Consider the following 140,824-nt stretch of genomic DNA (forward strand, 5'->3'; position numbering starts at 1 on the left):
CATTAAACCCAAACCGCAGTCTGGGGCACGGAAAAAAGGCGAAGAAACTTTCCGAACCGCGCTTCTGGGCCACCGCAGCAGTCCGAAGCGGCCCCCGGACTCTCTCTCGGAGGCGTCTTGGAGGTTTCGTTTAATAGACTCATTAAAAAACTAAAGCCAGTTTCCGGTGAACTTCCGGCCAACGTTCGGGTGGCAAAACTTTTGCCGACCCACAATGACTGCTGCAGCCGACGACTGCGGTTCCGGTGGCGCTCATGGCGTCCCCAAACCACCACCACCATTGGTTGTTATTATAATTTGTAGCTGGACGCAGACAAGCGGGCGCTCGGCAAAGTTTACAACGTTTCGGAAGTCGAAGTGCTGCGCATAGGTTCAACAAACTGGTCCAGATGTTGCTGACGGTCGGGCTTCAACGTCGAGCGGGTTCCAAGTACTCCCGGGTACTTAACCGCAGGAAACAAAAAACGGTTCCAATGTGGGTTGGAAACTGCAAACCGACGACGCTAGCGACGCTAGCCTGGGCGTAGGACTTTTGAATAAAGATTCGGTTTTCAACAAAACAATAGTTCACCCAAGTTCAGTCCCTGCGCCGCGTGTCGGGTCACGGCGACATTTGTCGGAAAAATATTCACACCACATAATGACCACAAGACCGATTACCATGATGATGATGATGATGATGGGAGAAAAGACTAATGAATATAAACTTCCACCGCACAGGAACAAAAAAACGGGTGGCCACGGGGACCACACGGCGAAGCACGGCCGGAGAAGATTTGTTCCGCATTTTCCTTGCGCTTGCGACGGTGGGGCTTTGCTAATTATAATTTATGAATTTGTTTCTCGGTCGCCCGGCCGAACCCTAGATTAACCTTTCTGGCCGTGCGGGGGGCCGCGTGCACGGGCGTCGTGTAAGTTTACATTTATTCCGCCACCAGGTCGTCTTGTGGGATTTGTTTTTCAAGTTGACTTTCCGCTCGTTTGGCACCCTTTTGCTTGGCCCCCCGTTTGTTGGGAGCCAAAACAAAAAAAAGGACCCAACACGAACCCACCGGAAATATCTGCTAGCTGTAGAGTACACCGAGAGCTTACGGGTTCCCGACTGCTGGCCGCGAGAAATGATCCTACCACCGGTTGCGAAACTTTTTCCCATTACACATCAGCAAAACAATCCTATTACACACAACAAGTCCTAACAAGTCGGAACGCACGGCGGTCCACTGCGGAACATCGTTGTCGTTTAAAAGTAGATAAAAACCATGCAATACAGAAACAAAACAGTGGCCAATCTCATCGCCCCTCACTGACCGGGGCATGTTCCTGGGGAGCTCACCGGGGGGCCAACATTAGCTTGATAGTGTGCGCTTACTTCCCCGTCGTATCCCGGTACGGACGACGTTCCGGAAACGGCCAGCCAACTTTAACTATGATCACGATGGCTCCCCAGAGAGACACACGCCAGCGCCAAGTGCGCGGCAAGTTATTCATTTCCCATTCTGTCCTGTCAACACCGGCACTGCACCGTACTTACTTCCGGGCGGAACATGCGGAACGCGTTCCCGGAAGGTTGAAGAGCAGGGTCCGGGGCTTCGCGAGTTTACAACTTTGCGACCCCCCGCGACACTCTCTGGATGGCAATTAGGAGATTAGGAAAGTTTTGGTACGGTCAAAAGAAATGAAACTTTGACGGCCTGCAATGGGCAATTTTGTTATTGTTTTAAACTGTAACCAGGTACGCAAGGACCCAGGCGTAAGGAACCGACCGCGAGGGCAGGTTTCCAGATTAGGTTCACTCCCGCCAAACAACTTGGCGGAAAAACGCCTCAAAATGATTGAAGCATTATTTTTCGATTAATTACTGTTTTCTCCGAAATACAAAGCGACCAACACATCTATCACTCTATCAAATATCCATTCACAATTGGAACTTTTAATCGGAGAAGGTGTCGAACGAACGGATGAATTTGGATGATCTCACAGCAAGCCCACAAAGCTCACAAGCCCAAGCCCAAGAAGGATTTTAAGCTTTTCTAACGATGTTGCTATATTCTCTAACTGTTTCGGAGTCTATTTCGAGCCCATGGAGTGCGGTGAAAATAACTCCTAAAAACAACTTTAAAAAAACAATCTCACAGCGTGTACTTCGAGGCGACCTATTTAATTGCCACCCATAAACGGTTGAATATTTTCCAATGCGTGAGTTTCCCATCGCTAACGTGCCCCATTTTGAGGCATAAATTGCGGACATGTTGGGAAAAAAAGCTACGCTTTTTTACGAATCAGATACATTCCATACTGCAAACCAATGAAAGCGATACGCATTGCCGCAGAAAACACACCCAACACATCGATTGGCCAAAGGGCGACGCACCGGTCGAAAGTTTATCGTTTCGTCTAAAAATTTCAACAGATGTGTCCCGGACCCGAGCAGTATAGTAATCGGTGCAGCAATTAATGGCACACAGCATAAATGTGCCACGCATAACGCCACGCCACTGTGTGTCCCCGGCGCCGCCAATTGTTGCTCCACCACCACCGTCGCCGCCGGGCATTCGCGAAAGGTGATAAATGTTGCACGTGGTTGCGGCTCGGGGCGCGATTTTTCGGCCCGAGCACCATTTCATTGGCCTACCCGGTGCGCAATTGTAACCGATTTTATGGAGTTTGTTCAATGGCACCATAAACATATAGGTTCGAGCATAAAAGAACCACCCGGCACAGGGCAAACACAACGAAAAACCGCTACCAGCAAATTCCGTCAGTCCCAAGATCGGGACTCTGCCCCCTCTGGTGGTATTAAATTCTTGTTGTGTTCCGTTTTAAACATTCTTTTCCCACCGCTTGCAGCTCGCGTTCAGCGAGATCTGGTAGCAATGCGTGCGAATGGAAAGAAATTAAATGAATAATGTTTCTGCTCGCGCCGTGTGCCGGGTGCTTCGGAACTATCAGCGAAGCCCGCCGAGGCCACCGAAAACCCTCTTTTTGCATAAATGCATGCACAATTGGCGAAACTTGTGTTCTGCAGTGAACCGGGAAAAAAGAGGATTGGGACGACCCATACACATCATCGGTACATCGCTAAGCAGGAGGAGAGCAGGGAGAATTTTCATTTCATTAAGTCATCCGGCTCCGGCTGATATGTTGCACTGGGGAAGCCCGGTTTGGTGCCCCGGTTTGGTGCCTTGCCGGGGTTGAGCTTAGCAGACTTTCGTATTATTCATTTTAAAATAATCGAGCATTCCGTATGCCATGCGCCGCCTGTGAGGCGAAATGGCGGCCCTCGGAGCAGCTGGCTCCACGCGGGCTCAACGTCTGTCAAAACATTCCCGGGGGCGACGAAGTTGGACATAATTTATTCACAGCATCGTTTCGTCGCGACCCCCCATTTTTTTAGGCGACCCGTTTTGCCGTTGAAACCCGACGGCACTCGAGGCTGTCCCACGTATGGGGCGAGAATCGAAATGAAAACCACTTCCAGCGATCAAATGAGCCACTCCACGCTTTCAGGGAAGTTTTTTGTACGGTCGAATTAGCTAATAAGCAAGCAGCTTTGAAGAAGCAACAACATAACGAGCCCCAGTTTTCGGTTGGACCATGCAAAGCCGCTTTTTTATTACACATTTTATTTAGTTCACTTACAACGTGGAATTCAGGAGTACAAAAAGTAACGTAACATAGTAATAATAAATGAATTCTCGAGTGCGATCGAACCCGGAGGGGCCATTTGCGCCACACCCTCGGTGTGAGGACGCGCGATTTTGCCCGCATGCTGCAGTGCCGACAAACATTGGACCGGGGCAAAATGCAGAAAAAAACAATATGAAATTCTACTAAATCATGCTCTGACTGCGTGCCATTCCGCCAACTGTTTGATGACGGCAAACGGAATGGCTTATTTGCACTTTCGTTATTTGTGTTTGTTGTCCCGGGAACTCTAGGGGCAACCCAAGTGGCACATGCATTGCCCCCGGGTGTATCGGAATGTCGCCGGTGACGGGCACAATAATTTAATTTAAAGTTCAAGCGCAACGGAAAGCACTCCGCACGTTCGTTCGATGCGATTATTATGCTTTCCTTTTTTTCATCGCAATCGTGCGCCCGACCCCGACGCTCTGACCCTATTTTTTTAGAAAAATTCTAAACTCTCTACTACACCGGCACATTCCGGTGTACACCGGAATCGCAAATTTGAGCGATCAAACGGGAAATCATGATTCGGGCGCCCCCGGGGGGGGGTCTAATCATTAGCTAATAATCTTATCAGTGCCCCGAAGGCTTGGAAAGAGAGCGAGAGAGCGAGAGCACAGGTGCGATGATATCAAGCATTTCAATTTATAAGCAATTGCGTGCACACCAGAGCAAGGCCCAAGGTTGCGTTCCTCGACGTGACTACCGCGTGACGATCTTCACACACAAGCGCTCACTTCTCCGTCTCCCGGTGGCTAGTCCGCTCAGTAGTACGCCCGTCGTGGATTGTTCTGAAACCAGCACGTGGCACGGAAAACGGAACGATTGTTAGGGAAGCGCCCAATCAAGAGCAGTAATTTGCACACACGGGCACGAGCGGGCTTACCAGAGGATTCGGCCGGAATCGATACGCCAACATCATGCGCTTTCGGTACGCATCGTACTCGTTGTCGTTCACCTCCGGGTTGTCCGGTGCAATGATGCCCAATCCCTGATTGTTGTCTCTCTGGGACGCCCTGTGAAGAGAGTACGAAAGTGGTCAGACTGATTCTCCTGCACTGCCGAGGCCCGATGCCATCACGTACTTGTTGATCGGATCGACTATACCACTCCCGTCGGCGCCCAGCCCCTGGCCCTGCTTCCAGCCCAGCTTCTGCAGCATCTGAAAGCCGACGTTGTCCTCGCGCAGCTTGTAGTCCTTGTAGTCGCTCAGGTTCGGCTGCCGGTTGGTCTTTTGCGCCTCGTACTTCTCCATGAACTTGCGCAGCTCTTCCGGGGGCAAAAAGTCCCCGATGTGGTGCTTGCCCTCCGACTGGCGCGTCAGCTCGTTGGCCCACTTTTGCGTAGCCTCCATCTCCTGCATGCGCAGCTTGTGCTCCCACGTGCCACCGGTCGTGTCTTCGTCCGAGTCGTACTCGTACTTGAACCGCCCACTGTTGGCCAACCGATCGATCTCCTGCCGCTTGCGCAGCATGTCCTGGAACAGCAGGTTGATCTTGTAGTGATCCTCGGCCTTCGTCCACTCTTCCTCCGTAAGGTTGGTGCTGCCAAAGTTTTGCCGTGCGTACGCCAGCAGAGCCGGATCGGTGCGACTAACGCCGGACAGCTTCGGGGTGCCCGCCCCTGCCAGCAACGATGGTGGCGGTCCCGGAGGATGTGCGCGACCGGAAGCCCCCGGGTAGGGCGCGAGCCCTATCGCTTGGCTAGGCTGTGGCCCACTTCCGCCTCCGCTTTCGACCACCTGTTCACTCCAACGGCTTTTGCGCCGCTTGGCCGCTTCCCGCTGCCGATCGCTGTCTTCGAACGTTCGCTTCATGCCCGTCGCCGTCGACGAGTGGCCCACATTCTGTGACCCACCGTCACGCCCTCCACCGGTCTCACTCTGCCCACCACCGGCGGCGCTCTGTGGCGGTGGGGGCTGCTGGGATCCACCTTGCTGTCTGGTCGACTGATCACGGTGCGACGCAAAGTCCGAATCGCTCGAACTGTACTCCGGTTTGCGTGAACCACCGCCGGTCTGAGGTCCCTGTGGTTCCGTTTCCACCTTCACGACGTCCCGAATGCCGGCCCGCTGCAGGACAAACTCTTTGTAGTCTTCGAAATTTGGCTGTCGGTCGGACATCTGACGGAACTGCTCCACGAAGCTCTCGTAGTCGCCGCGCATCAGAAACTCGCTCAAATGGGCCGGCCGAACCCGCTCGTACAGGCTCGTAATTGCGGTGGTCCACGCCACAATGGATTCCCGCTTCGTGGTGTCCAGCAGCCGTTCCTGTTCGGAGTCCACCGAACCATTGCTGGCGTCCCAGCGGCTGAGCATGAACTGTTCGTGTAGCTTCACTTTCGCCACCAAATCATCGTACAGAAGGTGCAGCCGGTGGTGCTGTTCCGCTTTGCTCCAGCACTCGGCAGAAAGGTCGTCCACCGTTCCGTAGTGCCGATAGACGTACTGCAGAACGTCGCGCATGCGGCATTCGCTTGGCGGACCCCACGGTGACGGAACTGACGGAACCGTGGACGTTTCCACCGGCGGTGGTGGTAGTGCCGGTGGTGGCGGTGGTGGTGGTGGTGCCACCTCGACGGATGGTGCTCCCGAGGTCTGACCATGGCCACCTCCATCCGGATTTTCACCCGTACCAGTTCCACCGGCACCTCCACCCACCGCTTCGTTGTTTTCCCCAACGCGATACTTTTTGCGGTACTTTAACCGGGAGAAACCACCAGAACCGAGGGCTCCCGCAGCACTTCCGCCCGTGGTGCCCGAACTGCCGCCGTTCTTCTCGTTCGTCGACTCGTTCGCACTGTCACCGGGCCCGGCCAGCATGGCGTGGTAGTCGTCATCGGAATCGGTCGAACTGCCGTCCTCCCTGCGGTTGCCGGCATCGAACGTTTTGCGCTTGAGATTCTTCAGGTTGCGTTCGCGCGCCTCACGCACGTACTCCGTGTCCGAGTCCGTTTCCGTGGTCGACTTGTCGTCGTAAAAGTGGCGCTCGTCACCATAAAAATTGGGCATCATATGAATCGGAATCTCGCCCCCGGCGGACGGTGGTGGTGGAGGCGCCGCTGCGCTAGGTGACACCAGAAACATTCCATCACTGCCACCAGGACCGACCCGGTCAGCAGCAGGGCCGCGGCCAGCTTGCTCCGGATGTTGAAAGGCCGGCCTCTCGGTTTCGGGACCCTCGTCCACAATCGAATCATCCAGCACGTCGGCCGGATCGTATTTGGCATCATCATCATCATCGTCGCCGCCGCCGTCGTTAGCATGGTTACCGTGGTCCGCCATTACAATCTGCATCGCGCCGGAGGAACCTAAACTCCGCTTCAAACGGCGAGCCTGGATCATCCGACGGAAGCTGACGTACGCATCCGAGTGTTTGTCGAACACGAACCTACAAAAAGTGCAAAACAAACAGCGCCACGACCAAGAGGGCCATCGAGGGAAGCAGTGAGCGAGAGAGGGAAAGGGACAGGAACAGAAGGCCGAGGAAAACACATAGAGCGTGAAAAAGAGAGAGAGAAAGAGAGAGGGAAAAAGAAAAGAAAAACAAAACAAAAATCGCACATAAAATTTTGTCAGAAAGTTGTTTGACGACCAATTCCACGGCGGAACCTGTATAGTCCCTGTCTCTTCGTCCTCGCCTGTTTTCCTGTTGGGTACTTTGAACATCCTGAACGGTCGGATGGGCAATTAGCAAACACAAACACACACACACGCACGCACATGGGAGCAATGATTGTGGAAGGAAGCTTAAGATAGAGAGCGCATTGAGGGGGGGGACACAGCAATTCCGCACCAATGTCGGTGGTATTCTAGTTCCGCAATCGGAAATCCTATGCAAAAGACGGCTAAACATTCGGTTGACTTTTTTTAGAATACACTAGGAGCCTGTTACAGTTCCACTACGCTACGGCTACTACGTTCGTTTGTTCTTTTTACTTCTGCTCTCGTGAGCTTTGGTCAAACTAATCGTTGCCAAGTAACCTTCCAGAGCGCATTTGAGGTGACGCTTGCTACGCTTTTGACTTCGAAGATTCAACTGACTGCTTTGCCTTTTGGAAAAATTATTCTCAACTTATTAAACCAAAATAAACAGAATAGACACTGAAAAGAAGCACTCCGAAACCTGCCAACGATAACCTGCTCTCTTCGTTCACAAACCTCACCCTATGCTAGGTGGCCCTGCTTTACGCGCTACAACCTATGCGCCTGCCTAACCCTGCTGTGCAGATGTGCAAATACATATTCATAGGGATAGTTATATAGTATTATTAATGTGTAGTTATAAAGGAAAACAATTACCAAAGCGATGGATGCAAATCATTTTTACGTGAACATAATTTATCTTCATAAACATCACCGATATCGGCAACCAATTGAATTAATTCTTCAATTGTGGTTGGTAATTTATCATGTTCTGAAAATACTATACAAAAATTATAACTAAAAGAGCAAACAAACGTAACCGCAAACCGGGCAAACCCGGGCCGGACACAGGAGGGCGTGGCCGATGGAAAGCACACGCTGCCATGCCGCACTAACATGATGGCACTCGCCTTCGGGGCGCTTTCCATCGTGCCTCGTGCTCGCTGACCGTGTCTGACGGCCCGTGTCGACCGGTTTGATCGAAGAACGGTACCAACCTTGGAAGTTCGAGTCTACCTCGCTACTGGTCCCATCACGCCCAACGGCGGGTCCATCGCGCACCACACCGCCATCGGGTTGCTCGCTGTGGTCGTGGATGATCGGAGGAAGATCGTAGAATGGTTCAAAATGCACATCATCGGCCATTGCCGGCAACTGCGGCGGTGGCGGCGGAGGAGGTGGCGGTGGAAGGGGCGGAATCAACGACGGAGGTGGTACGTCGAACTTGAACATATGATCGCCGCTACCACTGTAACGAAAAGTAACGGCACTGTAAGAGACCGTCTTCAATGTGTGGCACTTCCAAGCCCATACCTGGCAGATACACCTGGCACCGTGGCCGGGTTCGCAGCGGTCACTGGTACGTCAGCGGCGGCAGTGTCCGGTTCGGGTGTGGGCGCTAACTTCACTTGGTCCTCGGTTTGCTTGACAATCTTTTCACTCAGCTGCTTGAAGCGCTCCAGGAAGGAACCATCGTTGCTGAACGGGAGCACCACCTTTCCGCTGGCCTCGGGCGCTTCGGGCACTTCGGTGGCACTGCAGGGGCACGTTCCGTCCGTGAGGCGATAGAAAAACATAAAACGAAAATTACATAAGTCAAACATAGCGGAATCCGGTCGCTGCCTAGCGGCGTGTGCGCTGCCACACGCAGAGAATGCGAGATATTTCACCTCGGCGTATCCTTGCTCGCTTCGGCCGCAATCTGTTTGGCCAGCTCCAGTGTGCGCTGCTTCTCCATGATCTGCTGCCGCTTCTGGGCGATTAGTTGCTCTTGCTTCGACATCTGAGCGAAGCGCTCGGTGCGGCTGAAGTTGATGCGAGGCATACCGACACACACACGGGGCGCGAGCCGCCGCCTCTAACCACCTAATCAGTGGGAGAAGTAGTGTTGGGAGTGTCTTGTTCAACCCGTTCGCTTACCCGCTCCAGAGGGACCTAATCAGGTTAGCGCACGGCTGCCACGGGTGGCACGGGTTTCGGTTCACCACCCACCCTGGGACTACGGGCGAAACCGTCACGGGCAGCACATGCACCACGAAACTCTGCAGCTGCTGGAGTTTTCGTGGAAAATCGATAGCTGTTTTACTGCCTTTCGGTGGTGGACCAAAATGACGGATGTGTTTTTCTTACATTCTAAGCACTCGCTCTCTCTGTCTTCGCTCGCGCTGTGCTGCTCTCACACGACTGACGTACGCGTCATTTCGGGTGCTAGCAAACCGTTCCGTTTCACGCACAATCCCTAACCATGTTTCATGGTTTTTGTCAAACCGTTGCCTAGTAAAAGCGTTTTTTTAAATACACAATAAAAAAACTGAATTGTTTTTGCAAACCTACTTGATGAATTCTACTCCATACGCTTCGAAAATGGGCGCCTGGATACTTTGCATTGGAGGGCTAATTTCAAGCACCTAACTGTCAGACGGTTACCGCTTCAAATTTGCGGCACAACGATCGACTGAAAACAAAAGCGTTCGATTCATCAGTTACATCCTCAAGGATTCGTTGTGATTCTCTCGCGCACGAATGGACGATACACGAGTGCTTGGAAATACAACCGAGCTAAGCGCTTCGCAGCAGGAAGAGCTTCAGCAAGAGTATCGTAAATATTACCAAACATCGCTAATCATCGCACTGCTTAAGCAAGAAGATGCTCCCGTATCGCCCGAACTCCGGGCACTGCTCTACGCGTACAAACACGACGGAGATATTCCATTCGGTAAGGATTTGGGTGTTCGGTAAGTTTTTGTCCCTTCGCGTTTCGTTAACCATGGCTCCTTTGGTCCAGGACTAGAGCACATACGCAACGTTGATCCCGGGTACCACGAGCGCCAAGCGATCGTGAAGTACATCGAGACGAAGGTAATCGAACAAGTGCGGCCGTTCGTGGAAAAAGCAAAACGCTTCACAGAAAGTGGCAACCTGGAAGAGTTGGGGTCCGCGGCGTATCGCAAACAGTACGAAATACTTCGGCTCGACCACGAACGCCAGGAGTTGTCCAAAGAACTGGCGCAACTGAAAACACGCCAGCTGCAGCTGATGCAGGCTTGCGCCGAAATACGCACCGGTCCATTCCAGCGGAACAGTGTGGAGCTGATGCACTCAAAGGCGCGCCTACTGCAGGCGAAGGCTGAGTAAGTTCCGCTTATCTATGCCACCGGCAACTGTTTTTCAATCCGTTCCATTCCGTTTGTATCCCCATTTGTAGGCTTTGCCAAAAGTTGGTGACGAACGATATTCTGCACTGTACGTCCCATGCGACCAAGGCCATCAAAGAGGTAGCTGCGAACGTTAACAAACTGATAGGTAAAACCGATTGAAACTCACTGATTCACTCTTTTTATTACAATAAATGCCATTTCTGCTGCCTACTAATCGAAATCCCCCAAAATCGGTCGTTCAATCGGTCGTTAATGTTACCAGTGCGGTTCCCCGCAGAATCCAGTGGTCGGATGGTTGCTCCGTGTCGAGGAGAACCGCCAGCACAAAGTTTGTAGACTGACCGGTTGTGGAGAGCACACCGGCCCGAACGCTGGTCTTATACAGTGGCGCTTCGTAGCGCGTTCCGACGGTCAAACTGGTGCACGGTTGCAACCAAACGACCGGCAAATGAGCGATCAGCTCTCGATAACGGGCATCACAAAGTCCTCCTTCCGTGCGATCCCAGCGTCCGGCTTCGATGAAAAGCCCGTGAATGTAAACGCCATCCTGTGGTGGGCAGAGCTTCCCAAACCACGGCACCATGTCCTGAAAGCATATCAAGTTGCTTTTTGCAATGCATCTTCTTTGGGCAACAGAAATGGTTTACCTTTTTTGATCGTTCCTCATAAATCCGAGACTGGTGCAGCGTTGGATCCATCACTTCGAAATCGAAACGCAGCGTGTCGATGGGAATGTTGTGCTTCCGAGCGTACGTTTGCAGTGTACCGGTCAGGAAGGACTGGGGAAAGAATAGGCCACATATCCACGAAGAAACGGGCTGCCCGTTTACGCACCAGTCCCGTACGTGCTCGACACGGTGCTGCAAATCGGTCACCCAGCTGGCTAATGACTTCGTGGAGAGGTAGCCTTTCGAGTGCCACAACGCCGGCACCTGATTGTTGCCGAACGCACGGTAGATCGTCTCCAAGCTCTCGGACATCACGACGAAGCCTTGTATCGCCTTCTCGAGATCGTTCAAACTGCTGTGCACCACGGCCAGCAGCCGATCGAACCGTTCCACTTCCTGCAGCAACACCGTCGTCAACGAAGGGATACGCCCTTTGGGATCGCGCTGCAGCAGGCTGGGGTGCAGGTCATCGCAACCCACCGAGAAGGCGGCCGCCTTTCGAATGGAATCAATTTTTTCCAGACACGCCTTGTCCATCGCTACCACCGCTTCCTCGCCCATTGCGTCCCCACCCGACTGGCTTTCGAGCAGCGTATCGAGGAAGAAGCGCGTTTCGTTGCGGTTGAAGATAATGTTGGCATTATCGTGCATCCCGAATATGTCCGGCGGATCGTGGATGGGAAGATTCGACACGTACTCAAGGTAGTCTTCGAGCTTTCGCGCCCCATCCGGACAGTGGTAAAAGCCACCGGCACTGTAGCTGTACGGCGGCGAGCTCATGATCGCTGGCGACGAAAACCGTTTCAGGATCGCTCCGAGGCACCGTTGGTCCCAGGCATCCGTCACACGGCCACCGTAAGTGATCTCTCCGTTCACGTACTCGAGCGCATCCCAGGGGATCGGGGCGCGCAATTCACGATCGCAGTAGATGTCCAGCGTTCGCAGTGCACACTCGCGATCGCTTTCGCTAAACTCGTACATTATGTTCCAGCCCAGGGGCCCAAACTTTCGGCGCTCCAAAATGACACCATGAAACATGCAGAGACCGAACACCATGGCACGCCACTGTGCGCCGAGCACGTGAAACTCGAACCAACTGCGATCGAGTTCCGTCACCGAGCGTACCAAGTTCGATCGCAGCCCCTTCGGTGGTTCGTTCGTTACCTTCACCGAGTTCTGCAGCACGCTGATCGGAAACGTGCGAACCGGCATTGAGGACAGGAAAAGACGGTACGCCGAATCGGTCTGCTGCAGGCCCATCGTTATGCGGCTTACGATTTTCTCCATCGACTCCATCCAGGAGGTGGCCAGGTGACAGTTTTGTAGGAAAACCCAATGGCCGCATTTTGTGCCAGCCTCGATCAGTGCTTCGGCCGCAGGTCCCTGACCCTGGCCGAGCGAGATGGAGTGCAGCTTCTCAACGCAATCACGCTCCTGGGCAAACTTGATCAGTGCCGTCATCGGATCGGAACCCGCCGAAAGGACAAACACCAGCGGGATCGTTGGTGAAATGTCCGCATACAGCGACGCCAAGCCGGTATTCTTCAGTGGTTCGGTGTAGCGTTTCCCGAGCGAATGACGAATGTATTCCGTCACCGCCAACACCAGGAACTCGTCCTTTAGGGCGGCCACCAGCATCAGCCGTTCCGCTACACTTAGTCGTGCATTCCAGTCCACCTCCGGTGGTTCGGGTTCCCGGGCCAGACATAGATCCTCCCTAAAGTCCTCGATCTCGATCACCATTGAGCGCTGCAGCTGCTTCGTGAGATCACCAAATTTGGCGCGATCGTGCGTCTCCAGGAAGCAGCACGCGATCCACTGGTTTTCGCTCAAAAACGGTGGCTTGCCGTCGAGCGAAAACTTGCGCTGCGATGGACCGCGCACGATGAAGCTAAACTCTTCGTCCGAAAACTGCTGCGCTTCCTTGCTGATGGCAAACGCGATCAGAAAGCCGCAGATGAGCTTGTGCTTCTCGAACAACCCCCGGCAGATGTTGGCAAACACCGTAAACGTGATGTCCGACAGCAGGCCGGCCAATCGCTCCGGCAGTTCCTTCTTGCCGTGTGGTTGCTCTATCACCGAACAGTACACCTGCGTAAAGTAGCGCAAGCTGAACTGATACATCGGATCGATCTCGGACAGTGAGGCCACGACAAAGTACAGGATCGCACCGCGGGCCGCCAGGACACGGTACTTTTCGCGCGTTGCCGCAATGTTCACCTCGGTGCGCTCGGTTTCGATCAACCGGTCGGCGATGATGGTGGACATTTCCTTCGACTCGTTGAGCGACTCCACCAAATCCTCGTCATCGAGAATGTTTCCCTGCGAACTGTACAGGGTCTTGAGGATTTTGTCCTCCAACACCAGCAGCTGTTGTTTGTCCGCGTTGATCGTGAGTATCAAATCGCTGCGCTGTCTCTCCATCTCGGGTAGCTCAATTTTAACAATCTCCCTGAAACGAAAGAACCGTTTTTTATACCGGCCAATTGCATCACAACTGAGCGATTGATCCGCAACAACTTACGCTAGTAGCTGATCTTCCAGACCGCTTCGGGACACAAGAAAGTTGACCAAACTCACTTGAATGCAGATTTCGGGCAAAAAGTGTGGATTCGGTAGCTTCGTGGTCATGTACAGGCGGAAGTTGCTATCGTAATCCACATCGACATCGCCCAATTTGATCATGAACCGTCCGTTGCGCAGAAATGCCTGTTTCATCAGCACCGTGCCAAGCACGGGATCCAACGTTTCCTGCACGTCCTCAATCAGCATCGGGAAACCTTGCCGAATGCTTGTCCGAAAAGGGGGGGCAGGTTAGTTGAACCGAACCGACGACCGGACAGCCCCGAAGTCCAAAGCTTACCAAACTTCCAGTACCCTCATCATGTTGCCATCGGTCAGCTTGATGATGCGCAGCTCGTTCCGTGCCTCCATGTTGCGAATCCACCGATTGGCCTGCTCCTGCGGGTCAATCATCAGCGGCCAACGGCCACCCTCCGTAGCGATGATGGCGTTCTCGATCGAGATCTCGTCCCACGGCAGTCCGTGCATGGTCCACTCGCGTATCTGAAACGAGTCGCCCAAGATCTGCACCAAATTGAACGCGGGGCTGCTCGGTATGTTCAGCCGTTTGCACTCCGACACCCAGATCTCCGACAGCGTCCGCCGGTACTCGATCGGGAACGCACCCAGATACGCCACGTACGCCGACGCGACCAGCACATCGCCCGGCACCGCGAAGTGTTCCGCCGTCAGCTGTTTGACCGTCTCGCGCCAACGCACTTCCTCGTCGGCCAGGGCCGACGTGAGCCGCCCGGCCCGGTTCAAACGGGCCGCCGTCAGATCGTTGTGATCCTGCAGTAGCTTCATTTCGCGCTTCTTCTCCTCCAGCGTGGCCATCAGCATCGATATTTTGGCCTCGATTTCGGCCAGCTCGCTTTGCTTCGACTTCAGCAGCTGCATGACCTCGCCGAGTTCCTTTTCCGCCGCCTTCTGGCGCTTGATTTTCGGTTCGACCACCTTGTAAATTTTGGCATACTTCTCAATCGCAATCACCCATAGGCACATGGATTTGGCCACTTTCGACACTTTCTCAATGGTCTGAAAAAAAAGGCAACCGATTAGGGAACGGCACGGTCCTCTGATGGCTCTAATCTGCTTACCGTCGGTTGAAAATCTTTGTGATCCACGTATGTTTTAAGCTTCTTTATGACAGCCTCGGGAATGTGTTCCTTGTCGTAGTCTTCTAGCTTTTTCAGAAAGTTCACATCCGACATAACGACCTTCGCCGTGTTCCAGTCGGCCCTGAAATCGGTTCGCATCACGGTTAAACTCATTCACGCCCCTCGTGCGCCCCCATCGTTTTCCGAACCTACTTGGCACCGAGCAAAATGCAGACGGCCTCCATCACGAACTGGACCAATTTCGGGGGTTTCTGGAACACGCGCAGTTCGTTGATGTCGTTCTTGTTGAGCGACTTGAGCGCATCCTGGGCCGCCTGCAGCGTCGGCAAAACGATCTCCAGATCCTTGGCCGCTTCATCGGCGATCTCCTGCGTTTCGCTGGCCTTCACCTTCGCCTCGGCCTCGTCCTTCGCGACGCTCTTCTTCACGTTCTCGGCCGTCACATTGTCCTTGTCCAGCTTCGCCAGCAGGTCCTTCATGTTGCGCGACTTTTCCTCCAGGATCGGAACGAACTTTTTCAACTCCTCGCCCATCTCCGCCACCACCTGGTTCGTCTCGAGGATTTTGCTCAACCCGTTCGCGATGCGGTCCTTCTTGTGCAGGATGGTCTCGATGCGCTTCTGCACCAGCACCCGGTACTGGTGCAGCAGCTGCAGGTAGCTGCTCGGGGTGGTGTAGTAGTGGCGTCTCATCTCGCGGTAGAACCGCTCCGAGATGCTCTCCACGCTCTCGTGCACCATCACGCAGATCTGCGCCAGATGCTTACACTGCACCTCGTTGTCCGACACGTCCTTCAGCGAACCGACGGCCACACTGCGCAACGCTTCGGCTGGCCACTTCACGAACCAATCGATCGTGCAGCAGTTCACCAGCGACGGAAACATACGGCACCGCCGCCGGAACGTGTCCCCGACCGGGCTCATGCACACGATCACGTGTAGGTTCGTCCGGACGCGTTTGGTGAAAAACTCAAAGATACCGTCGCGCGTCTGGTTCGGGTAGCCACTCTCGATGCACGGTTGGCGCGCGTTCAGAATGATCTTTTCGTACTCGTCCCCCTCGAACAGGTTCGGGACCTCGCCCGAGTTCAGGATGTTGTTGATGTCCTCCATGAACGACTCGTGCACGATCTGCGTGTCGGTGATCAGGAAAACGGTCGCCTTGTTCAGCACACCCGCGATCCAGTAGATGCGCCGCAGGTCCTCGCGGAAGCACCCGTGATCGTAGCCCCGCCGCAGAGCAATCTGGTGACACTGGTACCCATTAATGTGGGCCGCCAGTTTCGCGAGGCTTTGCTTGCCCATACCCGACACTCCCACCAGCAAACCGTTGCCCCGTTCGGAGCGCAGCAGCCGCGCCAAGCGCACAATGTGCTCGATGGCGTCGGTGAAAAACACCAGATTCATTTCCGTTCCCACCGAGCCATTGTAGTCCTCCAGGTAGTCCGACAGAACCGTCTTCAGTTTCTTCATCTCCTTGATCTCCTCGTACACGCGATCGTCGGGCGCCTGGCCGAACACAATAAAATCCCCGAACATGATCGTTTCCTCGGGCTGTACGATCGTTGTTTCGAAGTACTTTTCACAGCAGTCCTGCAGCAGCTGCTTAAAGTACGCCTTGTCCTCGTCGTTGATCAGCCGATCGTAGAATATCCGCAGCGACTCGTGGTAGAACAGACGCATCAGCTGTATCGGATTGATGTAGCTCGACGAGTCTGCCTGCAGCACGCCTTGGATGCACTTGGACAGATCGCGCAGATTGAACACGTAGTGCGATTTCTTCGGCGTCGGCAGCAACTCGGCCAGAATGCGCTCGTACACCGAAACGGCCGTCTCGACCACGGGCTCCGCCAGCGGCCTTATCGCCATGCTGAAATCGTTGAGAAACCCACCCAGCAGGGCCTTAAAGATCGTTTTCAGCGTATCGCTACTCGGCGAAGGCAGTGAAAACAGGGCAAAGTGTCGAATGAAGCGCGGCGTCAGCACGTTCCGGCCGCCACCAGGCGGTGCACAGGCCGCCCCGAGCGTTACGTCCACAATCTCCTTCCAGTACATCTTCTCTCGATCGTACACCCCACGGAAGTCGGCAAACTGGCGCAACAGCTCGATCGGTGGCTGGCTCCCGTACCGGTCCAGCTTCGGCATGTTAACGTCGTCGATGAACACGACGATCTTACGGTTGATCGGTGCCCCCAGCAGCGTCTTTTTGCGCCGTTCCAGTCGCGATTCGATGATCTCCTGTGTGCGCCCACTGTCGCTTTGGGCCGAAAAGTTGACCACGATCGGTATCACGTTGACCTGCATCAACCGGTTCAGTACCTCGCGGGCCAGCACGGACTTCCCCACGCCCGTGTCGCCGGTGAACATTACCGGGCACTGGTGCTGGAGCAACATTTCGCCCACAAACCCATACTTGGTGGTGTCCAGCGTGGGGACCAGCAACTCAAAGTACGGCACGCCGGGATTGTACACAAACTTCGGGTGAATCGCATTCCAGCTTTCCCAGGTGCGTGTCTTCGTGTTGATTCGAAAATCCCAAAGCGTATCTTTCGGTAGGCTGGAAGACATCAATCGCAGTGGCATCAGAATCCGAACCGCACCGGCCACATCAGGTACACTTACAGTCCCAGTTCCTCCTCGTCAAGCAACGATCGGTAGTGCTGCTCGAACCGCACCTTCGAGTCGTCCAGAAGATTGCCACCGAACGACCACAGCAGACTCCAGGTGAACATCTTGAAGACGTAGTGCTTGGCCTCTCCCCGCTCCATGAGATGCAAACCCGCCGTGCCTTGCAGCAGCAAGTACAGCAGCTTCGTCATCAGCATTAGCTTGCTAATGTTGACTTGCGCGATGCTCCATTTACAGTTGCGCTGCACAAAGGTCGTCACCTTCGCGTAGTGCCGCTCGTACAGCGTCAGAAGGTGCTGTTTTAGGTCGCCATCGAGATTCAGATGCTGGACCGTGTTGAGCCACGACCGTACGATCGACGTCCAGCCCAAGTGCAGGGGGTCCAAGTATACCATACCGCAGCGTGACACCGTGGCCGGAGAGGCTTGCGCCAGATCCTGCACCTCAAACACCATGTGGACCCAGGCGGTGAGCTTGATGCGCTCGGAGTTTGCCAGACACAGCATCTTATTGTCATCCAGCACCGTGTTGAGATTTTCGATCCAAACCGCATCGACCGGTCCATCGCACACAACCCACTGGTGAATCTCATCTACAAACAGACGCCGGTTAGAAGCGACTTCCCTGCGTACACTCACCGACTTACCCACTTACCCGTCTCACCCACTGCAGATCGAATGGCCAACCCGAGGAGCCCATCTCGCCACTCCATCGTAGCTAGGTTCACGAACCCGTACAGTTCGTCCATCGAAACGGCCTTCGGATTGAGCGTCTGGGTACGTACCGGGCGAAACAGCCGTCCCGGAACTTGCTCCGCGTACAGCTTCTCGAAGGCACTGGCAAGCATTTGCAACACCGTAGTTTTGCCGCTTCCAGTCGGTCCGACCAACATTACCCCCCAGCGGACCACCATCGTTTCGTACAGCTGCAGCGTCTTGAGCACCAGCTCCGGCACGGGCTGAAGATTGCGCTCGATCATACACTGCTCGATCGCGGTCTGCAGCTCACCGCGCTCCGGCTCGGGCAACTCGACGGTCGGGAACAGATCGCTCAGTATTCCGTTGAACAGAAGTGCGTCGTTTGCGAGAAACTTGGGAAGGTTTGAATCACGCAGTGCCGATATGAGCGTTACCTCTTCCGGCTGATCGGGTGAGGCGCGCTTCAGCGCACCGGCCATTACGAGCACACTCTTGACCGCACGCATCCCAAAATCGTAGTGATCCTGCTGGCTTAGCTGCTCGCTGCACAGCTTGTACATCTGGACCATCTTTTTGGCCAACATTTTCGAACCCTCGAACCCCTCCGAGTAGAGGATCACCTCCGCGATCAGTGCATAGTCCGGCACCATCATCGATATCGGTCGAAATAGGGCCTTCAAATTGTCGGGCAACTCCGTCCGTCCGGCGTACCCGGGATTCATCGTAATGAAAGCGGCGCACGAGGGCTTGAGGCGAATTTCGCGTCCCTCGAACAGAAACCGTTTCATTTTGGCAGCCTTCGCGTGCCGGATGGTGATCAACTGTTGCGCAATGACCGACAGCACTTCGATGTCAATCCGATTGAACTCGTCGAAGCAACACCAGGCACCGGACTGTGCGAGGCCGGTGAAAAAGCGACCCATCATCTTGTAATCCAAGCCATCGGAGCAGTTAAACACCACACACTGGATGGCGAGTGCTTTGGCCAGATCCTTGGTCGTTTCCGTTTTACCCGTCCCGGCCGGTCCGGCCGGGGCACCCCCGAGGTCCATCTGTAGCGCTCCCATCAGGCAGAGGTAACACCGATCGGTGAGCGGCGTAATGACCAGCACCCCCGAGGCCCCCAGGTACTCGTAGAAGTACGGCAGATTGGCGGATGCCATTTTCGTCTCCATCACCTCCGTCTCCGGCAGCCAATAGTAGCGTAACATTTTCTGCCACTCGAAGTCGGTCCTGCAACGGCAAACAGCAACGCAACGTAAGTCTCCGACCGCCGTCGAGAGCATTTAACTTACGATTTCTGCACCCGTCGCTCGATCATCCCCGCGATCATGTCCTTCGCGTGTACATCGATCGTAATCAACGCGCAGAGCACCTTCCGGACCAGTTTGGAAATTTTAGTCCGCGCAATCGTCGCCAGAACGGTCAGATTCTTCGTTAGCTTCGCGTGAAACTCTTCCAACCCCTTATCGACATTACCGGTGCCCTCCAGGATGCAGTGCACCTCGGCCGCCCACTGCTGCTGCGAAACGGTGAGCACGACCTGATTGGGATGTTCCTGCATCCAGTACGATCGATCCTTCAGACCGTACACCCGATAACCGTGGCGCATGTACCGTTTCACCGCCAGAAACATTGCCTCCTCGACCTTCGACAGCCAGTCTTCGACGGCCCCGCGGGCCTTCAGACCCACGCCAAACGTTAACCGTTCGCCTTCGGGCGACACCATGGCGATGATATCGTTCGTCATCGTTGGTTCCTCGTCCGCTTCCGACTTTTTCTTACCAAACTCGATCATGGCGATCGCGTCGAAGCACTTGGGCAGATGCGGTTGTACCGCGTACGGGTTTTTGGTCTGTGCCAGTATCTCCAGCAGCTCGTCGTTGGACAGGAAGTAGAAGCGAGGAAAAGCCATCCGCTTCACCTCGAGGTACGCCTCCAAGCAGCGGGTCACTTTCTCCAGCAGCATATTGTTGATCTGCAGCTGCTCCAGCACTCCCTCCGCGGTCATAGCCCCGAGCGCCAGTGGTGCTTTCTGCGTGCGCCGCATCAGGTCCTTCCACGCCTTGTCCACCTGGAGAAACATTTGTGTTTCGTGGGGCAACTGGCGCTGTATGTCGGGCGCCGAGAATATCGCCTCCAGGTAAATCCACGACTGCTGGCACTGGCTCCATTCATCGAGGGTCCTCGAGAACAGATCCAACTGGGCCACCCAGTCGTCCACCTTCGGCTTGATGGGGCCCACGTGGCGTGAGGCTGCCACCGTGCTCACGTTAATGCTAGACTCGTCGAGCACCGTCTGAATTTCGTCGATCCCAGCCAGAACGAAGACATCGCGATGGTCCCGGTGGCTCACTACCGTCAGCTCCAGCTCCTTCCAGGCGTTCTCCACCTTGTTGAGCAGCGTTTCTAAGCCAGCCTCGGCGCTGGCCATATTCGAAACCTCCATCAGCTCGGCGGCCACATCTTCCTCGAACGCGTTCACATCCTCGAACGTGTGCAGATAGATTTCCGTTTCCTCCGCCAGGTGGCGGTTCAGGATCTGTTCGATTTTGATCCAGTGGCGTGTCTTGAGCGCCGGGTTGCGCAGAAAGCCCAGCACCGGGATTTTATCCTTAAACTCTTCCGCCTCTGCCTTCAGCTTCGGGATGATGTCATTCTTCGGCAGATTTTTGTCGAGCATGGCGCAGTTTTTCAGAATCTTCGTATTCAACGCTTCCACCTCGTCCATACTCAGCTCGTGGAAGTGTATCTCGTTCCAAATTTCCACCGATTCCTTCCACTGCTGCACACTGTCCCACAGTATTTGGCGGAGCTTCACCTCGTTGATGACCAGGTCGAGCTTTTCGAAGCGCGTCACCTCGAGCCGAAACTCTTTCTGGTACTTTTTGTACTCGTGTGCCTTCCGCTGACACATCGTGAGCCGCTCGGAAAGATCGATCAAACAGTCGCGGATCTGGGCGGGATCTGAGCCCAAATCAAGGAGCCACTCTTTGAGCACCTCCTCGAGAATGTCCTCTACTTCGGAGAATATTTTCGTAATGTCCGACTGTAGGCACAGATCGAACTTGTTGATCAGATCCTGCTTCTGGGCACGCTTACTCTCCAGCGTCTCGTTGATTTCGTTCAAAAACTCTTCCATATCTGCAAACGAAAGACAACTTTACTTCCCGTTCGCTTGCCCCGCGGGCGCCGTTTACCTAAATATTTATCCTTATTTTCATTCGAAAAGGCCACCTTGTAGTGCTTCATGATCTTCAGTGCTTCGAACGCATAGTTTAGCTCCTTCTGCAAACTGGCCACATGCTCGTGGCACACCTCCAGATGGTTGAAGTAGTAGATGTAGTGATTGGTTTCCTCCGGCACGATCAGCAGCTTGGTCTGTATTTCTTCGCCCTTCTGCTCCACGTAGTTAATCTTTTCCATCGCCAGCCGCGGAATGGTTTCGTCCAGCACCGCCAACAGCTGCTGGCAGATGGGCGTTATTTCCTCGCGGAAGGCAACCTGCTTCACTTGCAGCAAACCGAGCGGATGTGATTCTTGGATCTTCTCCAGCTCGGCCATCTGATTGCAGAAGCGTTCGCAGTACGCTCTCAGTACCTCTAGGTTCGTTTCGCCACGGATCACCGCATGGTCGACGGCCAAATTGTCCTGGTAATCTAGCCGAATCCGATCGAACTGCAGCACGTACTGGTCAACGTTTGTGTAGGCCTCGGCAATATCATCGAATATTGTTTTGCTGCCAGGAGGGAGAAGATCAGCTAACACTTCCTACCAATTGTGCTTCAATAACAATCTTACATATCGCTGGACAGCTGGGCATCGTTTCTAATGATAAAGTCCAAACTCGGGGCGCTTCCACACAAGCGATCTTCTTTCCTCCCCATTATGGTGGGTCTGTTGTTGGACGGAACAAAATTAAAACCTTTTTAAGGACGAGCCCTTGGGAATCTCTTTCAACTTACTGCGTGTAAATGTCGAAGTACGGATCACTTTGAAAGCGATCGATTTTGTACACCGTGCGCATTACCAAGTTGCTCAAGTCTTCCAGCATACGCTGGGTGACTTCCAGGGATGGATCCAGGTCTATTTGGTTCGCCTGCAAAACTAACTCCACCTTCATGAAGGGCGGTTTTGCAACCTGGTTCACTTCTGTATCCAGTATCGAGTCACCTTCGACATAGTTCGAGAACACATTGGCCAGATTCTTGAACGATTCTCGCAAGATTTGATGGAGCAACGTGATCATCATCTGATCGGCACAACCAAGAAAGCGGGCCAACAATGCACACAGCTTGCGCTTGTTTGCTCGCTCCGTGAAACTCATCAGATCCTTCAGCTTCTTCTTGTTGGTCACATTGATCGCTTCGTCCTGTGGCGAGAAGCCACGATCGATCAACGTGTTGCAGCAGGCTTCGACTGAAAGAAATGAACGCAGAGGTTACTGGGGGCAACGGTAGCTTTCCGAAACCATAACCTCACATAAAACGCTTCGCATTTTGTCGTGTAACTGCAGGAGCAAATCGCGAACCTGCTCGAAGGTCGTCATTTGTGTCTCGATGAAATACGGAAGGTGCCAGTTTTCCGACACGGACACATCGAAAAATCGAAACCCGACCAGCTGCACAAACTCTTCCTGCATCGTTAGCAGGGCACTGGCCAGTCGGGGTAGTGCGATAAAGGCACAGACGCCAATCTTCTGACGGGCGCCCTCGTACTTGTACCACTTGATGTTCCGCTGCCAGATTCGGAATGCCTTTGCGCGGCGGTAGTGCTTGAAGAAACCGATCTCCGTCAGTCGGCGGTACTTCCGGTAGTCCGCCAGCCACGAGTCAAGATCCGAAAAGTGGTTTTCCGTGTCGCTCCAATAAGTAACACCATGGCGGCTGACAGTGAAATATTCGTGCTTATTCGCTTTGCTGAATGGAACCTCCCTGTGATGTGCGACAATATGACGACACGTTGTGTGAATCATGTGGGCCAATCCATTGATTGTTTAGTAACTTACAAGAAACTGTACGGCGTAAACTGTTCGCTGCTCTTGGAGTATGCATATGTGAGAAACACGAAGCTATTATCGCTCAGTTGTTTGATCCTTTGTTCGATCAGCACCTCTAGATCGATTGGCAGCGGGGTGTTTAGTTGGCGCGTACGGGCCGCAATTCGTTTCTTTCGTTCCCTTCAAGAAAAGGTTAGATTTGCCACCGTCGTCTAGTGCACGGATTTTTGCTGTTTTTATTTACTTACTCGCCTAGGGCAAAGGTGAAAGTGGCTTTAGGTTTTGTTAAAGCGGACTTTAACTTTTTCGATGCCATAGCTTTGCTCATTGTGGATAAACTAAGTCTTCGTTGAATTGATTCGCTTTGAACTATGTTTAAATGTTGTACACATTTGCTATAGCAACTGCCGGATTCGGCAGTAACGGTTTCCAGGTTACTACGATTGCAGCCACGGCGAACGACCTGTTGATTGTTTGTGTTTTGCATGAAGCACCCCGAACCAAAAGCATCAATCGCAAAAAGGAAAGCATGTTGAATACGAATGAATCACACGAAATTTATTTTGATCCTGCTTTGATAATTACATTATACTTAGCGCGTGCACTTCACCAAAATATGGGTGCTTACAAACGTAGATACAGTCGATGCACGAATCCTTTTCTCGCGTGTTTAGCATAAAAATTTAAATACATATTCCAGCTCCAGCGTGGTGTCCTCTTCTAGGTCCGTACAATGGACGGCATTCAGTACCTTGTTCTTGCCAAATAGCGCTCGCAGCGTGCTGGGTCTGGTCATTTTAGCCACTTCCTGTGGTAAGAAGTTAAACGTTCAGAAAATAAAAAATATAAAGGTTTTAGGTAGGTTGCTTCGACTAGGTTTTACCGGACAAATTGGTCCACAATAATCACGAAAGCTTTGGTATGTGCTGCTACTATCATCGTATTTGTTTGTAACTTCCATCGCAACGCAGTCACCGCTGATCATCTGCATCACCATGGACTGCGACGGTGAAAGGGATTCAAACTTTAGATTTTAGCATAAACAACTGTACTCCGCAACATGCGGTACCTCATATTCGGGTACGACGCTTTTGTACACTTCCAGAAACTCCTCACAGTTGGGCCGCTCGAAACGGAGCATTTTCATGGCCGTGATTGTAAACTTCTTCTTCAGTATTTCCGTGATTATTTCTCCCGCTTTGCCGTCGCGAACGGCGTGCGGTTTGATGATACAGAGTGTACTGTTGGTATACAGTGCCGACGACCGCAGGACCAGCTTGATGTTGTTGTTCTGAAAAATAAAGCGTGATTCCTACAACGCAATAAATCGTCCATTTAAAATCGTGTTCGCTCTCGGATCGCTTGCGAAGTAGCTTACTGTGGCCGCATCATCCGGCGAACGAGAACAGTACACGTCGTTCCCGTAAAGCCCCCGGAACGTGTTTGGGGCGACTTCTTTCGCCTCAGCAACTGATTCCGGGCCGCACAGTTCCCGGTACTGGTTGTAGGCATTGTTACCGATGATCTCCAGCGCTAGAAACGATTGGCTGGGCATGCAGTCCATCAGATAGCTTAGGCTTGAAGTATCCGAGCGGGCGGATTTGAGCATCGAAGCGTAGTTTTCGTCAATCTTTAGCATCGCCAACCGCCGCACACCCAAACCGGTTTGGTGAAGTTTTGTCAGTATTTCCCCCACGTGCAGTAAAGCATCAGCCTTTATCAAACCGAAGGAACTGGATCAACGGAACCAACGTTAAGAAAATTTGAAATTCTAATTCAATTAATTTCCCTTCCCAGCATACGCACAGTTGCTCGTTGGCCTTTTTGCTTCTGGTTTTGGCGTCACCATAATCAAGGATATTGATCTGCTTACCGAAGATCAGCAACTTGGCACCGATGAAGAAATCATTCTCGCACATTTCCTCGATTTTGGTGCGCCGCAGGAAGGTTTTGCGCGTTTTCAGATCTACCAACTCGACCGATTTGTCGCTGGGGAAAAAGCTTACGACCAACTGTCGGTTCAGATCGGCCTCCTTCTGATACCATTCCCCCAGATATACACTGCAGTTTGTTGTGTTCTGTAATAAAACATTATGGCGAATCAATCGAGAGTGCGATGATTTCATAAACAACAGCAACTACTCACCATATTCGAATGATACGGTGGTACAATTCACGTTCCGCACTCAGGTTCGTTCGAAAGATACTGTCCAACCGTACAAAAATCGGTTGGTTTGTTTACTGCGCATAGAAACCGCCGGCTGCTGCGTCGCCAAGGACCGGTGCACTATGGGGAAAAGGCGTTAAAAACCCTTAAAATAACGAAAAAAGCTTATTTATTATACTTGAATGCTTGTATTACACATAAAAAGTTGGATTTAATCAAAACACATGCAAAGAAAACAAAAACGTTGAAAAAAGTCCATATATTCTTCCTAAAAACAAATATGTCCACCTTTCCAATACAAATTCCCTACTGTGCGGTGGTGTAATCGCAGCTGTCAAAAGCATTACGCCACGCGCCGTCAATTGTGCCACAGTCGGCGCAACCGACGGCATTTTGTGATTTTGTGTGCGACGGTGCTCGGTAAATGGTCGGTGAGAATTGTGCGATCTTTTTCGATGCAATCTAGCGGCCGGGACCGCTCAAGGAACTAGATAATTGGGCACGAAATATTGGTCGGTGTGTTCCGGTGGTTGTTTACCGACAAAGCAGCCTGCTGTTCCTGTATTATTGGCTGATAGTTTGCCGATCGGCTTTCAGCGTTCGCTCTAACGCCGCTTTGTGGCAAATTCTTATCCGCGAACACACGCACACACCGACGCGCGCGCGTACCAAACGCCTGCATACAACGGAACCGCTGTCGCATTCGGCTGAAGTTCAACGATTTGGCGGGAGTGTGTCGAACGGTGTAGATTTATCGGCAAATAGTAAGCATTCGATTGCAAGAAATGGGTGAACGAGGTGACGGAGGTAAGTTGGCCAGTGAAAACTAGATTTCGGTTGCGGCGCAACCGTCGCTGGTGAAATGTTTCTGACACTGTTGTTCGTCCGCTTGCAGCGGAATCGTTCGATGATGCGGTCGAGGAGCGGGTCATTAACGAGGAGTATAAAATTTGGAAGAAAAACACCCCATTCCTGTATGATCTCGTAATGACACACGCGCTCGAGTGGCCCTCGCTAACGGCCCAATGGCTGCCGGATGTGACGAAGCCGGAAGGGAAGGACTACTCGGTGCACCGGCTCATCCTCGGCACGCACACGTCGGACGAGCAGAACCATTTGCTGATTGCGAGCGTCCAGCTGCCGAACGAGGACGCACAGTTCGACACGAGCCACTTCGACAACGAGAAGGGCGAGTTCGGAGGGTTCGGCTCGGTGTCGGGCAAGATCGAGATCGAAATCAAGATCAACCACGAGGGTGAAGTGAACCGGGCCCGTTACATGCCACAAAACCCGTGTGTCATTGCGACCAAAACCCCATCGAGCGACGTGCTTGTGTTCGATTACACGAAACATCCGAGCAAGCCGGAAGCGAGCGGCGAGTGTCACCCGGATCTGCGACTGCGGGGCCACCAGAAGGAGGGCTACGGGTTGTCCTGGAACCCGAATCTGAACGGGTATTTGCTATCGGCAAGCGACGATCACACCATCTGCCTGTGGGACATTAACGCGACCCCGAAGGAGCATCGGATTATTGACGCTAAAAACATCTTCACCGGACACACCGCCGTGGTGGAGGACGTGGCCTGGCACTTGCTACACGAATCGCTCTTCGGGTCGGTGGCCGACGACCAGAAGCTCATGATCTGGGACACGCGATGCAACAACACATCCAAACCGTCCCACACCGTCGACGCGCACACGGCCGAGGTGAACTGTCTGAGCTTCAACCCGTACTCGGAGTTCATCCTGGCCACTGGTTCGGCGGACAAAACCGTCGCCCTGTGGGATCTGCGTAACCTCAAGCTGAAGCTGCACTCGTTCGAGTCGCACAAGGACGAAATTTTCCAGGTGCAGTGGTCGCCGCATAACGAAACCATTCTGGCCTCGTCCGGCACCGATCGGCGCCTGCACGTTTGGGATCTGTCGAAGATCGGTGAGGAGCAGAGCGCCGAGGACGCCGAAGACGGTCCACCGGAGCTGCTCTTCATTCACGGTGGCCACACGGCCAAGATATCTGACTTCTCGTGGAATCCGAACGAACCGTGGGTCATTTGCTCGGTATCGGAGGATAACATTATGCAAGTTTGGCAGATGGCCGAGAACATGTACAATGACGAGGAACCGGACGTTCCGGCCAGTGAGATCGAGGGTGGCGCACCGTAGAGAAAGAGAGTTCACTATTCCATCATTCATTTTTTATATCACTATCGCCGTATTACCCACCATGTCAAATCCGGCCTCCGGGAGTTGTGTTAGTTTCGTTGTCGAAGCGGTCGTTGATTTGTTTTTCGTTCATTCATTCTCTTTTGTTTGTTTTTCATGCCTGATACGAAATGCATCGATCATTGAAAATCTGGAACCTCATGGTTCAGGATTCTACATTATCAGGCGACGCTCGGGGCGCTTAGAAAACAATAGATGTAATAATACACACAACACAACACACACACAAACAGCTGATGCGAATACGTAATGCAAATACTGTTTTCCTTCATCTGAATAAAATACATTTGAAAAGATATTACTTCGGAGCGTATCGGAAAACGTATTTCGGTCAGTGTCACGGAGTTTTACGCAAAAAACCTTATGATATATAGATAAATTTTATTGGCAAATTATAAATTTTGTCATAAATACCTTTACAGTATTGTTACATCGTTTTACTTAAGTTGCAAACCTCACCGGCGGGCCAACGCAAACCCTAGCTATAGTAATGCAGGTTGTGTTCTTTCCCTCGCCCGCTCTGCTCCGGTATTTTGTTCGCTTGTCGCACGATTCAATCGCCGCTCAGCTTGTCTTAAGCTTTGTCCCGCAACATCGTACACATTATACAAATTATTGGACGACTTGCGACGCGCAAAGTGGAGACCGAAGTTCAATGAAATTCTAATTCTACTGCGACGCAGATTCATCGGCCAAACGGGGGCGAGAAGCCCATTCGTACGTTTAAGCCGCCGTTTTAAACCGCTCCAACCTTTGTTTCGCCTTTTCGGCATAATTTACCGATGACGAGCCGTCCGATTTACCGGAACCGTTCGCTGCTGCTGTTGCCCCAAAGCGGGCCTGTCGTTTGGCGAGTTTTTCGTCCTGCTCCAGTTTTGTCATTTTGGACGAAACCGATCCGCCGAAACGTTCGGCACGCTTTTTCAGAGCCTCCATCGAAGCCGTGCTGTCGGTAGAGCTGTTGCCGGATGACGAGAGTCCAAACCGAGCCGCACGTGCCTGCAGTTTAGTGTTTTCGGCGGGTGCACTACCGCTGGCCGCGCTGTTGGAGGCCGTTGCCGTAGATGCGGACCCCGTCGATCCAAACTTTTTCGCACGCATTTCCAAGCGCTCCAGAGCGGTCAGCTGGCCAAGCTTGACAACCTTCTTTTCCGGTTCACCATCGCTGCCACTGCTGGTGGCCGATGCAGAATTACCCCCGCTCAGAGGTTTCCGTTGTGCTTTCGGAGCTTCCGATAGCAGGGCCGACGAAGCGCTGGTCGAATCCATCGTAGGAAGCGTTGGCTTTGTGATGGAGATGTTTCGTTTCAGCGCAACCTTCCGTTGGACTGGTTTGAGGTCCGAATGCAGCGTATCGGCCGGTTCCTTTGCCGATTGTTCCGGGGACGCCGACTTCGATTTCTCACTCGGCGTTGGTGACAGGAGAATCTGCTCTTCTTCGACGACCGGATCCGTAAGATCCTTATCCTCATCGAGCAAATCATCGTTCAGCTCATCGTCCTCTAGCAAGTCCTCCGAGTTCGCCGTGTCTTCCAGAACATCGCCACCGTCTTGAAAGTAACACAAATGTGAGTAGAGCATGCGTTTGCCGTTGTTTGGTGACAAACGAATCGAAAGCCCACCGATACTGACCCAACAGAGCGCACTGTAACCGATCGATGAGCTCGTTTTTGTTTCCCATCACACTCAAGCCGCGCGTTTTCAGTTCCTTTTTGAGATCTGCTACCTGGGGAAAGAAAAATTTGCTCTAATTTCGTCGCGTCCTTCGATGCCGTGTGATTTAACGATGGCGGCGTCCCTCTGGCAGCAGCCTATGTCAACATACCTTCATCTTCGAGATATCATTATCGCTCATCGTGTCACGCTTTCTTGGCAAAGTTGCACTTTCTTTCTGTTTTCTTCTGCGCACGAAATAGAACAAAACGAAAACACGGGGTGATTTTAATTCAACAAATAAGAATTCGGCCACAGGGTAAAAAAGTATCGCTCCCGGTCTGGAAATTTGTTTATCTTCTGACGTTTATCGACAATCACAACCGGCCAAGGTCGATAGTGTTCTGCGGTAAGCTGCTTTGAACGCTCAAAATCAGATGCCAAAACTTGGTATTTAAAAATTTCTCGTTGTTAAACTAAAATAAATTACATTACATTGCTGAAACAGCCACTGATTACGATCATTTATTGAGGCTCTCTATTCTTGACGGTTGCAATTTCATTTTGTTTTTTTCGTCGATGACCGTTTGCGTTTGAACTCACGTTCCTTCACGTTCTCGATCGGTTTCTGCCATGAGGCGCTGCTTTTGGGAACTTCGCATCACTTCGAATTGATTTATACGTATTTGGATAGCTTCTAAGACTGCGTTCCGCTGCTCCTCTGACTGACACACTTCGAGTAACGATTCGCGTATTCGAACTGCCTCCAATCTATCTTTTAGCACATGTTCTGTTAAACACGCTCGGGAATGAGAAGGGCCAATCGAAAATGCTTCTTCTCGCTTTTTCTGATGTCTTTTAGTTTCAGATGCTAGGACTCGAGTAGTGTATGCCCAAGTTGTTTCTATTCTTTCTTTCCATTGTTGTTCTGTTTCCAACAGTCGGGGTGCAACATGTTTTATCCACCTTGCTCTTAATATCTTCTCGCGGTGCTCTGCTGTTAGAGATGCCCGTGCCAGAGCCTCAAGTATCGCTGAAAATTTGTTTATCTTCTTGCGTTTGCGTTTATCGATAACCACAACCGACCAAGGTCGATAGTGTTCTGCGGTAAGCTTCTTTGAATGTTGAAATTCAAATGCCAAAATGCGAAAATGCTTATGATCGTTTGAATCCACAAAAATGAAAATCGATTTCGTTCCGGAGCTCCTGAGCAATCATTTATTGAGACTCTAAACGGTGCATGTCTGAAGGGCTTCTATTCTCTCTTCCTTTCCCTCCTTAATCTATTTGTTTTCCTCTTTTCTTTCACTGATGCTGCAGCTTGAGGTTTGTAAGGCCGGTTTGTTTCTATTCGTTGAACGTTCTACCTTTTTAATGATTTATCAAACCATTCGCGTTTTGCCGTACGGTTTGTTCTGCAACATAACTATCAAATCAGTTATATATTTTCGAAAGCATTGACACCGTTTCAGAATATTGCAACACAACGAATGAAACGAAAAGGCACGCACCATGCGCTTTAAATTGCGTTAAAAACAACTTTACTTTATTTTCTTTGAGTGATGAGTGGAAACTTCTTGAATCCCTCCGAATTCTAAGGATTAATCATATAGAGAGAAACAAACATTGTTTATTCATTTACCCGGTGTTCCCCAGCGGGATCTCTACTGTACCAAGTGACAAATATTTGGCTAAGTCAACCCTCGGATGCATCCTTAATAGGTGGGACCGCAAGTGTACTTTTTGAGTGAAAAAGCGATTCTCACAGATCATACACACGTACGGTTTCTCCTTACGGTGAGTCGCCTTGTGCTTGGTCAGATCGGAGCTGTTTGTGAACGCCTTCTCGCACGTGTCGCATGCGTGAGGTTTGTTGTTAATGTGTGAATTCATATGCGTTTTGAGTGTGCTCGATTGCGTGTACGCTTTGTCGCATATCGGGCAGACGTACGGCTTTTCCAACGTGTGCGTTCGCATGTGGGTCTTCAAATTACCGACTTGAACGAAGGATTTATCGCAGTATTCGCAAGAAAACAGTTTCACATTCATATGAAGACGTTTGTGATCCACTAAGTTGGAGCTTCGTGTGAAAGTATAATTACACTCGTCACACTTGTACCTTGTTCTGGGTCTTGCGTTTGGCTGGCGATCCCCCTTTTCCGTAGTCCGTGGTCGGCTCGTTTCCGTTTTCAATCTCCGTCGGATGATATTGACAGCATTTATCTCATCCGCTGTACTATCGTCATCGGAACCTGCATCACTACCACCGTCATCGTTTGGATGTTCTGTTTGTGCTCCATCGCCAGGGACCTCTGCTTCATCTTGTGCATTAAAAGTGTCTGCATCTTCCGGCTGCTGGCCTTGCTCTAACCGGTAACCGTCGTCCTTGGTGCGCAGATAGTCTTGCAGTATTACGCGGCTGGCGCAAGCGTCTCGGATGAAGCAGTAGGCACTGTCCAACCTTTCTAAGCAGGGGCCACATATTCTAGTGGGTAAGCTTTCGTTCGAAGAAACCTGACGGATAGAATGATTGAAATAAATTGGACGTTCAGATGGCTCACTTGCACTTCGTAATAAACTTACGATGTTGGTCACTTTTGTGAGTGCTTCAACAACTGGAACGCTTTTATCCGATGGCAGGTAACCGTGGGCGAGTTCCTCGTAATCGTTGTCATCGTAGGGCATCAAACAAGTAATACAACAGGTGTTTAAGTTGGAGACTGTAATTTCGATATCTACTTCTTCGTCGTCGTCCATTTCTGCAATCGGCTAGGCATAAAATGCTTACGAACAAACCAAAAAGGAACAACGATTCGTAAACAAACAGTTCTGTCAAGAACCGGTTCGATTCATGTACGTAACCGGTTCGATTCATTCCGGAATGAGCTTGTTTTCTATTTTTCGGAAGCACAATCAATATAGTACGGTATTTTAGTGGAATTCTATATTTGCAGAAACATTTTCCAAACACATCAGTGCGATAGTACATGCTTCCCTTTGAGTATTTGTCGCATCAGTATACGCCGCCCTGCCGGAGTGGACATTCTCTTGAGCCAGCCATGAACTCGCACACGTTTGGTTTCGCGTGCTCGAGGAAAATGATTCCGCATTACGGTACGCGACAATAGCAGTCCCCAAGCACCGCCTGCTGTAGTTTCTGTAACTGTGTTGGCCACATTGGCCCCGATAAATGGCACCGATGGAAGTTTTGGTAGAAGAATCCTGAAGAGGTTACATAAAAGAACCAGTAGTGTAAAGCAATGCACGAGCAATTAGTTCCGACCAGTTCTGATACTCACTGAAAGGACCGAACTAGTGCCATATTGTAGAGTTGCACGTGAAAAAGTTTAGCGAACTACGAAAACCTTAAATTTTTGCGTAAGCTATTTTTTGTCGAACCAAATGGTTTGTTTACGTCCGGCGAATTTGACAGAACGTGTGGCTCGCTGACTTATCTAGATCAGCATGTTCGAAATATTTGAATCTAAAACAATCGTTACTTTGTTTCAGTTTAAATTGAAAGGCGAATCCGTTCCGTTTCGCAGGTTCTCTCTATCAGCACGAAAGCACACTTCGAAGGTTGTAAATCAAAGTAGAAGGAAGTTTCGTGTCAAAGGATTGGAACCTTAATTTGGCTGCATCCCTCAATATCGTTTTTATTCATCCATCTGTATCACCATGAATCGTAATAATACTGCAGCAGTTTAATTTAAAACAGGAAATATTTTCCACGTTTAGTTTTATTATTTCTTCGCTCCCCTAGCAAATTGCACCGGTCGACATTGGAGATTATTCTAATTTTTATAGGGCTTTGTTTTGAATTTATTATCTCTCTTCGCTCCGTTACCAGTGTAAGTAAAATTGTAGCTTTGCTTGCTCGAAAAGATCGTTAGTTTTTTTGTCGGTTTTTTAATTTTTTTTATTAAGAAAAAGAATAAAGCATTGATTAGTTGTGTACGGTGTGTGTGTGTGTTCGAGTGCAAGATATCGGAAAGAATTCTTGCCGCATCCGCTCCGGTCGCGATCGATTCGTTTCGAGCGATTCGCGTTTTAGCTTTGCTACGGTTACGTTTAGGTGTCTTTCAATAGTTTTGTAAACAGTTTAAAATTGTACAATTATTAGTTTTTTTGCTTTCCCCTTTTCTATCACTAAGACGAACCTTAGATTCTACGGTCTGCTGATTTGCAATTATCTACAGTTAGTTGTGGCTGCCAGTTAGCCTGTTTTCTATGGATGTTTTACCGCACACTGTAACCGTTCTCCGAACAGTCCTCCATCGCGTTTCGGCGATATTACCGAATCTGTCCGATATTTAAGTCGGTAACTGAGCGGCTAGAAACGACTTTAGCACGATCGAAGTTTAAAGATTTTATGTCTTGATTTTGGTAGGGAATAAAGCTTAGTTTGAAATGGATGGTCGAAGCACGAATTGGCAAACAAATCGCGATGGAACCGTTTAGAATGGGATAATTCATTCCATCTTCCCATGTTCATGCAAATTGAATCGTCCCAGCGGCCCAAATAGTTCCGTCATTGTAAGTTCTAACTAGGCAATGTCTACGAAGAACGAGGAGTTTTACTCCCGTTCCAGATTGCTATCAACTAATTTTTTTGTCTTTTCTACCGTGGATATCTTTTGTCCATGGCAATACTTTTTTTTCTCCATTTTGAGCGTGTTAGTAAAGTCTAATGAACGGAAAAAAGTTGATCAAGAAATTTGCATTGTTTCCGCCATGGTCAGTCGTAGCGTTGGCTTCTAAGAAGTGGAAAAACCCAAAACTGATCCACGATTGACTTCACGGTATTTCTACGACAGTACTCTCCCCTCGCCTAATGTGCTCCTTGGTCACAATTCTATTTCCTGATCAGAGAGAGAAGAAGAGAGAGATAGAGAGAGACAGAAAGAGAGAGAGAGAAAGATAGAATCAACAAGGGACATTTAAGGACTACAGCTTGTCTCTCTGGAAGGAGCTTGGATTACGGGTTCAGCCGGCTATTTATCGGAATGGAAAGCAAAAAACGCATTCTATTTTCTACAGAGATATGCATCAAAGGGCGTTCTTAATCGTCCAGGTTGTGTCCAGAGCTTTCGGCGGAAGGTAAAGATGTCTGAAAATCGTTCCTCTTTTTTGTTTGATAACCGGCTCGAAGCTATTATGGCGTTTTGCTGCGCTGCTGTGGGTGCAATTGGCTAAACTAATGTTCAATTCTTAGGGCCTATTGTATACCGTGCACATGTTGCTCTTTACTTTCTTGGACCGAACTCGCTACGCTGCTGGTACTGGTGCTATAAAGCACCAAGTTCCGGAGGGCGAAATGAACAGGATGCAACGTGGACGCAACGCATTTTCAGGACGAATTTGGCGGGAGACAGTTGCATAACAAGCTTCGGCAGCAAACAAGGCACTGTGGATTTTCCTCCATTTTGTCTAATATTTTCAACTTGTGTTTGCTTCCTTCTTTGCAATACAGTGAAGCGCGTAGCTCTTGTTGTTATTCTATTTCTTACACTCCGTTTCCTTCCACTCTTCTTGGCAATATTTTTTTTCTTTTTGATACCTCCTCAGGGGTCCCTCAAGGTCAAGTCACTTCATCTGAACTCATAATGAGAGACCGCGTAGCGCCATTTCTTCCACGGTCGGTGCGCGTTTTTTGTTCCCGTCGCAAAACAATCGGTTGCTTGCAATTTTTACTACATTTTTGGTTTACTTTTCTTTTTAGGTTAATTTTTGGCAAAACGCACAAGTGTTTCTTTCCCATTCTTTGTTGTTAAATTTGAATCTCCTATCCTAGGTTCCAACGTGCGCCATTCATTTTCACACACTCATCATCATTAGCAGCAGCATCATTTCTACGATTGCCAACAGCAAAGGGGACATAAACCAGCGAAGGTAAAACAATGAAAATTCGAAAGGCTCCAAGCAGCACGGTGTCCTCCGTGTTGCGCTCCGAAAAGGAGCACTGAAGCCGAACACTCTTCTCGAACGGTTCGAAAAGGGCCTGAATCCGGTAGCTTCTTTTACGGACACGAATATACAAAGTTCCTAGTAGAGATGGCCATCCATTCACTCTCTTGTTACTAAACTGACGGAAGTAGGTTGTTTGTTCGTGTTACGTGTAAGAAACCGGGTAAGGACCGCCTTTGCAGTCCTCGTGTTGTGTGTTTTCTTTCTAAGGTGTAGTTCGTTACCTATTGGTTCGTTCTGCTAGTAATAAGCATGTTTTTTTTTGTTGGGTAATAACAATTGTTTTTCTTAACTTTTCCGATTAATTAATAGTTATGTTTTTTTCTTGTTGATGCCGTTTTAACTGACTTTTTTCTTATCATTTTGGTGTCTTACAGCCTGCTTGTTGCTTACTTGTACCGCTTCCAGTTCCGATAATGTTTCCCTGCTTCTACATTCGAAACCCCCGCTGGTTGATCAGCAATTGGCCGATTGATGGTAGAGTGATCGGGGTGGCCGGAGACCTAATTTGGTTTCAGCCTTTAATGATACACTTTGAGAGTCACGAAGACGCCAGACACAAAGGGTGGCGGTTTGCAAGGCGGAAACCCTAGCAGTGCTGCCGGATCACACTAGCAAAACCCGAATTCACGATCTAAATATGAACTAATAAATTGTGAGATGCTCCGTTTCACAGAACATTCTCTCATAACCCGATCCTAAGGACAGCGCCAGATTTTGCTAATGCGCCTCGGAGCGAGCAAAGATGCGGGATGATGGTTAGTCTGGTTAATCTTATTTGAAACGAAGCAATTAAATGGAAGCGAGTGCTCGCGTAGAGCAGCCGGCCGGCGGGTTTCTTATTTCCCCTTACTTGGCCGGAGTAGTGAGTAAGGTGCTGAAAGTTGTAATTTAACTTTAACGTAATTATTTTCAGTTTTCTCGAAAGTGTTTCACTCACAGCACAGCACAGGGCCCAGGGGTAGGGTTAAGGATGTGTTGGCGCTCTCGATCCTGCCTAACTTCGCCCGCGGTAGCTTGCAGGGTTCGACGGATTTGCCCGACAATCACTTTGGCTACACGGCTTCTCACTGAGTTGTTGGGCGTTCTTTCAGGTCTTAAATCTAGGGCTAGACTGCAGTTTCATCAAATATAGAGCAGTAGTAGGTAACGGGCGCTCAAATCGTATTCGCCATCGGTAATTGCAGGCTTAGCTGCTAACGGACATTAAAACATGGGCGAGGAACTAGACTTTGAAACGAATGCTCCGCTCCGGAGCAATAAACGGTATGATCTAATATAAACGTTTTAATAAACAACAGTGTTCACCAACAACGGGGTCCTTTTGCGAGTGTCCGTCGGGGGATTGGCCTTGCACGAGGTTTTCAAAACTTTTAAATCTATCGTTTAGTTACTTTGCCTAGTACTTTGTGATTTTTAGTTTGTTTTGTTCTTCATACTTGTTTGTTCGTACTTTGTTTACGGAATAGAAGTTTAGGTAATGTTTGCTTTGGTTGTTTTATTTATTTTTTTGGTTTTCTTTTAAACACCTCCACCTCCCCCTTTCTGGCCACCTTACCACCACCGAAGAGCATTAGCGTTTCTGTTCAAATTTCAACATTTGTTCACGTCTTTCTGCGGCTTCAATCTGCGGTTCGTAGCCGCTGTGGCCACGTTAAAGGTACGAGGAAGATGAGTAAACGGGAATCCGAAATGATAGGGAAGCCGTGAGACGATCTACTCCTACAGCTTCTTCAATTGCGCTTTTCTTGGGAACGATGCGCAAGGCGAACTCCTCGTTAATGGTAATGTAAGTGTTAAACGTAACTTTTCAACAAAAACAACCGCCCGGCTTCACTCGGCTTGGGCGGTATGAATGCAAATGGTGTGTGTTGAGCAAAACGGTGTTGATGGAAACTTTTTTCACCAACTTCTTTCGTTTTTTCACCACTAGGCGTCGCTATTATCTTCACCGCAATCACAGCCCTTCCACAGTTTTTACACCGGATGTGACTATTAACACTAGATATACCACACCAGTCATTTTGACTGGTCGGGCAGTTTGAATGGCAAATTTCCACTACATGTAATTTTTTTTTCCCCAAATGATGTTATGACTTTTAATAGCTCTAAGCATAGAATACATTTCACAAATAAACTTTTTTTTATATATGTTGGAAAAAAAAAATTTTTTTTTTTTGGAGATTTATACCATGACCAGTCAAAATGACTGGTCCCTTATTCCATGAACAAATTTAGGCCAAAAAGGGCAATTGTTGCTCAGAATATGATTGGGCAGTAGATTGGGCACTCCAGACCATTGATGTGTGCAATTATTTTGGAATATATACGAATTTGTACAGAGTTAGAAGCCTCTAGAGTTTTGGGGAAAAAGTGGAAAATTACGCAAGCAAAATAGAAGGCATCCTTATGTAGTTCGGCAACGTAGTAGATAACGTTCTTATGTAGAAATTGTGTCCAACAAAGTGATAAAAATTAAATGTTTTCTGTTATATAAAAATGCATACAAATCCATTTATCGTTTACAGTTAACATTACTAAACTTGTTTTAATTTTTTTATAGACTTTTTTTTAACACTTGAAGTCATAAAAAGCAATTTTTCACATGACCAGTCATTTTGACTGGTCTGGTATAAATAGGTATATTGAAAACGGTGGTATATCTAGTGTTAATAAAAGTGAAGAGTTTATTATGGACCCTTCGGACGTTGGCTGTTTTCTCTCAAGTCCTAACTGCGTTAACGTTCTACTGCGAATGCAGCCCTTTTCTGAAAGTTTTCCTGGTCAAAAGCAATTGAGAAAAGTGCATGTTTACCGTTCTGCTAGGATGCAGTTTTAGTACTTCATTTTCTTCTTTTAACCCAGATGAGAAGTACTTTGCAACTCAAATTTGGAAGCGAAGAAAATTGCACAGTTGTGTGGACTAACGTACAATTTAAATAAAGCTTACTTTCAGTTCCATTAAAAAGAACTTTAATTAATTCTCCGTTCGTTCGGTTCAACTGCCCCAAAACAAGCTGCCAGCAGTATAAGCTTTACGGCCTATGTTGGACATGCCTGGATTGAACAATGCTTCAATTTTGAGATCTAAACTCTGGCCGCCAGATGGATTATTGGAAATGAATAACTTATTATGCTTTCGGAAAGTTTCTCCGGCAGGCAAGATGTTGCGAAAAAACAAACTTCTTCTCGGATTACGGAGCGTTTTCCCGGCCCAGCTGTTGACGGTAGGCTACTATGCTGTGCCAACGTCCGTCCGGCCACCGGCCACCGGTGTCTTGCGTTTTATTAATAATCCAGTCGTTATTGGCGCACCGGCGATCCAAACATGGGTCCTAATTTTATTACCCGGCTGTTGCCGGGGGGCGCTGTTCAGCGCGGAACGTCCCATCTTGCCTCATTGTACTGAATGCATCAACCTCAACACGGTTCCTGCTGTACGATGTGCCGTTTCGACCCAGAAGTTTGCCGAACAATCAGCGTTGTTGGCCTGTGCCTAGGCCGTGCGACTCGGCCGGAACAGCCCGGCAATCCGCGTGGCGTGCCGGACGTTGGGTAATAAAATTTTATGCGATATTTTCCGGCGAATTTGATTTTGTCACGAATTTTGCAGTTCCCGCGTTCCTGCGCCCGGTTCGCAGATGGTTCGATATTAAATATGTGTATGGATTTCTCGAAAGGCGGCCACACACCGGCCAAAGTTGTGGTGCCAAAAGGACATGTCCAGGCAGCAGCAGCGCCGGCTTAAACAGTGGGAAAACAACTTGGTGCCAGCCAAATTTGGCCAGCTTCTCTCGTGGGGCAAATTGGTTTTCAATTTTCCACCCTTAAGGGCATTAAGCACCAAGGTGCCATGGGAAAATTCGATTACTTTGCAGAGAAACGGTGGCAGCGAAGCAATTTTATTACGTAGGTGGCCCAGGTCCGCTGGGTTCGTGCGATATCCGGGATCGTTTGCAAGCACCCAGCAGGACACCTTCGGCGTAAACATTCGTTGGGTGCTAAGCAAATAAATAAAAAAAAAGAACGGCCGGCATGAAGCCAGACTCGAAGTAAATGCCAACCCCCCCCGGGGGGTCATTGTGGGCACATTAAAACGATGACAGAAACCTCTCTCGTTCTCTCGCTCTCTCGCGCGCACGAGCGTTCTCTCTCTTTCTTTGGCTCCATAGGTTCTTGCGGTCCTGGGAAGGATCCGGCCGTCTGCCCATCGGCTCGAGAAACCTCACTTCAGTCACGAAGCACGGCGAGTGGCGCACTCACGGATTACCGATACACCATTATCGGTTGGGCGGTTGGCGAAATTTTGATCCTTCTATTTTCCACTCGGGCACGGACGAGTTGTCCTTCCCACCACTCTCATTTTTATTCTCGGTTGACCACGGCGGACAAAAAAAAACCGAAATTCGGTTCCAAGGCATCCTTTTCTCCGTGCAGCGCCCTGCCAGTTAATCGGCTCCGGAATGTTCGTCGGGCATTTTTGCCTCTATTAGGCGTAATGGGGCGTCCGAACCAAACACTCCTCCCGGGGAGGGGATGACCCGGTGACTGACCGACTGCCGGAGTAAAAAGCCGCATAATCATAACGCGCAATGCGTCTGCTGTTGGGTCACCGGTTCACCGCACCACGGGCAACACCGGGCAAACGGTAACATGTCGGGCTGGCATGCCTTTCCCCCTTTCAGAACCGGAGTTAGGCGGTCCGGAATCGATTTAATCCTAAACCTTAATTCAGTGGGCAGCCCAGTCCTGTCGGACTCCATGTTTGTTTCGTTTTAGTTTACGCTTTCCGTTCCAAACGTTCCAGGTCGCCATGGAAACGCACGGGTTTTTCATCGCTCCGCCGTTAATGGGTGGGTCGGTTGGTCAACCGATCACCATAGGAGCCAATTGAAAGGTTTTTTTCCCTGTCTTTCTCTTAGCAGGCTGGTCAGCGGAGTGGTGATCACATGACCGGTCCGGTTCCAGGGTTTCCGGCAAAGAAGAAGAGATCAAAGTGATTCAGTGTCAGTTACTTGGTGAGTCAAAAAGTTTCTAATTTATCGAATAATCCTCGCCTCGATTGGCTTTTGGGTCACTTAGATGTGTATCCATAAAAGTTGTCGGCGATCGATTAATATCCTCGTGGCTTATACCACCGATTCGGAGTCACCATTCCATTAGCTACCGAAAGAGGGAACCGCCGACGTCGCTACGTCGTCCGTAGCTAAGTAATCCAAAACTACGAAAAACAGGACACCGAAATGAAGTGACGTTAAACGGAGCCCATCGGGACGCTACAGGGACGCTGCGTTGCGCCACTCATTAAATTGGTCCCCGGGGGAAGGCGGTGACAAAACGACCAAACTCGGTGCTAGACTGTGTTACTGTGCGTCTGTGGTCAACATCACGCGACCATAAACAGCGATTCCCCTCGAACGGAGTTTTATTAAATCAATGAGAGAATGGCGTGAACGGTAGTGTGCGGTCGGGGGTCGGGCATCATAACAGCGAACACAGTTCCTATCATGCGACTCCCATACAAACACACACACACGCACCGTGGGCGAAACTTGTTTTCTCAACATCGTCCCTGCCAAAAGTGGATGCCGACAGAACAGCGCGCCTGGAACTTCGACACTGTCTCCCTCCGGAGTATTCCGAGTAAACCGCTGTCCGGCTCCTAGCGGGCGCCAACGAACTTTCTCGTCCGCGAGATCGCCATCGATTTTGGCAGGAAGCGTGGCCGAATTTTCCGGCCACCAGAACCCTTTTTCGAAAGATAGCTCCGAAACCCACACAAAACCGAAACCGGACAGGGTCAGGTGAAAGGCATTAGGAAAGGCCCCGTACCACTTCCGGGGGTCACTGGCGATCCGACTGGCGACTGGCCTGTGGTTTCGGGGGGGGGGGCGAATCGATTCCAAAATCAGTCGACCAGTCGACGGGACCGAGCGCTCGCTAGAACGCCTGTCGGAGCCTGGAGTCTGCCTTGAGCTTGATCGATTTTTCGCTCACTTCCTAATGGCCCGAGATTTCACTTGTCTTCGTAGCACGCCCCGCAACCGGAAGCGGTTGCTATCCATTTTCGTTTTCGCTTGCTGCCACGAAGGAACACACAGAGACACGGGGGGCTCCGACGGATTGTTTGATTATTGTTTCTAAAAACCGAACGCGCCAGACGCCAGAGTGTCGCGTGTGCTGCGGAGTCGCATGTCGCAAAGTCGCGAAAATTTTTCGACTTCCTGAAAAATCGGGTTCCTGGCGAGAGTGGCGCTAAACAGGGCCTCTGGAAAGGATTTCCCGGCCCTTGGTCGCCTGAAATGCCAGAATTCTTAGGCCATTAGTTTGGAGAACAGCTTTCCGAACGAGCACAGAGGACGCCGTTTTGCCGTTTCCGAGTCGCCGTCGTTAGCCGGCGTCCCGTGCACCGTCCCGATTGTGCCTTTAACAGGCTCTAGCAGACGGACCGGTGAGAACCGTTCCGCGTTCCGAACGTCGGATAGCTCGAGAATGTATCTTTTGATCACAAATAACGAACCGCCGCCGTGGCGTTTGTTGTTTTACTTTATTTTCCCCCGAACAAATGGTTCCGGTTAAAGCGAACCAAAGTATCCGTCGGTCGGACTTTAAGGACCCCAGAACTAGGGTTCTGGCCGTTCGCTCCGATTGGCGATTTCCAGTAACGAAGCGACAAATTAAAATGATTTTCTGCACGAATGGGCCAAAAGGGCACCCGGCATGGATCGGGTGCAGTTGGGAAAAACGGTCCTACCGGATTTCGGTGGCTCCCGAGTGGCCCTTTTTGCACCGAGTGCGCCAAGAGTGAACGTTTCGCTGCGATGTCCTTGAAAGTGTCGGCCCGTGAATGGATCGCCTAACGAGTCGCGACGTTATTTGGTTGCCCGTCCTTTTCGTCGGAATTGCTTTTTGCCGTTGGCCAAAACGTCGGCGATTCGATGGTGGGCGATTATGGTGCGTTGCTTTTCCGTGCTTCCGTGATGCTCAGGTGATACTTGTCACCGGCGGCGGCGTTGGCGTGGACATTCAAAAAGGATGAAACATGTGTTTCGAGGGCGAAATCTTTCACGCTTCCAGTACGCCCTCGATACGCCCCGGTTTTGGGTGATGACAGCCGGTTCGCGGACTCGCCGCAACTCTGTCCGTCGAGAGACCGACGGGATGGGTCTGTTCGAAGCTGGCGAGGATTTTTGTTGATGTTGAAGCATAGTTCCTTTCCGGTGACACACATGGCACCAGGAACTGAACAAGAACATTTCGAGAAGAACCAAAATCCCTACCCAAACACCTACAAACCGGACACAATCAGTTTCCTGTGCCAGCCAACGTTGTGGCGCAATCGATCTGAACACGGCAAGAGTGTGTGCGTGCTGGCCACTGCTTCAAGTTGCTTTCCGGTGCAAGGATTGTGGCTACCCGACCGGCCCACGGCTGGGCAAGAGTTCCGAATTAAGGACCGGCACCGGCGAACGAATGACTGGCCAACAACCGGCGGGGAGGACAGGCTTTTGGGCCGACTGCCAACGGGTAGGCCACGGGTGTTGGAGTCGGTCGGATAACTACGGACGGAATACTTGATCGACCCGGCCTGGAAGACCTTTACGGGCCAGGTCAGTTGGAAAACGTGGCCTCTAGGTCCTAGATTAAGTAGCTTATCTCTACCTCTCTTTCTCTCTCTGTCTCTCTCTCTCGCTCTCCGAGATGTTGCAGAAAGCAGAACTTTAACAGAAGACCGGAATGGTTCGTTTTCGGCGCGTTCCATGAGCGAAAAACGGGTCAATGGGTGTACCCACCAAACGGAACTTGTACGAGGATCGATAAGTTTGCTCAAGGCTTCAGCTACTGCTTCCTGCAATGGGAACCCCCTGCGGAAAGCCTGCGATTGACGAGCGTGGCATTTAAATTAAATTTTCGCACTTTCGAGGCCGCTGGTCAAGATGAGTTTTTGGCTATGCAATTCAAACTTCCGGATTCGATGTTGATTTTGTCCATCAGCTTCTGGGCGAAACGTTGGCAGCAGTGCCAAGGGGTCAAGCTCGAGGACCAAACCATCGCTTCGATTGACTCGCCTCGATAGTTGGCACAGCAATCGTCAGAAAGTTCCAACGACCAAACCGACGGCTGGCGACGATTGGCGGGGCGTATCTTGGCCACAATGGCGCCGCCAATGTTACGACCCTCGTCCGTACGCCGTGCGATTAACTCGAAAAGCAACATTAATCGGTCTCTATGCTGACGGGGTTTGGTGGAAAATGTGATGCTTATAAAATTTGCTTCCGTTTTTGGGCGGAAAAAGTCTACTGAGCGGTGTGATGCGACAATAGTTCTAGGGGTAGTAGAAACAGGGTTTCATCTTAATTTGACGGCTTCAAAACACTGGCGCAGTTGGTCACTAGCTCACTAGCTACTGCCCTTACTAGTCTGGTCGCTAGTTAGCGTTGGCTAGAGAAAAGTAGATTTAAATCGGTAAGCAAACTGTTAAGGTTCTGAATAGACTGCGTTAATTGTGGCTGGATTCGCTTGCTGGGTAGCTGTAGTTTGTGGTTGGTACCTTTTCTGTGTTATCATTTATTATCGTTGAATGCATTGCTTCATCGGCGTACTTTAAACTCTATTTTGACTACTGACTAAGCCGTCTGCCGCACTGTCTTCTTAATTGTAGTAATCTCGTTGCAACCTTTGGTTTTGCTTGTGTTTTTCTTTCATTTGAATCATTTGTTCAATTAGTTTTCTTAAATATTTAAAGTTTAGCATTTTAGTAATCACGATTTAGGAGAACTGTTTCTTCGTCTCTCTTTCTCTGTCTCTCTAAAAACTGCTTCACACCGTGCAACCGTTACTCGGTCCTCCGGAACCGCGGGGCATTTGAAAAATTGTTACGCGCGTCCGTTGAGCCGCTCCGACCGAGACCTTCGGGTCTCGGGCTTCGGGGCTCCTCTCCGGAACCATTTCTCTACCTTTACCGTTCGCTCATTGAATATTCTATAACGTCGTCACTCTGCGTCACAAGCGACCCGATGCTGCTAGCCTATTCGCCGGCCCAGCGCCGGCGGCTGCTCTAATTCGTAACAAAATTCGTTATGAAGCCGAACCGAGGGCAAAGTACTTTCAGTAAAGCTATGACGGGAGCAGCAGCAGCCTTTGCGTAACGCTATTAGCTAACGCCACCAGTAGCAGCATGCCGGCGGAGGTTCGGCTCACCGGAATCCCAAGAGCCTCGCCGGACAGCCGCAACAGCTGGGGTGCTGCTCCGTTTCCGGCCAGTATCTCCGCGCGCTTCCGGAGCCGAGCCTGTGAAATAGAGAGAGAGAGAATGGCAAACAATTACAGGAAATTCAACGAAAGGACACGCTGTATCGCTGACGAAGGATCAAAGCGAGGTCCGACACGCAAGAAGAACGATTCTGCAGCTGGTGCCACGGAGGACACCGTGGGCTAGACAAGGTGAACGAATTAGCTACCCAAGTGCGAGTTGCGAGTGCAGTATTCGCAGAAGAAACCGCAAAATAGTGAGCCAAATTACTTAAGCGAGCTATTCGGTTCCGGTGCAGTTGATTCCGGAACCTTTAAAACGAAGGCGACAGAATGTGGGTTCATCTACTAAAAGGACTGTTCGGTAATCTCTCCCGTTGTTGCTGTGACCAGCTTGATCAGGTTGACTAGAGGATCCCATTTTAATGAGAACTCAACTGGTGCTGGTTTCTACCATTTCAGTAATTTTTCTGAGAAAAGCTTTCCAAAGACTTGCCTCTGCAATATGCAACAGATCGGACCGCCCAGCGTCTATCGGCTCGGTTCTGAACTTCAGCACTGGCGACCGTAATATAGCATAATGTTCTGCACCACGGAATGTTGTAATCGTTTTAGTGGATCACATGTAACGGCAAAAACCCGAACGACCGGCGAACGAACTACCCAACTCCAGTACCGAAGGATTAAATAAAAAGCCCTCGTAAGTCGTAAGTGGCAACCACGTCAGTATAGTACCTACCTGATACATTTCGTCTTCTCCGGGCGGATCTAGGCATTCAAATTCACAGCATCGCTCACCTACGCGAAATTTTTTACAGAACTGAAAGAGAGAAGAGAGAAACAGAAACTTAATTCAAACCCTCTTAACACTTTTCAATCGATCTCGAACTCGTTAACCCCGAATCGGCCTCTCAACGATGAGCACCATCCGGCGCTAGTGGTGGCCAAAGTAAATGTTGTTCTTCAAAACTTCTTGGCCAAATTAATATTAATAACGGCATTCGCTCTTTACACATTTTTCCACCCCGAAGAACTCGATCTCTGTTTTCCCGAACAGATTTCCAGAACATTGAGCGGCCAATGGGGCCACGGTAAATAATCTGCTCTCCGAATGCGAATCACGCGAAGGCAAAATATGAGTGGCAAGAAATTTGATTAACATTAATTGCCCGCATTCGCTGCTACAGCCGGGCCGATTCGTCAGGTGCACCCGTTAACCGGGTTGGACAAACCGACGGCCGACACTGAACGACTTCCGGTTGTTCGGGAACGATTTCCCGTAAGTCGTGGCACGGTAATTGAGTAACGGGACGAAGAAGCGAGAGTCGGGTCGAGAGTTTGTTTACTCGCTCGGTTTGGCCCGCGTTTGGATCGCGGGCCAGGGATCGATGGACCCGGTGCAGGCCGCCGGTCCTAGGTCGTCGGTCGGGAAAATTGCATTTGCATGCAGTGGGCTCCGTGGATTTATAGTGGCCCCGCTGGATGAGGTTGAGTGGGTTCCGACGGTTCCTCGTCGGATGGTTACGCCCCGAGATATTTAGCCTTGTCCGAAGCGAAGCTGGAATTGTTTTCCTTCGACAAACCCGGACTGGGGTCAGGGCAGTGTAGGATGCTGGGTGAGTGTAGGAAAAATATTCCGCGGTCGTCGTTATTCGATTTGCCACCGTTGCACAGGAGTGCCATCGGGGAGGCACCGAAACCGGTGCCCGCTCCGAACCGGGCCACTAATTTATATGAAACGGTTTCCGATGTAATGTTTGCATATTCCCTTGGGCGAGTATTTTTCTAGTGCCCACGAAAGTGCACGGTGGAGTGGTACATTTACTGATTGAGCGAGCTTCCTGCGCTGCTGCTGCTGCTGCTGCGGAACAGAAGTAATTTTGCGTCCCTGAAGTGTGCTCGTCAAAATATGGTACAGAAAGTTGTTGTTTGAACATTGTTATCCTTAACGATGCTCACTTCTACGATCTCTCTGTTAGGCTGAACATTAATGACCTACTATGTATGCCGAATTTTCCTCGATTTTCCTCCGGGATTCGTTGTGATCGCGCGTACTGCAAAAGAAAAGGATACTACACCGGAGTATCACTTTCTGTTGCGACCCACTGCGTTTGTCGTCAAGCGACCGTGTTCTCAGAAGGCAAACCGAAGTCCTTGAAAACAAAGGTAAGCTGAGAATATTCAGGAATAGCATCCGTTAGGCTTTATATTTTTGGTGGAAAAGATTGCTGATTGCTTTTCGTGCTGTACGGAACGCTGTAGGATGTTGTATCTCCTGATTGAACAAAGATTCATACTTCTTCGAATCTGTGAGTCTGTGTCGTTGATAACAACGGTTTTGTTGTTTTACACAGCACGGGTTACGGGGCTTTAAGGTTTTCCTAAGGTTTCGTATGCTTCTATCCTACCTTGCGATTGTTCTGTTGACTTGCGGTGCACAATTACAAATACCATCTCATGATCCTTCCATCGGTTGGAGAATATCAACTTTGCCTTCCTCGTGCTCATGGAACGGTACGAGCTCGTCGTTCGTCGGTGTTAAGTACATAGGCCCCTATCTAACCTGGCCTGACCCAGTTTGGCACGGAAGATGCCATGCATTCTCCATCGCTGAACGATATTTTTAGCCTCGAGCAATCTTATTAAAGGTAATTGCCAATTCATTCGAACTCGAAATCTATTCAGGAGTCTTCATTATTCGCCGCTGGTGTTAATCTTGATGATGACCCCGGCGTGGCAGATCCCCACACCCGAGGTTCCGAGTGAAGAAAAGATGCTCACAAATAGAAAGAAAGTTCGTGAGCCACCGAAAGCAGTTCCGGAGCGGATGGGAATGGAATTCCTGTCAGTTACTAGCTTTCCGCAATTCGTTAGCATTCGCCTTGTCGGGAGATTAGGTCCAACTGATAGGTACATAATTAAGCAAAACGAGATAACGTTACCCCTGTTACTGCTGAGTGGGAAATAAATACATTCTTTGAAAGGTAGTATTTTTTTATTACAGTCATCTTAGGGTTAGAAAAGGAAGCATCTTTCCCGCTTTTCTGATGTGATGCCAGAGAAAAGAATAAACTGCTGATGACATCTGATGACTGGCAAGAGCGAGACTATGGCTTCAGCAGCTGCTGCTGCTGGAAAAAGTGAAAATAATAATAGCATAAAATGTGCTACGTGCCATCACCGTTACCGGCGTGAATCGGATATGCATGCATCCGCTTAATTATTGTTAAATTGCTTCTGAAAATCGCCCAGCTCGGGCATGACAGAGCGTTCGTTATTTTTCATCAACGCGCGCGTCAGAGCATTGCAACGGCTGCATCCGGCTGCTGGTGCTGCTGCTGCTTACGACGAAGCATCACGATCCGGACACCAGACTACGGTTCCGGTTCGGTGTCCTTCGGCAGGCACCAGGCAGCCTTTGGTCTCATTTATCATCGTGATAATTATCGCCACTGGCCCAGCCACGCTGGAGCCGAACGATGTCGGGAGCGTTAATTACTGTTGAGACCACGTGTTCGCCTGATCGGAACACTTCCGTTCGACCAAACTGAGCACGGTGCGACGGGGGTGCTGCTACTGTAGTCGCTTCGACTACAAGCATCCCACGGAGGGTATAATCCTTTTCATGTACACCAACACGCAATCGCTGGGCTGTTGTAGGACACATTCAATTTTTTAAAACAAAAAAAAATTGGGAATGGAGTGCAGCGTCAATTAATGGCGAACCTACGTTACTTGTTTGATGGATTCAAACGGAATCGAAAAGAGTTGAAACAATTTCTGTTTCAAAAAGGTAAACGAGAAAGCAAAATGGTTCCAATGGTTCAACGCTGTAGAAGAATGCAATGCGGCGCGTTCCTTCATTGAATGTTTTCGCCCTCGCCATCGATGCCATTCCATTTTCTGCTCAGCTGGAAATCGATAAAACACATAACGCGGCGATACTAACACCAACCGATTCGGATGGTGCACAATATCGGCTAGACATTGGCAAGATCGGGAGCAATGAAAGCATCGTGCTGGGGAACAATTGTAAACATTGTTTATAGCTGCGGGAACAGGAATGTTGCTTCCATCGTGTAAAGAATTTGAAGCTTCACGCTCACTTACACCACGTACAGTTGCCATTCCCCGAAGCAGTTCCGTGCTTCGCCATAAGTTTTAAACGAAACAAGACAAATGCCATCGCCGAACGGCGGTGACTGCCATCAATATCTCCGAAACTCTGACACATCTTCCGAAAGCATTCTTCGTCCCGTGCGGGCAGAACGTGCCAGATTCCCTTGAGGCAAACATCTTACCACGCTCCATTCTTGTGCGCCGTTTCCGTCCAAAGAGAGAGGCCGCATGTCGTCGTTGATAGTGAAACATAACTGGGGGGAGGTCAAAAATATGTGTACACTGTGCCGATTTGCTGGAAGCTATTTGACATTTTTGGCATTCAGCGGTACTGAAGTTCAAACGAAGTGAAACCTTAGACTAATAATTGGTCTAGAAATATTTGTTCGAACATTAATCGCACAAGAAATCGTAGGAAAAATGATTAATCTGAAGCGCTCTGGGCGAACGCGTTGATTTGAATTTATAATACTACTATAAAACACGAATGCCTTCTTTTGCGAAGTTAATATCCGGGTTGTGAGTGAAATCTGTCCTATCGGAGCACTAATTCTACACCCTCGCACCGTCACCGTCTCTACCGTCGAGCCCGAACTCCGGCGTAACAGCGATCTGGAAACTTTTTAATTAGATTCCCTCAATTAGCGTGCTCATAAAATTCAAACCTCGAAAGTTCCTTTTACTCAGCCCGGGACATACTTTGTTGAACCACGTGGCCACAAGGTTTTTCGAACTCAAAGTTCGAGATCCGCGGAGGAGCGGCTTAGAGAAGCGCAAAAGCGCAAGACGATGAAGACGCGTCCCTCATCGATTGCTCCCGAATGACAATGGGCGATGGCGGTGACGATATTCTTATCCACTGCTGCCAACATTTTGAATATTGACTTTAAACGGTAGATCACGCAGAGCAGGAGTTGAGTCTACTTTATTAAGCACAAAGGTTACACGGTGGACGACCAACGGAGGACGAGTCGCATCGTGCTAATTGATTAACTTTATTGTGTAGTATAATAGGTGGCAAATGCTATAGAATTCGCCACCGCAACCGAATCCGGGTGTGGGGAGCTGATTGGTGTCGACCTCATAATGACCTTGGTTCAGCTTATTCTTGTTTGTAATATTTTGTAAGTCCTGCCCGCTCATTAGGAAGCTTTTCAACCGCCATCGCACCAAAGCATGGTGAAACTTTTAATGATGCCATTTACATGTTGACAGTCTCGGTGGCAGTTGGGATGAGTCGATTGGGGAAATTCAGAAATATTTTTTCCCATCTTCGAAATTAACCTGAAGCACATATTTGATGACGCATATGCAAATGTCAGCAAGAGTTCAGTACTTTTCATCCATCTAGAGGGTTTCACAGCAATTAAAATATGTGCTCTGTTGCTCGATGTAGTTACCGTGAAGTGGAAGTTGTAACGGGTGCTGTTGCATGATGGGAAGCAGGAAACAAAACTAAATTGCAACATTCTACATAATTCGCCCGGCAAACAACAACTTCAGCCATCCGGGACTCCGCTACGGGACTCGGGCTACTATGTTTATCGTCCGCTCGAGTTCGAAGTTGAGATGAAGACGAAACATTGGCACAAACCATAGCAACCGTTGACTGTTGCACGCAAAGCATACAGGTTTTTTTTTCTATCATAACATGTTGTCGTTTGGTTCGTGAGCTGGGAGTCAGTGATTAAAGTGGTATGATTTTGTGAAAATTGCACCACCTTTAGGACTTTATTAAAGAGGACCAGGCGCCTCCATTAAACACACGCCACGGCTCATTCGGCCGACCGTATTTTTACCTGATGCACCACCGCAAGGTAAGTACCCGGTTCAGCCCCTTGGTTATCGATTATAACGGAAGACTCTGTTTATGATTCGTCAATGGCCTCCACCTGTCCAGGCGACGCTTGTCACTCGGTGCTGTGGAACTGGAACGGTGCTGACAGGGACATAAAAGAGAATTCACGATCAAAGCCGTCCATGTCTGAGCTCCTTCCATGTCACTGGCCGGTATGTACACCCTGTGAAAAGGAAACGGATATAAAAGCCCGTCGTACGAAGATAGTAGTCACAGGAACGAACGCAGTAACCGCAACCCGCAACTCCCGTCGTGCCATCGATTGGACAAACTCAACCGTCTTCACGGCGGCAATCACCGGTTGTGGTTTACATACACTTCAAACCCATTACCATCGCATTTCAATGGCTGCTGCAATCGCAGAAGTTGCTCAAATCCGTCGTAGCCTCCGTGTTCGGGGAACGCTTTGGACACACGTACAACGCTTGAACCGGTAACCGTGCCGCAGCTTAGCTGTCAAACTTGGTCGAACTTTGTCGTTTCTTGTGCATTCTTATCGAACCAGCAGCCGGGTTTCTGTCTATTACGAAGATTTGATTAAAATTCTCTATAATAGATCAAATTTACTAAGCCATCCATCCATTAAATGAAAGCTATTTAAAGGTGAGTGTTAGGAACAGCTAGAACAAACATACCACGAGAACTCGATCAGGAGTATAGACGAAACAAGGACGCTCAACCCTGTAATCAAAATCAGGGACACGTCAGAAAGATAGATCGAATGAACGAGTCTTTTCGATGACGACCACGAAGAGGTAAAGGCGGAAAGAAATACAAGTTTTTGAGCGACTAGTGAGACCCACGAGGACGGGCTCACGGATACAAATTCGTATTTTTTCTTTTGTCGCCAAAACAGTGAGGTTGATCCGAGGATGATCAGTTTGTGATCCAGGCGAGCAATACTTTTAGAGACAAAAATGTTGTGACGCTTTCTACCGCTTATGCCGGATGCAATACTTTCGTTCGATGCGTCCCTTTGGTCCAAACGGTTCCCCGTATCCTTATTCCGGTTTGGCTCATTTGAAACGCTACTTTGAAGTGCCACTGTTTACACCACGATAAATAGTTTTGATTGTTCTCGAAACCCGCCCATGCATGGTGGCGCAGAGCAACAGAATTAATAAAACGGCAACATCCACACTCGAAGTGGATGTTTACCCTCCACGGAGAGTCGCGCACGGAGTGCAATGTGTAAAAAATATGCAAATCGAGATCCTCTTTTCTCTCTCTCTCTGGGTTGCGTTCGAACCGTGCCACGTAGGGGCCATCCATTGTAAATTTATTTTCATCCGACATTGGATTCGATTGCTTCTGTCCGTTGCATTGGGCGGTAAATTATGCACCGCTCCGAACGCAGAACGTTCGGACGTAAAAAACCCACATTCGTTCGATTGCATCCGGAGCCGGAAAATGTTTGTTTTCAATTAGCGTGGTTGTGTGGAAAATGCCGGTTTCATTGAGGGGGTTAGCACGAAAAGTGCCGGCTTCGAATGCATTTTTCAATTGCAGCTTTTATCGGAAAAGAAAAACATTTAATGCAGCTGCTGTAATTAAGCGGTATAAAATCAAATGAGGGCGAAACGGGTGCTTTTTGAAAATTAGACAAATGGCAATGTAATGTCGGTTTAAATATGAAAGCTGCTAATCATCTAGCGTCAAGGGTTTTATTCCTATTTGATTTTAAAACATATTGATTAGTTCATTAACAGTGGAGTTTGGCCCCAAAATATTCGTTTCATGATAAATTTAAAATATGGAGTGACAACTTGAAGAACTTGGTTACAACTGGGGCCCGATACTTACATAAGGTGGATCACAGTAGATTGCTTTGCACCACAGCGGCTCCGAGTGGTAGCACACGCACAGACTGCACACACCCGGCCCAGGTACATAGAGTAGACCGTGCGCGACCGAGTTCCCCTGGAAGTCGAGACAGTCCTCTTCCAAACTAGCTGCAACGAGAACACGAGAGGCACATAAGATACGCGTTGGCAATGAGCAGGTTTGCTTAAATCATTTTAAATCATCGATCGATCGAAATTGGTACGGGAATTTGGTAACAAATTACTGAAGAGGTTATCGAGGGTTGTCGAGCGTTACTAATTGAATCTGACTTTTATCCATTAGACCAGGACGTCAGTTTTTATGCCTATGGTTCCACTTACGATTAACCTAGGCTTGTCATTATCCTAGGCTTGCTTCGGAAACCAAACCAAATTCAAATTCCGGTGAATCAGCTTCTTTAGACATTCGCTTCCTAGTCGTTCGTAGACCGACTGTCCAGCTCTGGTTATAATGTTGATACACCCAGAAAGGAGGTGACCCTTCAAAAGACGCTCCTTACATGGAGCAACCGGAATGTAATGAAAGCCTTCACAAAACGGGGCCAGCAACTGTGAACTTCGGAAGCACCAAATCGGTGATGTTGCACTTCGCACCAACTACAGCAGACGGAAACGGGCACAGCAGTTACTGCGAGCTGCACAACGAGTCTTAACGTTGATGTGGTTGGATGTACAACTTTTGTCGGCTGCCGGTGGGCGAACAACGGGCCGTTGAGCAACTGCAATACGAACCGGTTCTTACTGTACGGCCATTTCTGGTGCTGGAAGCATTGCTTGTGCCTCTTGAAGCCTTGAGTTTGTGTGGGATTTCAAGCCCGGTAATGAGCGATGGTAGCCGCCTGACTGCCGCCTGACATAACGCCCGCCGCAACCTCACTGCGCACCGCACACGAAACAAATGGGTTAAATGTCAAGCCCGTCAACCAACGACGGAACGCGCGTGGTGTATGTTTCAGTGAGTAATGTGGCTTGGAGACGAATCGCGAGATCCGAGATGGTGTAGCGCTGACTTAATGGAGCCCTCACGCGGAGGGCAACATTTGTCAAAGGCTTAATGCATCATAAATTGCGAAAACAAACTAAATTGGTTGCAATTAATCTGCGCCCAAATCCCGCGCGACACCGCGTCAGCAGTGCAGTGCAGCTGTGGCGAAGCGGCCCGGCGGAAGCGGCGCTCGAGGGAGTAACGGAAACAGATTGGTAACATACAGTACAATCATTATCCTTTACGTATGCCATTCGAAGCTCAACATGGCGGCAATTTTCATTACATTTGATTGTAACGTTAAGTGTACTTTGCTGTCGTACGGCCCATCGCTACTAATTACGGCAGTGAGAGCAACTAAAATTGTGACAAATTAAAGTCCATTTGGGCTGGCGTGAGTGAGCGAATGTCTGACACATTTTAGATCGTATTTTAAAGGTTTAGGTAAGTGCTTTACTAAGAACGTTATAAATTTAAACGATCCACAACGACATCCGGATGTGTGTGCGGGAACTCCGGTTCAAAAAACCACTCGTGGGACTGTCTGTGGTTATGTCAGGGAATTTAATTACTCGCTTTGGCCAGCCCGAGTCTGCCCGTTGCGAGTGCGAGTATTTCTGGAAGCGCCCCGGGCGCTGTGCGATCTTGTTTGAGAAAATTGTCTGAACAGCACCGTGGTGAAGCCGAACCGTTGTCTGAACGATCCGGGCATGTTGGGATAAACACAGCATACCGGGTGGGTTTATGAGGTTATGACGGTTTGCTTGAGGCCAACCGTTGTGGACCGTGCGTGTGGGATGCTGATGGTGCCGTTTCAACTGTCAGTCTCTGCCGAAATAATTGTGTGTGATTCGTAAAACCGATTGCTGACGGAACTGGCCGATCGCGGGGTGGTTTTGTGTGCTGACCGTGCCAAAAGTCGTCTGTCGTCGTCAGCATAATTGAACAGAACAACCGATCGGTGGCGATTAGAGGCATTTGTGGGACACTGTTACGGTACTAATAACGGTATAGAAACGTGATTTGTGTTTCGCAATATGTACTCGATGTGAGTGTTTCAAGTGTTGGGCTTTTCGAAGTCAGTATTGCAGCAGCGAACTAGACCTCTTAAAATATGAATGTCATCCATGTTTTAACAAATTAAGCATCGTCGGCCATGAGCAAGAACGCTGCGTTGCCGTTACTTGAACTCAGGATAATTCACAACCCGGCCTTTCCGTCCAATCAATGCCGACCGGCAAACGTGGTATCGTAACGATTTCTGTAATAATTTAATGCGAGGGCACACGTTAGTGCAATATGGACGCAGCTCAACATGGGCTCAACCAGGGTCACGTAGGTAATCAATTATTGATCAGTCCCCGGCACTGTTTCACCCAATCGAATCGTGGTCATGTGGGAAGAAAAAGTGGCAAAAAAGTTATCCGATTGATTGTGACAGAGTTCACCAGATTGCTTTGATTTGATTGAAAGTGTCCGCCATCGATACGAGACGGATAACTTGGATGATGAGATTTGTTACCATGCTACCCCTTTTTTTGCTGATTGTTTCGAAAGTATGCAAAGGATTTCTCAGAAATGTCCGTCGAAACGGTCAAAAGCCGAAGGGCTCGCCTGGGAAAGTTCGTTCGCCGTACCAAACGTCGGGGCCACTTGATCTCGCTCGTGCGGCTCTCGTCCGATGTTTTCCCGGCGCTCACGAGTGCCCGTACCGTAGTGGTGAGTGCTTCAGGAACGGTGCGCTGAGTGGAGCGGTTCGAGGCTCTTCCGGGAGGCCCGGCAAACAGAGCCCCCAGGGGACATAATGACGTCATCACCGGCACCAAACTAGTTTTGCTGCATCATGTAGCAAAATTCGTCCGTAGCGTCTTAAAGGCCACACACCCAACACGTGGGCTGAAAAGTGTCGAGCCTAACCCATAAATAGCGCTGGTCTTATTGCATTCATCGCTTTTTCGTGTAGTACTCATATTAATCGACTATCTTGGGAAGGGAAATACTGTCAACAGTGAATATTTTATATGGCAATATTGGAGCATTTGATGGCCGAAAATGCAAAGAATTCAATCAATTGAACTTCGATTTGCTCCCAGGGTTACGATATTCGCCTGATTTGGCTCCCATCAGTCTACTTTAATGCAAATCGATAAATCCTTCTATAAAAGTGGTGTTTAAATATTAGGGCACCGAAGGAACGATTGAGATTGTCTCTTGAAGGAGATTACGTTGATGAATAAATCCAATTTTGCCCAAAAAACCTTGTTTTCCCCTTTTAGGCCGGGTACTTTTCCTCCCATATGCTAAACGCTCTCCTCGCGTATATTGAGCAACGACCCCGTGTGGCGTGCGGATGCGAACGGAACTTCCCGGCACTCGACCCAACAGTGTAGCAGGGCAATGCAGTCTTTAAACAATTTCCATGTTGCATCCTTCCTTCTATCGGTGCTATGCAGTGGTTCTGCGGGAATGGTTTCGCATCTGCCAACCATCACAGGTCGTCGCAGAAATGGCCGTTCATGGCCGTGGGAGACGGACGTTTGACGTCTGAAAAGTTGAAAACCGTTTGATGTCTCTCCTTCCTGTCACCGTGCACGGCACGGGGGTTCCCGGTAAGAAAGAAAAAAACAGCAGATCCACACGGAACCTTCAAAGGAGTGCCGAAATGTGTCTCTGACTGTGGGTCTATTTTTTGTGACGGAAACTTTCCGTTTCTTTCCACCAAGAATCACGGACTCTGGTCGAAAGCGGTGGTGTCCCGCGAGCGTCCCCCTAGGACGCTGCACGAAATCATCCGGATGAAATATGTTGCAAAGTTTTCCGACGACCAAAAGGGAAGTGATTTGTGGTGAATTTGTAGCGCGCAATGGCTGCCCTAAGCCGGCCGTCCGCTGAGGGGCAGCCGCACAATTTGACCATCATTCTACATCATTTGACGTGAAAGAAGTTACTGTGACTTGGGATGGCCAACAAAAAAAAGGGATGCTGAGTTGGGAGACTTCCCAAACGAACTCCGAATTTATTTTATGCACCGCGATGAGCACTCTTGAAACGTCTTCTTATCCGATCCGATGACTGGCGACTCGTCATTGTTCCGTTTGCATAACGTTTCGCGCAGGACACTAATGCGCGCGGGCTAATGTAGAACGCGTGGCAGGACAAAACAAATGGTTCCATTTCACACCGGTGCCGGCGGCGAAACACAACAAAACTGGCTGGCAATTCTCGTCATCGCCGTCGTTGGCCGCGCGGCTGGCATTGTCCTATAATTTCCTATCCACCCGAGAAGCGGTCGATCGATGGAGACGCCTGGTGGCCGGTAGTGTTGCACGCTGCACCAAGAGCACAGTTGCTCTTAACATACGCGGAGAGCGAAACACTGTTCCAACACCGGAAGCAACCCGGGAGAGGCCCGCTGGCGGAGAGGCGGAACGGAAGTGAGTGCGAAAGGATGGAATGAAAAGCACAGCACAACGGCCCGCGGCATCGTGGCGCAGTGCCGCAGTTGCGGATTTGCGGTGTCAACGCGGAGGGTGCTTGACTCTCTCGTGCAAACACGGGCCGCGCCGGGCCGTGAAAAGGATGTCCTCCAAAGGATTTGCCCACAGTGCGGCTGGTGGTGCGTGGTATGGGCCAGCGAACGCTGTTGAGTGAATGTTCAAGAAAGCGTTGCCCAGCGGGGGCCGGGGTGCTGCTGACCAGAATTGCCCGGTGGGCATTGCGGAAATTAGAAAATGTTGATCGCTTTCGCCGCGGCACAGAGCACCCGACCAATTGTTTTCCCCGGCCCTGGTGGATCGGGCGCAGGTTGTGTTGCTGTTGGTCGGTTGATTAGTATGGTACAGTAGAAAGGAAACAATCAGAGATGAAAGAGGGAAAGAGGGAGAAAATGGATCGCCCATCGCCCGCGCCATCGTTTGAAGGTAATCCCAAAGCAGGCAGTGGGAAGGTTACGGCCAAACCGCCCCTTTCAATGTTGTAACAGCAAACAAGTAAGCAAGTGTCGATTGGCACATTGAACCTGCTTTACAACAAGACTGGGGAGTTCAATAAGTTTTGCGGATCGATTGGAGAAACACAAGTTTATGGGTTGAAATACACTTTATTATTCAGTATGGTCTCTCTGAACATCAAAACAACTGCTTCTAACGAAATTCCAATTTATGAATTCCATCCCTGAAGAGGAGAATCTGGAAGGGCTGCAAAACACGCTTCCAAAGCTGTTATGGCCCCATCATATGATGAAAAAAAAACTGAATACTTCAGTCTAGAGCCTGAAGTTTCTGAAACCCGATACTTCAGTCAAAATGTTGCTGATACTGCCCAGGGTTTTTATCTTTTTCCAGCCACTGGAGGATTTTCCAATACGGTATCCTACATTTTCAGATATTGTTGCTATTTTTGGACACCCTTGACGTGAACCGTCTTCAAGGCATGTACGACCACGCTTAAATTCAGCAACCCATCTTTCTACCAACTGAAGGCGAAGAGTCCTTATCTACTTTCGACATCCGTTCATAGGTTTCCTTTGCTTGTATACCTTCCAAAAACAAACATTCAATATCTACACGATACTAGAAGTGACAGATTGGAAGGAAACTTCACATACGTTCATATGATCGTTTTATTTTGGAGGATCCAAAGTCCGCCTGGTCCAACATCAGCTCCAGGCGGGATTTTAAAGACTCAGTTCGAGTCTGGTGACAGTTAAAGTCATTGGTGACTGAAAACCGCAAATTATCGAAGTCAAATAATCGAGTATAGGCACACATCAACTGGGGATAGAGAAAACCGATCTCTCCCTAAGAAGACCCCGAGTTTCGACGGGCCATCCTGGAATTTTCGTATTGAATTCAAAAGGATACAAATCCCAAAAAACTTAGGAGGCGATTGGAAGAACATTGTTGAAACGAACGTCGGAAGTGTTAAGATGGAGACTGTACCAACACAAAAGAAAATTAGGTTAGCAGCAGCGCCCTCTGAAAGCTCCAAACTTGTTGACCAGCCTGGACCAGCCTGGTCCTGGGTTACACAGTATCTCGCTGGTGCCTTACGTTCTACCCACAACGCACAGCTTCCAGTCCCGGGTACAGTCGCTTCAGCTCATTTATTGTTCACTTTTACGACCGGTGTCGGGTTACGGTGTGCTATTTTTAAGTCCGTATCCTTTCGTGCCAGCGCCGGAGTTCTAGTACTCCGGAGTCGGAGTGTCGGAGCATTCGCCAAATCTTTGTGGACGCACCCCTGCCTGGGACCGCGATGATCAATATTTAACCGTACTATACATATTTGTTTATTTATTGTTGCCCGCGCGCCCGGGCTGTCGCAGGTGAGCGACGCAGCGAACACAAAACACCGACTTTATCGCACCTCCCGACGGCAGCGAGTGGCCTCCGTGGTTCGTGCATATTTCATTTGGCTTTGGGCTCGCAAAGCTCGGCAGCTGGTCGAGGCCGAAATCCCGGCATCGTATGGCGCATTGCGAGTCGTAACTTGAGCACCTTTCAGCACCGCCGCGCCTAACGCCCCCGCGGGGGAAGAGGATTGGGTGACACTCGAAAGGCCGCCACATACATACGCGCATATGAAGGGGGGGAGCGCGGCTACCATTAAGGACTTACGACGCCCGCCCGGTGCGAAGAATTGTGGTGCAACGCGCTGGTAGGTATTACAATAATTACACGGCCATTAAGCCGCATGGCGACCAAGGTTGACAAATGGCTAGGATATTCACGCTTCACTGTCGTAACCCTCACAGATGCGTGGTGAAAGCTTGATCCATATCATTTTCCGGTGGTCACACCGGAATACCTTCCCGGGTCAGTTTTCATTTGGGGCCCAAAGGTCGGGGTTGAATGATTTTTTGTGCCCGCGCCTAGCGCGAGGCACGTTTCTTAGGGTGCCCCCGGGGTACGGGTCACTGGCAAGACAAACATTTTCTCAGATTAGTGGATGGAAACGTTCGGTGAGGCTTTCACTTAGGCGCCCATCCGTCGGGCGGTCTCAATGGTCACAGGCAGAAGGTCGAATAAATTCAATTCTACGCCATTGACTGGTCATCGATTTCGGGTGATTTCATGGCCCTGGTGGTTTCCTTTCGGACGCTAGAACGTCGGAGGGGCGTGACTTTCGGTGCCAGGAAGCGACCCTTTTACCGAGTACACAGCACGTGTGTTTGTGTGTCCGAACGGTCGGCCAAAAGCCAAAACATCGATCCATCATCGGCGCTTTGTGTGTGGAAGTTGTCGAAAGGTGTTGTGTCGCTGTTTATTGATCAGTTGTTGGGTTGTTGTTGTTCTGCAGGTTGGTTGGTGATAGACAGTGCCACAAGCGAAGACTATTCAGCGCCGTGATGGATGAGAAAAGTCCCTGCGGGCGGGCAGCAATCCATCACTCGCAATCGGACGAACAGGTGGTCCCCAGGACACAGCAGCTGCCCGATCACGCATAAATTCATCTTCACGTATCTAAGAGACGCTCTCGTGTAAGAAACTTCCTTTTGTCCGCAAGAATAAAAATAGTCTTGGCGCAGAAAATGCGGCCGCTGAAATCGAATAATAAAACCGGCACACAGCCAATATTAATCTAATCATATCACAGCGGTTAATGCCTGTTTGCGTTTTAAACGAAACAACCACCACAGCTGGGTCCCGGGCTAATGTACCGGCGAATGCGCACCCATTCGCCGAGACCACGGTATGCGCCATCATGGCGAACGGAAAATGGCGCCGGCTTCGAGGACTATTAATTTCATTATCCCAGGCACAGGATCGACGTCCTTGAACGGCACGCAACAGCCGAGAGGATGGCGTTTTTATCGCTCACCCTCTTTGGCGACCGAAAAATAAAACACCGAAGCATAAAACGCAAATCCGTGGAACTAAATTATTCCATTCCGGAGTGACGCTGGTAACGGTGTGTCGTGTGTCGGTCGGTTGTACCGCTTTCGCCCGGACCAATTATAAGCGAGTGCAGTAGTTTCCAGGCCCGGCCCGGTTCGCTAACATAGTACACTCGGGTTCGCCGCGGGATTTCTTTGTGTCTGCCGACGCTTGAGAGCACTTTGTTCATTAAACGTATCACGAGGCTACTTCCGCCCAGACTCGTCCCCGAGCAGACGGATCTGACGAAGGATCTCGCTCTCTCTCTCGTTCGTTCTGGGTCTGTTGACAGTACGAAAAGACAGGCAATAAGTGCCTTAATATTGCGCTTCTCGGGGCGCACACAACGCTTAGCATTTTTGCACCGAAATTTATGCAAATTTTATGCCAAGCCCGTACCGCGGCTCTACGCGCGGCCAACCGTGCCACCGAAATGCGTCACGGAAGACCGAGGGAGCCGTTTGGCTTACCGCCGAGTCGTGCCCAAAAGTCTGGCAATAATGCATCGGGCGAAACGCGTAGCGTAGCCCAGCCCGGCCAGGTAGTTGTTTGGGAGTTTTGGGGGTACCGATTATGCAGAAACATTGCGAACTCCCTGACCCGCTTGTGAATTGCGAACGGGACACGCTGGATTGACGGAGTGGCTCTACTGGCCTGGCAGATCGTCAGGACTCAAGCTGCGACTGTAGCTTCCGATATTTGATGGGATCCGCAACTGATCCCTTCGTGGTTCGTACGTGGTTCAAATGATACAATGGCTAAGTGGCTGAATGGAGATACTTCTCTACAGGCATTTGTTCACGCCTTTAATAAAATTTGCCCCATTTCCAATGGGCAATTTCCATTCAACTTTGAAATAAAGTTTGATTGTGAAAAAGGGTCTTTACGAGGTTCTAAAGTATAAAACCGGGTAATGTAAACAGATGGCTCTAGCTGTCACTTTTGTTCTCTTCATTAGTTTTGGTAACATTACCTTTTTTTGACATCGGGCAAAGGATTTCAACTTAAAAAGAAACATGTTTTAGTCGGTAACTGTGAAAACATGTTTTAGTTGTGTCTGAAAAGTACGAAATGCGGACATCCTTTTGAAGAAAACTGCTACAGAATCGCATCAAATGCTTGTTGAGGCTTGGTTTTGGAAGATCGAAGCGCTTTAAGTGGTTTAAAAAATTAAAAAATGCCGATTTTGACATAACAAGCAAAGAGCGTCGGAGAACTCCATAAAAGGGATTTCTGATGGGACAGAAAGGTGTAGTGTATCACAAGCTCTTAAAACCTGGTGAAACTGTTGATTCAGATCGCTAATGACAACAAATGATTAATTTGAATAATTCATTGATCGAAAAATGACCAAAATGAGCCAGAAGACACCGTACGGTATCTTGGCTCCATGACAATGCGCCTGGATGCAACGCCAAACTGCTTCAAGATTGCTTGATTAGCAAGATTGCTATTTCTTGCGCATTTGCTTGCAAGATTGCTTTAGTTAGCATAGCACTTCGTTTCCTACGAGGAAGCCGAAATTGGATGGCTAATTGGTTTGCTTCAAAATGAAATTAACTTATGAAAAAATCCGAATTTATAGTTCTAGACCAGGTATATCAGAGCACACCGACGTCGACTTCCAGGAGTTGTTAGTTCAGCTTGAATTTTACCGATTAATGTGCTCGGTAACGTTCGGGACGGTTTGGCTAATCGGTTGCCTCGGATTGGAAGGCAACTATTGTAGCTAGCAGCCATCTACTGTGGGCCTTTGATGTGGCGACGAACATTTGAACTGCACCACAGCTTGTGGACAAATCCCGTCAGTCGGTTGTCAGATGGCTGATGAGCAGGCCAATTCTGGGAAAAGCACGGCGTTGCCACCCTCAAGCGCAATCGGCAGGCCGGGCGAAATGTTTGCATAATTTATGCTCATCTCCGATTGCCGGCACTGTCAAGTGCGGCTTTCCACGAACGTACGCCAAGCTTTTCGACTGTCTAATCGATGGTTCGGATTCCATCCGTGGGATGTTGATGGGATCGGATGCCAACCATTATGATGTTCGCTGCGTACGTTCGATTGAAGCAATCGCGGCGACCGTTTGCTTGTTTGGTGCATTTATGGTCGACCGGCGCTAATTCGTGTTGGAGGTTGTGGATCCTGGATGTAAAACTGGATCTATCAAGTGTGGTCGCAACAACATTTCCTCGATTGAGAGTGTAGAGTACAAAGTTCAAAGCTACGTTCGATTGAAATAAAGAGTAGAGAATTTTCCTGAACCAAGAGGCAATAAATACCAGCCATCCAAACTCATTGACGCCAAATGTCCCAAAGGTCTCTCGAAATTTGGAGTGCTGCCAGCAACAGACTGGCGTCGCCCCGAATGGGAGAACTTTCCACATACCATCGAACCATTCGACATCGGCACAGTCATCAGGTAGATAGGGATGCAGAGGCTCACCACCTGTAACTGTCGCCCGGGACAGACGCAATGTGGGAACGCGCGAGGGAATCGGCATAATTTTCGATCGAAAATTGAATTTCCATTTTCATCAACACGGCACATCGGTGGAGGGAAAACTCCGGTGTTTTCGTGGAAACTTCAGGCGCACATGCCCAACGGGCGCGCCGTGGTTGAATTTAGCATCCATTTTAATTGAAATTCCACCAGAAGGCGGAGCACGGACGCAAGGATTCTAAAGAGCTTCTTAAGCGCATAGCCAACGACGGATTGTGCTGGGTTGGTTGGGGGTGGGTTCAGCTGGCCATTCGAGTGACGACGGAGAAAAACGGTGTAAACTTCAAGTACGGCCCAAAACAATTGTGCAGCACACAGCAAAAAAAAAAACAGCTAGTTGAGCCGTTGGCAAAGCCAGCACGCCAGGCTAAGTTCCACGAAGTTCAAGCACGGCAAAGAACACGGCCGGTGCCGGTGCCAAGTGGCCCCGCAATTGTTTCATCCCCCCCCAAAGGCGGAAGGAAGCAATGTTTCTCGAGGCGCCAAGAGTCGAAACACAGAGGGAGAGAGAGAGAGTTGCACAAAAAGCACAATGACACTTGGAGGTGGCTGTCAACAATGTTTATGGCGGAACTTGAAAAATGCCCACAGCATAGCCGGGCTGATGGAATCCATCCAACCCGCCGGGCCAGCCTCCACTCAACTTCCTTCAGTTCCCTGCGGAGTGTGCCCTATCTGCTTCGGCACGTGAGAATGCGACTGCGTGCAGTAAAATCTCAGGTTTAAGATCGGAGCTTCGATCGGAACTCTCCGGCCGGTCGAGTGCGGTTGGCAATCAGCATTTCTGTTTGCGTTCCAAAGTGTGGCACACGCTGTGGCCCCTTTAGAGCGAGCTGTAAACGCCCCAGGAACGCCCAGGAAACCCCCCGGCCAAAGGGAACAGAACCCCTAGCCCGAGGAGAAGTATGAGTGCCCTTGAAAGTTTCCTTAAGAAAGTGTGGCGTGCGCGCGGTATGCAGAACAAACGGCCAACCAGGCCGGGCCCGGCCGAACCGGATGCCGGGTTGGCGGGGCAAACACGTTTGTGAAAACATTTACGGTCCCGCCGAGTGCCATATGGCCAACTCCGCAGCACGGGCGGGTGGATAAAAAGCGGAAGGGAAGCGAGTCGAGTCGAGAGCCTCTTGTCGGCCGCCCGAAGAAGGTTGACTTCTAGCCAACCTGGCCCCGCAGGGCTAGTAGACGAGTAGTAGACGAGTAGATTAAACGTATGTAAGTGAAGCATGAAATTGGTCCTCCAGACTCGGCACCTCAGTGTGTGAGGCAAGTCTACGGGGTCCTCAGCGGGGTTTTATCCCTGCACGCGGGACGGTTGTGATGATTTGCACGTCACACGAAGTGCGGGTCCTACGGGTTCACTCAACCAGCAAGTGCATAATGTCGTCTTGCACCGTGATACAGCCCGCTCCCACCACATGTTCCAACACAGCACATGTTGGAACAGGAACTGCCATGTGCTGTGCCATGGGCGAGCAACAGACTTCGGAACTATATCAACAACTTTTTTCCTGCTTCCCGACTTGCATTCGGTCTTGGGTGGCCGCGCGTGTGACGTAAAATTAATTATCTTCCCAGGCTAAGACCGGGTAAAGGATGCCGGTGTTTGCCCGGGGAAGCAGGGTTTTTGCACCCAACTATGGTAATTGACTCGGATGACCATGTGCAGGTCCTCCAACCGCATACCGGTGACTTTTTCGAGTGCATCGCAAACATTTGTTGATCGGGTTTTTGGTGTCCCGGCGTGTCGGGCGAGTTGGCGAGTTTCCAAGAAGCTGACCGTTCCGGTCGTTCCAGTTTGAGGTTGCGAAACTTCGAGCCCCGGCACTGATGACAAAGTTGGTCGGGAAGTTATTCGCAAGTCTCGATCAACGAAGGACTCACCGGTGACCGGTACCGGGTGAAGGCACCGGTGGAAAAGTCAGTCAGCTAGCGTGGTGTGCGTAAACTTGATGCTCGCTGGCAATTAATAACCTATTTAGCGTTTGGCGAAGGTAATTAAATTACGTAGCACTGACACTTCAATCGCGTCAATTGATTTGATTGGTTTGTATCAAACTTGAGGCACTCCGACGTTACCGACGGGGACATCAAAGCGTGAGCGCGCAAACAAAGCACAGCAATTAATCATTTTAAAACCGTTCCATCAACACCTCGGTGTTCACTCGGAGTGGCTTGCATTCTTCTACATTATTGCGCTTCCGTTCGCCCTATGGAAGCGCTTAAACGTGAGGCGATATCTGGGCCGGTGAGCGGAGCGTAAAAATATCGGCCCACGGGTATTCATTCGGCGCCATCCGGTGCTGTGAAGAGAGGTAAAAAGCGGCCCATTCGCGGTACTTACCTACGTAGCCCATCAGCACGCTGAGCAGGGGCACAGCGGCCAGCAGATGCAGCTTCCTATTCATGGTGTGACGACCCAGCTGGACTCGCTGGAGCTGCAGTAATGCTGCAGTAATTGAGGACGATGGTGATTGAGGGGGTGTGCCGAGCCAGGTCAGCCCAGGCCGGGCCAGGACGCGGGATAATTTGGTCGATGAATGGCCGCAACGCGCACCGCGGAAGCTTACGTTTTGCGTTTCCGGCTTACAACACTTCCACAGCGCGCGGTTCACTCGGTTAGTCGCTCTTGCCACACCATCACCTTTGCTGCCACTTCCTCATCACTACTTTTGCCTTCGAACGGCGGATTATTTTTATATGGCGACCGTTTCAACCGTGTTTATTCCACCTTCTGGTTTGTGTACTGTGCACTTCTCGGAAAACGCTCGGACGACACCCGTAACTCGGAGAGCATTTGAAACCGGCACTCACTGTGGCTGGACCCGCAATTTACTGGACCTCTTGATTGCGTTGCGTGCCTTTCTCTATCACACTCATCATCACTTCAGCTGTTGGAGGAAACGTAGCAAAAAATGAAGAATTATAACTAAATCACCACACCACACTCTGGTACGTCTCCGGTTCCGGATATTGATCCACTCCGATGCTCTAACCAGAACACGATTTCGTCCCGGACGCGATCGATAACACCGACGAACACTCGCGTGCGTGCGATACGATTCTCTATCTCCGCGAAAGGAGAAGCAAATCCGAAAGAAGACCATGCACCTTACAACTCGATGACGGGGTTTCAAACACGGGGTTTCTCGTTTCGTAAGTATCAAGAAAAATCTGTCAAGAACCCGGTGGGTGAGCTCCTAGTGGGGATCTTCGAGCGAGAAAAGTCGATCTTCGTAGCCAGCCCAGCTAGAAAGAGTGCCCCATCACAGGCGTTAATTTATCATTCTAAATGATTTATGGGACCGGGTGGACCGGCCCGGTGGCGAGTAACCCGATCGCGATGGTGGGTCTTTGTGGATGCGGGCCGCGCACACAAACATCGTTGAAAAGTGGGCAAGAATCAAAATAAAAACCCAGAACCGAAGCTCTCCCAATCCGCCAAGTTACCGCGTCCTTCCGAAAAGGCCACGGCGGAGGTACCACATTATACGGGAGGGTTTTGGGAAATTAAAGTGAAACTTAATCCCCCAGAGGATGTCCAGGGGATCGATGGTGATGGTGGCGAAATGGACACCTCATTGGGCTTCCCGCTGAGTCGGCGATAATCATTTTTCCGGCGAGCATCATCATGGTGGACGCTTCTTCCTATTCGTGATTGTTTTTACCAACCACATCGAATTGTGGCTCAGTTGATGGCACCGTTGGGCTGGGTCTACCTGTTACCTGGGTTTGCAACTGTAAATTAAACCTAATGCCATTTACTGCTGATGGATGAAAGGAATAATTTATCTCTGCGTCAAAGTGGAGTGGATCTCCGAGAAAAAGGGCCATTTTTGACAGCTTCCTACAACGCGCCGGTCCCATTTCCACCACCACCACCACACCGGGGGGGGACTATTCAATCTCTTTGAGCAGCGCTTTCGCTCCGTACGTACACGTCACGAAGAATGGGCGTACGGGGCGTGAAAAGTCTTTGTTATTGTGCAGCACTCGCCGGATGGCACGAGGCAGCCCGGCGTAGAATGGCTGATGAGCTTTGTAAAGCGATATCACCGGAAGCCGTTCTTGGAAGTGCCACAAGTCGCAGAGCCGGCGGCTGAGTGCGAAGTAATATTAAAACACAACCTGCGCGCCCTGCCCCGAGCCTTCGTGTGCTCGATTATCACGTTGTGTCCCATTTTATCCGCTGCTCCGGATGGCCTTCTCTCGTAGGCTCCAGAAAGTGGCTAAATAAGAAGGAAGCACCTGCACAGCAGCCGCAGCGCACTTGTCATGCACGCGGTGCCCTTGTAGGAGGCGAAAAACAAAGCGATTTTCGGTTTTCATTCGCCCCCCCGGGAGCTTTGGTGCGGTTAGCTTGTATCAATTTATTGCTCCTGGGGGCCCCGGTCGAATCGCTTTCCATTCCAAAAGGTTAACATTGCCCCGTAGCCCCGGCACCGTGCTGCTCGTCGGTATGTGGTTGGCGGACCAAGGCATACCAACTGCTGGAACGTATCTCTCTTTGGCGTATCTAATTTCGCCTTCAGGGCGAACTCGGTGCATGTGGTGACAGTGGTGGGATCTAGTTTTCACAACTTCGGCAAACTTCGTCTTCATCACAATCCGGTCCGACCTCCCGCTGGCTGGGTGTCGAGTTTTTCTCGCACATTATTCCGTTTTCACAACACCAACCACGCAACGGGCGGCGCGAATGACGGAGTGCTGTGTCGGAGGAGAGATCGGAGGAGAACCGTGCAGTGCCAGCGATGGTTCGCCGAACATTTATAATTCGTTTCGAATATATCAATTCGATTCGATTACTCCGTGGCCGTTCGGAGAGGCTGTCATAAGTTGTTCGCCCCTCGATGCCCAGCAGGACCTGGCTGTTTGTGGTTGTTGTCATAAATCTCGTCGCACAATGACCGTCAATGGTCGGTGCGCTTGTCATCCGCACAATGTACGGACGGCCATCTAACGAGCTACTTGAATCAACAATCATCCTTTTGTGGTGGTTCTCCCCTGGCGTAAGTAACCTTCCCAGCGGGTGCAATTGTTTACTTCCTGTCCAAAACCATCCCGTATTCGTTTCGCATTCGGAAAACTATTTTTGGCAGTAACGTCATGTCAGGGCGCGATGGTAACATCACCGGAGTCGGAACCACCCAGCAGCATCGGCAGCATCGCATAATCCGCCCGGGAAGCCCGGAACCGGTGTTTGTGCCGTAGGTGCCCTAAAAATAAGACAAAGGCCGCCGGTCGGTCGGTCGGTCGGTTGGGGACCGATGAAGCTATTTTGAAATGTAGCTTTGCCGCAGAGCGGCTAAAAATAAATCAAACGGGACGTGGCATGGTGTGGCGTTTAAAATTGCATGCGAATCACCATCGGCGCCGCTGGTCATTTTGCGGGACGCAAAACCTGGACATTCCCACTGCCACGGTCCCGATTCCCGACGGTCCCAGGCCGGAGCTCGGACCGGCCGGCAGTCGGACGATTTGAATATGTATGAACCCGCTCCCGGGCGCTCGTTTTGCGGTGATCGAAACGAAGGGTTTGCTAAACAAAAAACACCGGGGATGGAAAATAGAACCGCCAGCCACCGACAGCGCATTGGGGGCCGTAGTTGCTCTGTAATCCGGTGGCCAAATGGCTAACCCACAAAGCCGCTCAATTCCATGCCCAGGCTGGGCCAAAGTTGAGCAAATCGAATTTACAATCGCGCGCGGCCCGAATGAAAATTAATGCGTAACTCAACTCAAGTCGGGGAAGAATTGGGCTGACTTGGCCTCGAGATGTTCCGTTCCGGTCGGGTCGGGGACTTTGGGCGATATTTGATGTTTGCCAATCGCACGTTTGGGAGGTCAACCACCGGAAGGGTGAGTCGGAAGGTTGATCTTGACGGGCAATTAGGGTGCCGCAGGGTGCGCGCCACGCGGGAAAAGTAAATTGAGAACCGCAAATATCCGACACCGTCTTCTCGTCCGGGAAGCAACGGTTGGCCGGTGCCACGTCAGGGCACGGAGAAGCCAAACTTTGGCTACACTCTCATTGGTAAAGTGACTGATTGGAACACGCTGGCACACCACACCGGACTGGCGGAATGGGCCACGCTCGGTGGCAGGGAGTGTCAAGTGACACCTTTTCGGTCACCTTTGCCCAGAGGGAGCTCAGAGGAATTTAGGGCCCCGGTAGGTGGGAGCGTTCCATTAGGGACGATGAAGCCATTGCGTGACGAAAACCCATTGAATGCATTACACGGCGAAAGTGGCCCACGGCGTGGCCATCGTGGTACCCCATTGGAATGGAACCGCCTTATTAATGTCAGGAGATTATCTGGAGCTAATAATGGGCGATTCCTGTTTAATAGTTCTCCATTAAAGTTACTACAACAATGACGATATTCCCAAAAGAGTTCCGTACTGTCCGTTGGTTCGTTTCCAGCAACTGACCTGAGTTTGGTTCAAAACTGTGTTCTTGGACATTTCAACAACAATACTGGGTGTAAACTTGTAAAAATGTTCCGTTTTTATTTCCGCAATTCCGCACAATAAATCACACAGCGCACAGCGGGACCGTTTGCCGCTTACACGCTTTGGCCTATCCGATTGATGGTCCGCCTCCGGGTGCGCCGCTTCGAATATTAGCTCGGGCCAATTTCCGGCCCCGGCCCGGCATATGCGACTTGCCATTCGAGAGCATCCCACATCCGTAACGAGGCACCGCGGAATATAAATTTCCCATCCCAAGGGCGCCGTGTTTGTGTTGTGCCTCGGTTTGTCCTTCGCCGAAGGGAGAAAGAGACAGAGACAGCGAAAGTGAGAGCGAGATAGTAAAAGAAACAGAGAAGTCATCCATCCGTCCGTGGGCTTGTGATTCGGCGAAATATTATGCCGCCATTATGCCAATGCCTGTTACGGGAGGCATTAGCATGTGTGAGAAATGGCGGCCATCGCGTCCATCGCATCCATAACACGGCCACGGTGCCAGCGGCCTACGGGCCGAGTGTCGAGTGGTGCGTTGGTGAGAAGGTATCGGTACCCGGTGGCTACTCTGGAGGGTATCCTGACAGCGGTGTCCTATGCTACCAGGAGGAGTTGGTTGGTTTGATGGTGTCCAGGTCCAGTGTCCAGAACGCCAGTGGAACACGGTCCGGAATTCGGAATAGACCAAGTTTACCCCGAGGACTGGGTTTCTAAATCCAACGCCAAGAGAAGCGGCTGGATCCACCAATAGAACCAGCTATTGAGCAGTCCATACAGGAGATTTTGACTGAAATGCTGTACGACTTGAGCCACATTGAAGGTTTTTGGTGAACACCTTCAACCTTAAGGACCGACACTCAGTATACCCCGACACTAAAGTTTACCAGGCTGTTCAATAAGTTTTGAGTTTCTACAATAGAACAGAGCGCTGCTGTTAACCTAATTAATTTTGTTATATTGGTACACTCTTTATATGAACGTATGGAATGATTCATTTCAATCTTTCACTTTATTCTTTGTTTACAAGCCATTCATTATAGACTTAGATAGATAGTTTTTTTTTCAATACAAAATATCAAGTGATTGAAATTTTTTTGGGTTTAAAAGTAAAGGAAGTTCAAGAACGAATTTTGAATCTATATAAGAACTCTTCGCCTTCAGTTAGTACAGCAGAAAGTACAAGGTCGTACAAGCCTTGAAGACGATCCACGTCAAGGACGTCTAAAGGCAGCAACAACACCTAAAATCGTGGGAAAAATACAGGATATCGTATTGGAAAATCGTCGAGCGACTGAAAGAGATTTAGCCCTAAACATTTCGTTGGCCAATGTTCGGCAATAGACTGAAGCTTTATTTCCAACCAAAAAATTGTGTTTGTGTTATCGAACCACCAAACGTATTGAACGTGTTACTACGAGCGAGCCACTCTTTGCCACGCATTTCGATTCAACCGGCGCGTCACTTCCCTACGGTCACCATAAGGAATGGCATAACATGGCCAAGACCGACGCAATTAAAAACCGCGCCGATCTAGAAATAGTCCGCAACCGTCCGTCGTGCAGCGGTCGGTGCAGCATTGCATGACACGGTCTGCCAGCATCATCGACGTGCCGTAAATCATCCGACGCCGAACATACGAAAGTCTGTCTGTGGCTGGCTGACTGTAACCGATACGTATTTATAGCACGCACGATTCACGTTGGCAGCGTGTGGCGACGACGGTGAGGTGGCTGACGGTGAGGACGATGTTTGTCGCACGGGCGTCTGTGGTTGGCCAATCGTCAAAGTGCCAATCGGACATTGTTTCTCTTAGCTGTGGTAAGGCGCTGGGCTCGTCGTGTCCTGAAAGGACTGTGCCACATTGTAGATAGATCCATTTTCTCAAGAGCACCAGTGAGCTGCTCATGAATTTAATTCTACCGATCAAAATGGCAATGTTTTCCCCCGAACAGAGCTTGTCAGTCGCGCTGATGATGTGCGTGCCAGAGTTAACGCATGCCTGTGATCGTAGTAACCCGTTGCGGCTTGTGACGTTCCTTTTCGATACCGTCACCGTTATTCTGCACGAAACATAGTAAGCCTTGGTTCAGAAACGCAGCATCGAAACGAAAACACTGCAACACGGGACACCCGCGGTGGGGTCAAAGGATTTGCTGGAGCACGGCGCAGTGATTAAGCGTTCGCTGCTACCGTCGGCTGCCAGCCTAGCGCTGTCGCAACAAAGGCCTTCGCAGGACACACACGCACCGAGCGAATCGATATACGGCGCACACAAACACACAGACAAACCACACTGAGCACGTGAGCGAATGAAAGAAGAAAAGGATATCTCGCGAAGAGGGACACCACGGAGGATGATGAAGGTTAGGGCGACGCTAGTGGCACATACACACGGCACGGCACGGTGTGGATCCAAAAATTTCGCATTCGTGTCGTGGACACCTTACACGGCCTTCTCTCTCTCTCGTTTGCCTCAAAATAATACTCTCTCTCTTTCTCTCTTTCCCTGCAGCACTCGAAACTGGCCACAGTGTATCGCAGTATCCATCCATTAAAGGGAGCCTGCGAGCCTGGGGTGTCGGAGCCAGGCTTCAGCCAACACCTGAAGCACTACGGGCAGGACACTACGGGGGTCGCACACACGGTGGCACACACACACACACGTGTGTAACACTTGGATAGGGACCGCGTTGTTTGCATACAACGCAGCACCGCACACACACACACACACACAACTCACACTCACCACGACGTTCACTCTCTCGTGTTCGAGACGCAAGAAGAAAAGCCCGCAGTATGCGGAGCCCCCAGAAATGGGGTGCAATGATGGGGTGACCGGTGCGACCGGAAGGCGTCCAACCGTCTGGCTGGTTTTATCCGCAGTCCGGCGAGTTCTGGCGAGCGAGCGAGCGAGAGCGTCCGCCCTGGAGAGCGTCCGCCCGACGTTCGACGGGCGAGACTCGCGGACTCCGCGGATGTCCGTTGCTGCTGTTTCGGGGTCACGGTGTTTTGCACGGTTCCGGCGAGATGCACTAACCGCAGCCGTCAGTACTGTCACAGTGGATCAGTCACGACCGTTCGAGCTTCGGCACGATCATGGCAGACGCCGCCACCGCCATCGATGAGTCCTGCGATCCTGCGTAAGGCTCGCGTCCGCGCGGGAGCTACCGGAACGACACGGCACACGTCCGAACTGCGCGGAGAAAGTTCTGCAACTGATGTCGCGCCAACAAAATACTGCAATGCCTCTGCTTCGCTGCCCGAGCAGCCCCCTTCGGGTGCGTGCCGGTTCCTTCACACGCGTGTGTGTGTGTGTGAGTGGTCACTCACGGGCACTCGCACCCGACGGTTCGGGTTTTGGTTCGCCCGTCCGTGCGCTGACAGCTGTCAGCCCGCACGGAGCCGTCGTCTCTGCAGTTATTTTCCCCGAAACATTATTGCCACAGTTCTGCTGCAGGCTGAAGGTGAAGGCGAAAGAAGCAGGGGCACGGCCGGCAGTCAGCTGAGCCAACGCGGCGTGACACCAAAGTCTCTCCCTCTCTCGCGGTCCGCATTCTTGGGAGTTTCGCACCGCCATGGTGCGAGTCACCCAAGGTCCCGGTCGCGGTATTGAAAGCACATCGTTCCGGATTGGATGAGGCGCCTCCATCCGGATTGATGGAGGCGCCTGGTAGTTGGCACCATATATAGGCCGAGGATCATCCTCACATCGGACGACGCCATTCGCGCGGTGATGTATCCCTTGCCGAGCGGTGCTAATTTGGCGTACCTTGTTTTGCGGGCAATATCCGGCGTCTGCGTTTTGTTCATTCTGCAGTTTTTCGTTCTTTTTTGGGGTTCCGTTCGGAACACGGTTAATAGGTAATTTCCATGGTTTGTTATTACAACTAGATCGTGTTGTGAACGGGATTGTGTGAAATTTGTTGTTCCTGTCCGATAAAAAAACAGAATTTTATTTTTTGAAATACATTTTATTGTTCAGTGGAGTCTCCCTGAACATCAATACCAGTGTTCCAACGAGATTCCTACTTTTGAGTTGCATTCCTGAAGAGGAGAATTTGGAAGGGCTTCAAAATACCCTTCCACAGCTGTTATGACCTCATCATTTGATTGAAAAACCCAATTCTTCAGTCGAAATATTGCTTGCACTGCCCAATGAGATGCCTAGGGTCTCTACTAAATCTCTTTCAGTCACTTGACGATTTTCCAATACGATATCCTGTATTTTTTACGATTTCAAATATTGTTGTTGTTTTTGGACCTCCTTGACGTGGATCGTTTTCAAGGCTTGTACGACCACGTTTAAATTCAGCAATCCTTCCTTCTAATATACTAATTGAAGGCAAAGAGTCATTATGTACATTCAACATTCGTTCATAAATTTCCTTTGCTTTTAAACTTTCCTTAAATAAATATTCAATCCTTGCACAACCAAACTTATTGAACAACCCAATATTTACACACATTTATCACTAATTGTACATTCACGATCGAATGAGCATTTCAATTCGGCACCACCAGGTTTCAATTATTTCGCTTCCCTTTCACGCATCATCCATCGTTGATTATTGATCAACCAAATGGCCAAATCCTGGCATTGGTCGCAATGGATTTGGTTAATTTAAATTTTGCAACCTAATCCGATTAGCAGTTCAGCTACAGTGTGCCACCACCCAATGAAGAAAGCCATTTCCGGGGGCTAGGATTTGGCTTAGGAACAAGACCTGGCGCCTCGATACGATGTCCTACGATGTCCGACCCCGTGGACGCCCGGTGGATCGAGATTCTAATTGTATCAGGTGACGGTCTGGCACGGAAATGGGAAAATCGGGATTAGAAAATCCCGACGACGCTTTAGAGGGCGACGGAATCGGGCGAATGGAATTGTTTGCACGTGAAGCGTGACCGATTTAACCTCGATTGGCAGGTCCTGGTTCCCGGTGGCCGGTGTTTGATTAACGACAAGCGAAAGCAAATTCAATTTTCCTCCTGTTTGAACCAGCCGTGGATCCATTGTGGAACGAGCGCTCCTGTTCCGCTCATCGGCGAAGAGTGGCGAACAATGTGTGGCGTTGATGAATGATCGTGGGAAGTGCGTTGTTGTTCTTGCTGTTCAGTGCAGATACGTTGGCAAATAGCGTTTAATTATACCGTTCAATCGACCGGGAAACCCAGTGTTAACCAGTGTTTTACCTGAAGTGGCCGCCAGCGGTCCGCGTGAGATGGGTTTTCGTAGTTGAAACTGTTTGTTTTGCCGACGTGCCCAGTCCGAGTGCGTCAATTTATCAACATATGGTCTAGCGGGGGAAATGAAATATTGCCACCCTTGGTATTAAAATGTTACCGTTTTCTGACATTCCCCACGCAGTTCGGGGATTTGAATATGAAAAATGGTTCCGGAGCAAACGCGAATTCCCGCACAGGGGCTTTGGACTTGTGTGCCAACAACACAAAGTCGGCCATTCGGAGTCGTTCGGAAGTGCCTAACCTTATTTCGAACGGTTTGTGGTATTAAATTGGTCTTACCATTGCGCATTGGGCATTTTTAAACTTCACTTCAAATGCTCTTTTCGGGAACTTCCTGCCAAAATGAGCAAGCCTCTTGATGAAAGTGAATGCTCTTAATTGTACTTGTCCCCTGGCACCGTGGCACCGTGGCGTCCGGGGAAACACAATGGAAAGAATGAGAAAAATGTCCGCAATGTGTGCGCGACTCGGAACCCACTCGGCCGAAGGGTGAAAGCGAAGCGAACGAACAATGAGACGGGCCGAGAACGAGGCACATCCATCGGCAGGCAAGGTACGCAGGACACCTTTCGACACCGTTGCGTTAAGCGTTCTGTTGTGACGGACGAAAATTTGTTTATGCTGTGGCCTGTGCGGCGTCATTCTCGCGCACCCGGGTGACCGGGTGGCGTCCCGGGACCGGAAATGGCAGTTCAGGCCCTTCGGCCCAGTTGCTCTACTTATGCGGAGCGGGCCACTCAACCGGCAAGCCGGCATCGGGCACTGCTGCTGCTGCTGCTGACGTCACAATGCCGTCTCACGCACTCTCAGCACTCGGGGCACTCACGCCGCGCGGCACCCGCATCGGGGTAGTCACTCATCTTGAGGTGCGCTGTCGGAACAGGAAGTGCGCCTCCATTATCGACTGAGCGCGCCCGCCTCGCCGATGCGTTGTTTGTTTCATATTTTTTTATGCGGTTGGCTTTCCAATTCTGTAAAACTTTGCATTGCCACATAATTTTTTATGCTTTCCCTTCTCGGTCTCGGAGGAATTGCCTCGCAGCAGCAGGTAGGTTATTCTTTCGCTCGGTATTCGTTCTGTTTAATTTCTCCCGTTTGTTGGTGGTGGTGTTGAAGTTCGCTTTAAAAACACTCACAGTTGGGGGCTCGTTTCGGATAACTTTTCTCAGTTTTTCAGCGGTAAATTTTTTGCTCCTCAACACCCTTGACGGTGGCGGTGTGGGAGCGAACACTTTTACTTGAAAAGAATAACAGAATGCATTACGTGAGTCGGGGGGGGTACGCACAAAACAACAGTTAAGCGCCACACTTGACACTTGCAAACAAGGACTCGCAGTATTTTCGCTTTCAAGCACACTAAGCTAAGTACTGCCATTCATAATCTTCTGTGTGGGTCGTGGGTACTTGAGGTGGTACTTGAGAAAACTGCCAACTGGACCCAGCGATCAGCTCGCGCAAAGTATTTAAAAGGGTAAAGTTTTCTAATCGTCACTTCGGAAAGGTCAATCGATCGATTGTTTTACGTGCCTTCCGGAGTGTCCGGCAGACAGAGTCCGTCTATTCGGTAGAAACTCTTTCCGAGGAAAGAGTTGCCTTCATCCGCCAGTTGCAGTCGGATCTTGGGTAGACTTGGGTTCCACGAAAGCCGTTGAGCAAATTTATTAGCTTCACTTAACTCGTGAGCTCGAACTCGATTTTCATTATCACTTCTGGCGGCGGTAGTGGCGGTGGCGGTGGCGGGTACGTTTGCGTTTCGAATCAGTTGAACTTGGAAGCGCGTCCAAAGTTAAGCCGCGGCGGTGATGACAGTTTGAAAACCCGTTCCGAGGGCTCGCTTCAGTTACAGAGCGCAGAGCGGTCTTTCGGGAATCGGTAATCTTTTGCGTCGTCCTTTTTGAGCTCCGAACGGAAGTTCCACTGGCACGGGGAACGGGAAAAAGTTGCTGCTGCTGCTGCATGGTTGATGACCACAAAAATTGCGTTAAATGCGAAAAACGACCGGGCGGCTATCCTTGGCTTGGCCCAAAAAACCCACACAAAATTAGAGGCTATTTTCCAAAAGTGTCCCCACGAGACGGGACATTTTGATGAATAATAGATGGACGGTTTATCACGCGGATTGCGCAGGAGTTGTTTAAAGTTGTCCAACATAAATTAAGCGCCATTTATTACCCGAGTGCTGTCTGCCTGAGCGTCTGAAGGGTTTATTATTAAGGGTTAAGAAATGCAATTTCTTATCGTTGCTGTTTCCCCGCAGGGCCGTTACCGTTCTGCGAAGAGGGGCCTCTTCAAGCCGTAACGAAATCACCCCCGGAAAACTTGAACTCGGTCAAGAGCGAAGGATCGATAGTTGTGTAACATAACATGGCCACGAAAATTGTCGTTGCAGCAGCGAGCGACACGAGCCGAGGCTTATGATCTCTGGCTGCGCCCAGCTGGAGGGGCAAATTTCTTCCGGAAGCACGAAGCAACAGGAAGATAATTGCATTATAGTGCCTCGGGGCAGTTGGGCAGTGCACGCCGCCAGAAGGGGTTCGCCAGAATATGAAACCGGCCAACATGTGGCGGCGGCATTCTTCGTGCATTCCTTTTTTTTGCCATTCTTGATTTGCTCTCCTCGGCCCGCTGTTTGCCGTTGCTGTCGTAGGATGTAATTTATATTGCGGTCTCCGTTTTTGCGCTGCAGACGCGCGAAGAATATGCCGAAGCCAAAGTCCCCGTCGGCCCCGCGGGGGATCCATTGTGGGCTTCGGGTATAATTCTTTCTTCAAGTGCACCGCGAGTGCACGGGTCTTTAGAACCCGGATCCAGGACGGATCGTGGTGCCGGACGGAACACGGGGTACGTGGGAACGGAAACAGGCCTGGTGTTTATGTAATTTAACATCGAGTCGAAGTCATCGAGTTTTTGCGACACTCGAAGCCATTGGGAATATTGTCCGGAGTCCGGAAAACCGTTCGTTCCGGTGCTCGATGGCTCGTTTCGAAGCGGAAAAACTGATCAATGATGCACCGGCAAATGGAAAACATGGAACCAAACCGAAAGGAGGGGATACTGACCACCGACGGACTGTTGAATTTTTAAACCAAACTTGTTTTTTCGTTCGATTTTCCTATGTGGTGTTAGCTCCACACGGTGTTTGTGCGCTCCGTTTTATCGGCACCAATCGTCGTTGGAGTTTTTCGTTGGGGATTCATTAGCAAGTGGAATTCGTTGAGCGATTGAATGAATGACTTACTGGTGTGCATTTCCCATGACGGACCCGCATGGTGGGAATGCACAGGACCGTGATCGTTGAGCGTGTACTTGACGGCTGCATTGTAAACGAACGTTGTGTCCGTGGGCATACTCAACCTGAGTACCTAAGGCTAGATGAACGGCAAAAAAAGGAAGGAAATTTGGCATATTCCACCGGGACAACGTTGGGAGATTGATCGATTCAAGCCTCACACACTTGCTATTGCTTGCTACAATGCAAAATGAAACATGAAATGAAGCGAAGGTCTTAAAAGTGTTTCGTGTTTCGAAAATGAAATTCCGTCTCACAAATTCTGCGTCAGTAGATGGCAACCTTTGGAAGTCCCGAATCTGACTCGAAAGTTCTACCGATTGAAGCTTTCGGTTGAAAGTAGCAAAGTGAGCGCCGCGAGTGATAGCTTTTCCTGGAGTGAGCTTTGCATTTGCATTATAGCAAAGGATGCTTTTTTGTCGGATATCCTTTTTATGGCACCAAGCTACGGTTTGTGGCCACGAGGTTTGCAAGTTGTGTGCTAACAACACCATCATCTACGAAGCTTGATGGAACTTATTAATAAAAGCTACTCCGTTCGTTAAGCAATCACCCGCGGGAGAGTTTGAATTTAATCTTTTGTGGATACAACGACTGGCCACCTTTTTTGGACGGTCCGCAACCCGACACCTGGTACACCTCCCCAAATTGTGTTCTCCACAACCTACACACGCACGCACACACGCGAAGCCCGTGAAATTCATAATTAATGCCTGAGTTTGGTTTTAATTTTCATGTTTGATTTGCCATTTGGCCCCCACCAAAAATGAGCCCCGGGTCCGGTCCGATCGGGGAGTGAGCGATTCTAATTGATTTCCGAGCGTGTAACGTGTCAGCAGAATCCCCCAACGTTCACTGGCGACCGAGGAGATTGGCCGAGGCGACCGACCGACCGATTTGATGAGCTGACAAATTACGGCCAGCATGCGTCTCACCTAAATCCAACCGGCGGTGAGAAGCCGGTGGCCGGCCAGGACATGCGTGCGTATGTCCGTCCGCTTCGGGCAGCGGGCTGAAACATTAATTTTACAGCATCCGTCACGGGGGCGAACGAAAACCGAAACCCATCCGGGTGGAAATAATGCTAACGAAATGTTTTATTACGCGAATTAATTATGCAACGCGTGAACGCGGCATGGTCCGGCCTTAGAGAGGTCCGGCCGGCCATTTCGGCGATTGAACCGGCAGCGCTCTTCGAAGGCCTCTTGAGCTGAAGTGCAGCGCTGAATCAGAGTGATGAAATTGTCTCAAATCAAATTTACTGCCGAGTGGTTCGGGTATGGTACGAAAAGTGATAGATTGGCCATTTTGAGCCGTTCGTCAACAATCCAATAAATCCGTCTTCAACCGTTTCGGACTCAATTCATTACCGGAGGAGCTGTGTGTGGGCCGAGAATTGTGATTCGTGAAAAGTCTTTGAACCCACTCACAGACGGACCCCGGAGCACTAATAATTCGCTGCGAGGCAAGTTTTGAGTCATCTAAAATGCTAAGTAATCTTCTAAAAATCGTTGCTCCGAAGTGCTCCGGTGCCAATCAAGCCTCTGAGGGGTCTGAATGGGGTCAGTGATACCGGGGGGACGCGTTACACAAATCTCAGCCCCGGAGATTAGCGCAACTGGTTGTTGATTTTTCGGTCGACCCCATTCGACCCGGGACTTAGTTTTCAATCATGGTTCGAAGGAAACTTTTGACCAAACTTCGATTCGATTAAATATTAAGATCGGTTGCCGATGGACTGAAGGAGGTTGGCAACGGCTGGAAATAAACGACGACGGGTCTGTGCATAAACAGAATTTCTAATCAATCCGCGAGAACGTAGGGCACGGAATTTGATTGTCCAAGTTTTGGGCCTGATTTCCGGCCTGTTAATGGCGTTAACTGGTGTGGGAGCTCTCGATTGCCATGACACTTCCCAACTTTATTTCTCTATCGACAACATATTCCGAACAACCGGTAATTGAACCGGTAACTGAACAAACAATCCGGCTTTGCTATGGAGTCATCATTAGTCAGTGAATAATGTTCGCCATTCTATCCGCGCGCCCACCGGAGCGCGGTTTGCGTGTAATTATCTGTAGTGCCAGGCTGGCGGAAGCCGATCTTTCAACACCGGAACCGATAGAGCGCACACCAACCGACCGACCGACCGACCGGTCAGTGCGTCGTCGTTGTAATTGTTTGTTTCATTATTTTATATTCACACCCCGTTGGATCGGTCGCTGGACCGTTTCGCCCGGAGACACAACATCGGTGGGTCAGGCGAATTTGTTTAGAAATGTTTTATGTTGTCCTGCCGCCGCGCCCCGGGTGGGCCGCGGCCAGCGATGACGACGATGTTGAACAGCGCCAGGGACAGGGACCGAACCGCTTCATTCGGGACACACGGTGGGCGACACATTAAATTGCCCCCGGGCAATAAATTAGCTGCACGCACACGGGGCACACTATTTGCTTCCCAGCGGGAAAGGTTAGCGGGCCCAGGATGTGGGCCAACGTAGCGGAGTGTTCGGGCATCGGGCGGAGGTCGAGCTTCGACTATAAATTTCTGACACCGATTGAGCCCATTAGAGCCCGGGGCATGATATCGAAATAATTAGTCGTGTTTTGGGGCTGAAAATACAGCGTTATGTAATGAAATCTAAGCACGAACGGCGAGCAAAAAGAAACCCTGCGGCCAGGCTAACAAGTTGTCCTGGGCCCCCGGGGTCCATGTGCCAATTCCGAAACTTATCAGATTCCCGCAAAATGTTTTCGGAATTAAATGTCACTTAACTCTTATCGAGCCGTGTGCGAATCGAGCCACGTTGTCGTCGCCGATAGTCGTTGGGCACCGGTCCAAGTCGGAGCTACGTCGACAGATCCGCAGATTACGATGCTCGGTGACGTCGTCGGGATGAAGTTCTTACAAACCCGCTCGAATTGGGTTGAGTTGCACCGCGTTGCGATATGGTTTTGCCCAGCCGGCTGTGGCTTCCGGTTTGTGCATAAATTCTGATTTGTCATCATTCAATTCCCACGATGACTTACTTCTTGCGACGAAGTTCCGGCATTTGTTTTTCTGCTGCTCAGTTTTCTTCAGCCACAAAAGTTTTCCCGCGGGAACGGCACAGCACAGCACACAGTGCCGTTGCAGTGCAGTTGTTTTCGATTATGAAATATGGCCATTTGTGGCGACAGGAGTAGCTCCGTAGCTTCGGGAGCCACTTTTGCATCGAGTGTTGAGTGTGCGCTTCGCGGTGTCATGATGAATTGTGGGGAAACATTTTTATGACTTGACTACTCCACCAGCCAGCCAGCGGAACTCATAATGGCTGGCGCTTAGAGCCGCACTGGAGTGCGCTTCCTGCGTTCCAGAAGTTGGGGACGCCGACAAAGAAAGTAAACTTGAAAGTTGATAATCACGTTGCGGAACTTCGTGGCCACAACGGAGGCGACCCGTCGGAAGCATATGTTGTGCGGTGCGAGGGTTGTGACACTCGGTCGCTTCACAGCTTCCGACGATGTCAAACACGTTATTTACGACCCGTTCCGACCCGCTTGCTGCCACGTGACAGACACGGTGAATTATGTACTCTTAATCCAATTTGTAAATATTCCATTCCGCGCGCCATTCGGTGCCAATATGGGGAGTCCTCGAGTGACCATTAATCATTGAAGCACTCTCGGAAGCAAAGGCCAGCAAGCGGCGGTGCTTAATTGCTGTCGCTACACTGGTAACGTGTAACGTCACTCTTCAAAGGACGGCTCTTTTTTATCCAACGAGCGTCACAAATCCGCTCGCGAGAAAAGAAGGCCAGCTCCGTGCCGGACCCAAAATCTCTGTCTCTCAGCGTAGCCGGATGCGGACTTTCCACGCAAAGCTACCGAAAATTGACGGCCCATGCCTAGATGGTCGCCGATCGTGGCTCTCTCCGTGTGGCCTATCAAAGGACCGTCGGCGTGGTAAAATCGGGAAGCAACCAGTGCCAGTTTGCAGATTTACAGCGCCACCAGCGTGCGAAGGGGCCCGAGCCTCGGCCCGAGAGGTTCCGTGGCACCGTAAAACATGAGCGCAAGGACACCCGGCCAAGAATGATGATGCAGTTTACGGCTTTTCTCCTTTCTTTTACGACTTCAATTTACATAATTGGATGATCGGCTTGAAATTATATTGATCGTAAAATTCGTTCGTTATTCTGACTACGGGACCGGCCGGGACTCTTTTATGCGGATTGAATCTGCCAACGGAATCTGCCGGCGTCCGGGACGGAAGACGGAGCCTGCTGCTAAGGAACTGGGCGCCACCGGGCTCGAAAGGTGAACAAATAATACAGATTTGTGACAATTGTGTGCGATTGTCGCCAGTTCCGCACAGATACACACACAAAAACAGAGACACTCGCAGTGACCATCACTTCCGGGGTTCTGGGCCCGGATAAGATGGTGCCAAAAGAGCTGGAGCCCACCAAGAAAAAAAAAACGGCCAAAACGCCAGACGTTTGTGAAGAGCGCTTTCCGAAATTTACTACCCTTGCGTGGAAATCGATTTTAGAAATTTATTGTGAACGCGAACGTTGGACGGCAGCGGGTTTTTGCCTGGTGAAGGATTCGAGCCCGCTGGCCAGCTGGCGTGGCCGAAGACGAAGCTGAAGAAGTATTTATGGCCCCCGCAGCCCACAAACACTTGGCGCCTCACGTGGGCAAATTTTTCGACAGAAAACGAAAACTTTTACGACGACGACGACGGCAACGGTTTTGCCGGGTGTGTAATAATCGGCCCCTCGTTTGGGGCCGGGAATCGATAAAGTTTTATGCGAACGGCAAGTGGGTAACGAGTGCGTGCCGCTTAATATTCAATCGATGAGATACGGTTAATTTTCATTCGCGCAACACTTTGGGCGATTGTTCGAGTGAATCATCGAACGGCACTTATGCTGCCCCACTGCCCCAGTTGATCCATGCTCAGTGTTTCAAATGTCCCTTTCGTGCTGGATCGCCGGCAACATTATTGCAACATTGAATGCGTCTTTTTCTATCTTGGTTAAATAGTAAGTCGATAAGGCTTGGTTATGGTTAACGTAAGTTTAAGGTCAACATAAGTTTTCCGGTTCAATTACACGGTCGTACAGGCCTTGAAAAGCGATTTATGTCAAGGACGTCCAAAAACAGCAACAAGACGCGAAAGGGAGGTGTGAACCTGGTTTTTCGGGTTCGAAACGAGTTCGTGTCCAAAAATCGTCCAAGAAGTTGTTAGCGTCTGGTTTTAGCCACTAGCGACTTCCATCTGTTTCCAGACCTAAAAAATTCATGCGTGGAAAGTGTTTTTCATCGCATTATGAGGTCATAACAGTTGTGGGAGCGTATTTTGCAGCCCTTCCAGATTCTCCACTTCTGGGATTCATAAATTGGAATATCGGAATCTGGGACGACAAAAGGGTGTTTTTCTATCAAATCGCAAGACTTATCGAACAGCCTAGTAATGGGCTTACGAAAGAGAGTACAATCATTCCCGCGAAGTTGACAGAAACGCAGCAGGCTACGGACTATACAGGGTTCTGACAGTGTTTTGTGACGGACATCATAGACTCAAAAGCAAAGCTAGACCCGGCTGTGCCTATTTAGTATTATCGGTGGCTCATTATTGGCAATCGTGTCCCATGAAACGCTTGTTAAATCTTTCGTGGCATTTTGAAGCTGATCTTCTGAACCTACATCTGCATTGAGTGAGACATTTCTTCCGCAAGTTCTGCTGCGGAAACGGAGACTAAACAGAGAACGAAATGTCCCCGAATGGTGCCCATCGCTAATTGAGAGTAAAACCCGCCGAAGAAGGCCCTCAGGGACCCAGAAACCAACGGCGGATGTATCTCCCGGTAAGCTCCTAGATCCCCACCCATAATGACGGGTGGACCACTCTACCCGGATTGCCGTTTGATCCGTTCGGCGATATTTCTTAATTGTAACCAAATATTTACATTCCACTTCCGCAATCCCGGGAACCGTTCGAGGCCCGGGAGCTCTGGCGGCACGGAAACGAAAGAATAAAGATTTGTGTCTTTTGGTAACGAGCATCAGCAGCAGCAGCAGCAGCATCGCAAAGGATAGTGCCACGACTTCGGCACGGCACTCGGTGACGATAAATCCCAATTGTCGCCGCCGGTTCCCGGTTCCGGTTGGTCCGCTCGGTCGGTTGGGGATGTTTTGATAGAGCCCCACCCCACGCGGATTGGCCAGCTGGCCAGCTGTTGATAAAAACTTCCGCCATCCCGAGGGTTTCCGGTCATCGATTTGCAGCGTTCTGGTCAAACTGGCGGACCGCAGACACAAAAAGCGGATCCTTTATCCATTCCGCCAACACCGGTGCTCTCGGCGGACACAACTCAATTATTGTGTAGGTAATAATGTCGCTCGCGTCCCCGAAACGTTTGTGTGCATAAAATGGCGATAATTTACAAACTTTCCCGCTCTTTCCGCCCGGGGTTTGGTCAGTTTCGGGTCGGGCCGAGCCGGTCCTTTTCGGTCAGCTTCGTTTCTTTAACGGCGCGCCCCATTTGGCTTATCCGCAAGACCGTTTCCGTTTTTGCGCGCCGAAAGGGCGCCGAAGGAGTTCCGCCGAGTTCCAAATCCCTGCCCGGTGGCCTTATCGGCGGGCCGTTTCATGGTGATTACTTTCGACCGAATCATCATCCACCGTAAGCGCGAGCCTCGCCAATCTCGGGGATATCGGGATGATGACGGCGACCGTGACGCCGAGCCGGGCCCGGGGAGCGTGTCCGTGTACCTTCCGAGTTCCGGCTGGCTGGCAGCTCGCCCAAAATTGTCCCGATCGCCAGCGCCGTCGAGAAATTATCGCCATCCACAGTGCATTATCATAACCATTTATTCATGTGGACAGAATTAATGAATTTTTTAATACATCCCAGCCCGACGTCGGGCGCGTGTCCTGTGGATCGTCGTCCTCGTCGATCGGTGTGCTTTGCATTCCGGACCGGACTGAGACGCTACCGGAGCGCGGATTGTTGACTAATGTTTGCATTCCTCGGGCAAAGCGCTGGCAAACGCAAAAAACAACGTCAAAGTCCGGTCCGGTTTTGGCTGCCATCCACCAGGACCGGGGTGCTTTGCCGGCTTCCTGGGCGATGGAGCGATGGTTCCGTAGTATGCTGACCGAAATTTGTGGTCACTATTACGGTGGACCAAGGTGGCAGCAGCAGCAGCAGCAGCAGTTTTGGGGTCGGAAAACATTGTGTCTTTTTTGTGTCCGTGTGTCCCGGCGAACCGGCGAACGAATTAGTGTTCCTTCGTTGGGAATTTATTGCTTGTGACAAATGTCGGGGGCCCAGCGAAACTTTTCGTTTAGACTATCGGGACACAGACGCACGCTTCTGAGTGGAATTGAAGATAACATTTGGCTTCGCCGGGGCGCGCTCTGTTTGAGCAGTTTTGCACATGTTTTATTCCACATTTGACGAAACTTTTCACGATTCTTACAAGTCCGGGGCTCGGGTCGGACAACACAACTTCTCTCTCGTGGACATCATAAAACCAGTACGGGCTCGAGTAAAGAGAGTGCAACCGAGGCACGAGCCACATCAGCGAGCACATCAAAGCATCATGACAAATGTGGAAAGTTGGTAATATGATTTCGTTCCCCCTTTGCCTGGGTCCGTTGCCGCCAAGAAAAGAGGTTCCATAATTGAGGGGAAAGAAAATGGAACCCAACCCATCCCGGGGCGTGCCGGAAGACAGTCTTGGGTGGTGGGAAATTCATGAAAAATGGAAACCACGAGCCGGACCGAGAGTGCATCTGCATTTTGTTGCTTGCAGCTACCCCGGGTCGGAACGGATCGCCTGTTTTCTGGTCCATTTACCACGTCCTGCCACCGGGACACATCCGGCACATCGCGCCATCACGGAGGGAACCGTAAAAGTTTTTATTATCAGCATCAGCGTCGCCGATCCGGCAACAGGACGCGGGCGCTGGCAATCAAAGTGGCCGCCGAAGGAAGGACGGGGCGGGCCACGATGGGTTTTTGACGGCAGCGCGTCGTGTGATAATGGAAAAGGATGTACAAAGGGCGTAATGTGAGCTTGGTGATGGGTGCCTTATCGACACACCTCTTTGAGTGGCTCTTGTTGATCCCCGACCGGACCGGAGTTGCTTTTGATGGGTCGAATATGGATTCACTCGCCATTCCGGAACCACGGGAACAACATTGTCCTGGTTTGGGGAGAAGTTTTCTTAGAAGTTGGTGCACGGTGACGGTTGTCGTGGCTACAGTTTGCTAATGAGAGTGAGTGTTTTGCTAATGAGACTTGTAGAAAAAGTATTAGGTTTTTTATGAATTTTTGCGGCTCGATAAGAAAAACTAACGTTCGATAAGATGCTAACACCTTGTTGGCCAATTTCTGGCCACGAACTCGTTTCGGAACCGAAGAACCAGGTTCGAGCCACTCTTTTAGCCTCTTGTTGCTGTTTTTGGCCATCCTTGACGTGACTCGTCTTCAGGGCTTGTACGACGATTGATTTGAATTGAAGTGAACTGTTGCAATACATCGTTTGCTCAATGATCGCTGATTGTAATTGATAATAACTAATTTGCAATACGTGTCGTTGATTGTTCAATATGTTTAGAATTCAAATAAAATCGCCCTTTTGGTGGAATCTGCAATTTGGTGGGATACCACAAAAGAGTAAATCGAAAGTTCCTTTCATCCCAACAACATGTTGAAATGGGGGTTACCGTAGATTTATTATTAAATTAGTGAATGAATAATCGATTGGTGCGTTGGATGCACCAGATGATGATGGATAGCTGAACTCTTTGCAAACTGCTCTTTTTGGTGAACAACATTGTTGTTTCCCAATTTACCCAAGGGCCCCCATTTGGGACCGCAAATATGGTGGCACCGAACACCGAAAAGGTGTTACGGTATGGTCCAGAATGTCCCCCCCCTTTTCCGTGGTTGGCCTGTCGACTAATTACATTCCCGGGTTTGTCTGCAAGTGCGCAGACTGCGGCATGCAGAGTGCCACTTCGGTGTTCGGTGTTTGCTCCTGCCCGCCCCTCGATTCCGGACCGGAACCCGGACGTTCCGAATTTCAAAGTGAAGTGGAGAGTTTTTCCCGGCAATCAACAGTCCATTCAACCGGAAGCTATTCTTTTTCCACCTGATTTGATATTTATAGCTATCGGAGCGACTCCGGAATGGCATCGGTGGTGCCTCTCATAATCAAAAGCTACGAATCACTTGGCGGGGCCCGGGCCCCCGGGGACGTGCTTCATAAATCTGCCCAAAACGTGTCGGCCTCACACGGCCGGCGGAGGGAGAACGAACGGCACCTCAATTGAATTCTGTGTTTCGAAGCTCTGAATTTAATTAAAAGTCGGCCTCGTGTGTGTGTGTGTGTGTATCGGGCGTTGGGCGTAAAACTTCAACTGAAACACAACTACCCCAAACGGGTGGCAACGGTCCTGCTTGTTTTTTTTCCTCCCCTTTTTTCGTTAGCATTTTGTGACGTGTTAAGGGGGTTCGGAAAATGCACCGAAAAGAAAAGCATAATTTCGTGTACCCAACCAGCGCTCTGTGGGAGCTCCGGCAAAAGAATTCAATTTGACAGTTTCCACTCGCAACGGCAACGGGCACCGGGGGAATCAAAAGAAAATACTTTTCCCGAGCCCCGGAAAGGACTCGATTTAGCCCGCCTCCGCCGAGCCGAGGTCTCGGGTGGATGGGAAAATATTTTGATTATTTTACGGGGCAGCGATCGGAAAACGGAACTTGTGTTTCGATCTCGATCCACCAGTAGCCCGCTCCGGAGTTTCCCACCCAGTAAGCTCAGGGGCGGCCCTGTTTGGGAAGCTGCAAAATGCAAACTAGTTCCACTCGCCCGGTCCACTTTCAGGACACTTTCGAATTCTTTCGCCTGGGGCCTTACTCGTAGCAGCAGCAGCAGCCGCTAGCATTTGCATATGAAAGATTGTTAGCCTTTCGCCACCCGGGTAAGGGTGGCGCTCCTGGAAGGGTTTCGCATTGGCACATTATAAGGCCCGCACTCGGCGCATAACTCACCCGCCGTGGCAGCCAGAAGTGCGCCAGAGTACAAACCCTTGGAAGGGGGTTAAAGATAAAATCAAAAACCCCGAGATAACGTACGTAGAAAGCGTAGCAAGGGTCGAAGCATAAAAACCCGACTACGTCAAGACGTGGGACACCATTTTTGTTTCGTGTGCCGTGAGCGGGGTTTTGTGCGAGCTCTTTTATAACATTATTTTACTTCACGAGGATGCACTTTGGGGGCCCCCGCACACACAGACACACACCGGTGATGGTCAAAGTACCGGCCACACTAGTGACCGTGCTGTGCCGTGCCGGGCGCTCCAGAAGTAAGCTAAATTGTGTGAAATTTATTCCCATTTCGTCTCGAGGCGGTCAGCACTCGAGCACTCTCGACTCGACGACGACGGGCCACTCTTAGCCTCGCTCTTTCGGTGGATGCAACGCTATGTGCGGCCGCTATGACACGACCGACGACCGAAGACGAAGAATTATGCGATAAGTTGAAGTTTACAGGCGGCTAAGGAAAAATGTGATTTATTTCGTCGCAGCGCAGCTGACCGAAAGCTGACCGTGTGGGTGTCCGAATCTGCGAAAGAAACGACCCTTTCGGGTCCCGGCGCCCGAACAACTCACAGCATTATGGGTGGGTCACAAGGGCGTGCAGAGGTGAGCCGAGTGGGGAAAATATTTCGCTCCCCCCAAAAACCATTTTTATGCTGGCCGTCCTGGTCAAGAGTTCTCCCCAGTACCCCCTTTTGGTGCGCTTGATAGTGGGCCATTCATCCTTTACCAGGGAGCGTCTCCTTCTGCGTCGGTTTTTGGTCTGGAGAGGGCCATCTTGCAGTGTTACCACAATAAAGCATTATCGCCAATCCATCTTCATTATGTTTATTCACCGAACTTTGAAGCCGAAGCATCTTTGAGGACCCGCCGCCCCGGGGGGAACCGTGGACCTTTGGTGGACTCTTTGTCAATGGTTTCGCACCCAAACGGTGTATGTGTGTTGGTACCAACATAAATTTTCGGTCAAATGGGAACAACATTTCGGACGGACCGGGGGAAGTATTATACGATGAGCCAAAAAGTGTGTTTGCGTGTAAGGAGTGTCCCGGGACAGTTTATTGCGGGCGGATCCCCCCTTTGAGGGCTGTCAACATATTTGCAACCAAACGCGTAAAGTGCATCAAACAGAGCTGGGATCAAAGACGCGGTTCAAAGCCGGTGAGTTATCGAGCGTGAGCTTGAGAGAAGGTTTTCTCATTCAGCTACGGCTTCAACTTGAGGGCTGGTCCTTAATTTAAGAACCCTTCTGAAAAGCATATTAAAAAAGGTCAACAGCATTGTGTGCTGTGCTGAGTTCTTAGAACAGTAATCATGTTTTCTAAACCTAAAGGTACATTGAGCTATCGTATATCTTCCTCTCCGTGATGTGAATGTGACCTGCACGTTAGTTAACGTAAACTCGTAAGAGAGTGGTTGTAACTTTGTATTCATTGGGTAACCGAACACAAAATAAAAAAGAAATCTATTATTTTCTTGATAGATGGCTTTAGTGATCGATATCTCGATCTCGAAAGTATCGATCGTACAGTATCAGTTCGTTTTTAAGCTTCAAGACACTTCACACTTAAAAAAATGCTGCGAGGTGCGACCAGGAAGGTTCTGTTGTGAATTTGGTGGGACTTGAATGGAATTATTTATTATGAGTTGCTTCCGTGTGACCAAACACTAAATTTAGATCTCAACTGTGAACTGCGAACTGCGTTTGAAGCGAGCGATTGAACGGAAATTGCCAGAATTGGCCAATAGAAGAGGTGTTGTGTTCCATCAGATCCGTATTGAAAAAGGCTTTGTTCAGTTCCGCCAAACACAACACAAAAGGTTGCTGATATGCAGCATCAGCTATGGTTACGAATCACGGAATTTATTTATCCCATTGTAACTTTCCGGTTACAAACAGATATTTATCAAATTCATCGGTAACGATTTGCATTGCGAGCCGCAGGCTAGGAAGGTGCTCACTAGGAGCCCCTTTTCTCGAAGCACAATCACAGGAGGGCACTGATTCCGAGTGCCCGCCCAGCGCCTGGCGCTGCGCCAGCACGACGCGATGATGGAATCCCATTTCATATTCACCCGAAAATCATACATATTCGATCACGTCGTCGTACGTCGGTGATGATCGGTTCACTGGATTTCAATGCGGATTCCGCACACTGAGGGGGGGCCCATTAAATGCTTTTCAGCCGCCGCCAGGGGCGGTTCTCGAAGCGCAAGTGAAACGAATCTGAAATCACAAATCAACGGCCAGCATCACAGCATCTGGCAGCAGACGGGAACCCGAAACCGACTTCCCGGTAGCAGCACTCCGCGCACCGATGGTGATAATTTATTTTCCCCGTATGCCGCCAGTATGTAAATATTGCGCCCAAAAAAACCAAAATGTTGTGGTGCCGAAATCAAAAATGTAATCCAGCCACGGCCACGAAAGTATGAAACATAATCAAAAGGACTGCGCCACGGGCCGCCGGTGGGCAAAACAGGGGCAAAGAAAATACAAATCACCAACCCCCGGGCCGCCCGTCGTCAGTTCGCATGCTGATTCTGTTCACTTCATCATCGACCGTGTGTTTTGTGGGGGGAGCTGGCGGGGGGCCGGCGCGGGGCAAATATAATTTTCCCCGAACGGGTTGGCGAGAGGAAAATTACAGTATCTCAATCACCTTTTGTCAGGTACGAGTCGGGTTCGCCCTGGTTTTCGATAGAAAATCAATGCTTTGTCCCGGTGCACCATCTCCCGCGCCCGGTTGGTTGCCGCGCCCCAGCAAGAATGGCGGACGATCCTGTGGCTTCATTTTATGGTCACACGTGCCTGTGAATGGTTGGCCCGTTGGCACGGCACGGCCAGCTCAAGTGGAGCAGCTTACACGAAATTGATTTCACTTTTTCATGCTCTTTGGGCGGCTTCGCATATGCTATTATGCTTGATCGGTGGAGCTTCCTTCCATTGTGCGCCACGCCAGCGGCACACAAAGATGTAGATTGACTTGCGTTGGTTGCCATTGTTGGTGTGTTGCGGTTGCGGTGGCCAAAAGGAATTGTGCTGCGTCGGTTTGCCGGTGTGTGATTCAATCATATTTTTATGCTCCGGTAGGAAGATCGAAAACGATTCCGTTGCCCAAGGATCTGTTTTCTTTTCCCATTCGAGCTTTGCTATTCTGCGCCATAGCAGCAGCAGCAGAAGAAGAACGCGGGTTGTTTATGCTGTCGGCTGGGCATAAAGAAATTTAATTTAGAAAACAAAACGACGACACTAAAGTACTCCAGTAATCAGCGCTGTCGGAAAAGCGGTGACGATAAATTGAGCCAGCTCACGATCGATGGGGTCTGCGTTGGTCACAGGACCAAAACAAGCTCCACGCTGCATAATGCGACTCATCAGAAAAGCTTCGCAGATAAGCATAAAACCCGTCCCCGTCTGACTACGTGCCGTGCCCGCGTCCCGATACGCAAAGTTCGTATTTGCTGGCGGAGGTTCTACAGCAGCCGCCCCGGGGGCCTCCGGACCTCCGGGGAACGAAAGTGATTATAGTTTCCGTGCCAATCGGACCGTGTAACGTCTGCTAAACTAATGCATCCACTTAATTTATGCACGCCATTTGACGCTGATTTCAATGGCGGGCGAGCGGCGCATAGTTCTTATAGTCCGCGGTTGAAATGTAGCGCGGACTACGGACTCAGAAGATTGCATTGCGTCTCGTCTCACGTTGGAATGTGCAACGAAGAATGGAAACTGTGGACGCTCTGAATACCTTCTAAAGTTAACCTAAACAATTTATACAAAATCCGGAACCATTTGCGTAACATTTTAGAGTAAATGCTTAAAGTTCCCTCTTGAATATTCCCTCAATTTCCCTTTTTTTTGGATTTAAGCTTGATAAGTCTAAAACTGTTCTGGAAATCAATAAACCCTTGATAATACTTCAATACTTCTTAGTTGGCCACTAAACGCACCGCAGGCTGCACCTCGAGAGTGGCGATCAGTTATTCTGTCCGCGACGAGACACTATTATCACTCTTCTTCCGAACTGCGCCACAATGACGTTCCACTCCGGGGCTCCGTGAAGGCACGGCGAAACGAAGCTTGCCCCTCGACTCCAGGGAGTCGTTAGATTTTTCTCCACTCGTAGCAACTCGATGCTGGCCGATTGTTGATGCAGCGTGCAGAGTTCGGATGAGCCACGGTGAGTGAGTTGCCCGGTAGTCGGAATGAATTTAATTAGATTGCCAACTTCAGTCTCCAGGCTGCCGGTTCCGATCTGCGATCGAGCAACTCGAACCAGGCTTCAGAAACTCTCGGGAGAAAAATATTTCATGCCTTCAAAAATCCCAGAGTACAAATAAAAATCTTCCACGCCAGAAAGCAGACACATTAGGCTTTCACCGGAGAGCCGAGCTGAACGAGAATTCGTTCGACGTGCTGGCAAACGGGCAATTGCAGATCGCAGATTCTGGGACAACAGAAAGCCGGCACGCCTCGGCTGGATGCAATTTTCTGGAGAACAGTTTAGCACGAAGTGATCATAAATAAAATGCGGTGAAACGCAGACCGTACCGTCTGACTGCAGCTTGGTGCATATTTATTGGTTCATTATCGTTAGCGGAGATCTCTCCCGAGAGGTCCAATCGTTATCTGTCGGGATGTGATTGGGGCAATTCAAAGCAGCAAGAGTGTCGAGGAATGATTGAACAGGTATCGCACGTGAAGCTTCCCATTGATAATGCTTCTAAGAATTGCACGGAACTTGGCCATTCCGTAATCTAAACATTGGATCACAACATCGCCCCAGTTTCGTGCATTCGATTCCTTGTTTTGTGCGCTTCACAATGAACAACAAATTGGTCTGCCATAAAAATATCGGCTATTAAACAAAGTACGGGCTGATGGATCATTAAAACCGATCTCGAGTATCTCAGAATCACATTAAAAATATGGTCTATCGATCGACAGGCAAGCATCGTTCAATTTCTCTTATCCCCCGCGCGCACGTATCGAGAGCAGAAATTGGACGAACCGAGTTACGATAATTCGTTTCAATTGGCCCTATCGATCTTTACGATGGAGACCAAAATTTATCGCAAAAAAAAGAAGCGTATGAAGAGAATTTCCCAGCTCGCGCTGGCCAGCAGGTTTATGGCTTCGTCAAAGATCTGGTGCCCTCGCGGATTTAGTTTACGCCAAAGGCCAATCCGACGGTCCCTCAATATTTGCCTGATGACACGTTCGTTCGCCGAGACCGAGCAGTTTTGTGCCAGACTTTGCCGAGAACTCTAAAGAACCAACGGTGCGTCATTATCGTTCTTCATCGCGACGCACCGTCGATGGCTTCGATGGTGGCGGCGGCGATGCAGGCTGTTGAGGTCAGGCCTGGTTTACGACCTTGTGCACAAATGTTGATTTACGATTGGGCGAAGCCCATACTTTATCACCGTGGATATCCTACGCCCGGCCCCCCCGAAACCAGCGCGAGGAAAAACGCATAAAGTAGATCTAAATCAAAATTAATGTGCTTTTCTTGGGATATGCCATCCACCCAGCGCAGGGGGGGCGGTGTGTGTTCTGTCGAATCGAGATGGGTTTTTGGACGAGATGGAACCAGTGTCCAGACGGGTGGCCTCCGAAGATGCCTCCGCTGCCCCCGGGGCTCTTTTGGGGTTGGGTGAAATTGATTTCCTGTCTTAACAGCTGCCAAGCTGCTGCTCCTACGAGCGACCCGGTTCCGGCCCCAGGATGATCGATCACTATCTATCGGTGGAATGAATACGCAAAGGACACGGAAAGCTGTAAGCCGTGGATTGAAATTTGATGTTCCGGGGGTCGCCGGGCTGGCCCCGGTTCTAATTCGGTTCCAATAGACCAGTTCCACCCGGCCCCGTGGGTGACTGAGTTGTTAATGCGTCGCCGAACGGGGCCGAAATTATTTGAAAATTTGCCCTCTGCAAATGGACCACAACATTTGGGCCGGGCTCGTTATGGGCTCGGAAATCAAACTCACATTAGCAGACGACACTCTCCACTCAACAGTAGCGTCTCGGCCAACGGACTGACCACAAGCTTGCTGACAAGAGCCCACAAAACGTAGCCATCAAAGTGAATGGCGAAAAATGGCCTACTCGTTGCCAGAGGCGATCCAAGCTGTCGTTGATTGTTGCTTGGCAACCGGCAGGAATCGACCAGAAAAGGCGTTCGCCAATTTGAATACCAGATAACAGGGCCATCACCCGAGTTGTTTGGATTGTTTGGTGCGGAGGATAATTTATGCCTGACTCTAAATCATCCCCCCCTTGGCAGGGCCAATTCTGAATTGATGTGAGCAACAAACGAACATCTTGATTACAGGACCGGGCTACGGGCCGCTGATTTTATAGGCTTACTGTGATTGAATACTCAACAGGTGATAATAACGGTCGGTTCAATCGAACCATCAAATAAGTGGCCAGCGGCCTCTGTTGCTGGTTTGTGACTTTCGAGTCTTCGAATGTGGAGTTTGTTTATCTGGGGAAAAAATTACAGAGTCCATGATTGCTGAGACCGTCGGCAAATTCTTCATTAGATAAATTGGAAAAACTCCATCTGTAGAGTTATTTTGATCGCTTCCGGCTAACTAGATGGAGTATGGGTCGTCCCAATTTGTGTAACGATCTTGGCTTCATCAGCTACCTATAGAGATCTTGCCGCAAGGTTTGTAGAAGTATTTGTCAATCAGGAACGATTGCTTAGCGAATATTGGCTGGCAATTTTAATTCGCTGCAATTCTGACTCGCTCGTTTTAGAAATACTATTTTGTGGTTACTATCAGCTAATCCTGTGGTGTTTCCAAAGCCTTCATTTTGGACTAGAGTCGGTTGTCGGAGTTGTCGGAAAGTTGTCGGAGTTGCCTGCGAAACGTTGCACGCCATGTCAGTGAAATACTAGCTCTTGTTGTGCAGTTATTCAATAGATTGCGGAATATAACTAAGGTACCAATTCAAGAGTTCAGTCATCACCAGTTCTATCCGGAACTCTTAGATTCGTGGAACTGTCACCAAATTATCGTCTGCTAGTAACACTCGATTTCTAGACGTATTTAATACGGCAATAGCGTCAACAGTGAACCAACACAGTTGTTCCGCCGCATACAAAAGCAGAATTTGCTAAAGGCACTAATAATTTACGACCGAATCGCTACGGGTGCTCGGGAGGAAAAACTCCACCTTCACTTTCCGCACACCCTGAACGCAGTTGCGACATAAAGATAATAATTCAACACGGATCCGCTGCACTGCACACTCCATCACCCAAACCAATACATTAGCCCCGATCGTATCCCAGTGACGGTCGGTGCCGGTGGTGCCGGGATTGACTATCGACTGTGTCATGCGCATCATTTCGTGTCATGGAGCGGAAATTCTGGCCCGGATCGCCGGAAATCGGTGGCATTAATTGAATGCCTCATTTAGCCAGAGGCCGGGGTTGGCCGGGATGGCCGCGAGACCGCGTGACACTTACTGGCCTCACCGGCCGGTATCCGATTTGTACCAATTGTGCTGGGGAAATATATTTCACACACATTCCGGCGGGCGGCTCGTCCGAGATGGGTGCCGATACGCGGCGGGAACAACTCGGACATCATTTTATAATCCACCCCCCGGCCGTGTTCCGGATCCTTGATGATCTTCAATTTGTGCGTGTGTGATGTGCTCGATTTCGCATCAATTGTCGATTTATGCATATAAAAAAAGCTGGGGAAGCACGATTGCACTTCGCAGTTCATTGCATCCCAAGACCCGCCGCCGTTGCGCTACTATATTTTAATGATCTGGTCCCGCCGAGGGTTGGATGGAGCTCAAAACCACCAAATAAATTTCGGTTCGGTGGGCCGCGAATCGGAGCCACGGGTTGAGGCGGGTCGGGCGGGGGCGCGGGCGCTGTTTGGCACAACTTTTGCCGAGCATCGGCGGGGGCACGTTCGGTGGCAATATTTTATGATTCGGTTATTGCGCCGGGGGATCCCACACGTCGGGGCCGGCGCTTCATTAGGTGACACTTGAAGTATTTAAACTGTTCCCGCCCGCCAAACATGGCGTTGCTGCTGCTGCGGCTGATACGCATTTCGCAAATTGGCCCAAAACTGTCGGGATTGCCGGTTCGGTCGGATTAAGCGTGCGATTAAATTGGATTTGGGCGCGTAAACGCGCACGACCCGGTAACCGGTTTAATCGGATTTCCGGAGGTCTCACGCTACTGCTACTAGGTAGGTCGCGTTAGTAGCGAAGGCGTCAAAGCGAAGCGTAATCGTGGTGCAACCGCAACCCAATGGTGGCGGTTTGCTAGTCCCCGGTTGCCAAGAATTGAATTAAAATCGTTATGTCGCGTGTGTATCGGTGCTACTTAAATGGCATTAATCGCGTGGCAGTTAAGCTGCAGCGCCTGAGCGCCTTTCATTCTACAGCCAATACTAGACATTTCAAGTTTGAAGCGAGCCACAGCAGAAAAGCGTTCGTTTCTCTGTCAGTCGGTTGATCAAAACGTCTGATTCGGACGTCCGACAAGAAACGTGAGGCACCCAGCCAATCTTGCAACCGATAGGTCAAAAACTATTCTAGACAACTGCATAAGCTGTGCGGTCCATCCACATGCGGTGCCGATGATCCTGACTCTCAGCCATACATCATGAGAGCTGTAGAGCCGGGCGGGCACTTCATCTTCAGGAGGAGGCAAACATGGATCCACAAAGGCATTCTTTTGTGGACCATTGTTCTCCCCTTTAGCCATTGTTTTTTGCCTGCCTGCTGCAATTGGAGGCAATGGAAATCGGGTGAAAGCGCTCTTGCTGGGGTACGCTGGCAACCCAACGGCGCCAGACCAGACCGAGCAGCTCGGAGATGGCGATGGCAGTGATTGTAGCAAACGTAATTCTCACAGATTTACAACTTAACCCATTGTTGCCCCCTCCCGGTTCCACGGACAGAAACGGGCCGGAATGTAATACCCGGAATGCTCGCTAAGGAACCAGGTGTGTTCCAGGTGTGCCACCTTCACGCTCAATCGGGAACGTATTCAGCCGTGCATAAATTTCGTTCGTCTATCGCCGTCGGGTTTTGTGCACGATTTCACCATCTTCTCCTTGATCGGGCCGGTCCGGGGCCCGGGGTGTTTCGGGTTAGGGTCGGCGATTCGAACCATCATTATGCTGACGATTAGATGATTTTACCCAATTCCGAGTGTGACACTTACCGATCCGATTGAGTGGATTGGGAAAATGCAGTCGTCAGTCGGTCAGGTCCTGGCATCACCATCACCGGCTGCAGCGTTGAATTCCCGATGAAGACACGCTCCGGCAAGTTCCCCGGGAGTGCGGTCCGTTCTGGTCTCTCGGCAATCTTGCCAAAGAATCGGAATGGCGAGAGCAGGAAAAATCCGACCGTTAAACGTTTCGCATACGAAAAATGCAGAACTGCTCGGCTCTGCATTGCAGTGCAGGTGGGTGGATGGGTGGTTGCCGGCGGGCACATCGGATGCATTCCGACTGCCATCCTCCGACGAACGCCCGAACAGAGACGCAGGGGCTGATAAATTTCGATTCGGAAAACCCAATCGGAACGAGTAACGAATGTAGCCATTTTTCGACCGGACCCCACCGGAAGCCATCTTCCGGCTACCGGAACTGGGTCGGTCGTCCTTCGGAGGGGCGGCACTTTATATTCAAATCACATAACTCAAAGACAATGCTGTGGCAAAATCAAATTCATAATAATAAAATATGATGATGTCCTTTGGGGGGGAGGGCTAAGAACATGGTCGAATTATTGTTTTCGTAGGTAACTGTGGGCCACCCGAACAACACACCGACCCGGTAGCGAAGCCCCCACGGAAAACCGGAAAAAGTCCAACTCCATTTTCGTCCGTTTTGCGAAAGACATTTTCCAGCTCGAGCAATTTCTGTGTGTTTGTTTTCTGCATTCTTTTGCCGATTGCTGTATAAAGAAACACTGCGCACACAAAAACACACACACACACACACACACACACTGCACAGGGATGCACTTTGGATGCACCGGAAGTGCCGGCGGGGCCGTTGCCAATGGGAAGACAAATGGAATGCCGCTCGAGAGCAAACATCGGTCGGTTTGGCGAAAGTTTGCCGATCTTTAGCTTGGTTTTCTTGGCCCCTTTTATTTCCGCAGAGGGCGGAACACAGTGGGCGGAACCGGAAGACGGAATGCAATAAGAAATGACAAGCATGTGAACGAGAGATAGAGTATTCAGAGCGCCGCTCCGACGGTGGACGAATGGTTGATGGTCGGAATGGTTGGAAGCGCGATGCGCCGTGAACTTTTACCGGATGTGTTTTTTTTATTAATCGTTCTTTTATTAAAATGCAAAAATGGCGCCCGGCCCGGTATGAATTATTATCGTACGATTGTTTTATGCGGCAAAAAAACACAAAGATTGCAAACTGCAATTTGCCGTCGCTTATTTCTGTAACTGCAGCGTGAGCAATGTTTTCCGAAAGTCCGGAATCGGTGCATTCTTGGGCGGGAATGCACACCGGCACCGGCCAGAATGATGAATGAATTGGGTTTGATACGGGATGATTTATAACGATTCGCATTCGGAAGGTTGCGCTGCCCGGGACGTTGAAGTCCATTCCGGTACTGGGGTTTCCTGCGTTCCGAAACGCCCCCATACTGCCCTCCTGACACGTGGCCATATTTCGGACAGAACGAATGCACTTCATACTTAATTGATTATATTACAAAAATTTGCATTACATTATGCCGACCGGTACAATCAGCAATATTTTGGGCGGGAACCATTCGGGCCCACTTGGGCAAGTGTTTGCCTAGAGCCGACAAGGACCGGCAGCCCCAGAGGCAGAGGCAAACAATAGCTCACCGAGCCCTCCGAGGAGGTAGTTAACATGTGGATGCATCATAAACTCCAAGGCTCTCCAAGGCCCAGGCAGCAGCACCCGGCCAGGGCAGGAGCATTATTTTCTAACTTTAATTAAACCACAAAATAAACCCAGAAACGCTGGACGCCCGGCTGGATGCAGGAAGGTGGGTGCGTGGTAAGAGCGCGGTTCGGTGGTCCGACCGGTATGTATGCCGGGGCCGGTGTTTGTAAAACAAATCGAATAGCATAATTTGTTTGCTTAAAGGGTCGGCAATGGAATTTCTGTGCAGAATAAATTTGAAATAAACGCCCGGAAACTGCCGAAATTGTTTTTTGCAGATTTTGGCCGTTATTAAATTATGCTATGTTTGAAGGAAATCAGCATATCAGGACGCGTGCGGTTGAGAACTCACTCAACTAAACTATGTTTTTCTTCAGTCCAGCAGTAATGCCGATAACGCCAACATTAAATGGAGTTTCAATTATTTTATATATTCAAAATGCCTAAATTGGTTGTTATTTATTTTACTTCTTATTATCACTGTACGGACCGAACCGTATTAGGTAAGAATTCAATTCACACTCGGTTGGTCGATAGCACCCAATGCGCGTAGAGTAGAGGCTAAAACCTAAAACCCACAGAGAAGTCCTGTCCCAGTGTTGCCGTCTTGGCTTGTGGTTTAAACCGAGGACACAGGGCGCTCTGTTCGTAACCCCATTGCGGTGGCCCTAATATTTAATGCATATTTCAAACGAAACGACGCTCCCAAGCATTGTGAGTGCCGATCACGTGCATGGTTTTATTATCAATTTCCACTATTGTTTCGCGCGCAGGTCCTCCTTCGTCCGCACACATCGTCCTCCGCCGGCATCCGGTCAATTTGCCGGTGTTTAGTGTAACGATTCCTGATGCTGAACCACGATCCCGGTTCGTCCTGGCGTTTTAATGGGACAATTTATTTGTGTTTTCTCTCGCCGCCATCCCACCGCTCCCCGTTCTCGGGTGGCCAGTTTTCTTGCTGTGTGCAATGAAACAAACAAACCAAAAAAAAGCATCGCCTTCCTTATGTGGTGGCCTCCATTGGAAGTCACCTGCACTAACGGCGTGTCGCATACGAATGGTCCGGGAGATTTATGGACGGGTGGCTTCTGGCTACAGTCACCGGAAGTCACCGTTGGCCCAGCCCCCAGCCACCAGGGAAAACACACAATGGCGTTGTGTAGCGAGCTCCCGAATGGTGCTACATTCTGTCATCGTTAAAGTGTGATCATTTAACCGTAGGCTTAATTGTAGCTGGAAGGACGTTTCGGACGGTCGTCTTTTCGTCATCCGGGCACCGACGTCGTGTGGAGCGAACGGACCTTTTAGCGGGCGTTGTTTTCCGAACGGAGATAATGGACGTTGTTGTCTTCCATCGCCGGATGCCGTCATCAGTTTTATGGCAAGGTGTTATCATTTATTTAACCGTCCCCCTCAACATACAGGGGTCTGTGCTTTAAATGATTTGTTTAACGGTAGAAAATCGGTGGCGCTCTCGCCTAAACAGCGTTTCTAGCTCGGAGGCCAGATTGCCCCCCACCGGGGGTGCAGCCAGTCTTCTGACAAGTCAATTACAATTTGCACTTAATTCCCGGGAAGTGCCTTGTGCGGGAAGTTTTGCCCCACGGATCGTGCCCGTGTTTGGCAATTCCCAATCGGTCGGCAAATTGTTAATGCAATTAGGGCCACCAATTACATTACTTACAACTCACTTATTGGCGGAAAAATCCTTTTCATTACGCTCGGTCGGTCGGTCGGTCGGTCGGCTGCTTCTTATTGCGAAAGTGGAAACACCCAAGCACCACGCTTGACGGTTCATTGCTTCCCCGGAACCGACCGGGCCGGCGCGGGCCCAAGTCTCAACGGAATCCAAGGGTCTTGGGCAAGTTAAAAGTGAAAACAAAATTAATTTCGTCGATGCTGCGTGCCCCGGCCGGGCCGGGCGTCCGGCGTGATTACACCGCAAATTCTCTCGGACACGGGCGGTGCCGGCGTAGGGAAAAGTTTAAATCAAGTTGAAGATGAGTTGCGACCACTGGTGCCGGTGTGTCACCGCATCGGTAAGCCAACACAGCGAATCCATCGGCTGAATCGGGAGGATCCAAGGAGCCCGAGCTCAAAGTGGTGCGAGGTGAAAAACTTTACTCACCTCTTTCGACGACGGTGACTTCACCACGCGACCGGTTGTTGATTGAAATGTTCTGGTGTTTGCTTCCGTTTTTTTCCTCATTCGGTCTCTGCTTCGCTCAGGGATTACCAAACATCCCTGACACGGAGCAAAGCGAAATGGACCGAAGCTTCCGAGTGGCCTCGTCTTATCCGAGTCGATCATTGATTTGGGTCATTGGTCCGAGGGTGGCTTTTGCTCGCTTCGTAACCGACTTGTTGCGGATCTCAGTTGGCCTTATGACGAGGCAATTGAGTGTTGTATCAAATTTTCAAAAGCTTATAGCAACATGCTTGAAAGATTACTAACTTTATATGGATCTATACAGAGGAAATGAAGGTCTGTATGTTTGTCCTTACAATATGCCATTGAAAACCAATAAACGTGTACAATTACCAAAGGATGTATCAGTCACACAGTTCGCGAAACAATAGCTAGATATTGGGAATGGCTCGATGCCAACAGATGTGCCAACAAATTCCCTCATATTGCTGACAAAGTTCTATTAGTTCTGTGAATGAATGGACGCGCTGTAGTGGCAACAAAAAATGACGACGCAACTGCAACTGTCAACTGCAGCATTCTGGGTGGACAACCTGCAGAAGAAACTATTTTCATGTCAATCGATACGGTTGTAAATTAGGATGGCGCTGTAAATTATCTAACATAATTTTTTTACTTACTTGATTGACTCCACATATTTTAAGTTGATGTCACTAATAAGTGACGCCAGCGAGCGGCGCAAGAGGGCGCTGCCACCAGCCGAGAGGACGCTCAGTCCAGGCAGTACGAATCAGAACGGCAAAGCCGAAACAAGTAAAATTCTTAGAGGAATATAATTTGTACAAGTTCTGGGTAGATCCCAAATAAAAACAGTTCATTCGTGACGGTTGAAGTTTGGAGCTATGATTATTCGTTGCGGATTACTTCAAACTCCCATATGACCGACTGTCGCGAAAGAAGGTTTTTATTTGGGATCTACCCAGAACTTACTCACTCCTATTCCTCTAAAATTTAACGTTGTGGTTTCTTTCGCTCTTTTGGTTGCACTGGCCTCGTTTCTGGCGCCACAACTTTCAGCGCGTTGCCCCGGTCGTGGACTTCGGCCTCTGCAGAACGCTCGATCCGTGTGGGTTTATCATGCGTACTCCACACCTGGACCGAGCGTCCTCTCTGCTGGCGGCAGCGCCCTCTTGCGCCGCTCGCTGGCGTCACTTATCAGTGACACCGACGGATGTGCCTGTTGAATTTAAACGTGTGCAGTTTCCAGTTCGACTCACTTTTGCGCAACGACAACCGTTACCAGTATGTGGATTAAACCTAGAAAATGATCGGTCAATCCCTCAAAATGAAATTCAAATTCAAAATTGAATGGCGATGGGAACTATAGAAGGGTTCTAGGACTCAAGACCAAGCTAAATTTAACAGATTATAACAGATCTAGTTTCCAAACCACCTCCTGGAACTGTTGAAGCTTACCAAACCTCACTCACCTCATTGATCAATCAAACCACGGAATCGGATTGTTTCACAAACTTTTTAAGCCTTTTCTGTAAATTATTCAACTGAAAAGGCGAATAGCTTTCCTCGCAGTCAATCAATCATCGGCCGGCGGTTCACCTGCGGAGTTATAAATGATCTGCGTTATCTGACGTAAACAACGCCAACAGCTGGTGCCAATTCGCATAACAAGTTTACTTAATAATAGGGAAAGAAAAAAACGAAACTGTAAAATTGATTTCCACCAGTAGATAATGATGCCGAGAGCAAAAACCTCTGTGACCACCGGCGTGGCGGGCGTGGTTGGCCACCCGGTGCATACATTAGGAAGGAAAGTGTAGAGCAAAAAACATCGCACCAGGACACAATCAAAACGGCAGGTCACCCGCAGGATATGGGACTTTCATTATGTTTTTCTGCTCAATGGTCCTTTCGGGCCAGCCACGGAGCGACGGCACTCTCGACGATTGTGGCCATTGCGGGCGGCCAGTGTGCAAAGTTTTAATTCAACTTCCGGCTGCACCGGCCGCGTGGGTGATGTGCCAGTGTGCAGTTGCATTAAGTAAATTAAAATACCATCAACCGGCGTGCGGCCCCTGTCCGACCCATTGTTGAGAGGACAGCTTGGCACACCCACAGAGGCGGAGTCGTAACAATCCAAACAATTTCCGAATTTTACCAAAAGCCGTAGTAGAGACCCCCTTACGTCGTCACCGTAGTGGAGCCTGGGAGCCTGGGCGGCAGCTCAGCCATGCGAAGAATTGTAGCTAAATAATACAGTTTTATGCTTTTCTTCATAAAACTCGATGGCAACGACGTAATTTTGCTCCAGCGCAGCGCAACATTTCAATCCCACGGAAACGATGGACATAAAACCGGGCCACCGGCGTTCACTGGCACTGGGTGGAAGGTGAATGCTGCCGAAAGCGATGTATTTGTCTGCCCCGGGGCTGTGTGTGTGTGGGGGGGTCCTTATGTGGAAGGAATGCACCCGCTGCAGTCGCCTTGGCATCCGGGGAACGTAGCGCCCGCGCAACCACCCCACGGCCAACCTTCTCCGGTCCCAAAGTGCCTCACTTTGAATGGGATGGGAAGAAAAACTATTTCAATTTCTGAGAAAAGCAATCAAAATCAACTTACATGCTGCTGCTATTCATGCACACGCTCGGCTCCTGGAGCCTCGGCGCGATCCGATGCAACGGTGGCCAAGCGGATGCCCGGCGTGGTCGTGGTGCGCTGCATCCTCGGAAGTTTCGAACCCCTTCACAGCATTACGTTGTATGTTTTGGGGAATTTCATTTTTTCTTGTGCTTCTAATTTCCCAAAATCATCTTCGAAGGCGAAGGCGCTACACCTTTGGCGCTCGCCAAAGAGGATGTATTTAATTTGCGCTGCGCTTGCCACGTGGTTTCGTGTCGTGGCAGAAACTAATCCGTATCCTCCACCGGGTTTTTCTTCCTTTTTTCTCCTGCAGCGCAATGGAGGGAAATTTCATTTTAGATGGGCCACAAAAAGGGCACCGTGGCGATAGGAAAATCGTTCGCAGCACCATTCGGTGCCACCGGCAACGGGCTCCGATCGGGCTCCGATCAGCGAAAAATGCTCCTGCCTTAAACTTATGCCACCCGATTCTGGCTGGAGGCGTGCATCTATGGGCTGGGTGGGACATGCATAGCCAATCGGGATCGCCCTCTCGCCCGGCTAATGATGATCAGCCCATCGCCAGGCGGCACGCGTACACCGAATGCGTTCTTCTTTCTGCTCCGCGACGACTGCTGTAAAATGCAAAGAACCATTCTGGAACTTTGATTACACATGGTTGTTAACTAAACGGTTACGATTGGCCCCGATTGTGCCGCAGCGCATCGGATCATTGTTCCGTTCGATTAGTCGCAAAGATAATCGCAGAGCCTTCGCGAAGCACGTACCGCTTAATTATGATCTTGTGAGTCTGGGAGTTTGCTGACACTCTCGAAACTGAGCTGCGATTTTAACCTACTTTGCGTTTTGCCAAAAACCAATGAAAATCCATTAAACCGTCCTACTCCGCAAGTTGGAACGAGCCCAGAATCCGTGGAAGCTGCGAGCCATTTATTTCCACCAACTGCGTCTAATTTATGGCCACCGAATGACGACTAATGATGAAAGTTGCTCAGATAAAACCGAGCGTCGGATATCATCAACAGCCGAGTTACGAGTGGTGAAATTAAAAGATTAAGCCTGATCATCATAACGAAGCACTCCAAACAGAAGTACGGCAAAAACCGGGCCACTGCGGTGCCGCTAATGCGATTGCGGACCGTGGAAAATGTTTTGCCGGATGCCGGGAAAAAAAGGAAAACTGCTGCATCTGCACCACACACACACACACACAGCTACATTGTTGGTCCGGTGTACGGCACCGGAACCCATTTCAAACCGACTGGACTCCGAGCAACGCAAAGAAAACATCGCCGAGCGCAAATTAGGGTGGTGCAAAGTAAGAACTAAACTTTTTCCCAACAGCAGCAGCAACCGTGTGAGGCTGTTCATTTTCATTCGTTTCCGCGCAATTGGACATTGGCCGGTGTTGGTGGTCGGACAGCAATTAGAGTTGCACCGGCCGGCCAGTGCGGTGGCCAGCGTAAGACGATTGGTTAAATAGGCTCCGCTTTATGGTTTTCGTTTAATGAGTTTTACCTTCCCGGTTTCTGCCGCTAATGCCCACGGCGATGATGATGGCGGGGATGGGGGGGATGTTGTTGGCCACTTTTGCCGGAACGCCCGGACACATTATTACGATTATGCTGCATGCCGTTGGAATGTTGGTTGTGCTTCCGGGTTGGCTCGCCATTTGGAATGTGTAATTTGGAGTTACTTTTTTCAACTGATACTTGGTGTGCGGGTTCCAAAAAAGGAATCTTTTTGGCATTTTGGGAATGGAATTACACATTGCTCGTCGATGTAATTACAGTTTTCGCGCGAATCCATTGCGTTCGACTCCGGGGGCCCAAAACCCGCAAACAACCACCGATCGTCGCCAATCGCCGGGACGAGAAACTCATAATTTTGCCCACTGGACGCGCCAGATTTAAGTCGAAATATTGGAAAACTAATCAACCAACTCTTCCGATCCAACTTGCTTTCAGAACGGGACAAACGGCGTGTGGCCGTAACAAAAACCCGTACCCGTAAACAAGTTAATTTTAATCTATATGCAAATGGCGAATGCAATTTAGATGTTCAGTCAGCACGAGCTGATTTTCAATGAGGCCATTTTTGTCGGCAATCACTGCCAACGGCACGGCACGACCAATGACGGGCCGGAAATCAAATTTCTTTGCCGCCCGGAGCGTCCTGGGCTGGACGGGTTGTGCTTGGTGCTTATTAATAAGATGGACCGATGGTCAATCCAATGAACGGACGACGGGGTTGGGTTGGTGCAAGCTTGTTGGCAAAATATATCTTGCTGATGCATCACAAAGAATTCTTGTTCTTTTGTCACTATTTTATACCTTATACTGGCCATCGAAAGCAGAATAACATACATTTCAAATCATTGACAGAAAGAGAAACGTAACCTCGATTAATAACCTCTAGTGGCTAGAGAACTAGCTAGGGAACTTGCTTAAGCAGATCATAAAACGGTGCACTTATATAGAGTCAACTGGCTACAGAAGCAACGATAAGCAAAGTATGATGGCCGATTCCGGCCAATGGTTACGATTATCACCTCAACTATTTCCTCCATAATGTCCATATTCATTCGCATGTTTATGGAAGGTGCACTGTAAACTGCAAAAAACAGTTTACTGAACATTCATAGCTGCTCCGGTCTCGATAGGCCAATGAGAGAGTTACCAATCCTAGAACATTTCCGGCAAGTCCGGAAGTCCGGACTCCGAAAGAAGCGAGAGAGGGAGAGGGAGAAAAACACACAGTCCTCGGAGATTAAGCGACCCGGTGCTGACTGCGCGATAACTGCCCCGTCATAACCGGTAATGATAGGTACTGCATGTGTGCATTGTGTTTGGTAATTACAATAAAGGTCCTGCGAGGGCCGAAAACAAAAGGAAACCGGGAGGATATGTCCTGCGCAGTCGTTAGTGTAACAGGATAGTCCGCAGCCGAGCGACTTCCGGTGCACTTCAGCGATAAGAATCACAAGCAGTGGCGAAAAGAAAGGCGACCAACGGCGGCGGCTTGTGATGAGCTGAAATAAAACACTTCACGACCAGATCCGGTTCTACGTCCGGCACGAAGGGGCAAAGAAAACTCTTTTCTTTCTCAGCTTTTCTTGTGATGAAGGTTCAATAAAAAAAAACTGAAAAGAAGCTCAGGTCACAGTGGAGCGACAGAAAAACGCCGTCCAGTTCGTACGTTCTGTGAAACAATTCGCTTTCGGGTGTTTCTGAGTTGGGCGAACCGTTAAATTAGATATTTCCCTTCCAGCGAGTGAGTAAAAGAGATAGAGAGAGAGAGAGAGGCGGCAGCGAGGAGATGGCTTCCGGTGGTTCAAAATACGATTACGATATGTTGACACCATTTACGGAGTAGTTATCTGGAATAGCCCTGCCAAACCCTGCCCGGAACCCTGGGACCGGTGGAACCATCGAAAACGGGTGTGGATTCTCTGTGTGTTGGAAAAGTTTTCTCCCCCACCGGGCCACCCGTCCCCCCACCGGGTCCCGGGGTCCATTCGGCGGAAGGTGAGAATCCGAGAATGGGTAAACGAAAATAGTTTCGGAGCCGTCGCCGTCGGAAGCCGAAAAGTGTGGTTAACCACAAAACTTTCGCATCCGTCCGAAGTCCGAATCCAAAGCGACCGTTTCCATGGGGGGCGTACCGGTGCCCCGTGGAACCGGAAACAGATGATCAGATTTTCCACCGTTCCATCGTCCCGACTTCATTAGACACCCGGTGGTCGTGCTCCTGCTCGGACGCAGGATTCAAATCCGATTCGTTCGTTCGTGGGGGACGAAAGTGCGCTTAATTACACGTCCCGTGGGGAAGCCACAACGAAGCCGGCCCAGTGGCCCGGAAGCGGCAGGTTTGGGGCTCTGGAATCTGTTCATATTTCACGAACCGATTCCGGTTCGATTTGCTGGCGCTGGCGAACAATGGCGGGGCCCGGTTTTTGTCTCCAGACCATCTTTAACCTCAAATTAATGCCGAGCAAAACCTGCTCGGGGCCAGATGGGCCGGGTGCAAAAGTCCTACTCCTTTGCGTAGACACCAGCATGTTCGGCAGGCAGGTGTTTATGACCCTGGCTCGACTTCTGGGGCGGGCGTTAAAAAGCTGGGTGGGCGCACGAGACCGATGGGCACTAATTAAGTATTTCCCCTCGATTGAGTCTTTCGGTTGGTGGCTTTTCTTTGGGAGTGCATTATTTTGAGCATGAAATTGGTGCGGAATTTCGGGAGGTGTACCGGAACATTGCGGTGCGGTTCGGCAAAGAATGTTGTCATTTCGTTGACTTGGTGGTCACTTTCGAGTGAGTAATCTTATTGAAATCATCCGTAATTGCACTCTTTGAACCGATGCATTGTTATTTTTTATGTTTTACGTACCTTCGTGCACAATTATTGTCGGACGTTGAGTAATTGCCGTATTTCAGGCGGCACAGCCTTATTTTTACTTCAAAATTGGGGGTTTTCTTCAGACTACAAATAAAACAAACCTATGTTCTACATTTTCCCGATAACTCCATTATAGAGTCATTGGTCTCTATAGCCAATGCGGCACGGCAAGGACTCGTCTGTATTATCAACAGGTCGCAAATGTCGTTCAAGTTTTCAGCTTCAATTTTATCGAAGTTGAAGTTGAGTTGAAGACTGACGCACTTTCGAAATAAGTTTCTGATATTTCCCAATTTGCATAGCATTTCCCATATATTTGCAATCTGCAAGCATATAATGTCCTATTTCGTAATTGTGAAAGTTTTTACTAAGCGTTTAAAATTTGCAGAATGAAGTTTGACGTTTTAAAGTTAATCACGGAACGATAAAATTGAGACGAATAGATAAAATTTATTGATCGTTAGATGAAGTTATTTGTAATTCAGTGTTGTAAATAATTGCTAATGACAGGCAAAGACGCAAGAGTTTTGCTCAAAGTAGTTTTTTTCTAATCCAAAAATGCATAAGTCGCAGAGGATTTTTTTCTTTTATTTCTCTAACCCACAAACAGACCGTAATATCAGGTTGGCTAAAAAGAAATCGACGTTTTTCACGATAGATGCCTTTAGTTATCGATATCTTGTGAAGTATCGATCGTACAGTTTCAAGTTTAGGCTCGTTTTAAAGCTGATACTTTACACTTAAAAAAATGCTTTCATTGTTTTTTGTTTGTTCCATTCGTTTGTGAGTTACAGGGTGTTAACAATGGAGGTCAACGCAAGAAAAATTCGGTATATTTTACAGTTTTTGTCCAATAAAGGTGAAAATTCAAGCTAGACCGCTGAAATTTCGCATGGTGTTCATGGTGTCGATACTCTAACAGCTAGCTGGGTCAAATTTTGGTTTCGTTGACACGTTTCAGTTATTTTTTTGTGTTAAAGCCTAAGTAGATACGTCATCGAAAATGTCGATAAAATCACAGAAATAATCAAAGTTGATCGGAATGTTAGTAATCAGAGTATCGGCCAGGAGCTAAAGATTAACCATCAGACAGTTTTAAGCCATTTGCGCAAAGCTGGATCCACAAAGAAGCTCGATGATTGAGCGCCACCATATTTACACCTAAAAACATGATGGTTCGAATTTCCATCTTCGCAATTTTGGCCAAACGGATTGAAATCGACCCATTTCCTAAACGGATGGGTACTGGGGATGAGAAATGGGTCATTTACGACAATATTGTGTGAAATCGGTCGCGCTCTAAGCGTGTTGAAGCAGCATAACCTGTGGCCAAACCAGAAATAACGGCAGGAAGGTTCTACTGGGTATATGGTGGGACTTGAAAGGAATCGTTTATTATGAGTCGCTTCCGTGTGGCTGAACAATAAATTCAGATCTCTACTACCAACAACTGCACGGTTTGATGCTAACAATTGACCAGAAACGACCAGAATCGGCCAACAGAAGAGGTGTTGTGTTCCACCAGGACAACGAAATGCTACGCACGTCTTTAGTGACTCGCCAGAAAATCCGGGAGCTTGGTTGGGATGTTTTAATGCATCCACCGTATAGTTCGGACCTTGCACCAAGCGATTGACACATTTTTCGCGCATTACAAAATTTCCTGAGTGATGAAAAACTGAGATCAAAAAAGGATTATGAAAATGGATTTCTCGAGTTTTTCGCCAATAACGACTAATCCTTTTACAAGAGAGACATTATAAGCCTACCTTTGAAAAGACAACAAATTTTCCAACAAAATGGTGCATATTTGACGCAAATCGGACCATTGGAAACCTGTTGAATATAGTTTTGAAATTCACCCAAAAAACGTCGATTTCTTTTTAGCCAACCTAATATGATTTTCTTTATTATATTCACCAGAATATTTGTGTGAAGAAGGAAATGTGAAATCAGCCGTTGCCCTATTCCCGCTTCTGCCGAAAAACTCCTTTACAAAATGTAATATAAGCAATTTTCTCATGAACCTTGCCCGTTTACGATCGGCACATCGTACGATCGGCGACACTCTCCCGGGAGCCCTGCTTCTCGTCGGCGCATAATTTTATGTAATATCCATTGCGTCAAGCCGATAATTTGTCATGTGATACCGAGAACCGAGAAGCAAACAGAGAGACGGACAAAGAGAGAGAGAGAGCGAAAATCTCACACGCAATTCCCCGATCCTGGTTTACGACCGCCAGCGTCGCAGCACCAGGTGTTGAGCCTGGCACGAGCCCTGGGAATAAAATGGCGTCGTCAGAAAATGTGCCGCCTCCAATAAGGAACGCGCCCATTAGCCAGCCTCGAGCGCGAGTTTTATGCTTCGAGCTTTGGGAAATATGTATATGCGGCGGCAAGATCAGTAAAATTTAGTGCCCACGCACCGCGAACCGCTTTTAATATCATACTCTCCCCCCCCGGAAGCGTCGCTTTTGTTGCTGAAAAGGGCCTTTTTTCTGGGTTTAGAAAAAGTGTTGACTTCAGGTGCGCGAAGATGCTGCGTCGAACCGAGCGCGTGGCGTAATTGGCGTAATGTACAAGTGTACATCCGTTTCCGTCGGCTAGATGGCTCCATTTTCCGGCCGCCTGTTGCTCCGGTCGATGCTTGATAATGCGGAAGTCATCGTTTTCATTTCAAACCGTCCCATCTATCCACGAAAACATTCCACAAAAGTCGCCGGCGTAACCTGGGTTTTGGCGGGTCACAAGATGACGCGAGATAGCCAAAAAAGGTATCGACCAAACGTTGGAAAGGTAAAAGGGCAGCTCCTTCACAGGATCCGGCTCAGCTGCGACCGGTCGGAGCTTCGGCCTCATAATATATTTTTATTTTATGCATAACGCGCGAGCGCTTGCTGTCGGTAACATCATCCCGAGGGGGGCGGCAGGATGATGGAAAGCCAAAGGTTACGGTTACGGTTAGCTTGCAAAAGTCACCTTTAGGGCCGTGTCGGGGTTGGGCTGTAATTGAGATCTAAAGCATCCTGTTCCGCCTCCGACAGGCTTTTTTCGTGCTCAGATGGGCATATTTTGATAAAATTGAATCAACTTTTAGGGGCTCCTGCTGCAGATCAAGTGCTTGATTTATCATTTTCACCAGAAACCGTAGCGGTCGTAGCGTTTTAAGGAAATCGCCACCCTTTGCCTTTCCGGGCATCATATTTGGGGTGGCCGGTAGTGACCTTAACTAGGTAGCCAGTGTGTTTTTCCCGGCTTTTGCCTTTTAGAATTACTTTACATTTCTAAGCGCCTCTAAACGGGGCCACTGGATCTGCGTTGGACATTTCAATCAGTCAGCCCCATGGCTGCCAGTTTCTGCGTTACAAAAGGCGCACCGTCTTTCTTATCGGCCGACCGGGCCGGCCGGGGGAAAATAAAAGAAAATAGTATGCAAAAGTCCGACTCGGCTCGGCAGATAGAGCCGATTGATAGCGAGAGCGAGATCTTACCTGCAAGATATGGCTGTCCGTGCGGTCCCTTGGCTCAACCTCGGCCCGAAGGGACGACCGAAACAAACGGTCCCCGGACAAACGGACAACGGTGGCTCCCATGTAGATCCTTCTCATCAGTCAATTGTGTGTAGCTCTCCCCTCGGGGGGCAGAAGCTCACATTTGCATGAAGTATAAACAGAACTGTGCAGCTTATCGCTCTCGAAGGCACTTACTTTTTCGGGGTCGGGGTCCTTAGGTCACCGAGGATCCGAGTGGTCCGGACGACCGGGACCGTGAGCTGAAGTTTAGTCATCACGAAGCGTCCACCCAGGTGACGATGGGAGGAATGATGCAAGGATCTACCGGACGACCGTCACCGGCCAATTCCTGCGACACGATTCTCGCTTATCGACATCCGTTTGGCTGGTTGGTGGTCGCCGGTGGTTTAATTATCTCGTCTTATCTTGCTTCGCCAAGGTACCGGGCGCTGCTGATGGAGCTGCTTGAGGTTTTCTGTCTGGTCCACCGTCGTCCACGGCACGCACACCGGCTCTGCTGGACCGGTCATTATCGTCCAGCCAGGTCGGTCGGTTGGTCGGTCGGTCGGTCGTCGTTATCCTTGCTGTCATCGTCGATCGTTGTGCGGAGTGTCATTAGCAAACAAGTACGGTTGTCGGGCCCGATGGATATTTTCCCGGACTTGAGAAGGGGGCCAGAACTTGGGCAGAACTTGAGATGAGCCGCCGGTGACCACACGGTCAACGCACGCGGTGAGTTTATCGGCCTACTTTGGCAGCCTGTCCTTTAGCCTGTTTGGGTCTGGGTTGGGTTCCCCATGCCGTCACGTACGTGGTGTATCGGTGATGGATCCGGACCAAGCGATTAATCGCTGGCGTTGGATGTAGTTGGCCATTCTTGAGAAGATACGCTTGGTCTTTTCTCCTTTTCCGGCTCGGCTCGGCTCGGCGCAAAGGATTATGTCTAGGGCAGGGCAGCACTCCAGCCGGAAGTGCATTGCGGCGGGTAACCGCACCGGAGAAATGGGTTTGTAATTTGAGGGATGCAATTTGTCGCCAGCTGACGCACACCCCGCAGTTCCGGTACATGTCTATGTTTTTGGCGCTGAAGCAAGGTTTAATTTTTAAATTTCAAAATAATTCCCCGCACATTTAGCGTAGCTGCTCGTCAAGTGTGGATTAGTTGATTAAGCGTAAGAGAAGAAAGAAACGGAGAACGAAATCAAGCCCGACCAGAATGAAACGGGAGCCACCAGGACGAAGACCAATTTCTGAACTACCTCAAAAAAGGCCCCAGAAAGTAGCGACAAGCGGACTTCCAACTCGAGACCATCGAGAGTTGCGGTTTCGGCTCGCCGAAAGCACCCCGACCGAGCTCAAACCGAGACCGCATTTTCTTATTCAAACACGTTAAAAATACATTGCATCACCGCAGGCCACTTTTCCGGCCAGTCGGCCCATGGCGGCTCTCTCTCTCTCTCTCAGACTCTCCCGGCGTTGGTGTCAATCAGGGAAGATACCGGCATCTGGTTTCCTCGGAAAAGCCCTGAGCGCAATCGGGGGAGGCGCAAAAATCTGTAGCCCGTAGCCGGAACTTGTCCAGTTTGTCCGGCATCCTAACGAACACCACGCTCAAAACCACGACGACGGTGGCTGCGTGTTTGAAGTAAACGGCGTTCCGTAGCTCGTGCCCAGCACACCAAAGTCTGCTGGCGGTGGTTCCCGCTTCCCGTTTCGGTGAAGCGTGACGTAACCGGCCGGCAGGCAACCGGCTTCCAGTTCAACTACTGGCACTACGCAGAGGCAGACTATCTTGCCCTCAATTAAACACCAATCCACTGCGGAGCTGTCGCTCGTTCCGAATCCACTCCTCTGTCTTACGGCGGGCGCACCCACATGGATGCCCAGTGGGTGGAGTAGCCCACAGCTTGAAGGGATTTCTTCTCCGCGTCAGCCGTGCCATCATTTATTCAGCGAACGATTCGCATTTCGCCTCCCAAAAATCCTTGGACGCCTCGGACGATGGGCCAGCGCCCATCGAGAGGACCTTGTAAGCGAGCCAGCCAAACGGGGGGGGCGAAAAAGAGGGCCTGGGCCACACATGGCCGAGCTGACCGCAACACCGAAACCGGCTGACAGGCCGGCCGGTGGCTCGGCCTCGGCCACGACCTACGGAATGCGGGAACCACGTGAAGACATTCCGCTTCAGCTGCTCACCGAAGCGTGTTGTGTGCCGTCCCGGTCCGAGGCGGTCCTGTCACATAATTCTTTCAACTTTCCGGACCCCGAACACTGGCGCCACCGAGCCACGACCCGGGGACGCCGGCGGGTTTTGATGCATTGATTTTCAGCAGTCTGATAGGATCGCTACGTCGGAGAATTTGGAAAATAGTGGTTCTTCTGGACGTGCCGTGCTTAATTGTAGAAAAGAATATTTGGATAAATTTTACTATAATTTACTACTTTACTGAAGATACTAAGTGGTACTCTCAACGCCTTTAAGAAATTGCTAAGAAAGTTCAATTCGAGCCCCGTTTGAAGTCCACGCCTGTCTTAGACGTTGCAGAGAACCAGACGCCATTTCCGAAAGCCAAACACGCCCGATAAAGTGCAAAACACGTAGCAGACAAATGGCGTTTGGCAGGATGGGCTGACCGGATTGCCCTCCATCGGCCACCAGGCGCCTCCATCGGGACGATAGCATCGATGAGAAATGAATGTGATGGAGAGTGATTTTCACCCACTGCAGCACCGGCCGATGAGCCAACACCCCAGTTCCAGTTGCAGTCGATGAAGTGCTAAGCGCGCAATCGGACACACGTAGCCTGCCGGGCAAAGTCAACATGCCAACGACGACGTGGATTAGTGCTCCGGCCGAGATAATGTGTCGGCCAGCTGTTGCCGGCCCGTCGGTCGATCCTAGGGTCGATTGACGTGAAGAGCAAGAACGAGTACCCGAGTTTGCCGCTGTGAGGCCAATCGATGTCTTTTGAATGTCAAACAAAATACTGTTCCACTTGTAACATGCCGCATTCGGGCCGATTGCTACGAATGCTGATTGCTTCCCGGAGCTCCTGCTCAGAATGTAATCGAGGTCGGTAGTCTGCAATTCCGAGTTCGTCATCACCACGCCAAGCGCAAGGGGGTTTAGGAGCGGACCTGTCGCAGGACACGTTCGCTATCGTTCGGCAGCGTGGCGGCACTTTCAACCATCATATCAATCGCTGGAAACTGCAATCTGGCCGATGGCACGATTCTTGCCTAACATCATTAGAAACGAGACAGAAAGAGAGAGAGAAATAAAGGACAAAAAAAGGCCGTAAAACGCGCGATAGCTCCAATTTGGAGGGCTGCTGCAACGAGTCACACCAACGACTGCAGAGCGCTGCTGCTGCATTAAGGGGTAATTGCAGTTTGCACTTATCGTCAAGATATCCGGGACCGGGTGGCGGATGCGGCATTATTCTGCGCTCCGTTCTCCGCCACCCCCGGAACAGTGTCAGCTTCCCGTCTCCTGATGACGCCCGTGATGACGGCCGGACGGTCGGTGTGGCATCATCACCTAGCCCGCTTTTGGGTCGGGGGGTGCTTATCGTGCCGTACCGGGCACGGATACCTGCAAACGAGCAAAAAAGACCATTGTGCTCAACATTTTAAATTGAATGAATTGCCATTTTGTTAGTCACCGCAGGAGGTGAGTGGGATTTAGTATAGATAGGAACTCATGCTGCAGGCTGCGGTGCGGTGTCTATGGTGAGGCTGCATCGTATGTGCAATCGAAAAATCATGCTTCATCATGCATATTTTATTGGGAAGCGCTGCCGGAAAAGTGCAGCTGCGGGTTTTCTATGGGCAATCAATCTATCGGAGGGTGTGCGCGCCAATGTTGGGAAAGTTTTCCTTTCGAGATGCAACCGCTTCAAATTGGATGCTGTTTGTATGCAGAGAAAGTTTGGAGAGTGCATGAGAACGCGCACACTTTCTCATATGTTCTAACTTAATCTTATCTATAGTGGTAAAAAAGCCAATAGTACAAAAAATTGTTGAACTCTTGAGCATACAGTTACTGAACTAAACTAAAATGACTATCACATTTAACGCGCAATGTGTAAATAACGATCGTACAAGGCACAAGTTTGATCACAGCAGGCTTACAAAATTGGTTACGCTTCATAACGATCTAAAAGAAACTTTATTATTAGGTTGGTCAGAAAGAAGACCATTCAAATTCCCAACCAAGTTCACGGACTTTAGGGCAAGTCACTACAGATTAGTGTGGTCTTGCCCTTTCTGGTCAATCGCTAGCTTCAAACGGTCCAATAGTTGACAGTCAAGGTCTAAATTTAGTGTTTGGCCATGCGGAAGCAACTCATCATAAATTATACCTTTCAAGTCCCATCATATACCCAGTACAGCTTTCCTGGTCGTTTGTCCAACGTTTTTAGCCTAAGCCTTTGCGCAAATGGTTCCAAACTAACATGGCGACCAAATTCGAATATTTGTGTGAGTTTTTCGATTTTTTTCGACGAAAGCAAAATGGCGCGAAATTAACTGTTACAGTATTCATCGATACTTTACGAGATATCAAGCAGCACAGTCATCTCTCGAGAAAATAATGGATTCTTTTTTCCCGACCCTAATGTAAGCCGATATATGTGTAAGTGAGAAAGTGATCCAACCAAATATTGTCCATGCGCTCGTTTGGTTTCGAAGCGCTCCGCAAGAGCATCTTGAAACGGAGAACTCATTCGTTAGTGTTGCTCGTGAACGTTAACTACACTCTCAGGTGCCAACCGGAACTTTACGCTTCCGGCACCACGATGACGGTACCCTACCGAAAGACAAACTGTGTTTCTGTACCACCAGCTCGAGCCACCATTTCCGGCCGTTGGCTGGCAGTGTTTGGCTCACATCAATCAACGAAACGTTCGGGAGAAAAATCAACACACATCAAATCAAACTGCAGACAACATTTTTCTTCAGCGACTTTCCAACGAGCGTCAAGGAGCGCGAAGAGTAAGTTGCACTCCAACCAAGCCAAGCCGCAGCCAAGTGGATAGAAGCCCAGATAACGATAACGTGCCGGCGCCTGTAGTTACGAAATCATGCTGCAGCATCTTCAGCAAACTGAAGAGGAAACAAAACAAAAGCTGTGTGTGTATTTTGGGTGCAAAAACGGTACACGGACGATGCATCTCCACGTCACGGAAGTCGGTGCGCCATGGCCATGGGTAAGGATATTTCTCCATGCCGTGCCGTGCATCGTACATCACCACATCTCCAGAACTCGAGAGGCGCCACTACACGTTCCATTTTTAAATAAATAAACAGCACAACGTGTTGATATTTTTCCAACCCAAAAGCCCATCGCTCGACGGCCGGGCGGCCAGGTTTGGGTGCTGCGCTCCGGCCCGGTAACGTCTTTTCGAAAGTTGATTTCGAAAGCTGACAGATTTAATGATGCTTCAAATTATATTCATTTTCTTTGCCGCCGCCGCGGGGGCTCGGGATGGGGATCCGGAGAAAGGTTTTTGAAAAATGACGCCGTGTAGTCCGTGATGCGGCGATACGCAGATCGTTCCATTTTGCGCCGACAATGTCGCCACGGCACACGGGACACGGTCTCGCTGATGGTTTCGGCTTTCTGTCTCGCTCTCACTCTCGAGTCGAGAGTTGGGATGACAAATTGAGACACGTTTTGAAGATTTTCGCGATTCGATTTGAAATGGCGCAACCCGTCGTCCGGCGGGCGGACGACGGAAGACGTTTGCCTTTCGATTCCGTTTCGTGTCGTTTGCTGCGCCAATCCTTCCGGTGATGGATATCTTACGATGCTGGCTGTGTCCTGTGTTCCTTTTCTTGCACCAGAGCGCAATGGCGTGGCTGGGGCCCGCCAGCCGTTTGGCCGTACCTCGAAGTAGATTGATCGGGCAGAGGCAGAGTTGAACCGATTCGACAGCAAAAAGAAACAATAAATTCAAATTAGATCATGACTGTCCGGAACCGGTCATGCGAAAGGCATAGTAAACCGGCGCCGCGTCGTTGGCCCAACGGACGATAGCCAGTTTGAAAACTTTGCCAAGAATGGGGCCGTTCTCTATCATTAAATCTTCTTATCAGTTTTTTCCACGGGGTGATAAATTGTACATTTGATAACTTGGGGGCCCGATCGAGTTGAAATACATCAAAGTCGAGCAGAATGTTACCGAATGAGGACCAGCTTGTAATAAACCAGCCAGCAGACAGAGGCTCGTCCTTCTCCTTTCGAGATGACTTCCTAGAAAATTCCAGAAATACCATCAACAGTTGCTACCTAGAAAAGAACCTGAGAATCTGAGAGCCGTTGCTCGTTATCACCTTAAAGCAAACAAGCAAATGGTGGTGAGAACACGATCCAAATATATTATTGAAATTGTAATAGGGGTTTAGAATTACCCAAGATGCAAATTATGATATTTTGATTGAATACATTTAAGAATGTAATGATTTGCAGTGCTGTAAGGATAGGATAAATTTGAGAAGATTTATTTAGAGACAAGGCCAGTTTGACAACTTAAAAGACTAACTTAGAACTACTAGTATAACTAACCACTGCTGACGATACAAAAACAGAAGCAGAAGTCCAATGTAGGAATTGATAAATGAATAAAATTCACAGTTTCAGCTCCAGCTCCGGCCCTTTTTATTTGAAAGTGATATGAGTTTACACTTAATGACATTGACGAACATATTATTACAGACACATCAATAAATAAAGCGATTTGTTGTAGGAAATTGTTCTTTAATTTGTATAAATAAATAAATATGCTTTAGTTAACAAATATTGCTATCTTGAGATACAAGAGACTCTTTCTGTTGAGATAAGTCAAGTCAGCTACTACCAAGCTACAATCTAAACTCGTAAACTATTTTGAAATATGATCTTTCTTCAACCTCTCACCGGAAAGCTAATGGAAGCTGTTGTGCTGCGTCCGGGTCCCCTGGAGAGCCTTCAAGGCTTCCATCCCGGCAAGCGATGTGACAAAGCTTTGTTCGCCCAAAATAAACCCAAAGGGACAGTTGGACAATGTATGCGAGTAGCTTACAGGTCCACTGTTGTGCGAACCAATCAATACAGGTACCGGAATGAGGTTCGAGCTATAGAGAAACATTCCCTTGCGGTACATTAAGGATAGATGAGCTAAGGGCACCAAAAAAAAGCGCCACGAAGCAAGGGCAACCGTCTCTTCGAATCAACCGTGATCCTCCGTGAGCCGCTGTCTCTGACAGTGGCCAAACAGTGGCCCAAACATCCTAAAACTCCCGTAGCAAGGCGGTGGTGAGTGGCTGGGAAGTGAAGCTGTAAAATTGAATTAGCTCTTTTCCGGCGTAGGACGGTTTCCGGGGTCCAACACTCACCGGAAGCCGTATCCTTCGAGATGCCGGCCACCGATCACGGTCCGAAGCACCGAATGCCCGTAGCCGGCCAGGTGGGCCGCCCGGACCGAGGATGGTTAGTTAATGAAAAATTCAATAAATTTATCAGTTTATCAGCTCAACGTTCGAGCATCGGTTGGATTGTTGAGCGCGGCCGTGGCCGTGAAAGATGCGGAAATGATTCGAAAAATTCGGGCGGCCAGGGACCGATCTGAGCGGTCGGTGGCGATTGAAATTGATTATCTAAATTGTTGAATTGGAAAATCCACTTCGCTGGTAGTGCATTCAATTGGAATGAATGATGATGCCGACGGATGCATTGTGCTCCAGACGGAAAGAGACGCGAAAGGGATAGAATGAGTGTAATTTGATCAAATTCATTTGGGTAATTTGAAAATTATAGAATCCTTCATCATTGCCAGCAATGGTGACGTTGTTGCGAGTAACAGGATCTCAAACTCAAATGTGATTGCTCTATCTGCGTGCTATCGAATCCACGCATCGCAATCCGTTTAAAAATATGCGTTTGATTGAGGGTGCCCATATTACAGCTGCTTAATGTGCGACGATTTTGCCTGCATCGATGCTCCGCTCATTACATATTGTTTCACGAGTCGACACCCCTTCGCAATAATTAGCACCTTCGTTATCGTTATCAAACACTTCCGAGCTTCGGACTCCAGTGCAGCGGTCGCTTCACCGCCTAAATGTATGCAATCTGCAGCGCGCCCCGACGGGTGCATAAATGATTTTTATTCCGCCAACCGACGAAGCCACGGAGAGCGCATTCAGAGGATGAAATTTGGTTCCGGTTCCGGTGCTGTCTGTTTCTTTTTTTTATTGTTATTTGCTCAACCCTCTCCACTGTCTCATTGTGTTGCCAATTCGTTCATCGTGGCGAACTGGGACACATAATCTCATTATCAGTCAACTCGAAAATACATTCCATTTTGATCGAAAAATTGTCATTCGTTCGTTATTGCATCCATTTTCCGGCCGCCTGGTACGGCGTTCCCGCGCTCGGGGAACGGATGCGGGGACAAAGTGGAAAACGCATCAAAGGAAGAGCATGGCAATACGTTATTACGGGTTCATGGCGAGTTATGTTGCAACGTTTCGTTTTTATTTGCGTTCTGCTTCATTTTACGGCCAACCGACGACGTCATGCGGCCAATGTCAACATCATCAACGGGAACGAGAAGACAAAAAACAGCCCGCCCCAAACGAGCGTTTCGTTGATTTTATTCATTATGCTCCCTGTCAGCCAAAAGCTGACACACAGGCTCCAAACCACAGCCGTGGGATCCTGTTTCGGGTTGATTTATGGTGGAATCATATGAAGCGGCACGAGTAATCACTGCAACGCCGTAACAAGAACATTCCGGATGCTTTATTTGTTGCACTACGATTGGCCGGCTGACCCCCGCCCCTGGTGGTCCACAGATTGTTTGGCCACTCGAGTGCCGTGCTGCCCTTCGGGGGTAAGAAGTGATGCCGGTTTAAGTAAGCGATAAAAAGAAACGTCACTCCGGTCTTATTTCCTCCGAAACAGCTGAGCTCTCGCCGGGGGCTCCATTATCGTCATTAAAAACCCCAAGATGATGCTCCACGAAACGCAAATAAAACACCAAACCGTGTAGGCTCGAAAAACCGAAAGCAAACAGCCAGACAAACAACAAACGAACGAACCAAGGACCTCGGCAAACAGACCGGCTTCGAGCGCCACGGCCGGGGCAAGGTTATTAAAACGGGATCCTTGTTTGTTCGGTTGCTTACGGGTACGGGTGCTGCTTAAGTTGCTTTCCACGGGCAAAGCTGGTGTCGATAAGTATTCAAATAAAAACAAGCGAAGCTGCTTCTTGAGTGTGAACCCAGACGTCCGTGCTTCTGAGATATTTGTTGCACCAAAAACAATAGGGTAAAAAATAAAAGAATAGCACTATAGAATTGTTTAGCATAGCCGTTTTCTGTTTTAGCAATTATTGAGTGATTGTGTGTTCATTGCGATTTGAGATTCCCAACGGGGTTTCCCTGTTCACGCTCTCGGCACCAAATAAATGCCCGATAAAGCGCTTTCAAATTGCATCGCCAAACATTCTTTACGACCGAAAACGGATCCATTTAAATCGAGCCGCAGTCAGCACACTATTGGACAACCATTTGCCACCAAGTCTGGCGGCACAAACTGAGTAGTGAATCAATTTTTAAATCCCCCGCCCGGAAGCGGAAGCCACGGGAGCCAGAAGTAATTGTCGTCTCATTGTCGGAAAATTGGAAAACAATTTCATCCATACTCCGACGCCGAACGGAGTCCGGCTGGCTGAACGAAAGACACTTCATTCCTGCAGTCCCGCGGGACGAGGTGCTTTCTCCCTCCGGATCGAAGCCATAAAGATGAGCGGCTTCCGGCGCGAGGCGAGTGGTACGAGCTGCCGGACGGACAATGGTCATAAAATGTTCCATTTTAGAGAATTCCGTTTCTCCCGAGTCGTCGCCGGTGATGTCGTGCTTTTATGGGCCAAACTTTTAAGATGCTGTAAACGTTCGAATTTACGACGACGACGAATAAAGTTATTGCTGTGTGCTATCGGGAATCGGATCGGGAATGTCCCGTTCCGGGGGTGGCAAACCTTGGTGGCCCGGTAGTCTCTGATTAACCGGTGGCCACCCGGCATTCCGCGCATTGCCGCGACTCACCAATACCACCACCAGGAGCAGGGCCAGGAAATGCCCGTTTCCGATGGGAATCCATTAAAAAAATGCAGTATCTCGGATTCCCGTACGATGGTTCTTCGGGCGTAAAGAAAACGAAACCCGGGCCCGAAATCGTACAAAATTTTACGATCACCGTAAGTTCGGTTCCACGCAATAACAATCGGCACTGTCCAAATATGGACACGCACAGGATTCGTTATGTTTTACGATGTGGTCCCGCTGCGTAACATATATTATTGGCGGCTTACTTTTACGCGCGTTTCACGATTTAACGCGCACCGCGGTGTTGAGTGTGACGAAATAAAAGATTTTTAGGAGCTTTCGTGGTTCTGCGGTGAGGTTTTGGTTGTTCCTTCCAGATTCCAGGTCGCCCACTCTGTGCTTCATCGTCCAATAGAAGGTCCTGCGGTGTCGCGGTGAAAGAAATATCGAAAGAAGTTCTTGAATCGACTGAATTGTTTTGATAAAACCTTCACTGCTTCTAACAACCTTGACGCACCTATCTATCTCACCAACACCTCACTCAACCTATGTGAGAATGAGGTGAGCATGAGATTACGCATGACAAAAAGGGATCTCACTGGGTATTTGTAAGAACTATGGGAAATATAAAGAAAATTTAACCGACATAACGACTTATTCAAAGCCACAAAGAACGTGAATTTGGTGACAACACTTCCAATCGATTGCACATACCACGGAAATGGAGTGAAAATTTAGTATCCCACTTTCCAGCCCTACCGAATGGCACCCATGACACTTCTTAAGTAATTCGATCAAAAGCCGGCGACATTCTTCTTCGACCGTTCGACGGCATCGCGTGGCCACCTTGTCGGGCCAATTTTCGTTGCCAATGATACTGCAACGCCGACGAACGATACACTCCGGTCCGATCCTTGCCGCTGCTCTTTTCCTTCGCTCGTTCGCCGCGTTGCAGCAACCAATTTTCACCAATCTCTGCAATCGAATCCCGAGAGCCACCCAATTATATGCCCCCACCCCCCCCTCTTGGTTTGCCCTCACAAACTGCCGGGGCCCAAAAGGACACCCCCGGGGGACCGGATCGAGCAGGGCCGGAGGAAGAGTGGAACTCGTTTGGCAAATCGTTCACGCCTCGTGCAGCGCGCCGTTGTGATTGATGAAGGAAAATTGACGATAGGGGACGGCACGAAAAGGACACGACGGTCGAATGGTCGAGTGGGGGGCCGAAGCTCAGGCCAGAAAGACAACGATAGCTGCATTCCGGGGGCGCGCATCCTTCAGCACCGACCGTCGGAGTGCAGTTCCAATTTTCTGTTCCGATCGGGCGTCGCCCGGTTCGTGAAATTGATGAGAATCATGATTTTCGCTACGACGTCCGTTCGTTTTCATGCCACGTTGGCCGCCCCTTCGGAAAATTTGCCTTTTTCCAGAAGATGGCGTAGAAGAAAAAAAGGCGCCCCACGAAGGTGAGGAAGCGATACATTTTAAACCCATTCCGGGACACAATCTGCACAAACGCCGAACGGAAGGATTCGGGCGGATTCGGTGGAGAAGATCGATCGTTTCGATAGCAAAACGCCAATGGAAGCGCCGCTTAAACGGTATTTGAATTCGGCTTCGACGGCGGGTCATCACGTCCTAGCGAAGCGCAGAGCTCTGGACGGCCATCCCGCGGGGTCCTTGATGGCGTTGTGTGCAAAAGTGTCGCCGTTCGCCGGAGCTGGATTCCAGGCTTTTGGGCCGTACGAAAAGTGGCCATCGGTTGACGTAACACCGATAATGCAGTTGATAGAACGATGGCCACTGATCGATGGCTAGGCCCCTTGGGGCACCGTTTCGATTCCTTTTTTTGGGAGGTTTTTAAAATCGACTTTGCCACATTCTCTGGTTGGTTTTCAAATTAATTCTGCTTCTTTGCCGAAACCGAAAGCTTGCTTTGACTTCTGTCATCATTTGTTCAATCATTTACAAGAGAATCATTCATTCCAACATAAGAAGACGCCTTTGATATTTAGAAAATTAGTGAAGCGAGTTCTATTATCGAAAAGAAATGGTCTGAACAATGAAGAAAAACCAAAGAAAAATAGCCGAAAGGGGCCCATAAAAGCCAGTGCCAGTCGCCAACGCCTCGGCACAGGAAGTGCCCCAAAATAGGCCAATGAATAGGCCATCGATGACGTTGAAGGCTGCCCGATGCCGGGCCGGACCGTCGTCGTCGTCGGCGTTATCGGTAGTCAGCGGCTGTCCCTGCAGAAGACGTGGTCTGCTTCGACGCTCAATTGGCTTCCGACGCCGACCCTAACGCGGGCGGCTTTCGGTCAACTTTTGTCCCGATGACAGGTCACATGCTCGCACGACACGACAAACCCTTCAGCACCGTTCCGGGCTTCCGGGCTCACTTTCGGAACTTTCGTGAAAGGATCCCCGTCGTCCGGCGTGGTCGCCTTTTCAGCCGGAGAAGGTCCACCCGACACCCCACGAGTGCCGACACTGCTGCGACTGTCAAGCGCTTATCAAGCACTTTACGCTCGGTGGATTCCGTCGGTTGGTCCCGGCCCTAGGAAGTCGGCCATGCCGGGAAGATAATTTGATTTCAAACGCCCCCGGCAAAGGTGCGTTGTAAGGGGATCGGCCCCGGGGTAGTGTCCTGTTTACTCGGGCACATAAATCACCGGACAGCAGGAATTGCATGATTTTGGCTAATTCCTGCACCGGATGTGCGAGACCGTGTGTGTGTGTGTTTGTGTGATCAAATTTCATTTCCATATTCCTCCCACGGCGGTTTCCTGACGGCAGCGTCACTCTGAATGTGTTTTTCTTAGCGTTCGCTTCCCTTTCGCTGGAACTCGTTGGAATCGGAATCAGCTCGGTGGTGGTGGTGAGACTCCCCGCGGGGGGCCAAGGCCAAGCGCCGGGTGAACATTCCGTCGTAAGTCAATTAGACGCGTCAACCCGCGTGGCAGGCCGTAAATTACGCTTCGTGGCGCACCGTAGCAGATCCTTCGCAGCGAGTCGACTGACCGGTGTTATCCTTCCGATCCTTCGCGTGGGTCGGGTTTTTTTCATACCCCTGTGGACCGCTTCTTCTTGCGCATCCCGCGCGGTACGGGTTGCCGGGACCAGACCTTCCGAGAGGGGACGAGGTCGACGAGTCCTTTCACGCATTAACTATTCCGGAGCCGTTCCGGAGCCGGCAACCGGCGGCGGTCGTCGGTCAGCGGTGATTAAAAGTTTCTTCTCCGAGGCCACTGACACCAGGCCATTTGCTCGGGTTCCAGGAGCGAACCCATCGCCGCCAGAATGGTCATTTTTGTAGCGTAGAAATCACGTAGCGTAAGCCCGCGTCTTGGGAGACACCTTGCGCTGGCCGCTGGTGGAGCCAGCGGTGATCCGTTTAATCCTGTCTTTCTATTCATCAAAACCCGTTTGCCGGGTCGGTTAATCCGGTCGGATTGCACGAAGCCACGCGCCAGGTTTCGGGAGTTTCGAACGATCCTCTGGTGGGGATCCTTCCGATCCAGGCCCAAGGTGCTGCGATTATTATTCCGAACCATCCATCAGGTCCGGGGCATCTTTATTCCTTGGACTGGTGGTGACCGAACGCTTTTCTCTGTGCAGAAAAGTTGCTCCTAACGTGCTGCCAGCTCCTGGGGGCCGCCACCTGGACACAGGTCTGCACCGGTCGGTGGCGCAACGTGATATGTGTGGCCAGACTTCGTTGCTTTTGCCCATCCCAGGACGAGCCTTCGAGCCGGTTCCTGATTGAATTAATTCAATTCACGAGTTACGGAGTCGGTTTTAATCAAAACTGCGCTCCGCCCGGGTTATGAGCGAATTTGATTGACGGCGGGATAAGGCAAAATAATATTCGACTTCCCGAAATGGGAAGTGATCGAACGGAAGATGAATGGAGCAATTTCTGAGATCGGCATCTAGGGCCGGCCGGAAGATTTATCGTCCGCGGACTCATAATTCGTCATTCGCCGGCTCGACTTCTTTGGGTGGCGGACATTGGTTGATAAGATCCGTACCCCGGAACGTGATACATCACGGCGATGGGTTAATTAAGTTTCACGAAACTGACACGAAACAGGTATGCAACCGTTGGGAGCTAAGTCGTGTCGATCCCAGATGAAACGGCACGTAAAAGTCTACGGAAAAGTCGAGCAATGTTTGTGAAAACAATCTGAGAAAGGATGTACGAAGGAGGTAGGAAAAGTTTCCGAAATCAACATGAAGATGGCAGCACTAGTAAAAGAACGTTAGTTGGTTGGTGATCTATTGGACAGTTACTCGCTCAATTTACCACAGTTAAGTCTTGGGCAGCGTAATTTAAACGAGAGCTTGAAAAAAGATGACGTCCAAAAACTGCAACAACCATCGAAAATATCGCCATCGTCAGCAGAGCTTAAGAATTTGTAAAAAAAATTGTTTTTCACAATTAAAACCAACGCTTTGGTATCAGAAAGCTATCCGCGGCTGTTGAATGCTGCTTAGCGGTTTCCATGGCAAAAATCTTCGAATTACGACACGAGCTGTTTGACCATCCGTCTTAGTTTCCAGATCTTGCCCCAAGCAGCTTTTTCTGTTTGTTCCCTCATCTGACAATTGCGCGTGGTATCTTTATCATTTCGGACACTTTCCGGAATAACAAAGAGTCGGAGGACAACAACAGTCGGATTAGTTGTGAAACGTAGAAACAATTTAAAACACTGTTTCGTTCCAAGTCACATCACAAAGTGAAATATTTCACGTCGTACGCCCTCAGTGTCTGCTACGATCTACGATCAGTCTTGTGGTGAGTAGCGTTTCACCACCCTGAAAAGCTTCCCTAAACCGTCCTCCTCTGAAATGTAGTGCGCCCGGCACGAAATTTTAATAAATAATATTTCATGTTAATGGACTTGAAAATGATTTATACCGTCCGCTCCGTCCGTGGCTAGTCTAATCGTCGCGCCGTGTCTTTTGGCCGTCCAACGAAAAGCGGGTGGCAAGGGGGTTACCCTCGTAACCACAAGCCACCGTCACCGCCCGTCGTCGTCGTCGTCGTCGTTAACCGGCGTGAAGAAATGCCAAACACCAGAACTACTCCCGGGGTGGCCACTCAGTCGAGGCAAACGACTTTGCACGCATGACCGGGCACCGTCCCGCGAGCAATGTGAAATTTATGCCCCACTCGTGGGCCGCTCCCGGGGACTGCTTCGGAGTTTGACTGAAAAGTGTCGATCCGAAATAGAACGTCGGTTCTGTTCTGTAGCTCGGCAATGGTGCTGCGGTCGTGCCCCATTGGAGTTTGGTGTCGGTTCGGTCAGCAAAAGAAAGTCGGTGTCCTCAAGCCAGAACCTCAAAATCCGTGTCCTGCGGTCCCACGATCGCCGACCGCCATGCTTCGTCAGCGCGAACCAGATCCCCGGCGAGGATTCAATTCTTGCACCGGGTCTTGTGGAAGTTTTGTGGAAGAAAGACCGACACCCAAGACTTCCTGTACTCACTCGCTCTCTCTCTCTGTCCCGCGTGTCCCTTCCATCGGCCACTTCCTTCGAGCACTGCGGTTGACTGCGACCCGGTCGGAGCGTCAAAAACCGGAAATGACACTCGTTAAAGGTTTGGTGTCTTGCTTCTCGTTCGGATTTTTTGCGCCCGTCGTCGACGCCAACCGCACGCCGTTGGCCGTTACGTCACTCCACCGCGGATTCCATTGGACCGCGCGCGCGCTCCCGGAAATGGCTGTGAAGAAATTAAACTTAATGGAGACGCCTGGTTGATGACTGTTTGATAGTGCCGGTGGCGGTGTGCGGTCTGCTGGGAAAATGAACCGAAACGGTCCATCTGGTTGTCCGGACCAGAAAAGGTTAACATCGTGTCATCTGGCCCATGTGTGTGTGTGTGTGTGTGGTTAGTGTCGGAAGGAGGAAGTGAAAATGTTATTACGATAAGCGACAGCCCGACCGCGTGTCACGACAACGAGGAGATCACTTGCACGACCGGTTCCGTTCAGCGACGAAAAAAAAAACACCAACTTGTGATAAGAACCGAGAAGGAACGAACGGTGGTACGGTCACGACCCCCGCGCGTCCTTTCTTCAATTCTTCCACACCATATCGTTTTCGAGCAGATAAACATTCTAATTTTCCGGTATGACACAGCCATTAAGCTGCGCGGACGAGCCGGAGCCGGCAAAAACAGAGGGACCTCTGAGGAGGGAGAGCATGAAACATGAAACGGAGCGCCCTGTCCACTGTCGGCCAGCCAGTCCGGCGATGACATTCTGCACGCTGCAAAACGTGGCCACGTGACCACGTGGTCACCGGGGTTGGGAACGGAATATGATGAATTGGTCAGAGAAATGGAAAACGGCTGTCCCGGGGTGTCGTACCGAACTGTCCGGCACGATGCTGAATGTTGATTTGAAAATATTATTGTTCTTTTCACGCCACACGGAAGCCGAACGCTGCCGCTGCTGCTGCGGCGAAGAAGAACCCGCAAAATTTAGATTATCTATTTAATTTAAACTTTGTAAATGGAAATATCATTTCATTATGCGGTTGCGGTGACCGGACCGAGGGCACGGCATAAGTATCAGTCTGTTCGTCCGTAATCGTTCGTGTCCGTGGAGTCGAGATGGAAGTGAATGATTATTTTCTCTTGAGGACACACACACACAGAGCTTGGCATGCTGCAGTCTGAGCACGGAGGTTCATTTTGGCGTGGGTCGCGGATCGCGGAAACTAGAGGGAACATACTAGGATGGATATGCACCGAATCCTGTCTGCTTCGAACCGGCTCTCGCCTAACGAGGCCCTCCACGGATGAATGATTTTCCATTGTGAAAAATAATTAGCTTCGTATCCTGCCGTTGCCGAGTGACAGGGCCCCGGTATCGGTCGGGATCGCGCGGTAGATGTGATGATAATCTACTTAGCGACAGAAAAAAGTAACATAATGCCGTTTTTCACATCGGTTCCAAGCCCGGGGCGGCCCAACTCACAGCACTAACTCACAGCAAAGTGGAAAACTTTCTCCCATTATGAGGCATATCCTTCCGCCGACCGATTTGGTGTTCCGTGTGTAGTTGTTAAAAAAAGGAATGCAATTAAAAACAGTGAAACAGACGCTTGTGCTCGTTGAAGAGGTTGTCTCCTAAAAATCCTGTTTCGGGACCCATCCAACCGTCCCGTCCTTCTTGGTTCCTGAAGCTTGGAATGCCTGGAGCCCAGTTGCAGCTGCTAAATGTCACCGAACCGAAGAGTAGCTTTATTGTGGCGCTTTCTTTTTCCACGTGAAAAACCGTGTCCGCAGCTTGCCGATTCGGATCGCATACGAATGTGACCTTCGGAATGATAATTTCCCCTGGCCCCTGGCAAAAACCGAACGCTCGTCAAAAAAGGCCATTAGCGTACGTGCGAAGCGCTTACGTCTGCTTCCCGGATGCCACACTCGCCATCGGCAGGGCCCTACTGAAACTCAATGATCCGCTTCTAATCCGCTCGGCACGGCATATACATATTCCATCTCGGTCGGAAACCCATAATCGTGGCCAAAGAAAAAAGGACCAAGGCACACACACACAGTGGGGTGGGACATATCTTAGCCACCTTCCGCATGGTGGCCGGGCTGCGTAACAAAGTTAACCTTCCGGAAAATGGTGATCCGGAATGGGACGGAACCGCGCGTTCGGTCAGGTGTCGGGTTGGGCTCTAGATTGAGTTTCCATTTCTGCCATTCCGCCGTGTTTTTTCTCCCCTTGATCCCTCGGTGACAACAAAGTTCGAAGCTTTGCCGGCGACGACGAAGTGATCCGGTGCGAAAGTGTTCGCTTACGCGTCCCGATATGTGTTTTGTGTTCGTTCGGCTTCGGGGAAGGTGTCCGGTGCGAACCGAAGAAGGAGCAAATGGCAGTGTTAGGAGGCAAAAAATGATGATTGCATGCCGCGTGGCCGTGCAGTTCGCTGCGACGTAAAATTTTAATCAAGCACGCAAATGATTGGCCCCATATTTTTGTTGGAGGTTTGCCCAAAATTGTCACAAAAACCACCTCACGAAGCGACTTCGAAATATTCTTTTGTGCATCCGTTCGACTGTTCCGTCCCGTGTTCCTTTTGATGAGGCCGCTTCCGTCTGAATGATACGAGCAACATGTCAGACACACACACACACACGGTAATAGTCGTGGCCCGAATGGGCCAATAAATAGCTCATAAGCTTCGGGTCGGGTAACCCGTCTTACGGCCCGTTTGGTGGGTCCGTTTTCCATCATTTAACGGAATGCCAACATAAACCGGGTACTTTACGAGCTGGATTTTAAATTGAGCGCATCGCCGCCCGACCGGCACGGGCCGTGTGTGTGTGTGTTAAAACCAATTGATAGGATACGCATTTGATACGTCGCTTGGGGCTCCGAAAGCATTGCCATTCCTGGGGAGCTAATTTTGTGGAAGAAAAAACGCGCGAAGGTTCCAGAACCCTGGGCGTTTGGTGTGACGAATGTTTTTCCCAACCCGAATGTCGGTCTGTTTGGCCACACGGCCACGGAAATTTATGTACCACGGATCGGTAGAAGGCACCCACTCCGAGTCGGGGAGAGATCTCACGCATCTTGCCATTGCCAGGCAGCGTTTAAGCAAACAATTACACGATTTATGGTGCTGATCCTTGAAGTAAATATTGTTGGCCCCGCTGCGGAATGGGGTTTGTGGAATGTTTGTTCAACATTGTCGGAACCCAGGGGCGACAGGTTATGAGAGCGGGCCGGGCTGGGTTCGCGGGAACGAGCATAAATTGTGCACTGTCTGTTGACACTGGTGACACCACTCTCATGGTGCGGATTTTATTCCCTTCCCGAAACGAACAAACAGCGACCATTTTTCGGAGTCTACCACGTCAATAATGAAGAAAAATTCCAGAATGTTGCACGTGCCATGCCGCTGGATGGTGCTTTCAACATAGCGCCAGGTGAAGCGCCCGCGCCGGCGGTTAATCGTCATCAAGGGAGCAGACATTTATCTCTCGATATTGGTCCGATGCTTGCTGAGGATGTCGGATCCACAGGCTGGGTTAGTTCCCATAGCCGAGGCACCGCGGACTGAGATGGTAGCTCTGGACTTCGTTGTGTCCATTGCGCGTAACTTATTCAACAATTAGTTCTAATTTATGGCAGCAAATAAATTCGGCCGTTCGAAGTCGTTTGGTCGCGCCAACACACACTTTGGTGCTTCTTCTTACGCCGTGAACGGTGATAGAAATTGAGCTATCAATTTTGAGTTAATATACGGAATAGATACGAAATAGAGTGTTTCGGGCAAAATCCGTAAACCCATAAACACGTAGCTATTCACGTCAGTCAGTCATTTGAACGTTAATAAATAACATCATCGAACCAACCATTGTCATTGGAAAATATAAAGCGGAAGATGTAACACTTGCACCGGGAAAAGCTCTGAATTTAAAAGGGATAAACTGATTGTTCTACATTCTTATTAACCCAAATTTTATGGGTAATCTAACTTCTGTTCCCTATAAAATAGAGTTGATTTCATCAGGCATGATTAAGGGTAGTATCTCCGAAGACAGTTAACAAATTGAGAGCTCATGTTCCTAGCATGTCACAGTATCATCGCCCCATCGGAGGGCTTCCTCAGTTCATGAAGATAAATGATTGATTCATCATATCCAACGCCACGGCAAGAACGGTACTCCTTTCCAGTCTTCATACTAGGTGTGTGCGTTGAGAAACGAACTTTTAAAAAGATGGCTATACCTGCCGATTGGGACTTCCCAGTTTTGCTGTTCATTCATCATTACCTTGTTTTGATATCAGGTAACTGATTTCAGGTTGAAACAAAAATTATTTCGGTGTGCAACCCATCAATAAAAGGGTTAAACTATGTCAACTTTTGTGCCTGAAAATGAAGTTTTGCGGGGATTATTATTTTTCTGCCCCTGTTGAAGAAAACTACTTCGGAATCGCACCAAATGCTTGTCAAGACTTGTATTTGGAAGATCGCAGTGCTTTAAGTAGTTTAAAAAATTCCAAAATGGCGATTTTGACTTTACAAAAAAAGCGTCGAAGGACTCGAAAAAACGGACTTTTTGATGGGACAGAAAGGTGTGGTGTTTCACAAGCTTTCACAACCTGATGAAAACGTTAATTCCGATCGCTACTGACAACAAATGATCAATTTGAACCATGCATTGATCGAAAACGACCAAAAAGCCGTTCCAGTTTTTTTAAATGGAGACGCCTGGTTGCCCGTGGCAACAGCCACCAGGCGCCCCAAAAAACAAACTGTTTCAGGATACTATCAAATCACTTGGATGGGAGCTGCTATCCCTCCCCGCGTTATTCACCAGACTTGGTTCTTTCCGAATATCATTCATGTTCATCGATGGGACACGTATTGGCTGAGCAGCCCTTCGTTTTTCTACGAGGAAGTCGAAAAGGGATGACTAATTAATTTACTTAATAAGTCGAAGTATTCTTTCGTCTGGGAATCCATGATTTAGCAGAGAGATAGGAGAAATGTATAGCTAGCGATGGCACATACTTCGAATAAAATAGAAATTTGCATAAAAATTTTATAGACATTTTATTGTGTCTTAAAAAAGTTCGTTTCTCAACGCACACACCTAGTATAGCTGAGCTACTGGAAAAGGGCCACACTTTTTCTTCCACTTCGAACGGTGACCAACACCTTCAGGATGGGAAACAAATGGATGGGCGAAGGACCTCGTTTGGTTTGCATTGTCCCGCGGTCAAAATATCATTTACCATCGCCAGGGAAAACACAGAAGCGAAGAGTGAAATTGCATTCGGGGACACAGATTTCCCATCAGACGGCCCGGCCCGCTCTATTGACGACCGTTGCCGGGGAGGATTCTTAACGAGGATCACTTCAAACTGTCACTCACCCCGGTCTCGCTTGGCCCAAACCCGTGGCCATCTTACCTCGCATCCTTCATTGTTTGGTCCGTGCATCAGCAAGCGTCCGCGTGTGGTACAGTCCTCTCATCTCGCCAACGATGACCACGCGAAGCGATGATGATGCGGGGCCACGACACGTTGCAGCAATTTTTCGAAATGGATCTTTCAAGCGAAACGTTCCGGGCAAAAAATCCGTACTCTTTCTGAAAAGGTGATAACAGCTGCCAGAACGTTATCGAGCGCGTCTCCCGTGGGCAAGGATAATTAAATTGCGGTACCGCGTTTCCGTCATTCGATCGACTCGCAGCGTTTCGGTATCGATCCGGAAAAAAAACTTTACACCAATGGCGGCCCACAGCCAATGGCGATGTAATACCCGGATCGCTAGAAGTAGCGGACACGGAACACGGACAGCAGAGAGAGAGAGACGCTTTCGAAAGGCAAAACACGGCCAAACCGTTCCTTTGGGACATTTGATGAACCGTGTCTGTTGGCGCACCAAATTGAAGAGCCTCCGGAGAGCTAACGAGCTCCGTTATCGAAGGCCCTGTCGTCGTCGTCATCGTCGTCGATGTCGTTCCGGTTTGCGCATGCATTACAGCGGACTGTGCCTGCACTCACATATTGCATTTCGGTGTTCCAAATTGGGAGCAGCAGTAAAAAAAAAGTTTGGAAAACCTTCGCAAGTATCCCGCAACCCAACCGGGAACGGGATGGAAATGTTATCAATTGCCCCAATCCGTTTCGATGATGGGCCTCGAGGCCTCAACAGAGCGAACCAGCGGTGCATTCCGTTTTTAAAAGGAAAAAGCTCCAAAAATTGAATAAAGATTGTGAGATTGAAAGCCGTCGGTCACAATAGTGGGTCACGTGAGCCGATTCGACGAGCTCGGGAGGATGATCGTCCTGAATGTTCGATGGATTTTTAACACTATTTTTACATAATTTCACAACGTCTTTATAGATCATTGGAACTTGTTTTAGCACATTTTCAGTAATGCATCTGAATTAGCTTAATTTCGAATCGTTTGCTTAATCGGATTTTCATGTAAATTGTATAATATTGAATTGCCATATAAAAGAACAGGCAAACATTCTCAGTTCTCACCGTCTGTTAATTATAATTTTCTGCAGAATAAGCCATTTCAAAGCCAACACCAACCGTTAGCCTCATTAAGCCATCGACCAGCCGCGCGGATGGACCGAAGTTAATGGCGCACCCCCGGCAACGGGGGTTGTCGATGAACTCCTACAATCATCGTTTTCTGCGAAGGCTTCGGCCGCGAACTTACACCAATTGAAATCTCAATTACTGCCGCTAAAAATCAGAGCCCAACAAGCATCGCGCGGGGAGAGAGATAAAAACTTCCTGGCCCGCTCGTGGAAAATGATCACATTACTCGGACGCTCCGATGCTCAACCCCCCCGAATGGCACCCCGAAAATGGAAACATTAAACCCAAAGTTTCGGGCACGTTGTAGCGAACAATAATTCCGGCGGATTAATGGAGCCGGTCCGGTCCGAAAAGCTTTCAACAGATTTCGCCCGGCCGCCATCGGTTTGCTTTTTGCAAACGAACGGAAACAGAAGATTTACGGCCCGGAGAGCACGAGTTCCGAGAGCACACCTGGATCGCCGTCGACGACGCCGTGATTATTGCCATCAGCAAGAAAATAAATAGAAATATGGCAGAGTTTCCACTTCTGGCAGAAGCGCGCGCGCGCATCGAAGACCCGGCTTGATTAGATTTGCCGCTGTTAAAAGCAATCGTTGGCCGAAAGAGACCGAAATGGGGCACGTTTTGGTGCGAGTTTTGTTTTTCTTTTCTTTCGCTGACTCGCTCCTAAAAAATCCGCGTCCGTTCCAGCGTTCTGGCAGCTGCCGGTGCCCCGGGAATCCTTGTAACGTAATGATTACGGGCACCTTCCGGTTACGGGCTACGGCGGACAGACACGAGCGCACCGCGCCCGATAGCAATTAGTTTCGTCAAAGAATACTTTTACAATTGACACCGTTCCGCGGGGGGGGTGTTGGATGAATCGGAACATCGGGACGGAAAATCTGACAAACTCAACGAACCTCATCCGGGAGCATCCGGTCGCAACGAGCCCCGGGCAACGGGATCGATTCCATTTTCGGCGATTCCAGGTTAACCAGGAGACGGATGGACCTCGCCGTGCCATAATAATAGAGCGAAGCGGGAAAAAGGGCCAAAAAATGGCGCCAAGAACGAGGCCAGCCGGACAGGAGTCCGGGGCCCGGAGCCTCGAAATATAATCAAAAACCTAATTTGCTGCCTCAATTACGCTCGAAATTAAAATCCTGTCCCGGCCGACTGTCTGGTGTAAAAAGGATTACACACACACACACCCACAGAGTCACCGGAGGGACGCAACAGCTAGGCCACGGCGGACAGTTGCGTCTCGTCCCTGCGTTACACGATCAATCGACCGGTGCTCAACGGACCGCGGCGGAACGGCCAAAGTGTGGCTGAACGGCTGTATTGGTTTTTATCGGCGATCGGTGGGCCGAAACAGGCCCGTGGCCCTTTCATTAACAGTCGGCATGTCCTTGAACAAACCCACATCGTACACCTCGGACTCGACAACAACAACGGGAAGTGAGAAGGATTATTTCTAGACACGGCTTTGGGAGAGAAAAAAATCCGCGAACTGTGATCCATCGCCCGGTTCGCGTCACGCTTCGCACGAGGACGGGTGCACCCGGCCGGATCCTGGATCCTGGATGGGCCGGAGAATAAATTGACACTCCGCAAACGCGAAACGCTGATGATGGTACGGACACGGCGTTCAGCATTCGGCGAAAGGAATATGTTTTCAATCCCGCGTCCCCACCCCCGGTCGTTGCTGGAAATGTCCTTCCGGTGAGGGGTGATTTTTTTGGGCCTAGGCCGGAAACAATCCTTTCTGTCGGGTATCGGGCGGTATCGTTATCCGGAATTGTTAACGTAGGATATTCACGCCACTCGAGCCTGAATGGCGGGCCACCGAATCCACCAATCAGTCCAATTTTCAAATCCCTACAAAAAAAAACCCACAGGAAACAATCATCAACTTCACTCGAAGGTACGCTTCCGGTCCGGTTGCGGATTGTTGCGGAGTTGCAATTTGGAGGTTTGATTTTTCGGTTCGTTTAGATGATTTTATCGTTGCATCGTTGGATGGATGTAATTTGAGTAGGAGCTTGTTTGGATGATGTAACAGGATGACAATGTATGCTCTCGGTTTTATGTCCACGGTCGATGGGTACTTGAACTGCATGTTCCGCCTTGTTGGTCTCGGCCGATCGAGCTAACATTGGAAGAGTCTATGTTTTGAAACTAGTTTGTTTCAACTATTTCTATTTTCTATGGTTTAAGAGTTAGCCTAACTAGTAACGAACAAGTATGCAGCTTCAACACTGTAACTTTTATTGAAATTCTTTTTTTTAAGTGGTACATTATGATTAATGAAATGTTCCCACCAACACACTTTCAAACCACAGATCCGTTGCCTCCCGGAAAGCCATCTGATGATTTTGTGCAAACTTTTCCATTTCTTGCTTTTTAGGAACAACATTTTTCACCTTCGGCGCCTACTCTGACGATGCTCCCGGCTCGAAGCTTCGATGATGCGTCAAAACCAGTCCAGGCGGCTTTCTTTTTCCTTTTCTTTAGAAGTCATTTTAGAAGATGTTTCCTTTTTTAGAGTCGGTCAACCAACGGTCAACGTGGAGTGGAGTGTGTCCTTCTAGGCCCAAAGAGCATCCTGTGGGTGAAACATTTTTCTTTGTGGTTTACTTTCGTCTCAAAGTTTCAAGTAATAAGGGTCCATCCAGAGGCGACGATGATGATGATGATGTGTGTGGAAAGAATGTGTCATCTCTGTTGCCGTGGGTTCTCGGCGCAAAGTTTAAAATATCCCTGTTTTTGCTTTTGTTTTAAAAATTATCTCTCACACACACACACACCACATTACGGCACAGATTTGGCCAACGTGTGGTGGCGGCGGTGTGTCAGGATGTTTTACTGTAATTCCCTTCCCTACACGGCGGGCATCGGAAAAGGAGAAACTTTATCTTCGCCTTCCAGAGTCGTCTGCCAGGAGCAGGTGAGTGTCTTCGGCACTGCTACGCTATGTAAGTCGATCCCCGGAACTGTCCCACGGTTCCATCGTTCGGTTCGTGGGGTTTTCTTCTGGTCGGTCCCACGGGCGGCACTTTCTCGTCGCCTTGCCGCGCTAGCTGTTGCACTTCAAACTTAATGCATCTTCAAATGCGACGCGCTGGCAAGGTGCAACGACGATGGTGTGGAGAGCAATACACATAAAGCTGCTTATAAAAAGGATCGTGGAAGGTGAGAGAAAAGTTTGCTTTCTTTCCTTTTGCTTGATGCCGTCCCTCGTGGTGGTCCCGGCATAAAGTCATCCCTGTCCCCGGCCTGTCGACGTCGTTGTCGCCGGCGTAGCTTCACGGGAGCGTAGTTTTATTCAATTTCTTAGCCACGATCAAAACTTCCGTTCAGACACGCATCCTGCCGGGCCCGAGTCACGTGCGCTACCGGGAAAGGATGGCCCGTCGGTGGTGGCGGGCGGTCGGGCCTTTTCCAACCGAACCGAATGCAGAAATGACATTTATAAGTGTCTCGTGACGTGAATAGGCCGTCCCGGGTGGCCCAGGCAGCACTCCCGGAGCCGGCAAACGGAGAGAAGTCTTCGCCGGTCGCCTTGCTTTCCAGTTTTAGATGATGATGGTTTCGTCTCCATTTTCTTTTTACTCAGAAGAAAAGGATTGCTTTTCCTGAGTGTGACACGTGGCCCGCACACACACACAACGTCACCGACTCCGAACGACCGCTGAAGCCGGCTGACGCCGGTTTAGGGGTGTTCAATCCACACCGCCGGTCTCTCAATGGCACTCTTGCCGTGCCGTGTGCCGGGCGCCTTACCACTTTTTCTTACCTCTCTGGTCCGGGTGGGTGATGGACCGAGCTACAAGTGCGAGAAGCAAAAGAAAAAAGAAACAGATCCCCCTTCCGTGGCTTAGTACTGTAAGGGTTGCTTCATTTTGTCCCGTCCCGTCTCGTTTCGTTGCCAACTTCAAGAAGCCCTCCTCGTGCACTTCAAAACAAGTTGTGTCGAGTGGCCAGCGTGTTCGGTTCCGGACGCTGGTGGCCGGTGGTCATTCACAACTTCGCGCCGGGTTTGCAAATTTGGTGGACAACCGAAACCCACAGACACAGAAAAACGGTCCTCGCGGTCGTGCATAATTTAACCATGAAATCTCTGGTGGGTCTCGCGTGTTTCGTTTGACTTTCGGGGTCAGCCGATGATGTCGACACATTAACCCTGAGCCTTCTCGTCCCCCGAAATGGCCGGGGGCAGCTCGCGTTATTTCTTGTTCGCGTCTGCGAATGAATATTGATGCCCAGCTTCCATTTCGTATCTTGGCACACGGGCGCAGCGTACTCGGTTTCTGTATTAACCCGTCTTGCCGTTCGATTTGTGCGTTCGATGCACCATTGCATCCTTCGAAGGGGAAGGACACACCAGAGAGTCCGACACAGCCGTCCGACACACGGTGAGTTGTCGGACTGTACGACCAATCTCACCATCTAGTATTCCACGAGCTTGACGCTCTCTCACAGCTTCCGATAGCTTGTTGTGAGCCACAGGGTGTCTAGGCCCCTAAACCCCCTTCCGATCATTGTTGGCCACCCCAAGTCCGGTCTGCTGTGCGTGTGGTTTTGCAATCGCCCGAAAAGCGTCCCTTTGTCGAGAGAGAGAGCTGGCCACCGGTCAAGGTAAACGGCGCGGCGCCGGCGGGAGAGATGAAAAGTGAGAGCCCGCGACCTGACCGTGAGTGAGCGGCGGCCGGCGGCGGCCCCGAAGTGCCGTCCTACACCGAAAGCTTCTGGCTCGTGTCACGTTCGGCGCGGGGTCGGTCGGCCGCGGTCGGGTTGCCGTCGCACAAAAAAGCACAAAGTCCCGACCGGGGACCGGGGTTCGTGCCGTGCCGTGCCGAATTCAGTCTCGTTTGGATCGCGTTCCGGTGAAGACGCGCGTCGTTACGGTCGTTCGTGTCGCGTGTGTGCGTGTGTTTCACCCCCTTCTTCCGTGTGCGTGCGTCCGTGCGTGCGTGCGTGCGGTTTCTCAGACGCCGTGACGTGTGTCTCTTGGTCACCACCGGGGTGCCGGAGCCGCGCGCGCCTGAAGCTTTCCACGGCAGCAACAAAACCACCCGCCCCACCCGGGGTGTCTCTGGCCACCAACAACAACAACAACAACAACAACCACACTGCTGCGTAACACGGTGCGCGCGTTGCGGTTTCACGGGTTTCGCGGGTTTCGTGTTTCCCTCACGCTTATATTTTTGGCGAACGGTACACGCAGCAGTGTCCGAAGCCGCCTCGTGTGACGGGAGGCTAAAAAGTGTAAGTTCCAACCCACCTCAAGCTGCGTAAACGTGTCCCCTCTCGATTTTGCGTTACCGTTCCGTGGCTGTGACGAAACATTGGGTTCCACACTTCACCCTTGAAGCGGCGTCTCTACGTTGTGTGTTTTCACTTTTCGTTGTTCCATTCCTTTTGGGGGTTTCTTTTGACATCGGAGCATCGATTTACGCGCTCGACGTCTTCCGGATCCACGTGGTGGCCGTGTGGTGGGTTAATTCTTCATCATTACTGGCCTGCCTGCCTGCGGGTCATTGTGGCCTTGGTTGAGCGACAGATCGGTGTCTCTCTTTCGCTCGGCCCCGCTCGTGTGGGTCATTAGGTTCTTGGCCACACCAGTGCAAATTATGTATCAAGGCCTCAAGGCCGTACCGGGCCAGCAATGCTCATTAGCCTGCCAATATGCAGGCCATTCTAGGTCCGTCCCTCCTATGTTCCGGCTCAAAATCACATTGTTGTCCGTTCCGCTTCTCGTGGCCATTCCGCGGGTGGGGGCCGAGTGTGCCCATTCACTGTGTGTGGGACGCGCCTGTTCGCCATTGTGTCTGTGTGTCTGTCTGTGTGTGTGTGTGGTGCACCAATTTTGTGCTTTGCAAATTTAAAAATATCTTTTCCGCGTAGTAGGCCGAACGTTGGCTCGCCTTTCGCCTGCCCGACCTTGACGTCTGGGGAGCGATTTTTCATTTGTCTGCTGACCTTCCTCGAAAGTGCCCGAGGGGAAAAGCGAGGCGGCAGCCCACACCGGGCTTCTCTTGTGGGTCATTTTCTTGAACCGAAAAAAAAAATCTCCGAATTAAAGCGAATGCTCCATCCCGAGAAGCGCATGGCGTCGCCGGAAATCCTTTCACACGCCGTCACACGGACCTTGCCCCCCGCTGGGGGCCCGGGCCATTCTTAGCGGCGTGTCCTTCGGCGTGTGATTTGGGTGGGCGCCTTCCAGTCGGCTCCGGACCCCTGGACTCTTCGGAATTGGGTGAATGATATCAGGGGTCGTGTGCGTGGTTGCTAACCAGCCAGCCAGAGCTCCGCCATCGTGGATAACGAAATCAGTCCTCGTCGACCCTCATCAAACGGAGCCGAAATTGGAGAGCTAGAAAAATGGCCCCAAAACGTGCGCTCCTGCCAGTGTTTGTAGGTGTGTGTGTGTGTTTGGGGGAGCCAAAAAACGGAAGTCCCTCACAAGTCCCGAAGCAAGTGGCCGGTGTGTTGTGGAAATGGTGGAGAAAAAATGTCCAGGCGACGTGTTGTGTGGACTTCATTACGTGAAGGACGTTGGGAAAATCTACCCCCTGGCTGGTGGTGTGTGTGTGTTGGCATAACTGCATAACGGGACTGTGACCGGAAGAAGGCGGAAAGGAAAAAGAAGCGGATTCAGAACCCCCCGGGCCAGCCGTGTCGATCGGTTTAAATGTCAAGAGCAAAGGAGGTTCTCGAGCTCGAGCTTGGGCGATTCATCGTTTCATCGAAGGTGGCTTTGTTTCTGCGCGCGGGGTTGGTGTTTTTTATGCTCCTCGAACAGGCTGCCAAAGTTGGCGTGGATTAGCTCGGCTCAGCAAAACCAGCTCGGAGTGGTTCAAGTCGTCGAATAGCGTGGTGGCTTAGGCTTTTAGTCGCAACCGCTTTTTTTGCATTAACGAGGCCATTTGTGTAAGAAGGTGGGCACAAAAAGGGCACTTTTATGCTCCCCCGGTGGTGGTGGTGGTCGTGGCTCATGCAAAGTTTGCAATTGTCCACACACACACTCACACATGGTTACACCGTACCGTAGAGTTCTTTGAATGACCACCCGATCGTGACCGTTTTTCGTGCGGCCGCGTTGTGGCCGCAATTAAGGGGGCCGCCGCCGCGCGATCGGGTTAAGGGTACTTTTCCCTCCTCCGTTTACCTGTCGAAATTGGAATCGTTCCCCTAGCAGGATTAGCTTTTGGGGTTTGCTTTTGGGCCCCGGACTCCCGGTCCACACAGTAGGCTCTGTCTGGTGGGAAGAAAGGTTA

At 49.9% G+C, this 140,824-nt stretch overlaps 9 protein-coding genes across 9 annotated transcripts; 2 read left to right on the top strand and 7 right to left on the bottom strand.

Annotated features, from left to right (window-relative positions):
• Positions 1-4,119: 4,119 nt before the first annotated feature.
• On the bottom strand, positions 4,120-9,155 carry LOC128275128 (uncharacterized). Its single transcript, XM_053013528.1, has 8 exons — positions 9,001-9,155; positions 8,645-8,866; positions 8,329-8,579; positions 7,988-8,111; positions 6,289-7,076; positions 4,773-6,186; positions 4,574-4,703; positions 4,120-4,478 (listed from the first exon to the last, which is right to left on the bottom strand). The coding sequence occupies exons 1-8, from the start codon at positions 9,153-9,155 to the stop codon at positions 4,452-4,454; spliced, it is 3,111 nt and encodes a 1,036-aa protein (XP_052869488.1). The 3' UTR covers positions 4,120-4,451.
• Positions 9,156-9,853: 698 nt separating this feature from the next.
• Positions 9,854-10,653, top strand: LOC128274013 (augmin complex subunit dgt2). The gene is made up of 3 exons (XM_053012097.1): positions 9,854-10,046; positions 10,116-10,461; positions 10,536-10,653. Exons 1-3 carry the CDS (start codon positions 9,854-9,856, stop codon positions 10,645-10,647), a joined length of 651 nt encoding a protein of 216 aa, XP_052868057.1. The 3' UTR covers positions 10,648-10,653.
• A 73-nt stretch (positions 10,654-10,726) lies between these two features.
• Positions 10,727-23,491, bottom strand: LOC128275135 (dynein axonemal heavy chain 6). The gene is made up of 15 exons (XM_053013536.1): positions 23,412-23,491; positions 23,173-23,343; positions 22,647-23,098; positions 22,130-22,583; positions 21,966-22,061; positions 21,365-21,903; positions 19,460-21,308; positions 18,121-19,397; positions 17,461-18,058; positions 15,032-17,395; positions 14,819-14,960; positions 14,020-14,756; positions 13,681-13,947; positions 11,136-13,608; positions 10,727-11,074 (listed from the first exon to the last, which is right to left on the bottom strand). The coding sequence occupies exons 1-15, from the start codon at positions 23,489-23,491 to the stop codon at positions 10,727-10,729; spliced, it is 11,847 nt and encodes a 3,948-aa protein (XP_052869496.1).
• A 342-nt stretch (positions 23,492-23,833) lies between these two features.
• On the bottom strand, positions 23,834-25,722 carry LOC128275141 (nucleoside diphosphate kinase 7). The gene is made up of 6 exons (XM_053013544.1): positions 25,678-25,722; positions 24,970-25,241; positions 24,542-24,896; positions 24,233-24,475; positions 24,047-24,163; positions 23,834-23,971 (listed from the first exon to the last, which is right to left on the bottom strand). The coding sequence occupies exons 1-6, from the start codon at positions 25,720-25,722 to the stop codon at positions 23,834-23,836; spliced, it is 1,170 nt and encodes a 389-aa protein (XP_052869504.1).
• A 390-nt stretch (positions 25,723-26,112) lies between these two features.
• LOC128272074 (chromatin assembly factor 1 p55 subunit) lies at positions 26,113-27,759 on the top strand. The gene is made up of 2 exons (XM_053009804.1): positions 26,113-26,137; positions 26,226-27,759. The coding sequence occupies exons 1-2, from the start codon at positions 26,116-26,118 to the stop codon at positions 27,491-27,493; spliced, it is 1,290 nt and encodes a 429-aa protein (XP_052865764.1). The 5' UTR covers positions 26,113-26,115; the 3' UTR covers positions 27,494-27,759.
• Positions 27,760-28,005: 246 nt separating this feature from the next.
• Positions 28,006-29,505, bottom strand: LOC128272923 (uncharacterized). Its single transcript, XM_053010810.1, has 3 exons — positions 29,379-29,505; positions 29,186-29,279; positions 28,006-29,103 (listed from the first exon to the last, which is right to left on the bottom strand). Exons 1-3 carry the CDS (start codon positions 29,406-29,408, stop codon positions 28,277-28,279), a joined length of 951 nt encoding a protein of 316 aa, XP_052866770.1. The 5' UTR covers positions 29,409-29,505; the 3' UTR covers positions 28,006-28,276.
• A 1,273-nt stretch (positions 29,506-30,778) lies between these two features.
• On the bottom strand, positions 30,779-31,991 carry LOC128273245 (zinc finger protein 852-like). Its single transcript, XM_053011180.1, has 2 exons — positions 31,790-31,991; positions 30,779-31,720 (listed from the first exon to the last, which is right to left on the bottom strand). Exons 1-2 carry the CDS (start codon positions 31,961-31,963, stop codon positions 30,845-30,847), a joined length of 1,050 nt encoding a protein of 349 aa, XP_052867140.1. The 5' UTR covers positions 31,964-31,991; the 3' UTR covers positions 30,779-30,844.
• A 145-nt stretch (positions 31,992-32,136) lies between these two features.
• LOC128273756 (39S ribosomal protein L34, mitochondrial) lies at positions 32,137-32,528 on the bottom strand. Its single transcript, XM_053011793.1, has 2 exons — positions 32,506-32,528; positions 32,137-32,428 (listed from the first exon to the last, which is right to left on the bottom strand). Exons 1-2 carry the CDS (start codon positions 32,526-32,528, stop codon positions 32,179-32,181), a joined length of 273 nt encoding a protein of 90 aa, XP_052867753.1. The 3' UTR covers positions 32,137-32,178.
• Positions 32,529-43,789: 11,261 nt separating this feature from the next.
• Positions 43,790-65,478, bottom strand: LOC128273372 (uncharacterized). The gene is made up of 4 exons (XM_053011317.1): positions 64,952-65,478; positions 52,206-52,354; positions 45,165-45,245; positions 43,790-44,464 (listed from the first exon to the last, which is right to left on the bottom strand). The coding sequence occupies exons 1-4, from the start codon at positions 65,013-65,015 to the stop codon at positions 44,291-44,293; spliced, it is 468 nt and encodes a 155-aa protein (XP_052867277.1). The 5' UTR covers positions 65,016-65,478; the 3' UTR covers positions 43,790-44,290.
• Positions 65,479-140,824: the final 75,346 nt, after the last annotated feature.

Source organism: Anopheles cruzii, chromosome 3 (genome assembly GCF_943734635.1).
Source record: "Anopheles cruzii chromosome 3, idAnoCruzAS_RS32_06, whole genome shotgun sequence".
Classification (NCBI taxonomy): Eukaryota; Metazoa; Arthropoda; class Insecta; order Diptera; family Culicidae; genus Anopheles; species Anopheles cruzii.

Bases quoted from the DNA above. Each gene is read 5' to 3' on its own strand.
- LOC128275128 (XM_053013528.1), bottom strand. From the start codon at position 9,155: ATGCCTCGCATCAACTTCAGCCGCACCGAGCGCTTCGCTCAGATGTCG. The intron at 8,867-9,000 runs GTGAAATATCTC...GTGCCCCTGCAG, and splicing joins GCGAGCAAGGATACGCCGAG to TGCCACCGAAGTGCCCGAAG. The intron at 7,077-7,987 runs GTAATTGTTTTC...CACTTTTTGTAG, and splicing joins GATTTGCATCCATCGCTTTG to GTTCGTGTTCGACAAACACT.
- LOC128274013 (XM_053012097.1), top strand. From the start codon at position 9,854: ATGGACGATACACGAGTGCTTGGAAATACAACCGAGCTAAGCGCTTCG. The intron at 10,047-10,115 runs GTAAGGATTTGG...CCTTTGGTCCAG, and splicing joins CGACGGAGATATTCCATTCG to GACTAGAGCACATACGCAAC. The intron at 10,462-10,535 runs GTAAGTTCCGCT...CCCCATTTGTAG, and splicing joins CTACTGCAGGCGAAGGCTGA to GCTTTGCCAAAAGTTGGTGA.
- LOC128275135 (XM_053013536.1), bottom strand. From the start codon at position 23,491: ATGAGCAAAGCTATGGCATCGAAAAAGTTAAAGTCCGCTTTAACAAAA. The intron at 22,584-22,646 runs GTGAGGTTATGG...CATTTCTTTCAG, and splicing joins CAAAATGCGAAGCGTTTTAT to TCGAAGCCTGCTGCAACACG. The intron at 18,059-18,120 runs GTAAGTGGGTAA...GTCTGTTTGTAG, and splicing joins ATCTGCAGTGGGTGAGACGG to ATGAGATTCACCAGTGGGTT.
- LOC128275141 (XM_053013544.1), bottom strand. From the start codon at position 25,722: ATGCCGTCGGTTGCGCCGACTGTGGCACAATTGACGGCGCGTGGC. The intron at 25,242-25,677 runs GTAATGCTTTTG...GTTTTATTACAG, and splicing joins CACAATTGACGGCGCGTGGC to AACACAACAAACTGCAGTGT. The intron at 24,897-24,969 runs GTGCGTATGCTG...CCGTTGATCCAG, and splicing joins AAAAAGGCCAACGAGCAACT to TTCCTTCGGTTTGATAAAGG.
- LOC128272074 (XM_053009804.1), top strand. From the start codon at position 26,116: ATGGGTGAACGAGGTGACGGAG. The intron at 26,138-26,225 runs GTAAGTTGGCCA...GTCCGCTTGCAG, and splicing joins GGGTGAACGAGGTGACGGAG to CGGAATCGTTCGATGATGCG.
- LOC128272923 (XM_053010810.1), bottom strand. From the start codon at position 29,408: ATGAGCGATAATGATATCTCGAAGATGAAG. The intron at 29,280-29,378 runs GTATGTTGACAT...TTCTTTCCCCAG, and splicing joins ATGATATCTCGAAGATGAAG to GTAGCAGATCTCAAAAAGGA. The intron at 29,104-29,185 runs GTCAGTATCGGT...GTTACTTTCAAG, and splicing joins GTTACAGTGCGCTCTGTTGG to ACGGTGGCGATGTTCTGGAA.
- LOC128273245 (XM_053011180.1), bottom strand. From the start codon at position 31,963: ATGGACGACGACGAAGAAGTAGATATCGAAATTACAGTCTCCAACTTA. The intron at 31,721-31,789 runs GTAAGTTTATTA...TCTATCCGTCAG, and splicing joins TCACAAAAGTGACCAACATC to GTTTCTTCGAACGAAAGCTT.
- LOC128273756 (XM_053011793.1), bottom strand. From the start codon at position 32,528: ATGGCACTAGTTCGGTCCTTTCA. The intron at 32,429-32,505 runs GTGAGTATCAGA...TAACCTCTTCAG, and splicing joins GCACTAGTTCGGTCCTTTCA to GATTCTTCTACCAAAACTTC.
- LOC128273372 (XM_053011317.1), bottom strand. From the start codon at position 65,015: ATGAATAGGAAGCTGCATCTGCTGGCCGCTGTGCCCCTGCTCAGCGTG. The intron at 52,355-64,951 runs GTAAGTACCGCG...TTCTCGTTGCAG, and splicing joins CGTGCTGATGGGCTACGTAG to CTAGTTTGGAAGAGGACTGT. The intron at 44,465-45,164 runs GTAGGTACTATA...TCTATTTCACAG, and splicing joins GAGAAGACGAAATGTATCAG to GCTCGGCTCCGGAAGCGCGC.